Raw genomic sequence first — 144,179 nt, forward strand, 5'->3', positions numbered from 1 at the left:
CTTTAGTTCCTGTTTCGAGTTATAAATATGAGCAACCGAACCAGTATCAAATACCCAGGTACTAGAACGAGAACCAGTGAGATAAACATCTATAACATGTATATCAGATATACCTTCTTTCTTCTTCTTGACAAGGCCGATCTTCAGATCAGCCAGATACTTGGAGCAATTACGCTTCCAGTGTCCCTTCTCCTTGCAGTAATAGCACTCAGCATCAGGCTTAGGGCCGTTCTTAGGTTTCATAGGAGGCGTGGCAGCTTTCTTGCCACCCTTCTTGACTTTCCCTTTAGACTTGCCCTGTTTCTTGAAACTGGTGGTCTTGTTGACCATCAACACTTGGTGCTCTTTCTTGATCTCAATCTCAGCAGCTTTTAGCATGCCAAAGATTTCAGGTAACTCCTTGTTCATGTTCTGCATATTGTAGTTCATCACAAAGTTCTTGTAACTTGGTGGCAGTGATTGAATGACACGATTAATCCCCAGTCTGTTAGGAATCACTATTCCCAAGTCGCTGAGTTTCTTCGCATGCCCGGTCATAACGAGCATGTGCTCACTAACGGAGCTGCCTTCTTCCATCATACAGCTGAAGAAATGTTTCGATGCTTCATAGCATTCCACGGCCGCATGAGTCTCAAATATTGCTTTCAGCTCATTGATCAACTCATGAGGATCGTGGTGCTCAAAACGTTTTTGAAGATCGGATTCCAGACTGCACAGGATGGCACACTGTACTTGAGAGTACCGAGCTTTCCGAGTTGCGTAAACATTCTTTACTTCCTCGGTTTCAGTTTCTGCAGGAGGGTCACCTAGCGGTGCATCAAGCACAAATTGCAGATTTCCGCCAGCGAGGAAGATCCTCACATGACGGAACCAGTCGGTGAAGTTTCTACCGTTGCTCTTAAGTTTTTCTTTCTCTAGGAACTGGTTAAAATTGATTGGGGACGCCATCTCTACAACATATATTTGCAAAAGTTTAGACTAAGTTTATGATAAATTGAGTTCAAATTTTTATTCAACATAATTAAAAATCTAGGTGAACTCCCACTCAAAACAATATCCCTCGCATTGTCTTAGTGATCACACGAACCAAATCCACCGCACCCAAGTCCGATCATCACGAGACAAGGTGTGATTTCAATGGCGAACACTCAAAGTGTTCATCATATCAACCATATGATTCATGCTCTACCTTTCGGTATCACGTGTTCCGAGACCATGTCTGTACATGCTAGGCTCGTCAAGGCCACCTTAGTATCCGCATGTGCAAAACTGTCTTGCACCCGTTGTATGCACTTGTTGATTCTATCACACCCGATCATCACGAGATGCTTCGAAACGACAAGTCTTGGTAACAGTGCTACTAAGGATGAACACTTTATTATCTTGAGATTTTAATGAGGGATCATCTTATAATGCTACCGTCGCGATCTAAGCAAAATAAGATGCATAAAAGGATTAACATCACATGCAGTTCATATGTGATATGATATGGCCCTTTTGTCTTTGCGCCTTTGATCTTCATCTCCAAAGCACGGACATGATCTCCATCATCTTCGAGCATGATCTCCATCATCGTCGGCGTAGCGTCAAGGTCAATGGCGCCGTCTTCATGATTGTCCTCCATGTAGCAACTATTACAACTACTTTAAAATACTACTCAACATGAAATTTAAAGACAACCATAAGGCTCCTGCCGGTTGCCACAATACAATAATGATCATCTCATACATATTCATCATCACATTATGGCCATATCACATCACCAAACCCTGCAAAAAAAAGTTAGACGTCTCTAATTTGGTTTGCATATTTTACGTGGTTTAGGGTTTTCGATAGAGATCTAATCTACCTACGAACATGAACCACAACGTTGATACTAATGTTGTCAATAGAAGAGTAAATTGAATCTTCACTATAGTAGGAGAGACAGACACCCGCAAAGCCTCTTATGCAATACAAGTTGCATGTCGAACGAGGAACAAGTCTCATGAACGCGGTCATGTAAAGTTAGTCCGAGCCGCTTCATCCCACTATGCCACAAAGATGCAAAGTACTCAAACTAAAGATAACAAGAACATCATCGCCCACAAAACCATTGTGTTCTACTCGTGCAACCATCTATGCATAGACACTGCTCTGATACCACTGTAGGGATTCGTAGCATAGAAAACAAAAAATTTCCTACCGCGAACACGCAATCCAAGCCAAGATGCAATCTAGAAGATGGTAGCAACGAGGGGATTATCGAGTCTCACCCTTGAAGAGATTCCAAAGTCTACAAGATGAGGCTCTTGTTGCTGTGGTAGACGTTCACTTGCTGCTTGCAAAAGCGCGTAGAAGATCTTGATCACGGCGCCACGAACGGGCAGCACCTCCGTACTCGGTCACACGTTCGGTTGTTGATGAAGACGACGTCCACCTCCCCGTTCTAGCGGGCAGCGGAAGTAGTAGCTCCTCTTGAATCCGGCAGCACGACGGCGTGGTGTCGGTGGTGGTGGAGAATCCCGGTGGAGCTTCGCTAAGCGTGCGGGGAAGAAGGAGTAGTGGGGTGGCTAGGGTTTGGGGAGAGGGGGCGCCGGCCATCTAGGTGGTGCGGCCACCTTGTGTTGTTGGGGTGGCCGGCCCCCTCCCCTTGGCCCTCATTATATAGGTGGAACACCCAAGAGTTGGTCTACAAGTCTTCGAATAAGACCCCAAACCAAAACCTTCCATATCACATGAAACCTACCCAAGCTAGGACTCCCACTAGAGGTGGGATTCCCACCCTTCCTTGGGAGGGGGTGGCCGGCCCCCTTAGGGGAGTCCACTTGGGACTCCTCCCCCTTAGGGTTGGCCGGCCATGGTGGTGGAGTCCCTTTGGGACTCCGCCTTCCAAAGTGGTTTCTTCCGGACTTTTCTAGAACCTTCTAGAACCTTCCATAGAACCTTCCGGATCATTTTAAATCTTATAAAATGACTTCCTATATATGAATCTTATTCTCCGGACCATTCCGGAACTCCTCGTGATGTCCGGGATCTCATCCGGGACTCCGAACAAATATTCGAACTCCATTCCATATTCAAGTTCTACCAACATCCAGCTTTAAGTGTGTCACCCTACGGTTCGCGAACTATGCGGACATGGTTGAGTACTCACTCCGACAATTAACCAATAGCGGGATGTGGAGATCCATAATGGCTCCCACATATTCAACGATGACTTTAGTGATCGAATGAACCATTCACATACGATACCAATTCCCTTTGTCACGCGATATTTTACTTGTCCGAGGTTTGATCATCGGTATCACTCTATACCTTGTTCAACCTCGTCTCCTGACAAGTACTCTTTACTCGTACCGTGGTATGTGGTCTCTTATGAACTCATTCATATGCTTGCAAGACATTAGACGACATTCCACCGAGAGGGCCCAGAGAATATCTATCCGTCATCGGGATGGACAAATCCCACTGTTGATCCAAATGCCTCAACTCATACTTTCCGGATAATTAATCCCACCATTATAACCACCCATTTACGCAGTGGCGTTTGATGTAATCAAAGTACCTTTCCGGTATAAGTGATTTACATGATCTCATGGTCATAAGGACTAGGTAACTATGTATCGAAAGCTTATAGCAAATAACTTAATGACGTGATCTTATGCTACGCTTAATTGGGTGTGTCCATTACATCATTCATATAATGATATAACCTTGTTATTAATAACATCCAATGTTCATGATTATGAAACTAATCATCCATTAATCAACAAGCTAGTTAAGAGGCATACTAGGGACTCTTTGTTGTTTACACATCACACATGTACTAATGTTTCGGTTAATACAATTAGAGCATGGTATATAAACATTTATCATAAACATAAAGATATATATAATAACCACTTTTATTATTGCCTCTTGGGCATATCTCCTTCATACATAGCATGGCATACATGATAGATCCTACTGCCGAAGCATAGGGGAGATTACTCATCCTTTCTCTTTCTTCTTCCGTAGCCGGTCCTTGAGTCTTACTCAAGACCTTGCCTGGTAACATAGGTAAAAACCCTTTCTTACTTTCGTCCATTCTAAACTTCTTTAGAATCTTGTCCAGGTATGTACTCTGTGATAGCCCTATTAGGCGTCTTGATCTATCTCTATAAATCTTGATGCCTAATATATACGATGCTTCACCAAGGTCTTTCATTGAAAAACTATTATTCAAATAACCTTTTACACTGCTTAATAGTTCTATATCATTCCCAATCAATAATATGTCATCTACATATAATATCAGGAGTGCTACAGAGCTCCCACTCACTTTCTTGTAAATACAGGCCTCTCCATGACACTGTATAAACCCGAAGTCTTTGATCAACTTATCAAAGCGTCGGTTCCAACTTCTTGATGCTTGCTTCAGTCCATAGATTGAACGCTGAAGTTTGCATACTTTGTCAGGATTTTTAGGATCGACAAAACCTTTGGGTTGTACCATATACAACTCTTCCTCAATGTCTCCATTAAGGAACGCCGTTTTGACATCCATCTGCCAAATCTCATAATCGAAATATGCAGCTATTGCTAACAAAATCCTCACAGATTTTAGCTTCGCTACAGGTGAGAAAGTCTCATCGTAGTCAACTCCTTGAATTTGTCGGAAACCCTTTGCGACAAGTCGAGCTTTATAGACAGTAATATTACCATCAACATCTGTTTTTCTCTTGAAGATCCATTTATTCTCGACAGCCTTGCGGCTATCAGGTAAGTCTACCAAAGTCCATACTTTGTTATCATACATGGATCCCATTTCGGATTTCATGGCTTCTTGCCACTTGTTGGAATCTGGGCTCATCATCGCTTCTTCATACGTCGCAGGGTTCTCATCATTGTTATCCACAATCATGACATTTAGACAAGGATCATACCAATCAGGAGTGGCACGTTCCCTTGTCGATCTGCGAGGTTTAGTAGTTTCCTCCTTCGAAGTTTCATGATCATTATCATTAGCTTCCTCTGTTGCCGGTGTAGGCGGTACAGGTACAACTTCCGGTACTGCGCTACTCTGATCAACGAGTATAGATTCATCAATCTCATCAAGTTCTACTTTTCTTCCAGTCACTTCTTTAGTGAGAAATTCTTTCTCAAGAAAGGTTCCGTTCTTAGCAACAAAGATTTTGCCTTCGGATCTGTGATAGAAAGTGTACCCTATAGTTTCCTTAGGGTATCCTATGAAGACGCATTTCTCCGCTTTGGGTTCTAGCTTGTCCGGTTGTAACTTCTTTACATAGGCTTCGCAACCCCAAACTTTAAGGAACGACAGCTTAGGTTTCTTATTAGGGATTTCTATTTTCGTGCCCTCGGTTCCTTAGTTGTGCTCAGTTTTCCCCAGCCCCTTAGTTTTTCCTCAGTTTTCCCCAAAACCTTGTCTGAAACCCGCAGAAGGAGGTCGGACGGAAGGAATCCCGTTAGTTGACGTTGGTTGGTGCTGGCAAGTGGGGCCGCTGTTGGTGCCCCGCAGTGGACACGTCTTCACTTATCCAGATCATCGTGGGACCCACAACTTGTCCACGTTAAGTGCGCCGGACCCACAGCTTACCCAGGTGACCGTTGCAAAATGGGAGCCCGAGCCAGCCCCGCGCCCGTGCCCGTGCCATTGCTTCGCCTTTCTTTCTCCGCGCCCCATTGTTCTTCTTCTCCGCCAGCGGCAGCCCTTCTCCGGTAGGCGGGTGATGTCTAGTTTCTCTTCGACCTCCCGTTCTTCATGGCCGCAGTATGGACCCGTGCCTTTGACAAGATGCCCCGATCGCCCACGCCAGAGAGCCTCTCGAAGCGGTCGATACGCAAGACGGACGAGAACGGCAACCGTGGACGTGAGTTCGTTGCATGCGAGAGCTTGCCATATAGAGAGGGGGATAAGGTTAGATCTCGCTCCAATTTCTCTGTTTTCTCTCGATTTTCTTGTTATTCCCTCGAATTTGGGATTTAGGGTTCACGTTGTTGTTTTCAGATCTTGAAGAAATGCAGGCATTTCGAGTGGATCGATGTGTACGTTCAGAGGCTTCAGTTGCAGGAATCAATTGGCGCTATTGGGGGCGCAATTTGGGAGGGGGGGACTTGCTGTAGAGAATGCGGCGAGAGAGGAGCCGTTCCGATTAGGGACCTTCCGATTATGCCTAATGCTCCCAATGCGTAACCGGTGGAAGTGAAGGGAGAATCGAAGAAAATGAACAAGGATTAAGGCAGCTGATCGAGTTGAAGAAGCAAGCTAAACTGATCGCTGGATGATTTTTTAGCTGTATAATTACGATCGGATTCTTATCATTGCTCACCAGGCGCTAAAAGGACAGCTAAAGATAGTTGATAATTGTTAGAGGGGTGACAAATAATGCAATCGCCGAAATTCGCAAAAATGTATGCCTCATGTTTATAACAAAATTATACCACTTTTAGGCCGTTTCAAAATACCAATACTATAACCCAAACTATATTCCCTAAAAGAAAAGGACAGCTCAAGATAGTTGATAATTGTTAGAGGGGTGACAAATAATGCAATCCCCGAAATCCGCAAATATGTATGCCTCATGTTTATACCAAAATTATACCACTTTTAGGCCTTTCCAAAATACCAATACCATATCCCAAACTATATTCCCTAAAAGAAAAGGACAGCTAAAGATAGTTGATAATTGTTAGAGGGGTGACAAATAATGCAATCGCCGAAATCCGCAAAAATGTATGCCTCATGTTTATAACAAAATTATTCCACTTTTAGGCCTTTTCAAAATACCAATACTATATCCCAAACTATATTCCCTAAAAGAAAAGGACAGCTCAAGATAGTTGATAATTGTTAGAGGGCTGACAAATAATGCAATCACCGAAATCCGCAAATATGTATGCCTCATGTTTATACCAATACTATATCCCAAACTATATTAAGTGGCAAACTCGTCATTGCATTCTCCACCGACAGAGAGAGAGAGAGATGGGTGGCCACGAAGAGAGAGAGAGAGAGAGAGAGAGAGAGAGAGAGGTTGCCACGAAGAGACGGATAGGGGTATACTGCCCGTTAGATCAGTGGATCAACGGTTCGTGGAGTCGATCCGTGTGACAACGGCTCAACCAATCAGGATAATTTTGGGCTTCTCAGAGCATTTGTGACAAGATTTGAGGGCAAAACTGAGTAGTACTAAGAATCCAAGGGCACATAAATAGTAAATAGACTAAGGGATTCAAACAAAAGAATTACAAAATGAAAAATGTGTGTTTTGTACAATATAATTCATATTGGGCTACATCAAATTATTTGCAATTCAAATATACATGAGTGTGACAATTATGGCATCATTTAGACAAACTATGTTTTGGGAAAGATGTTTTGCAAAGGGGTTTGGGTGGAAAACCATGCATCTTCATAGCTACACTAGTGATTCTGAGAAGTGGCAATTTGTGGTAAAACTTGATTTATATATGTTTGTTAAGGTTTTCTAGGTGGCAGGTTGCGTACGAAGACTCCATGAGTAGTTGCCACTATGTTTTTATTTTTTGGATTTTTTTGCGCATGAAATGACTCAATTAGCTATGTTAATCTCATTTGTTGACTCTCTCGTTGACCAGCTACCCGAGGGTAAAACTGAGTATATTGCACTTGCCGGTCTAAGTCCTCGAGGGGAAAACTGAGTACAGTATAAAATTTCGTATAAGGCCCGAGGTTATAACCGAGTACACCAAACGTCCCAGTGGTTAGACTCGGGTAGCGGTGCACGCTGCAGCCGTGCATAGCGGACGCGTGTTGCCGTGCATAGCGGACGCGTGTTGCGGTACACGCCACCTTCGTCTTTATAGAGCCCCTCTTTCTCTCCTCGACGCACGTTCTCACTGGCTCACTGCAACCGCCTCTCCTGTCCCATCATCTTCTCCACAACCGAAGAAAAACCCCGAAGAAAACCGCCGGCGATGGAGAAGAATGAGATGCCCATTGTCGGCACATCAGCCGCCGCCCCCGTCCAGGCCCTCGTCGCTGCTTCCATCGTAGCAGCCGGCGCATCGGCCGCCGCCCGTCCAGTGCCCCCGTCGATTGGGACCCGTACGAACCAAGGTGCAAGACGACGCGCCGAGAACCCCTACGACACCACCATCGTCGACAACGAGCCGGAGGTAACCCTTTGTTCCCTTGTTCTTATCTCATTTCAATCATTTTGTGTTAGATCTACCGTTATTACGGTTCGTCTGTTCCTAGTTCAATCCTTTTTTGTTAGATCTTGCGTTATTACTGTTCGTCTGTTCCTAGTTCGATCCTTTTGTGTTAGATCTTGCGTTATTAGTGTTTGTGATTTGCTTTTGTTTAAGATTTGTGCCGATGATGATGAATATTTGGGCATAAATTGATTCAGGGTTTGGTCAAGAAACAATTGGTGTGTACAAATTTGTTGTGCATGATCTTTGGTTTGTCGACTCAAATCCTCGGATATAAGTGTGTCCAATGTAACTGAGGCTACCTCTTTTTTTCGAGCCCATATTATCATGCATGATTTTTTGTTCACTCTCTGTTCCATCATCGTTGCAATTGACTCCGTGTTTTTTGCACGATCTTTGGTGCTACGTGACAGGTGCAGAGCAGCGACGTCGACAGCGACGACGAGTCCTTCCACACCAAGACTCGTCACGTCCTCAGGAGGTTGCAGTCCGGCCATTACGATGGCCCTTTTGCTCGAGGCATTTACAAGTGCCCCTTCTGCAACAGGAAGCTCCGCGCCACCGACTTCAACTCCCTGGTGAACCATGCTGAATCCATTGGCAGATGTGGCGCTAGAGTTGGAAGGACCGTGAACGTGCATGCGTACATGGCCAAACACAAAGCACTTGGGATTCACCTGCGCAACCTCCAAGCGAGTCACACGCGCTACTCGGAGGCGTTGAACGTGCCTACCGCACCTTCGTATGTGACTGCTCTATCTGTAGAGCAGCTTAATTTCATGTAAAATGTAGCTTATGTTGGATCTATCGGTACTACTTTTGGATCTGTCCTGAATATATCTATGCTATGTTGGTTGCTGTATGCAGCTTATCCTATATTTTTTCTCTGGATTTGTGCCCTAGATTTCCTACCTGATTGGGTAAAAACGAAGGCATAAAGAAATGAATGGCGTTAAAAAACAGAAGGAGAAGCTGCTCTAGATTTGCTACCAATTTGGGCTATCAAATATGAATGAGATCGAGCGATAGAGAGGAAAAAGGTACATTGAAAACTGCTAATCTGGGCGAAAGAGACAGAAACCACTCGTGCCCCCGTCCCGGACCCACACGCTACGGCCACACAAACACGGCCTCGTCCTGTCCCACGCGGTCCCTTCCTACCAGCCCCACACGACGCGGTCCCACACGACGCGACCCCACAAACGACACGACCCCACTCGTCAGCACGGAACGGTCAACTTAACGGATTCCTTCCGTCCGAGCTCCTTCTGCGGTTCAGACAAGGGCTTGGGGAAAACTGAGGAAAAACTAAGGAGCTGGGGAAAACTGAGTACAACTAAGGACCTGAGGGCACGAAAATAGAAATCCCTTCTTATTAAACCATAATTCATACGGTGTTGTTTCTACGGATTTTGATGGTGCTCTATTTAAAGTGAATGCGGCTGTTTCTAATGCATAACTCCAAAATGATAATGGCAAATCAGTAAGAGACATCATAGAACGAACCATATCTAAGAGAGTTTGATTACGACGTTCGGATACACCGTTTTGTTGTGGTGTTCCCGGTGGTGTCAATTGTGAAAGTATTCCACATTTCTTTAAATGCATGCCAAACTCATAACTCAGATATTCACCTCCACGATCAGATCGTAGAAATTTAATCTTCTTGTTCCATTGATTTTCTACTTCACTTTGGAATTCCTTAAACTTCTCGAAAGTTTCGGATTTATGTTTCATGAAATAGATATACCCATATCTACTCAGATCATCTGTGAAGGTTAGAACATAACGATAACCACCGCGCGATGCTACGCTCATTGGTCCGCACACATCGGTATGTATGATTTCCAATAAGTCAGTAGCTCGCTCCATCATACCAGAAAATGGAGTCTTAGTCATTTTTCCCATTAGACATGCTTCACATCTATCAAGTGACTCAAAGTCAAGTGATTCAAGTAATCCATCGGTATGGAGTTTCTTCATGCGTTTCACTCCAATATGACCAAGATGACAGTGCCACATATAAGTAGATTTATCATTCAATTTAATTCGCTTAGCATCAATGTTATGTATATGCGTATCACTACTATCGAGATCTAACAGAAATAAGCCATTCTTTTCAGGTGCTCGACCATAAAAGATATTATTCATAAAAATAGAACAACCATTATTCTCAGACTTGAATGAATAACCGTCTTGCATTAAACAAGATCCAGATATAATGTTCATGCTCAACGCGGGTACAAAATAACAATTATTTAGGCTTAAAACTAATCCCGAAGGTAGATGTAGAGGAAGTGTGCCGACAGCGATCACATCGACTTTGGATCCGTTTCCAACGCGCATCGTCACTTCATCTTTCAGTAGTCTTCGTTTATTCTTTAGTTCCTGTTTCGAGTTACAAATATGAGCAACCGAACCAGTATCAAATACCCAGGTACTAGAACGATAACCAGTGAGATAAAAATCTATAACATGTATATCAGATATACCTTCTTTCTTCTTCTTGACAAGGCCGCTCTTCAGATCAGCTAGATACTTGGAGCAATTACGCTTCCAGTGTCCCTTCTCCTTGCAGTAATAGCACTCAGCATCAGGCTTAGGGTCGTTCTTAGGTTTCATAGGAGGCGTGGCAGCTTTGTTGCCACCCTTCTTGAATTTTCCCTTAGACTTGCCTTGTTTCTTGAAACTGGTGGTCTTGTTGACCATCAACACTTGGTGCTCTTTCTTGATCTCAATCTCAGCAGCTTTTAGCATGCCAAAGAGTTCAGGTAACTCCTTGTTCATGTTCTGCATATTGTAGTTCATCACAAACTTCTTGTAACTTGGTGGCAGTGATTGAAGGATACGATTAATCCCGGTCGTTAGGGAATCACTATTCCCAAGTCACTGAGTTTCTTCGCATGCCCGGTCATAACCAGCATGTGCTCACTAACGGAGCTGCCCTCTTCCATCATACAGCTGAAGAAGTGTTTCGATGCTTCATAGCATTCCACGGTTGCATGAGTCTCAAATATAGCTTTCAGCTCATTGACCAACTCATGAGGATCGTGGTGCTCAAAATGTTTTTGAAGATCGGATTCCAGACTGAACAGGATGGCACACTGTACTTGAGAGTACCGAGCTTTCCGAGTAGCGTAAACATTCTTTACTTCCTCGGTTTCAGTTTCTGCAGGAGGGTCACCTAGCGGTGCATCAAGCACATATTGCAGATCTCCGCCAGCGAGGAAGGTCCTCACATGATGGAACCAGTCGGTGAAGTTGCTACCGTTGCTCTTAAGTTTTTCTTTCTCTAGGAACTGGTTAAAATTGATTGGGGACGCCATCTCTACAACATATATTTGCAAAACTTTAGACTAAGTTTATGAAAAATTGAGTTCAAATTTTAATTCAACATAATTAAAAATCTAGGTGAACTCCCACTCAAAAAAATATCCCTCGCATTGTCTTAGTGATCACATGAACCAAATCCACCGCACCTAAGTCCGATCATCACGAGACAAGGTATGATTTCAATGGCGAACACTCAAAGTGTTCATCATATCAACCATATGATTCATGCTCTACCTTTCGGTATCACGTGTTCTGAGACCATGTCTGTACATGCTAGGCTCGTCAAGGCCACCTTAGTATCCGCATGTGCAAAACTGGCTTGCACCCGTTGTATGCACTTGTTGATTCTATCACACCCGATCATCACGAGATGTTTCGAAACGACAAGTCTTGGCAACGGTGCTACTAAGGATGAACACTTTATTATCTTGAGATTTTAGTGAGGGATCATCTTATAATGCTACCGTCGCGATCTAAGCAAAATAAGATGCATAAAAGGATTAACATCACATGCAGTTCATATGTGATATGATATGGCCCTTTTGTCTTTGCGCCTTTGATCTTCATCTCCAAAGCACGGACATGATCTCCATCATCTTCGGGCATGATCTCCATCATCGTCGGCGTAGCGTCAAGGTCAATGGCGCCGTCTTCATGATTGTCCTCCATGTAGCAACTATTACAACTACTTTGAAATACTACTCAACATGAAATTTAAAGACAACCATAAGGTTCCTGCCGGTTGCCACAATACAATAATGATCATCTCATACATATTCATCATCACATTATGGCCATATCACATCACCAAACCCTGCAAAAACAAGTTAGACGTCTCTAATTTGGTTTGCATATTTTACGTGGTTTAGGGTTTTCGAGAGAGATCTAATCTACCTACGAACATGAACCACAACGTTGATACTAATGTTGTCAATAGAAGAGTAAATTGAATCTTCACTATAGTAGGAGAGACAGACACCCACAAAGCCTCTTATGCAATACAAGTTGCATGTCGAACGAGGAACAAGTCTCATGAACGCGGTCATGTAAAGTTAGTCCGAGCCGCTTCATCCCACTATGCCACAAAGATGCAAAGTACTCAAACTAAAGATAACAAGAGCATCAACGCCCACAAAACCATTGTGTTCTACTCGTGCAACCATCTATGCATAGACACGGCTCTGATACCACTGTAGGGATTCGTTGCATAGAAAACAAAAAATTTCCTACCGCGAACACGCAATCCAAGCCAAGATGCAATCTAGAAGACGGTAGCAACGAGGGGATTATCGAGTCTCACCCTTGAAGAGATTCCAAAGCCTACAAGATGAGGCTCTTGTTGCTGCGGTAGACGTTCACTTGCCGCTTGCAAAAGCGCGTAGAAGATCTTGATCACGGCGCCACGAACGGGCAGCATCTCCGTACTCGGTCACACGTTCGGTTGTTGATGAAGACGACGTCCACCTCCCCGTTCCAGCGGGCAGCGGAAGTAGTAGCTCCTCTTGAATCCGGCAGCACGATGGCGTGGTGTCGGTGGTGGTGGAGAATCCCGACGGAGCTTCGCTAAGCGTGCGGGGAAGAAGGAGGAGTGGGCGGCTAGGGTTTGGGGAGAGGGGGGTGCCGGCCACTATAGGGGTGCGGCCACCTTGTGGTGTTGGGGTGGCCGCCCCCCTCCCCTTGGCCCTCATTATATAGGTGGAACACCCAAGAGTTGGTCTACAAGTCTTCGAATAAGACCCCAAACCAAAACCTTCCATATCACATGAAACCTACCCAAGCTAGGACTCCCACTAGAGGTGGGATTCCCACCTTCCCTTGGGAGGGGGTGGCCGGCCCCTGATACGTCTCCGACGTATCGATAATTTCTTATGTTCCATGCCACATTATTGATGATATCTACATGTTTTATGCACACTTTATGTCATATTCGTGCATTTTCTGGAACTAACCTATTAACAAGATGCCGAAGTGCCGATTCTTTGTCTGCTGTTTTTGGTTTCAGAAATCCTAGTAAGGAAATATTCTCGGAATTGGACGAAATCAACGCCCAGGGTCCTATTTTGCCACGAAGCTTCCAGAAGACCGAAGAGTCAACGGAGTGGGGCCACGAGGTGGCCAGGAGGGCAGGCGGCGCAGCCCCACCCTTGGCCGCGCCGCCCTGTCTCCTGGGCCCCTCGCGTCGCCCCCTGACCTACCCTTCCGCCTACTTAAAGCCTTCGTTGCGAAACCCCCAGTACCGAGAGCCACGATACGGAAAACCTTCCAGAGACGCCGCCACCGCCAATCCCATCTCGGGGGATTCAGGAGATCGCCTCCGGCACCCTGCCGGAGAGGGGATTCATCTCCCGGAGGACTCTACGCCGCCATGGTCGCCTCCGGAGTGATGTGTGAGTAGTCTACCCCTGGACTATGGGTCCATAGCAGTAGCTAGATGGTTGTCTTCTCCTCATTGTGCTTAATTGTCGGGTCTTGTGAGCTGCCGAACATGATCAAGATCATCTATCTGTAATTCTATATGTTGTGTTTGTTGGGACCCGATGAATAGAGAATACTTGTTATGTTGATTATCAATTTATATCTATATGTTGTTTATGATCTTGCATGCTCTCCGTTACTAGTAGATGCTCTGGCCAAGTAGATGCTTGTAACTCCAAGAGGGAGTATTTATGCTCGATAGTGGGTTCATGTCTCCGTGAATCTGGGGGAGTGACAGAAACCTCTAAGATTATGGATGTGCTGTTGCCACTAGGGATAAAACATTGGTGCTATGTCCGAGGATGTAGTTACTGATTACATTACGCGCAATACTTAATACAATTGTCTGTTTTTAGCAACTTAATACTGGAAGGGGTTCGGATGATAACCTGAAGGTGGACTTTTTAGGCATAGATGCATGCTGGATAGCGGTCTATGTACTTTGTCGTAATGCCCAATTAAATCTCACTATACTCATCATAATATGTATGTGCATGGTCATGCCCTCTTTATTTGTCAATTGCCCAACTGTAATTTGTTCACCCAACATGCTGTTTATCTTATGGGAGAGACACCTCTAGTGAACTGTGGACCCCGGTCCAATTCTCTATACTGAAATACAATCTACTGCAATACTGTTCTACTGTTTTCTGCAAACAATCATCTTCCACACTATACATCTAATCCTTTGTTACAGCAAGCCGGTGAGATTGACAACCTCGCTGTTTCGTTGGGGCAAAGTACTTGGTTTGTGTTGTGCAGGTTCCACGTTGGCGCCGGAATCCCTGGTGTTGCGCCGCACTACATCTCGCCGCCATCAACCTTCAACGTGCTTCTTGGCTCCTACTGGTTCGATAAACCTTGGTTTCATACTGAGGGAAAACTTGCCGCTGTACGCATCACACCTTCCTCTTGGGGTTCCCAACGGACGTGTGCTGTACACGCCATCAGCCCCCTTAGGGGAGTCCACTTGGGAATCCTCCCCCCATAGGGTTGGCCGGCCATGGTGGTGGAGTCCCTTTGGGACTCCGCCTTCCAAAGTGGTTTCTTCCGGACTTTTCTAGAACCTTCTAGAACCTTCCGGATCATTTTAAATCTTATAAAATGACTTCCTATATATGAATCTTATTCTCCGGACCATTCCGGAACTCCTCGTGATGTCCGGGATCTCATCCGGGACTCCGAACAAATATTCGAACTCCATTCCATATTCAAGTTCTACCATTTCAACATCCAACCTTAAGTGTGTCACCCTACGGTTCGCGAACTATGCGGACATGGTTGAGTACTCACTCTGACCAATAACCAATAGCGGAATCTGGAGATCCATAATGGGTTCCACATATTCAACGATGACTTTAGTGATCGAATGAACCATTCACATACGATACCAATTCCATTTGTCACGCGATATTTTACTTGTCCGAGGTTTGATCATCGGTATCACTCTATACCTTGTTCAACCTCGTCTCCTGACAAGTACTCTTTACTCGTACCGTGGTATGTGGTCTCTTATGAACTCATTCATATGCTTGCAAGACATTAGACGACATTCCACCGAGAGGGCCCAGAGTATATCTATCCGTCATCGGGATGGAAAAATCCCACTGTTGATCCATATGCCTCAACTCATACTTTCCGGATACTTAATTCCACCTTTATAACCACCCATTTACGCAGTGGCGTTTGATGTAATCAAAGTACCTTTCCGGTATAGGTGATTTACATGATCTCATGGTCATAAGGACTAGGTAACTATGTATCGAAAGCTTATAGCAAATAACTTAATGACGTGATCTTATGCTACGCTTAATTGGGTGTGTCCATTACATCATTCATACAATGATATAACCTTGTTATTAATAACATCCAATGTTCATGATTATGAAACTAATCATCCATTAATCAATAAGCTAGTTAAGAGGCATACTAGGGACTCTTTGTTGTTTACATATCACACATGTATCAATGTTTCGGTTAATACAATTATAGCATGGTATATAAACATTTATCATAAACATAAAGATATATAATAACCACTTTATTATTGCCTCTAGGGCATATCTCCTTCAATTAGAGTGTAGGTTGAATTCAGATTGTTGCCTGCCAACTGCTCGACGAAATGGCCGCATGAAGAAAATGTTGGAAATTTGTAATTCTTTTTGGTGGAGTTCATTTATATAATTAATGTGATAGAATGGTGTTGGTGTTCATTTTTGTGATGATTTGCAAGTTTTCAAAATTGGGGTCATCTTCACTTTGTTTCAAAGTCTCCACTTGTCAAATCTATTCTGGTCAACCTGGTCAAAGTTAGCATGGGTGGTCAACATGAAAGTTGTTCACCTTGACAAGATCTTGGATGACATGGCAAGGGTTGACCAAGTTTGGTTTAAGAAAAGTCCAAACCAGAGGGGTAAAGTGAGGAACATTTTATAAAACTCAATTTGGACCATTATCATATGTATGTTGGTTTTGAGATTTTCTTTGATTTGATTCTGGTTTCTTTGATGCATTTGTGTTTGTTTATCATATATAAGTATTCTACAAGCAATAGATCCAGCAATGGTGGCCTTTGGTGATGATTTGCCAAATTGGCCTTATGTGTATGTGAGTGAAAATGGGATTTTCTCCCTATTTGATTTCTCTCCTTTTTGATTTGATTTTTCTTGACTCCAAAGTGATTCTTATTAGTTGAGTAACATTTCCAAACCCTTGAAACCATTCCAAAAGGTCTAGCTCAAAGATTTGCAAAATTGGCCTTAACACATAAGAGGTGATGTGTCAATTTTCATTATTCTTGTAAATTGTTCCCCTTGCTTTACTTGAGCATGGGTTAGGGTCAATTTAGTATTAGATTAGGTTTAGAGATGGTTTCACATCATTTGGTCAAGGTTTAAAAGCATAGAACAAGAATTAGGTATTATGGCTATGTGTCACATATGCCTCTATGCATATGTTGCATTTGAGTTTTAATTTGACTTGGCTTGACCCAAATGGTGTTGTTGAGTGTTGAAAATGGTATATAGGAGTGATCCCACCATTCACAACAAGTCTTAGGGTCAAGATCCTTAAATTCACAAATTTGCTATTTTACTCTCATATGCCTCTATGGCCTTTTTAGTTTCTTTTTATTTTCTTTGGTTTCAACTTGGATTTGATTTGATAAGTACTAGGTAAGGTGTATGAAGATTTTCCAACCTCTAAACAAAGTATAAGAGCTTAGGGTAAAGATTTATAAATATAGCCATATGCACATATGCCTTTTTCTTATTTAATTTCTTTTTATTTTATTTTAACTAGGATGGTGAAAAGAGAGGTGAGGTTTAGGGTTTAAGCTCACTTCAAAATACTTTAACAAGCAATCATGGCAATAGCACAAGAATTAAGCAAGATCACTATGTATCACACTTAATTTAATAAAAGTTTTTGTTGGTTCCAAAATTTGGAACTAGGGAAATTCATTTGTTTTGTTTTTGAATTTTTGGGATGTTACAAACCCTTCCCCCTTAAACAAATCTCGTCCTGAGATTTTAAGAAAAGTTAGGTTCCTAAGAGAGATTGAGCATTTTGATTAACAGGAAGACATACTTGGCATGGTCTGGGGTGCTTCCTGAGCTTCGGTGGCAGTCATGTGGTAGAGGCGGCCGTTGTTGTTGTTCTGGTTCCTTCTTCCTGCAAAGCGGCGCTGTTGCTGAGCAGGTGCAGCGGTATTGGCGGCAATCTTGGCAAGCTTCTTGGGGCACTCGTTGGAGTAGTGACCCACAACTCCACATTCATAGCAGTTGATTGTTGCCTTGTCCTTGGGGGTGATGGGGGTAGCATTGCTTCCAGTCCTTGGGGCAGTATTGGTGTTGTTGTTGTTTCCATTGTTGTTGTTGTTGTTGTTGTTGCGGTGGTTGTTGTTGTTGTGGCTGTTGTTGTTGTTGCCTCCGGGCTTCGGGGGTCCTCCGTTGTTGTTGGGGTAATTGGGGCGATAATTCTGGGCAGGGGGCTTGTTGTTTCTTGGGGTAAATCCTCCAGAGGAGTTGTTGCGGTACTTCTGGGTATGGTGGGGTCCATTCTGGTTCATCATTCTGCGCTTGCGGTTCTCATTGGCTTGATGCAGCTTTCCTTCCATCTGTATGGCTGAGTCCACCAGGGCTTCTAGGTCAGCAAACGGAATGTTCACCAACACAGTTTGCATCTCGTCTTGCAGTCCGTTCAGAAATATCTCCTTCCTTTTCTCGTTGGTGTCGGTCTCATCCGAGGCGTACCTTGACAGAGTGAGAAACCTGTCGCGGTATTCCACCACGGACATCCTTCCTTGTTTGAGTTCGCGGAACTCGTCTCTCATCTTCTTGATCAGTCCTTGGGGCACATGGTATTTGTTGAATTTCAGCTTGAAGTCTTCCCATGTCATCATCTGTCCCGCATTCATTGCACGGGCACTTGTCCACCAGGCTCTGGCAGGTCCTGACAGATAGTGGGTGGCGAATAGTACTTTTTCCGCGGCTTCTACTCTCGCAACTTCGAGGTTGTTCTCCGTGGTCTGGAGCCAGTCATCAGCATCAAGGGGCTCTTCAGTCTTGTTGAACATTGGAGGGTTGGTGTTCTGAAAGTTCTTCAGCTTCGATCCAGGGTGATCGTGGTTTCCATGGCCTTGATTGTTCTGAGCTATCTGTTGCAGTGCAGCAATGTTTGCTTGGCGTTCAGCTCTTTCGGCTTCTCGGTCTGCCATCATCGTCTGCAGCAGTTGCATCATGGCCTCCTGGGTGGTGTTGCGGGTTGGTGGGGCCATCTGAACATTGAGGTAGATGATAAGATAAGAGGGAAATTTCTATGGTTTGTTTGGTTAAAGTTTTAAAAAGTTCATAAATTGAAAACTTGAGTAGTGTTGCGGGGGTAAAAACCAACAACACTTTTTCATTCATACCAAGCATCATACATTACAAATCTAACACACCGTTGGTTTGAAGAACCATTCATCGCTCTACGATACAAGGGGATCCTGATACAACTCACACATACGAAAGTGCTTTCAATGATACTACTCTTCAGGGGGGATTCTTCATCTTCACGGGTAATGTGCTTGGCGAAAGGTGAGGGCGTTGTCCAATTCCTTGCGGGTCTTGTACAACATGTAGTCGAGGTAGGCAACATAGTGGTTCATCTCCGGGTGCGGGGGCATGATTATTGGTCTTCCCATGGGGTCATGTCCGGGGTAGTAGATGAAGCGGGTATTTTCGAGCTTGTTGATATTCTGTCCACACAGACGGGCAATTGCTTCTTGCATCGCTCTGACTAGTCCTTCCTTCCAAGTGCTTTCCGTTACAGAAAACCAGATGGTTTCCCATATTGGGGCTCCAAGCTTTCCTCTCAGATCTGTAGTGACTTCCCACCGAGGTTGTCCTCCCGATGGATTGTTGAGGGGTATTCTGAAGAACTCGGGATACGGGCGTCCTAGATAATCAACCAGTTGTTTCAAATCCTTCTCGAACATGAGGTTTCCTCCGTGGCCAAGCTAATAAGACTTGCAGGTGTACTCCATCTGTGAAGAATTATGATGAGTAAGTTAGAGAAGTGTGTCAAAATTTTATGTAGTAGTATAAGAAGAATAGAGCATAACTTTCTTATTTTGAAGAAGATCTCAAGGATAAGAGTGAGAATAAGTTTTTCACAAATAGTCACTTCATTTGTTTCAAAACTAAGTTTTTCAGACGTCCATTCTAACTAGGTTCTCCTAAGGTCAACAATGGCTCTGATACCAACTTGTCAACACCCGGATTTTTAAGTCCAGATGCCTATTATGCCATTCCTCGCAATCCCAGGAATATTGTTTTTGCGAGACATAATAGATTGATATCACAACACATCATTCATTAGAACACATAATTGTCTTACAAATAAAGGATCACATGATCCAGTCTTATTACAATAATAGAAGTTCGATTGATCCATTACATAACACATAGCGGGAGCGAAATAGCGTAGTAGTAGTCCATCTATTCCACAGGCAACTGTTGATGTCAGGAGTGATCCTAGTTGTCGTAGACGTCCTGCTGTCCTTCTTCCGGGTTCTGGTACTCCTCTTCATAGTCTGGCCATTTGAATAGCCAGGGACACAACCATGAGTACTTTAAAGTACTCGCAAACTAATACTAAGGTAAACACTATCAACTATAGTAAGGGGGTTCTAAGCTCTAGTTTCATTTGCATAAAGCCAGTTTTATTTCATAGGCACTTTTAATAATCAAAGCCTCTTCAATTAACTAACTCAAGTGGGAACATTAGTGTCATTCCCACAACGCAGTTGTGATTCAAAGTCAAAGTCACTTTTCACTTCAAATCACAAGTCACCATTCATATTTTTAGAAAAATTCTGATGACGGAACAGTATGGCCTTTCCAACTGTCCATGACCGAGGACGCGGCTATTCGAATATGTTAAACTCTGCAGAGGTTGTACACTTGTGCCACAACAATTGCAATAGTTCGTCAGGGGTAACTGGCCCTGATTTATCGTACGCAGTACGCGAACTACCAATCCTAACCTTTCATTTACATACTCTAGTATAGGCACCTCTCCCCATGAGCTTGGCCTGCCGGTGAAAACAAACCGTCAACCCGGGAACTGCACAGGGCTTGGGTAGTACATTCACCTCATTTCACGTCATTTCACATTCAATGGAGGCAGCCTCGGCATAACCCCTATGACGCTTGTTCAGAGGGAACCCATACTAAAATACATAAGTTTCCAGCTAAGCCTTACCCAGATTCAGGTATTGTGGGGGTACTTGTAAAATTGGAATGGTATCGCATCCGAACCCAACCATCAGTTTTGGTAAAATTCACCAAGTCATTCACCAGTCATATTCACCTTCAAAATCTCTCAATAGAATGACTCATCATTCCAAGGTTTTCAAAGTCATTTCAATTCACAAGTTCCCAACTAGAATAGTCAATTTTTATTATTGAGCACTAGCAACTAGTTATGAGGGGTGCTAAGTATCTTGGAGCTTGCTAATCTAAGTGTGATGCTCTTGTACTACTCTATAGCTAAACCAAGTGAATCATAAATCAAAAAGTAACTTTGATAAATAAAATCAAGTAAAGCTTGTAAAGTAAAAAACTTGGGATAGGATCATGAAGCAAAATGTAATGGTGCCTTGCTCTGGTAGAGCTTTGCACTTTGCAAGAATATAAACTTGCAACCAAAATAGTTTGCATTAGGCTAGCTTGCAATGGTAATAGCTTGCCTTGATTGGTGATGTGATCAAAGTTTTCCTGCTCTTCCTCTTGGTAGAAAACCTCTTCCTCTTGATAGTCTCCGGTACTAGCGTCTATAAACGAATACGAGGATACAATCACCAAACAACACTTAAGTAGTCTTAATTAGCCTTATTGGATCACACAAATGATCTAGCCTCACTACTAAACATTTATTCACAAATTATGCTAGGGTTTCCTTATTGAATATTAGGAGAATAATTTCCTCTCATTGAAAATTGGAATTAGGGTTTCTCTTTGGTTTGGAGAAATAATTTCCTCTCATTGAATTCTTCTTAAGATTTAATCTTCTCAAATAACCAGGGATGACCCCATGTTGACCAAGGTCAACACTTCACACTTATCATTTGAGAAAAATGATTTAAATACTATAATGATTTAAATTCCACAAGTGAGCAAATATGAGCCTAAGAAAAGAGGTCATCACATTACTTCACAACACTTGATAAAATGATTTAAATGAGGTGCTACACCTCATAGATTTAAATTCCTAAAATTTGAAATAGTTTAAATGGACTAGTATTGACTACATAGCCAATATTTTGCTTCTAGCCCATGATCATGTACAGAACCCATATCATATTTTTACATAGTAAATTAGAGTTGGTGAAATGTGAATTATTGCAATTGGATTCACTTCAAAATTCAAATGGTTGATTTTTAAGATTTATTTGAATACTGAAAAGTCTCTGTTTTGTTATTTTTGCTATTCAAAATCCACACAAGATATGAGGTTGAGACCAGTGGAAAAATGTAGATAATTTCATGGGCTTTCCAGAGATATGTAGTTTGCTAAATTTGGTGCAGTAGTTTGAAAGTTATTCAAATTTGAAGTGGGCACCAGTATTTGAATTTAGATGAAACTAATTATTTGAAATAAACCCAAGTGGGCTAGGCGGGAACTGGATGGGCCGAAATGGTTTGAACAGAGAAACTGGCCCGGTAACGACGCGGGCCTGCTGACATGGGGTCCCACGCGTCAGTGACTTTAATTCACCGAAGCGGTAGGGCTCACCTCGGCCGTTGGATTAGATGTGGATCGGGTGGTCGACAGTCGTCGTCGTCGACGGGGGAGAAGACCCTGCTGCGACGGCGAGGTAGGGGGTCGGCGGCGTGACGGAGCTCCGGCGAGGGGCGGCGCGGAGGCTAGACGACGTTGTCGACGACGAGAAGTCGACTGGTACCGGTGGCGGAGTTTGAGGTGGTCTAATTTGACGACGGCGAGGAGCTACTGTGGCGGCGGGTTCCGATCAAATTCCGGCGAGATGCAGGCTAATTGAGGAGGGGAAGATGTTGAGGAGGATCAGAGGGATGAGAGAAACTTGTTGGTGTGAAGGATTCGAGCGCGGGAGCTCTCCTTTTATAGGATGGAGGGGTGCTGCGGGAGTGCCGTGGCCATCGTCGACGGCGAGGGCTTTCCAGGGCGCGAAGGGGCAAAGTAGGGGGCGCGTAGGATTGCTAGAGTCATGGTGGAGCTAGTGAGCGTGATGGCGCAGAAAGAGGTAGTCTGAGGCGTGCAGGAGGGGTCGTCGACCTTGCAGTACCGGAGCGGCAAGGGTTTGATCATGGCGATGGCGACGGTTCCTCCGTGGGCTAGTGAGCTTGTATACGGGGTAGAGGAGATGGTGGCGATGCTCGATGCAGAAGTAGGCGTGCAGGAGAGGACTGAGGCAACGACACAGCGTGCGCTCTGGCGCGTCCAGGACGGTGTCTGGGCGCGCTCACCGCGTGCACTGGCATGCCGTGGCATGGTACTGGGCATGCGTGTTCTGGCCAATGGCGTGCTTGCTCGTGCTCCAACCGTGCATGGTCATGATCAGCAAGTGCAGGAGCATCTCCAGGACAAAGTGAGCGTGTGAGAAAGGGGCCAGAGAGAAAGTGAGTGAGTGTGGCCGGCATGGCACGGCATGGTGATGATCAGGTCACTTTGTGGCTTTTAGTAGCAATGGCAAGTACTGGGATTGGTGTAGGAGGGATAGGGGAGCAATGATCATCAAGAATTAAAAGTAGTTTAGGCTAAAAACCAGTGGATATTAGAGTGTAGGTTGAATTCAGATTGTTGCCTGCCAACTGCTCGACGAAATGGCCGCATGAAGAAAATGTTGGAAATTTGCAATTCTTTTTGGTGGAGTTCATTTATATAATTAATGTGATAGAATGGTGGTGGTGGTGTTCATTTTGGTGTTGATTTGCAAGTTTTCAAAATTGGGGTCATCTTCACTTTGTTTCAAAGTCTCCACTTGTCAAATCTATTCTGGTCAACCTGGTCAAAGTTAGCATGGGTGGTCAACATGAAAGTTGTTCACCTTGACAAGGTCTTGGATGACATGGCAAGGGTTGACCAAGTTTGGTTTAAGAAAAGTCCAAACCAGAGGGGTAAAGTGAGGAACATTTTATAAAACTCAATTTGGACCATTATCATATGTATGTTGGTTTTGAGATTTTCTTTGATTTGATTCTGGTTTCTTTGATGCATTTGTGTTTGTTTATCATATATAAGTATTCTACAAGCAATAGATCCAGCAATGGTGGCCTTTGGTGATGATTTGCCAAATTGGCCTTATGTGTATGTGAGTGAAAATGGGATTTTCTCCCTATTTGATTTCTCTCCTTTTTGATTTGATTTTTCTTAACTCCAAAGTGATTCTTATTAGTTGAGTAACATTTCCAAACCCTTGAAACCATTCCAAAAGGTCTAGCTCAAAGATTTGCAAAATTGGCCTTAACACATAAGAGGTGATGTGTCAATTTTCATTATTCTTGTAAATTGTTCCCCTTGCTTTACTTGAGCATGGGTTAGGGTCAATTTAGTATTAGATTAGGTTTAGAGATGGTTTCACATCATTTGGTCAAGGTTTAAAAGCATAGAACAAGAATTAGGTATTATGGCTATGTGTCACATATGCCTCTATGCATATGTTGCATTTGAGTTTTAATTTGACTTGGCTTGACCCAAATGGTGTTGTTGAGTGTTGAAAATGGTATATAGGAGTGATCCCACCATTCACAACAAGTCTTAGGGTCAAGATCCTTAAATTCACAAATTTGCTATTTTACTCTCATATGCCTCTATGGCCTTTTTAGTTTCTTTTTATTTTCTTTGGTTTCAACTTGGATTTGATTTGATAAGTACTAGGTAAGGTGTATGAAGGTTTTCCAACCTCTAAACAAAGTATAAGAGCTTAGGGTAAAGATTTATAAATATAGCCATATGCACATATGCCTTTTTCTTATTTAATTTCTTTTTATTTTATTTTAACTAGGATGGTAAAAAGAGAGGTGAGGTTTAGGGTTTAAGCTCACTTCAAAATACTTTAACAAGCAATCATGGCAATAGCACAAGAATTAAGCAAGATCACTATGTATCACACTTAATTTAATAAAAGTTTTTGTTGGTTCCAAAATTTGGAACTAGGGAAATTCATTTGTTTTGTTTTTGAATTTTTGGGATGTTACATATATATATATGTCCGTAGTTTCCCCATATGTTAGGGGCATTTCTGCATATGTGCATCTGTACATGTACTATATATTGTGGCCTTTGGCCCCCTGATAATACAACAAGCATATTGTCCTAACAGGCTCCTCTTCTTTCCGTCCTATCCATGGCGTCTCCGGCCGGCTGTGTGGCCTTTACTTGTTTCCGTCCTATCCATGGCGTTCCCCACCTACAGCCATGCCGCCGTCTCCACAAATAGCGGTGAGGCAATAGGGAGGCGCGATTGTGAATGGGCAGGCGAGCACCGGGAGAGAAAACACGATTGGAGAAGAGGAGAGGCGGCGGCAGCACGCGAGGAGGGGAAACGTGGGTAGGGTTTCTACCGCTGTATCGTGACCTCTTGAGCGCTAAATGAGCGGAGACCGGCGATGGATGGTTAGATATCGAGGGGAAAATGTTGCACATGATTGTACGGTTTAGATAGTCTCAATCTCCTTCAGCAAACACGTTGTATGACCTACAACCAACTTAAATATAGTAGTAAAGAAGGTACAAACGACAGGGATTTAGAGGTGATGGTTCATTTTGCCAAACCACTAGGATATCAGGGTCTGAAATAAATATTTTTCATCGAGGAAAGCTTGTTGCTGTATTTCTTTATAGTTTTATATAGGATTTCAGACCGAGACATCTCATTTGTAATTTTTGGATGGCCATATCTGTAGTTATGGATATAATATTTGCAAAGTTTATGTTGATTCAAAAGGAATTTAACAGATGAAGTCTCGAGACATGGCAGGATCGATCTTATTGGTTCATACCATTTCAATTAAGTGATCCATCGTGAGGCATTTAATCTAGATCTAAAGGCTAATATTACTAAAGTACTGATTTTGTCTCAAGTGATCTAATCTGGCGCATGATAGATCTAAGTGTGCTTGTGGTTTCCAGAGCTTAGGGTGTATTAGCAGGATGAGAGTAACATTATCTCAAGATTTAAACGTGATACCCATACAACTACGTATCAATAGGCAGCGTTGAGTGTTCCCTAGGGATCAAAACGTGCAATCCCCTACATGAAGAGGGCGACATGTATCCTCCTCCAGCGGTCAAACGAGCGGAACCGCATGCTGACCAAGCTTCAGATCTACTGAGAACCAACCTGTAGTTGGTGGTTAGGAGGGCAGTGGCACCTCCAGCGTACCAGAGTTTAAACTCCAGGTTTGACACTTTCGTGTCTCATTAAAAGACAAAATATTCTTCAGTGGGAGGCGACGTTCCCATCGATAGTGAGGCGGCTGTTGTGACTTCGTCAATCTCAAGATCAGTCGAATGAAACTTCTTGGACGCAGTCTCTCGGAGGTGCTCATAGAGGTAGGATGTGTGTGCGTGCGTTCATAAAGGTGGTGTATGTGTGTATATGTGAACGCCTACGTTTGTACTGTGTTTCGCAAAAAAAAAAAACCCCTATATCTACATGCATCAATGAGGCTCCCCTAGAAGCACCTCCCCTAAGTACGCATAGCATCTACCCTTCCCTGGCTGTATAACCTTTCTCCTGTTGGAAGCACCTCGATCGCTCGTAGCACACCGCCACCACATGGCAACACCATCACCATCGCCAAAGAATACGCCAGCGTTTTTGCTTGAAGATCTGGTGTCAGACGCATGCAGCTCCGATGATAGCCGTTTGCAGTACCGCCCATTCCTTCTCAGCTCCGCCACCTACCGTTGGTAGCATCGTCCCAAGCCAGAGCAGTGGCGATGCATGGCCATGGCGGTGCGAAGCTAGCGCGACGGGGAAGCATAGGAAGGAAAAAGAATGTTGTACAAATTACCAAACCTACCAATTATGCCTGCAAGGGATGTTATATCATATCAGACGTGAGAACAATATTGGATCAGTGAATATAGTTTTATTCGATTGTGCAAAGACACACCAACACATTTACCCGAAAACATAGATACTGGACGACCACAATAACAACGGTGTGTTTTTGTTGGTGTCCAACATGGACGACATATCACATACGCGTCACGCGTGCATGTACAAGCACGACGATGGCTGTTCTCATATCATCTGAGCTTTTATTTTTCCAGGACGGAACGTCTCATATTATTACGAGCTTGAGAGATCGATCAGTGTTTCTTGCAGGGTGGCGGGCAGGGCACGAAGCCGGCGGCTTGTGCATCAGCGCACCTGTACTTCTTCACGGGGTGCTCCTGCACCACGACGCAGTTCCCGCACTTTGGATGGCACTTGTCCATGGTGTCGTCACAGACCAAAGCCCCCGAGAAGGAATTGCAGTTGTCGCAGCACTTCGGAACATACCCATCGGCTTCACATGAACACACGCATTAATTGCAACCAAATTACGTCAGTTAATCACTAGACTGATTCTAGGCAGAATAGAACATTTTTCAGCAAAAGATAAAATCGCATCGTACCGTTCACCACTGCTACGATTCCCATGACCAGGATGGCCTGGAGAACAAGGACCACCACAAGCGTGTTGTTCTTCATTGTTGCTTTTGAATTTCACGTCCAAACCTCTCGCCTTGTCCCGGCTGCTCGTCGAGTGCTTTATGTGTTGTAGTTGTTTCTGCCAATGCTACAAGCAACTCTATATGTAGATGTACATTTTGAAACCTGACAACTTGATGTGTCATCCATCAATTAGTATTGCGGCGCGCGGGTAGGTGGAGGATGGATAAAACTTGTCTCTTGTTTGGGTCATGGTTAGCTTGGACTTGTTTCCTTTTTCATGAAAGACGGCTTGGACTCACATGGACAGCACATCGCCTAGCCTATTTTCTCATGATAGGAAAATACAATTTATCCCAACGAATCGGTATGTCAAGGTTGTATGTGCCGCCTACGGGATGAGTACATATTTTAAACTCTCCACCAGACGATACCGTCATGTCAAGTCAGCAGGCCTCTTGGCTTTTCTCCGGCTTGGAAGGCGGCTACAAGACTTGGAACGAGCCCACTTCTGACCTCGATCCATGCCAAGCATTTTTTTTCACAAACTTTGTCACATGGCAAAGATTTTAACAAAGTGGAATCGGTGTCTTTTCTCCAACATCAAAGTTAGGCTACATGTGTCTCTCCTCTTCATCGTTCACTTTGATATGGCGCAAGAAAATAGACCGTTCTCGGCGAGGGAGAGGGGCATAAGGGCTCGTTTAAAAAGGAATGTTATTGTGTTGGACGTTCTAAAATGGGCTAGGAAAAAGAAAAATGCTCCCATAGAAAATCTCAAGGAAGGGGATGCAAACACAAAGGCTTTTCACATAAGGTGAACTCGAAGAGAAGGAAAAAACAACATTCACCGCCTTAAGCACCAACCATGCGAAAAAATAAGAGATTATACATGCCTAGTTTAGCTCGATCATTGTCCTTGGAGGTGCTAAATGCCATGCCTTTAATTGTAACGAACTCCATTTCGAAGATCCAGATTTGCAAGAGCTTGGAGATCCTTTCACCGAAGAGGAGGCCTGAAATGCAGTAAATCAAATGCCAAGTGACAACCCCCCCAAACGCGTTTTAGATGGTATTTTTTAAAGAAATGTTGGGATATTATCAAGTAATAAAAGGAGTGGCCGAGGAGGTATCCGACTACAGGAAAATTAGACTCATCCAAGCGATCGCTAAAATAATCTCGAGGATGCCAGTTCATATGCTTGAACCTCTCATGAATGGCCTTGTTTCTGACACACAAAGCGCATTCATCAAGACAAGAAGCATTCACAAGAACTTTCGTTACATCAAAAATCTTGCCAAAAGGTTTCGCGGAGGGGAAATTCCGACGCTCCTATTCAAGCTTGACATCCGTAAAGTGTCTGACTACATTATATGAGACTTCATTCTTGAGCTCCTTCAACATTGTGGGTTCCCTAGTTGGTTTCGGAATTGGATTACCATCTTTCTATCCACGACATCTTCCCAAGTACTCTTAAATGACATAGTCGGGCTTCCTACCATGCATGGGTGTGGGCTTCACCAAGGCGACCCCTATCACCTCTACTCTTTGTGATCACAATACATTTTCTTAGTAAAATCTGTGAGTATGTAATGCGCCTAGGCCTTCTTCATAAGCTCCGTGGGAGGGGATCAATCTTAAGACATCTCTTTATGCGGTTAACGCGCCAGTGTGTGTGGCTCCTATAAAGGAAAACATTCAAACTTGCCCACTATTCTTGATTGATTTGGGTAGTTTCTGGACTTTGCAAAAAATTCGAAGGAGCATTGTTTCTTCCTATTAGATGTGGGGAAATAAGCCTGATGACATCCTTGAAGGAATTTGGGTAACTAGAACTTCATTCCCCTTGAAATATCTCGGGCTACCCCTTTTAGTTTGGCAACAAAAGATAGTGGAATTTCAACATCTAGAAGACTTATGTCTCGAAAATCTTGCTACATGGAATGGAAAATATGACACTAAGACCGGACACACCGCCCTTGTTAATTCGGTTATAACCTCGCAAGACACATACTACTTGACGCTACTTGTGGATCCCCGGGAACATTAAAGTTCATTAATAAAATCAAGGGAGATTTTTTTTTGGGTTGGCTAATGATACCACTACTCGCTAAAAATACAAATTTAATTTGGAGACAATATGCCATAAAAAAATCTTGGCGGTCTAGGTGTGATACATGTATAGAAGTTCGTTGCGGTGCTTTTCCTACAATTGCCATGGCTCGAGTGGAAGGACTCCACCAAAATTTGGTGGACTCCGGTAACCCTTGTTCCGAGGACATTTTCTATGCCACCACCGATATCACAGATGAAAATGGGCAGAAGACACCTTTTGGAATGCCCCTTGGCTTTGTGGCCGAAAGCCTGAAGATATTGCACCCCTCATCTATGCTATATCAAAGAGGAAATCTTGGAATGTTTTCCAATCCACGAGAGACAACACTCGTGTTGGAAAAGTGGTGTTGGGAGAAAATAATTTTTTGGCGCATTTCTCTTAATTTGTTGAGCTTTGGCTTAACCTTCAAGATGTGGAACTTGATCAAAATGTTGATGGCGAGATATGTTGGAAGCTCCCAGCCAATCGGCAATATTCGGCCAAGTCCACTTAGGAACTGAAATTCCTGGATTCTATCTCCTCAGACAAGTACAAGTCGGTGTGTGGCAAGCTTGGGCACCCCCTAATGCAAACACAAATTGCGTGGATCCTCACAAAAAATAGAGTTTGGATAGCGGACCAACTAGGAAGGGTGGTTGGCCTAATTGCGGGCTGTGTCCCTTTCGCAAGGAAGCAACGAAATCGGCTTGTCATCTTTTGGTAAATTGTAGGTTCACCAAACGCATTTGGCAAGGCATCAAATCATGGATCGACATCCCCGATATCCATCCTAACCAATGGGCGGGTCTCTCAATCAAGTGATGATAGATGGTTCTTTTCCCAACGGCAAGACCATTGCTTCCCCTCACATCGCTAGTCACATGGGAAATTTGGAATGGGCGCCAACACAAGTTTTCAACAACAAATATGTGCCTTAAATTGTTATTTTAGAGAAAGTTCAGCGGGAATCCCATTTTAGGTGTCTGCGGGCGCAAAGTGTTTGGGTGAATTAATGATGGGAGACTAATTCCTTGTATTTCATTTTGGTCTAGACTATCTTGTTAAAACACTTATTCTTAATTAATAGATTGGAGCAAAGCTTTACCCTAGTGTATCTTCTCACCGAGCATTTGGGTACAACCGATACACTTGACAACAAATATCAATGATAATGATTTACAAAATTATGAAGATAATTATGTACATTGCCACAATATACAATCATGTCGAAGTGTTATCACACCTCGAGAAACACACCTCGAGAAATAAGAAGGGCATATTATGTTGTGAATAATAGTTATTTTGAGCTAGACCATGAATTGAGCCCATTAATAATGTCATAGCTCAATTTGCTATTTTTTAGTATTGAGCTATGAGTTAAATATGTAACTGAAATAATCTCGGCTCTTAGTGATGTTGATAAGTATGTTCGGTTGCTTTTTCCTATAATATGAGTACTTTCTCAGTCTCAAAATATGTGTCTTACTTTTGCCTAGATATAATTGTACCTCTAAGGTGTCTCAGTTTTATCTAAATATAGATGTACCTGGAGTTTTATCTTAATATAGATGTATCTCTAACTAAAATGCATCCAGATATATTTATATCTAGTTAAAAGTAAGACACTGATTTTTAGACAGGCCGTGCTCAGAGCAAGTACAATAAGTCATAGTCAGCCAGAAATTCAATTCAGCACATGGGATATGCTCTTGCCACCGGAAAAACATTTTGAAATGTAAAAAAAAATCGAACAAAAATTTTCTCGCTTTCGTATCGACATTTTACGTACGCATATCAAGGTTTGCGAAAAACCAAATTTTTTGTGAATTGTGCGAAAAAGACAAACAAAACGTCTCTGCACAACTTTTTTTTACAACAAAATTTGTCTTTTTTACGGATGACACTCAAAATGTTGGTTTTCTGTGGAAGCACTTTGCGAACAGTGCGTACCTGATGATTATCGGCATTTTAATCATGCATATGTTCCGCAACAAAATCCAGTTTTTATACCGTCGCGGTGCTAGTAGTTATTGCTTGTGTTGTACTATTTTTTAAGAATCCTATCTGAGTCGGTTTTGGGCATGTGCAATGGTTGATAAGACTGTCGTATCTTAATCCTACCAAGTAATCTAGATATAACAATAAAACATGATGTACAATAAGTTGTTTTTTAGTCTTATATCTTTAGTAACGAGATATCCTAAATTTATGGTAAGAGAGATTGTGCTAAGAGATGATCTCTTAGCTAAGAGAAGGTAAAGTCATTTTTATCTTTCTCTTTTCTTCACTCAGCGTTTATTCTAGGCGGCACTGCTAAGATATCACCATTGTACGTACCCTTATATGACTATCCCGTAGAATCCGCGTTCGGTGGTCTGTATTCCAAGATGGTTGTGTTTGGGACCTGCTTGTGGTTTGAACCCTTGTGGTGGGCCGTTATTTGCCTTGATGGGCCCACCTGGTACCTATGACCTTGCCACTCGACAATGGTAATTCATATATTCGGTGCCTAACGATTAGGCCGTTTAGTTGTTTGTTCATGAAATATTGGTGTTGATACTTTTATCGATGTCGGTCGATTACTTTACTAGCTGCGCTGTTCGCGCAACTTGGCATTGCAGATTAAAATTGTGAGGGAACTTCCCGTTGATTAAAAAAGTACAACATTATGTCTTAAAATAAGTAAGAGTTTGACGGAAATTGAATTTGGTTTCCGGGTGCATATGGTTCATCCACTAAAAAATCATATTTTGAAGTGTCGAAAAATTTCGACAATTTTTTTTATATGTACATCTCGACAATATATGTGCGCTGGTCAAGTTCTGCGAAAAAATAATATTTTTTGTGGTCTATGAAAAACCATGCCACACGACAAGTCGATTTGTCATGAACAACTTTGTGAGTGTGTAACACCTGAAGATGCAGGTGCAAAGGGTTTTTGTTTTAATTTTTTGAATAAAATGTGGACAAGATGTATTTCAAAATAAAGATTGCACAAAACTCATTTTTCTCTCCCGGGTCGCTGTCGCGCGGGGGCGACTCCGGAGAGCCCCAACCCTAGGCCAAAGCACCTACACAGTCCTTCCCCCTTGGCTGTTGCCACTGCCATTACCGGCGTCGGTGTCGGCGCCCTGCTGCCAAAGGCGCGAGGGAGAGGAGAGCGCGCCCCGATGCACCCACTACGCGCGGAGAGGCCGCGACCCGGTGGTTGGGACGGCGGCGGCATGGTGCCTGGCGCGGTGAGGCGAGGTGGTTCCGGGTGGGCGTGCCGCTTGTGCCGACCGGCGGCGCAGGGGGTGGTCTGCTAGCGGCCTCGCGGTGGACGCGCCCTGGAGGTCTCGATCTAGGCGGACAGGCGCAGGCGTTGGGCGTCTCTGGCCTGGTGACGTGATGGTCGTCGTGCGGGTGGTCTTGCGCTCCGATGCGACCTGCCTATCGGGACCCGCTGGGATATGTGAGCGCAGCCATGGAGGCAGGTCTTTGAAGGAGGGTTTTGGTGTTGCGTTGCATGCATCTATCTACTCGGACCTGCGAGCTATGTGAGATGAATGTCGCTGCTCTGTGAGAGTGTTGCATCCTTCCTCCTTTGCAATGAAGCGCAGATAGGGGAGGGAGGTCACAGTGCAAGACCTTGCTGCGAGCGTCTTGGCGAGTTGGTGGTGGCTAGAGGGGAGAGGAATGGCGGCGTGGCGAGTGTTGCTTCCTTCCATTGCGAGACGAATGGCGCTCTGCTGGTGTTTCATCCTCTTGAAGGGAGACAAATGGTGCAGGCGTTGCATCCTTCTTTAGAGAGAAGAATGGCACCACAGATGTTTCATCCTTCTAATGGGAGCGGAATGGCAATGTTGCGGGTGTTGCATCCTTCCATCTTGTGAGGGGCAGCGGAAGGATGGATGGCATCATGTCGGGCTTGCCGGGAGATGCGGTCAGTGTAGGATAACGTTGCATAGAAAACAAAAATTTTCCTACCGCGAACACGAAATCCAAGCCAAGATGCAATCTAGAAGACGGTAGCAACGAGGGGATTATCGAGTCTCACCCTTGAAGAGATTCCAAAGCCTACAAGATGAGGCTCTTGTTGCTGCGGTAGACGTTCACTTGCCGCTTGCAAAAGCGCGTAGAAGATCTTGATCACCGGCGCCACGAACGGCAGCACCTCCGTACTCGGTCACACGTTCGGTTGTTGATGAAGACGACGTCCACCTCCCGTTCCAGCGGGCAGCGGAAGTATTAGCTCCTCTTGAATCCGACAGCACGACGGCGTGGTGTCGGTGGCGGTGGAGAACTCCGGCGGAGCTTCGCTAAGCGTGCGGGAGCTTATGGAGGAGAGGGGGGCGGCTAGGGTTTGGGAGGGGGTGGCCGGCCACTCAAGGGGGGCGGCCAGGTTGTGGTCTTTGGGGTGGCCGGCCCCCTCCCCTTGGCCCCTCATTATATAGGTGGAAGCCCCAAGTGTTGGACTACAAGTCTCCGAATAAGCCCGAATTCTAATTGTTGCTGGGGCACTGTGTTGTGTTACAGGGTGCTCCTCGCTCGCGTCCGTCGGATCTGCATCCAACAGTGTATCTGAAACGGTGGCTTATCTAGAAAGCCTAGGCTGCACGTGGCCAGGCTGTGAGGAAATAAATCCAGCTATGTTGTCTTCCTCTCGCGTTTGTCAACAAGAAAGAGCTACGATCCAGAAATCCCCATCTCCCGTCTCCCCAACACCAGGAACCGGAGGTAGTGGTCGTGTGCGCATCCGACGACGCCTGCCCGGCCCCGACGCGCTCGATCTTCGCCGGAGAACCGCCCGCCCGACCCCGGCGCGCTCGAACTTCGCCGGTGAATCACCGGCCAGGCACGCCTAACCTCCGCCGGCGACTCACAGTCCTGGCCCCGGCGCGCGCAACCGAGGCGGCACTCGCCCCTGATTTCCTTGCGGCGGATCTGGACCGCGACGGCCGGATCAGCGGCTAGGAGACCGTCATCTTCTTCAAGGCCACCGGTTTCCCTCAGCCTGACTTAGCCCAGGTACCGCCAGATCCGCTTGATTTGGGCGGAGCTTGTAATTTTAGCAGCTAAATTTTTTGCTTGACAAGCATCAGAGTTTAGGGATGCATTTTCTGAGATACAAAATGATGAGTTATCATGCTGGATGTATTTTTTTGTAAAGGGATTGTACTTTCCTACCTTTTCTTTCTCCATTCTGGGTATCATATTGTAATTGGATGTAACAATAGCAATCTGGATGTACTTCCTACGATTTTTTTACATCCGGATTGATGAAAACCTGTAGGTGTTTTTTTCAATTTTTGTTTGAAACTTTATGCATCTGGATGTAATTATATATTTGATCAATTTGCTTGGGATGCAGTACTATATTTGTTACATCTAATATGCGTTTGGATGTCTCTGAATTTTTTTATATCTAAGTAAATTTTTGGAGCTAGATGTATTTTCTCTTTTTGTTTTTACATCTAGAATGATGGCTGCGGTGAAATTATTTTCTTATTCTACATCTAGAATCTTGAAATAAGGTTGCCCCAGATTTATACGTAACAATAGTACGTTCCTCAGATTTAGATGTAATTTCTTTCTCTTTTCTACATTCACCACTATCAAATTTTTACATCTTCCATTGGAATCACAAACATTAGTATCTTTTCTACGATGTAACTTTTTGTAGTTAAACTACAACTTTTTACATGCCAATACTTATTCTTAACTGAGGAAGAAAAGAAGCAAATGGCAGATCCATTATTTTGTGCTTTATTTGTGTGAATTTGGAACCACATGATGTATTTTTTTCACGGTTAAGTTCTCGCTTTTTTTTGCTCTTCACGGAGCCGGAAAATAAGGCGTCCTTCTGCATGTGCGTCGTTGCAAGTGGCCGAGACAAAGTGGGGACCCGGGCAGAAAGAAGAAACGTGCGAAACAACGACTTTTCTAATTATGGAACGGGAGGGATGTCGGACCGGTTTATTTCTATATTTGGGTGCAGACTGTAAGACTATCTCACAAGCAAAGACTGCAGCAAGAATCCCGAATAAGGCCGAACCCAAACCTTCCATGTGATAGGGAAACCTACCCAAGGTGGGAATCCCACAGGGGTGGGATTCCCCCTTCCATGTGGGGGTGGCCGGCCCCATGGGGAGTCCACTTGGGACTCCTCCCCCTCTAGGGTTGGTTTGCCATGGAGGTGGAGTCCCTCCCACTCCACCTTCCTTGGTGGTTTCTTCGGACTTTTCTAGAACCTTCTAGAACCTTCCATAGAACCTTCCGAATCATTTTAAATCACATAAAATGACATCCTATATATGAATCTTATTCTCCCACCATTTCTAACTCCTCGTGATATCCGGGATCTCATCCGGGACTCCGAACAAATATTCGAACTCCATTCCATATTCAAGTTCTACCATTTCAACATCCAACTTTAAGTGTGTCACCCTACGGTTCGTGAACTATGCGGACATGGTTGAGTACTCACTCCGACCAATAACCAATAGCGGGATCTGGATATCCATAATGGCTCCCACATATTCAACGATGACTTTAGTGATCGAATGAACCATTCACATACGATACCAATTCCCTTTGTCACGCGATATTTTACTTGTCCGAGGTTTGATCATCGGTATCACTCTATACCTTGTTCAACCTCGTCTCCTGACAAGTACTCTTTACTCGTACCGTGGTATGTGGTCTCTTATGAACTCATTCATATGCTTGCAAGACATTAGACGACATTCCACCGAGAGGGCCCAGAGTATATCTATCCGTCATCGGGATGGACAAATCCCACTGTTGATCCATATGCTTCAACTCATACTTTCCGGATACTTAATCCCACCTTTATAACCACCCATTTACGCAGTGGCGTTTGGTGTAATCAAAGTACGTTTCCGGTATAAGTGATTTACATGATCTCATGGTCATAAGGACTAGGTAACTATGTATCGAAAGCTTATAGCAAATAACTTAATGACGAGATCTTATGCTACACTTAATTGGGTGTGTCCATTACATCATTCATACAATGATATAACATTGTTATTAATAACATCCAATGTTCATGATTATGAAACTAATCATCCATTAATCAACAAGCTAGTTAAGAGGCATACTAGGGACTCTTTGTTTGTCTACATATCACACATGTATTAATGTTTCGGTTAATACAATTATAGCATGATATATAAACATTTATCATAAACATAAAGATATAAATAATAACCACTTTATTATTGCCTCTAGGGCATATCTCCTTCAGTCAGACGGGTGGAGGAAAGGGCAGTGAGGTTGGTATGTTGGTTGACCGTTTCCTTGTCGGGCTTGTGCTGGTGAGATTGCCGGTGAAAGCCGCTCTCCGACTGTGGTTGGAGTCGTCAAAGGTGGCGCCTATGGGCGTCGTTTCCTTGTTGGAGGCGTCGATGTAGCAAGCCTCACTTGCCTTTCTCGACATGCTCCAGGGGAAACCCAAGATCTGACTTCCAGATTGGACGCTGGTGGTGTTTTCGGCGTCGCTTTCCCTCTTGGGGGCATCGTTTTGGAGATGGTTTCTGGTCAAGAGAGACCCGTGGTTTTGGAGGGTGTGTGTAGGTGTGGCTTGCCGTTGTTCAGGTTTTTGCCCGGTTTTCCTCTAATAAACCGAGCAGTGTGGGTCTTCTGACCAGTTTTCTTTCTAATCAATGGATTTAGCAGAGCTCCTACTAACAATCAAAAGAAGAACATATATTTTCATGTGCCAAAACACTACTCTAGGGTTTGAAGTCCTCCAAGATTTGCTAGTATTTTTAGACCCTGCTGTGTAATTGTTGGAGACGGTTCATATATTTTTACCATGTACTGTTCGGCACAATAAATATTTCACGGATCAATTGTTAAAACAAACTCTAAGATGCACAAAAGGAAAGTACTGGATAGACAGGTGAACTGATTTTTATTTTGATTGAGCAAAGACTCATAACTTGGTACATGTGCTTATTTAGGGAGCAACATCAACTTTTTCACGAGAAAAAAGCCGAATAACAAGCGCCACTACGAATGACTAATACAACAGCTGTGTCGTTGTTGTCATCCAACTGTGGCCGGATGCACGCGCTGACACGCACATGTACGACGCGTGTATGCTCATCTCATCTCCTATGAGCTCTTATTTTTTTGACGGTATACTCCGTGATATTAGATCAGAAAGATCAGTGCTTCTTGCAAGGCGGACATGGCGAGCCATCATCGACGCGTCCATCGGCGCACCGAAACGTCTGGGGATGGGTCGCCTTCACCACGCGACAGTTCACACAGCCGTCGCGACACTTCGGGCTTGCGTCGTCACAGACTACAGCCCCTGAGAAGAACCTGCAGTTGTCGCAGCACTTCGGGAATTCAGCTGCATGCACGCATGCAATAAAAATCAGTTTTAGTAACCAACAACAAGGCACCTTCTTGCTAAGGCTGCTCATAGTGGGGAGTAACTTAGACTAGTAACATATGTTATGTTACTAGTCTAGGTTACTACCTTCATAGTGGGTAGTAACTTATATGTGGTGTCATGCATTGTGTCATTTATTATGTTGTAGACTCATTTTGCCTTGGGGTGTGTGATGTTATGGTAACATAGCTAGTTACCACCTCACTCTCTTTCTTCATTTATTCGCATGCCATGTCACCAAAATGCCTTGAGATGTATGATGTTACTAGCTATGTTACTCCCACTATGAGCAGTCTAACTGGTTTCACATGAGTTAATTATTCGCATGTGCTACCTCTATTTCTAGATATAAGTGCTAACACCTCGATGGAATGAAAAAGGGGAAACCAAACTTTCTTAAGTAACACATGCATGATAAAAACGAAGATCCCAATCGATCAGCTACACACCGTTGGCGTGTGAGAGGATTCCCATGACCAGGACAGCCTGGAGAACAAGGATCGCGAGGAGCATGCTGCTCTTCATCGTTGCTTGTGAACTTCTAGTGCAAAGCTCTGGCCTTGTCCCGGCTGCTCGTCGAGTGCTTTATGTGGAGTGGTTGTTTCTGGCCATAGCTATATAAGCAACTCTATATATGGATGCCCATTTACAAACATGACAATTGTGTCAGCGATCAATTATTATTGCGGTGAGTAGTTGGGGGATAATTTGGCTCATGGCCAGTTTTGGCTTGTTTTCTTTTTCGTGAAAGGCGGCTTGGACTGATCTCATGGCCACATCATCGATCCTTGCTCATGATAGGAAAAAACAATTTGTCCTAACGGATCGGCAGGTCAAGGTTGTACGTTTTCTCTATAAAAAAACATATTAATATCGCGAAAATACCTATTATATCCAGTCTCTGCAACAACACTATACCCTAGTTTTAGTATAGATGCACACAGCCGAAAAAAGAAGACGAAGATGAGAAAGTAAAAGTCCCGCTATAGTGTTTCAGTCCTTAGAGCAGCGCTACAAACACCACCATGACAACAACAGAAGTCCAAGTTCTCCAAAAGAACACCTCCAAAAGAAAATAGTGCAGAAGCGCTATCGTCGTCAGATCATAGATCTTAGATTTTCACCATAAAGAAAAAGCCCTCGCTCTTAAAACAATGCCTTCAACAAAACCATAGCCAGGCAAAACCAGTTAAGGCTAGCCCATGAATTTTCACCTGAAAGTTAGGATATTAAACTTCTTCTGTGATGACGCCCCCACTGTCATGCCGCTGCTATGAAGCCTGAAACACAAAGCAAGTTTACCATCGATGTAAAGCCTCAAACCATGAAAACTAGTCATCAAAACTTGGCTTCCATACCACTCTAACGTGCCCCACGATGGCAACATATAGCAGAGCTTCATGCCGATTTCTCCTCAAACCAAATGGTCGGAAAAAAGATGGTAACATACAACCGAATTCTATCCAATCCACAAATCTCCATGCATGAGTCACCTAATGGAGTTCATCGATGGAGCCTTCCGAAACTCAACACTCTGGCTAGATCAAGAAGGACAAGCATCCATTAGATCTTCATCCTGTCGCAAGAGGAACCCTAGGACCGCTACCTTTATTCTTCGATGCGGACAAACATGCCCCCATGCCGCCATCCGCTGCCTAGCAACGACGAAGGAGGTTCAGAACCTCCAACGAATGAGGAAATTATAGGCACATCAGCGACATATGAGCAACGCGGTGCCCAGCATTGTCGCATAACAACCATCACCGCCAGGGCTGAAGAGGTGCGTGCAGCTGCTGCGGCCCGCGTGATCCATGTTGGGCCCGCGTGGCCTTGATGAAGTCAGCGCGCTGCCTAGATCAGGCCCGCATTGCCGGTCACCGGTCATCGCCCTGCCGCCGCGCATCCTATCGCTAGCCCATCGCCCGCCTCCCTCCATCGCCGAAAGCGGCACCACCACGCACCCACTGGAGCTTCACATCTAAGCGGAGATGATCCACCCGACGTGCATCCTAGCTCTCCACCTATGTGATGCCTACGACGAAGAGTACACTTGTAAAATTCTGCACCAGACGATACCATCATGTCATGTCATGTCAAGTCAGCAAGCAGGCCTCGTTATCTTTTCCAGGCTTCAGAGGCTGCTACACCCGAGACCAAAACTCAGAAATGATGATTTCAAAAATTCTGAAAATAATTATGTACATTGACACAGTATACAACCGTCATATCAAAGTGTTAATTATAATTTGAACTCACAGCCCCATAAAAAAGACAGATCATGCTGTGAATAGTAGTAGTTGATTGGAACTTAACTGTGAATTGATCACATTAACAATGTAATAGTTTGATTTGTTATTTATTTTATCAAGATGTGATTTGGATTTGTAATCGAAATTTTGTGACATGTTAGAAGCATCCTATCTATATATGTACTCAAATATTTTTAGAATCTTGTACCATGTGTTTTAGGTCGGGTGCACCCGTTGCACAAGAACTCTGGTACACCGGTTGATTTGATGCTATGAGGACACTACCAACTAGCCTGCATGTTCGCTTTTTTTTTGAGAAGTTACCACATCTCTATTCATATATCATCGGATTAAAGACGCATAAACGACACGAAAACAACAGAAACAACAGATGTTCCGACACTTTGCACAAAAAACCTCGCAAAAATAGAAAAAATACAAAGAAACCTAGAGATCTTTGTGCAGAGACGCCAACGAACATCTCCTGCGACCGCCACCGCGAAGACGCCGGAGGGGGATAAGATGAAACCAACACACCGAGGCTCGGAGAAGCACCCTCGCAGACACCGCTGCTTTGTGGATCTCTAATCGCACCCGCCGAAGACGGCGGAGTTGCCTTCTTTGGGGCACTTAACATCCCAGGATTTGGGGTTATAAAAAGAGGGGAAAACTGATGTGTGCATTGCATTCATGCATAGAAAATCCGGAGAATTTTCGTGCTTTTGCTTAAACCGATCAAAGTGATCGAGGTTTCTATTACGTCGATGGAATTGATTTAGATCATCGATGTGAGTGCGATAAATTTCGACATGGCCGTTGTATAAATCTTGTGTTTTGAGGGGGAACACTTTGAATTCAAATTCAAATATGAATAAAGAATTTGAATTGGAATTCTAATCTCAAAAGAATAAGTTGCATGTCCATCATATTTAATAATACAAAGCAATTATTAATAATTTCAGAAATTATAAATCAAATAAGTGTAAGTAAAATAAGATTATTTGGTCAAGAACTAAATATTACAAATCATCATACATCCATTGAAATTGTACAACCTTTACACAATTGTATATTCTCTTTACAAAAGTAATAGAAGATTACTAGGAAATAAAAGAATTCCTAAATCTAAATCTTCTCAATCCTCCATTGATCTTTGTTTTCCTGCATAGGACAAACAAAGTAAAGCCACACTCAATCAAGTACCACTTGGTTGCATTAAAATAAATATCTACTAGGGATAAGAGGAAACCCAGCCGTATGCTTGCACTTGGAAGCAAAGCAAACCAGTTTGACCACTTGCACTTCAAAGAGACTACGCAGGCAGCTTACTCACTACATGCAACCTAAGTGTTGTCACCACCAGCTGACCAGTAGTATAAAATCAAGGCTACAACAACCAACCGAAGCATTTGTCTCTCACAACAACCAAATCTGTACCAACCTATCCTTAAGCATGTACGGAGTACAAGAATTAGCAGCTCAGCTCATACACAAGAACACTATCCAGTACTACAAGAACCAGCCTTAGAACAGAAAGTTATCAAGAGTAGATCAGCACATCCTTAGCAGTCATCTATCCATCATCCACCAGTAAAAAAAAAACAAGATCCATTAGAGGAATAACAAGAATAGCCAAACCAGCCACAACAATATACTGTGAGATCTTTGGAAATATACAAGCAGCGAGGAGGAGCAGACTATCCACAAGAAGCAGGTTATTCAGAATCCAGAAGACCAAACTACTCTACAGAGCAGCAGGTTGTTATTAGGAAACAAGTTAAGAATAGCATTTGTTCATAATAGCATATAAGGGGAAGAGGGAATTAGTGAAGCAACAACATCTACAAGCTCAAGATAAGCAGTACTTAGACTGATGATCACTGGCAATAGCCATGATCTAGAAATCTTTAGACAACAACATCTAGGACAATATCTATCGGATCTTATCGGCTATAGATAAAAAAGAAAGCACAAGGAAATTCAAAGTAAATAATACTTATGCAGACTCATCACAGAGAATTTGGAAAGCCAAATCTTAGTATTTGTCCATAGCGGAAACTGTGCTTCAGTCTTCGCATCACAGGCCGAGCTAAGAAATCGAGCCAAACATCTATTCTTATCACTTTAACTACCAAGCAATAGAGTTGTCCAAATATTGGACATACGTGGCACTCACAAATAATATCACATGATCAGATCGTATATATGCATGATCCACAAACACTATCACATGATCAGATCTTATATATGCATGATCCGATGACCACCAGCAACAACCAGTAATTAACGCATAACCAAGAAGATTAGAAACCATCTAACTAAGTATTTAATTGACCGAGAACTATTTTACATAAGCTACTGTTATCTTTTGAACATCAAAACAAATCCACACAATTAATTACAGCAAGTAAATACTCTAGGAACACTAAAGAAAACCCCACCAGGAAGAAACACAACAAGAAAATATCAAATAGCTACTTATATCATGTCTATGTATGAACCGGGAAAGTAAAATCAGCGAAAGCATATTATCCGCACACTCCTACTTGCATGACAAGATTTACTGTCATATCTTCAATTACACAACAAACCAAACCTTTATAACTCACCCATATATTGCATCACCTATTTCTCGTATACAGATTGTCGAGATTTATTCGTTTGAATCATACGCATCATAGGATGCATATAATCATATTATTAGTAGTAGTTCCTTTTACATTCCTTCCTAACCATAAAATCTACTAGAACATGTACCTAGTACTCACTGGGCTACGTTGATAGCATTTGTCAACAACATCATCTTATACTCCAGGAACTATCTAGCAATCCAACCATCTAAATTCAAAAGCTTATAACCATTTGAATGATATAACCAAGATCAAATCTCTAGTTTCTATCCAAATCCTAATATGCTAGAATGACCTGAACATGTAACCAACATTTAGAGTTAGCTAGACATCAAGACTAACACCAGGACCTAGATGAATCATAACTTGTCGTTGTACATACAAATCCAATTATATAGTAGTACAAACAAATCTCTAGGAGATCAATAGCACCACCCGAATTGCACACAACATTACAGATCCATGTCATGAACCAGGACAGAACCACCACTGCCCAATCACCAGATCACATGACACATTATAGAGAGATAGAGAGGAGGAGAAATAGCTCACCGAAAGGTAGGCTACGATGTAGTCGCAGGTGACGCAGAAGAGGAGGCGAGGTCGACCCGGGGAACCGGGAGGTGGTTGTCGGCATCTGGGTAGTGGAGCTGGGCTCGAAATTCAGATTAAGGACGTAGTAGCGGCACAACAGCAGCAACACCATACCATCGGGGAGACCGGTGGGTGGCCGAGCATGGCCAAATCGAGCGAGAGTTCGGGAGGTGGTCGAGGAAAAACATCGAGGCAATGAGGTCAACAAAGGGAAGCGGCCAGAGTAGCCGGAGCCGCTAGCGTCCGGCGGCGACCAAGACAACCGCGGGCTAGGGTTTGCTGTGGGCGCGGAGGCGAAGGCGTAGAGTGGAGGCGCCGGTGGGGATTTGGTGGAGGAGGAGATGGTGGAGCTGCGCCGAAGGTCAGCGGAGGCGGATGCGGTCGATGACGGCAGGAGACGGCGGGGCGGCGGCCAGGTCGCGAGCGAGCGAGAGGCGAATCACGATTCTCGTGTCCGTGCATGGAGAAAGACTTGAGTGTGGGGATGAACTGGGCTTGCTTCGTACGTGTCTGGCCGAACCTTGTGCGTGTATGTGTGTTATACTAAGCCAAAATAGCTTGTTTATGATTCTAAGACAACAAAACACTAATAATAACCTTGTTTGTGAACCATCTCTAAAAGTACAACACACCCTAAAACAATCATACCAACTCACTAATCATAAATCATCGGGGTTATGTCACGTTTAGAGCGAATGCATCTCATACTTATGCATTATTGCATCCTTGCCAATCTTTTAAACATCGTCCTTACCGGACGATGATGCTATTTCAGAATTTGGAGTTATTGCATATCGAAGACCTTGCCTGCATAATCTTGCAGTCAAGAAAGGCAAGTTCATCGCTTGCTCATGTCATTTGAGTATTTTTACCAAATTACTTGCAAATAAGTATACTTATCACTCTTGCATGAAAAGCAAAAGTACTATTTTCATAACTATGAATATGACTATGTGGTGGGCAATGGAACCATGGTATGAGTTCGGTGGAGGTTCCGTTGAAGTGGGTTTATATTCACATAGGATTAACAACAAATGTCGTTCAGTGATTCTTGCGCCGTAATACCCGTGTTTACCATAAGATCTGGAATGGGACGGAGTAGTCAGCTGTTCTTTTCCCTCTCGCATACCAACGGGTACAACTGCAGGTGGCCAGCATGTACATGCTTAGGCAGGGAGGAAGCCCCGGGGTAGAGACTCATTGCTTCTACTGCGGTATGTATCTATGATGGATTATAACGGGCTGGTCTAGGGACTTGATTAGAGAATCAGTTCGAGGCCAGTGGTTTACAATGGGTGGGTATGCGGGGTCGCGGGAAGGCCCAGTGATTGGCTATGACTTATACCTGGCCACACACCAAAGGAAGTGTGGACGGGAAAGATCACCCGGTTGGCACCAATGTTAAGATCTCTTATGGGTAAAGCAACACACCTCTGCAGAGTTTAACAAATCGTGACATGTCACTCCCTGTTCCGGGATATGGAACTGCGAACGCGGCCGGAAAGGAACTCCATGAATTTCTAGTAAACCAGTGAAGGCTGACGGACATAGTTCTTCTGAATAAAAGCAACCTTTTGAAGAAATGGTTATGAAAATCTTCTGGTCTAATGCTGTAGCTAGTGCATTAAACACATCTTTCCTATAATGAACTTGTTGAGTACGCTCGTACTCATCCCACTCTTAAATCACCTGCTTAGATATGGAGGCATCGAAGGAGGATCTACAGTGCAACTTGAAGGCTGAGGAGTCAACAACTACTTCAAGAGACAGGACCCTGTCAGAGGAGTTAGATACCACATCCAACAAGGAGAAAACCTAGATTAGCAATAAAAAGGAACTAGCTTCCTAAACCTAGCTCCTATTTAGCTAGAATCTATTCATAACCTCTATAGCTAGTCAAAACCTCTACAAGTAAAGTCAGTGATAAGATTAGACTACGAGTCATTCTCCTGGAGTTTATTTGCAGTTTTACCTCATTGTAAAGTAGGAGGCTGTGCTGATCTTCTGTAACAGAGTCTGTATGTAATTCTATAGACATGCCTTGGACCCGCATATGTTTCTGTTGTACCATTGTGAGCGATGTAATACTAGTGGAACGGTGTTTCATTGGTGTTATGTCAGACTTGCATACTACACCATGCAGTGGTATGCCAGGTCACCACAGGCACATCGGCCGGGGAGAGCCCCAAGCTTGTCCGAGCCGCACCGCCGCCGAAGCCAATCGACGGAGTCGATGGAAAACAGCGACGACGCCCTTCTACATCCTCCATGCCCACATCGGCCCAACCAACTCCTGGAGTGTGTCGGCGGAATGCCAGCTCTACTCCTTTACATAGCTCCATGGCGACGCCGGAGTAGTCGCGGCCACGACGGCGGAGCCAGAGGACAAAATCCACACAGGGGTCAACGCCGCCGTCGCGCCAACCACCCAGAAACTCTAGACCCATGGATCCGCCTGATCCCTGATACGTCTCAAACGTATCTATAATTTCTTATGTTCCATGCTACTTTTATGATGATACTCACATGTTTTGTACACACTTTATGTCATATTTATGCATTTTCCGGCACTAACTTATTGACGAGATGCCGAAGAGCCAGTTGCTGTTTTCTGCTGTTTTTGGTTTCAGAAATCCTACAAAGGGAACATTCTCGGAATTGGACGAAATCAACGCCCAGGGTCTTATTTTTCCACGAAGCTTCCAGAAGACCGAAGGGGATACGAAGTGGGGCGACAAGGCGCCGCCACACTAGGGCCGCGCGGCCAGGGCTGGGCCCGCACCGCCCTAGCATGTGGGGCCCACGTCAGCCCTCCGACTCTGCCCTTCCACCTACTTAAAGCCTTCATCGCGAAAACCCCAGTACCGAGAGCCACGATACGGAAAACCTTCCAGAGATACCGCCGCCAATCCCATCTCGGGGGATTCAGGAGATCACCTCCGGCACCCTGCCGGAGAGGGGAATCATCTCCCGGAGGACTCTTCATCACCATGATCGCCTCCGGATTGATGTGTGAGTAGTTCACCCCTGGACTATGGGTCCATAGCAGTAGCTAGATGGTTGTCTTCTCCTCATGTGCTATCATTGTTCGATCTTGTGAGCTGCCTATTGATACGTCTCCGACGTATCGATAATTTCTTATGTTCCATGCCACATTATTGATGTTATCTACATGTTTTATGCACACTTTATGTCATATTCGTGCATTTTCTGGAACTAACCTATTAACAAGATGCCGAAGTGCCAGTTGCTGTTTTCTGCTGTTTTTGGTTTCAGAAATCCTAGTAAGGAAATATTCTCGGAATTGGACGAAATCAAAGCCCAGGGGCCTATTTTCTCACGAAGCTTCCAGAAGTCCGAAGGAGAGACGAAGAGGGGCCACGGAGGGGCCACACCATAGGGCGGCGCGGCCCCCCCCTTGGCCGCGCCGGCCTGTGGTGTGGGGCCCCCGTGCCGCCTCTTGACCTGCCCTTCCGCCTACTTAAAGCCTCCGTTGCGAAACCCCCAAGCATCGAGAACCACGATACGGAAAACCTTCCGAGACGCCGCCGCCGATCCCATCTCGGGGATCCAGGAGATCTCCTCCGGCACCCTGCCGGAGAGGGGAATCATCTCCCGGAGGACTCTACGCCGCCATGGTCGCCTCCGGTGTGATGTGTGAGTAGTCTACCCCTGGACTATGGGTCCATAGCAGTAGCTAGATGGTTGTCTTCTCCCCATTGTGCTATCATTGTCGGATCTTGTGAGCTGCCTATCATGATCAAGATCATCTATCTGTAATTCTATATGTTGCGTTTGTTGGGATCCGATGAATAGAGAATACTTGTTATGTTGATTATCAAAGTTATGCTTATGTGTTGTTTATGATCTTGCATGCTCTCCGTTACTAGTAGATGCTCTGGCCAAGTAGATGCTTGTAACTCCAAGAGGGAGTACTTATGCTCGATAGTGGGTTCATGCTCGCATTGACACCGGGACAGTGATGTAAAGTTCTAAGGTTGTGTTGTGCTGTTGCCACTAGGGATAAAACATTGATGCTATGTCTAAGGATGTAGTTGTTGATTACATTACGCACCATACTTAATGCAATTGTCTGTTGCTTTGCAACTTAATACTGGAGGGGGTTCGGATGATAACCTGAAGGTGGACTTTTTAGGCATAGATGCAGTTGGATGGCGGTCTATGTACTTTGTCGTAATGCCCAATTAAATCTCACTATACTCATCATGATATGTATGTGCATTGTCATGCTCTCTTTATTTGTCAATTGCCCAACTGTAATTTGTTCACCCAACATGCTGTTCGTCTTATGGGAGAGACACCTCTAGTGAACTGTGGACCCCGGTCCAATTCTCTTTACTGAAATACAATCTACTGCAATACTTGTTCTACTGTTTTCTGCAAACAATCATCTTCCACACAATACGGTTAATCCTTTGTTACAGCAAGCCGGTGAGATTGACAACCTCACTGTTTCGTTGGGGCAAAGTACTTTGGTTGTGTTGTGCAGGTTCCACGTTGGCGCCGGAATCCCTGGTGTTGCGCCGCACTACATCTCGCCGCCATCAACCTTCAACGTGCTTCTTGGCTCCTCCTGGTTCGATAAACCTTGGTTTCTTTCTGAGGGAAAACTTGCTGCTGTGCGCATCATACCTTCCTCTTGGGGTTGCCCAACGAACGTGTGAAATACACGCCATCAAGCATATTTTCTGGCGCCGTTGCCGGGGAGATCAAGACACGCTGCAAGGACTAAATTTTTCTTCACGGAATTTATTGGATTCAGCTGCTGGAGGTACCTTTATGTCCATCACTCTTGGTGAAGCAACAAAGCTTCTTGATAATATGATGATCAATTACTCTGAATGGCACACGGAAAGAGCTCCACAAGGTAAGAAGGTAAATTCTGTCGAAGAAACCTCTTCCTTGAGTGATAAGATTGATGCTATTATGTCTATGCTTGTGAATGATAGGACTAATATTGATCCTAATAATGTTCCATTAGCTTCATTGGTTGCACAAGAAGAACATGTTGATGTAAACTTCATTAAAAATAATAATTTCAACAACAATGCTTACCGGAACAATTCTAGTAACAACTATAGGCCATATCCTTATAATAATAGCAACGGCTATGATAATTCTTATGGAAATTCTTACAACAATAATAGGAGTTCACCCCCTGGACTTGAGGCCATGCTTAAAGAATTTATTAGTACACAAACTGCTTTTAACAAATCTGTTGAAGAAAAGCTTGGGAAAATTGATATACTTGCTTCTAAAGTCGATAGTCTTGCTGCTGATGTTGATCTTTTGAAATCAAAAGTTTTGCCTAATGAGAATCATCATAATAAAATTACTACTACAGCAAATGCCATTCAAGTTAGAATTAATGAGAATATAAGATTAATGGCTGAACTGCGTGCTAGGTGGGATAGAGAAGAAAATGAAAAACTAGCTAAAGAGAAGAATGTAGCTAAAGTTTGGACTATTACCACCACTAGTAATGCTAATGCTATACATGTTGCTGCACCTTCTACTCATACTAATAAAAGAATTGGTGTTAGCAATGTTTCCACTTCTAATGCAAAGCGCGAAAAACTGCCTGAAACTGCTAAAACTGCTGAAACTGCCTGTGATAAAGCTGCTGAAATTTTTTCCAACATTGGGGATGATGATCCCATTGTTTTAGATTATAATGGTTTGAATTTTGATGATTGCCACATCTCTGAAGTTATAAAGTTCTTGCAAAAACTTGCTAAAAGTCCTAATGCTAGTGCTATAAATTTGGCTTTCACGCATCATATTACAAATGCTCTCATAAAAGCTAGAGAAGAGAAACTAGAGCGTGAAGCCTCTATTCCTAAAAAGTTAGAGGATGGTTGGGAGCCCATCATTAAGATGAAGATTAAAGATTTTGATTGTAATGCTTTATGTGATCTTGGTGCAAGTATTTCTGTTATGCCTAAGAAAATTTATAATATGCTTGACTTGCCACCGCTAAAAAATTGTTATTTGGATGTTAATCTTGCTGATCATTCTACAAAGAAACCTTTGGGTAAAGTTGATAATGTTCGCATTACCGTTAACAATAACCTTGTCCCCGTTGATTTTGTTGTCTTGGATATTGAATACAATGCATCTTGTCCCATTATATTGGGAAGACCTTTTCTTCGAACTGTTGGTGCTACCATTGATATGAAGGAAGGTAATATAAAATATCAATTTCCTCTCAAGAAAGGTATGGAACACTTCCCTAGAAAGAGAATGAAGGTACCTTTTGATTCTATTATGAGAACAAATTATGATGTTGACACTTCATCTCTTGATAATACTTGATACACACTTTCTGCGCCTAGCTGAAAGGCGTTAAAGAAAAGCGCTTATGGGAGACAACCCATGTTTTTACCTACAGTATTTTGTTTTTATTTTGTGTCTTGGAAGTTGTTTACTACTGTAGCAACCTCTCCTTATCTTAGTTTTGTGTTTTGTTGTGCCAAGTTAAGCCGTTGATAGAAAAGTAAGTACTAGATTTGGATTACTGCACAGTTCCAGATTTCTTTGCTGTCACGAATCTGGGTCCACCTCCCTGTAGGTAACTCAGAAAATTAAGCCAATTTACGTGCATGATCCTCAGATATGTATGCAACTTTCATTCAATTTGAGCATTTTCATTTGAGCAAGTCTGGTGCCATTTTAAAATTCGTCAATACGAACTGTTCTGTTTTGACAGATTCTGCCTTTTATTTCGCATTGCCTCTTTCGCTATGTTGGATGAATTTCTTTGATCCACTAATGTCCAGTAGCATTATGCAATGTCCAGAAGTGTTAAGAATGATTGTGTCACCTCTGAATATGTCAATTTATATTGTGCACTAACCCTCTAATGAGTTGTTTCGAGTTTGGTGTGGAGGAAGTTTTCAAGGATCAAGAGAGGAGTATGATGCAACATGATCAAGGAGAGTGAAAGCTCTAAGCTTGGGGATGCACCCGGTGGTTCACCCCTGCATATATCAAGAAGACTCAAGCGTCTAAGCTTGGGGATGCCCAAGGCATCCCCTTCTTCATCGACAACATTATCAGGTTCCTCCCCTGAAACTATATTTTTATTCCATCACATCTTATGTGCTTTTTCTTGGAGCGTCGGTTTGTTTTTGTTTTTTGTTTTGTTTGAATAAAATGGATCCTAGCATTCACTTTATGGGAGAGAGACACGCTCCGCTGTAGCATATGGACAAGTATGTCCTTGGTTTCTACTCATAGTATTCATGGCGAAGTTTCTCCTTCGTTAAATTGTTATATGGTTGGAATTGGAAAATGATACATGTAGTAATTGCTATAAATGTCTTGGGTAATGTGATACTTGGCAATTGTTGTGCTCATGTTTAAGCTCTTGCATCATATGCTTTGCACCCATTAATGAAGAAATACATAGAGCATGCTAAAATTTGGTTTGCATATTTGGTTTCTCTAAGGTCTAGATAATTTCTAGTATTGAGTTTGAACAACAAGGAAGACGGTGTAGAGTCTTATAATGTTTTCAATATGTCTTTTATGTGAGTTTTGCTGCACCGGTTCATCCTTGTGTTTGTTTCAAATAAGCCTTGCTAGCCTAAAACCATTGTATCGAGAGGGAATACTTTTCATGCATCCAAAACACTTGAGCCAACCACTATGCCATTTGTGTCCACCATACCTACCTATACTACATGGTATTTTCCAGCCATTCCAAAGTAAATTGCTTGAGTGCTACCTTTAAAATTCCATCATTCACCTTTGCAATATATAGCTCATGGGACAAATAGCTTAAAAACTATTGTGGTATTGAATATGTAATTATGCACTTTATCTCTTATTAAGTTGCTTGTTGTGCGATAACCATGTTTACTGGGGACGCCATCAACTATTCATTGGTTGAATTTCATGTGAGTTGCTATGCATGTTCGTCTTGTCTGAAGTAAGGGCGATCTACACTGAGTTGAATGGTTTGAGCATGCATATTGTGAGAGAAGAACATTGGGCCGCTAACTAAAGCCATGCTCCATGGTGGAAGTTTCAGTTTTGGACAAACATCCTCAAATCTCTAATGAGAAAAGAATTAATTGTTGTTGAATGCTTAAAGCATTAAAAGAGGAGTCCATTATCTGTTGTCTATGTTGTCCCGGTATGGATGTCTAAGTTGAGAATAATCAAAAGCGAGAAATCCAAATGCGAGCTTTCTCCTTAGACCTTTGTACAGGCGGCATAGAGGTACCCCTTTGTGATACTTGGTTAAAGCATATGTATTGCGGTGATAATCCAGGTAGTCCAAGCTAATTAGGACAAGGTGCGGGCACTATTAGTACACTATGCATGAGGCTTGCAACTTATAAGATATAATTTACATGGTGCATATGCTTTATTACTACCGTTGACAAAATTGTTCCATGTTTTCAAAATCAAAGCTCTAGCACAAATATAGCAATCGATGCTTTTCCTCTATGAAGGACCATTCTTTTACTTTCAATGTTGAGTCAGTTCACCTATTTCTCTCCACCTCAAGAAGCAAACACTTGTGTGAACTGTGCATTGATTCCTACATATTTGCTTATTGCACTTATTATATTACTCTATGTTGACAATATCCATGAGATATACATGTTACAAGTTGAAAGCAACCGCTGAAACTTAATCTTCTTTTGTGTTGCTTCAATGCCTTTACTTTGAATTATTGCTTTATGAGTTAACTCTTATGCAAGACTTATTGATGCTTGTCTTGAAGTGCTATTCATGAAAAGTCTTTGCTATATGATTCACTTGTTTACTCATGTCATATACATTGTTTTGATCGCTGCATTCACTACATATGCTTTACAAATAGTATGATCAAGATTATGATGGCATGTCACTCCAGAAATTATCTGTGTTATCGTTTTACCTGCTCGGGACGAGCAGAACTAAGCTTGGGGATGCTGATACGTCTCCGACGTATCGATAATTTCTTATGTTCCATGCCACATTATTGATGTTATCTACATGTTTTATGCACACTTTATGTCATATTCGTGCATTTTCTGGAACTAACCTATTAACAAGATGCCGAAGTGCCAGTTGTTGTTTTCTGCTGTTTTTGGTTTCAGAAATCCTAGTAAGGAAATATTCTCGGAATTGGACGAAATCAAAGCCCAGGGGCCTATTTTCTCACGAAGCTTCCAGAAGTCCGAAGGAGAGACGAAGAGGGGCCACGGAGGGGCCACACCATAGGGCGGCGCGGCCCCCCCCTTGGCCGCGCCGGCCTGTGGTGTGGGGCCCCCGTGCCGCCTCTTGACCTGCCCTTCCGCCTACAAATAGCCTCCGTGACGAAACCCCCAGTACCGAGAACCACGATACGGAAAACCTTCCAGAGACGCCGCCGCCGCCGATCCCATCTCGGGGGATCCAGGAGATCGCCTCCGGCACCCTGCCGGAGAGGGGAATCATCTCCCGGAGGACTCTACGCCGCCATGGTCGCCTCCGGTGTGATGTGTGAGTAGTCTACCCCTGGACTATGGGTCCATAGCAGTAGCTAGATGGTTGTCTTCTCCCCATTGTGCTATCATTGTCGGATCTTGTGAGCTGCCTATCATGATCAAGATCATCTATCTGTAATTCTATATGTTGCGTTTGTTGGGATCCGATGAATAGAGAATACTTGTTATGTTGATTATCAAAGTTATGCTTATGTGTTGTTTATGATCTTGCATGCTCTCCGTTACTAGTAGATGCTCTGGCCAAGTAGATGCTCTGGCCAAGTAGATGCTTGTAACTCCAAGAGGGAGTACTTATGCTCGATAGTGGGTTCATGCCTGCATTGACACCTGGGACAGTGACAGAAAGTTCTAAGGTTGTGTTGTGCTGTTGCCACTAGGGATAAAACATTGATGCTATGTCTAAGGATGTAGTTGTTGATTACATTACGCACCATACTTAATGCAATTGTCTGTTGCTTTGCAACTTAATACTGGAGGGGGTTCGGATGATAACCTGAAGGTGGACTTTTTAGGCATAGATGCAGTTGGATGGCGGTCTATGTACTTTGTCGTAATGCCCAATTAAATCTCACTATACTCATCATGATATGTATGTGCATTGTCATGCTCTCTTTATTTGTCAATTGCCCAACTGTAATTTGTTCACCCAACATGCTGTTCGTCTTATGGGAGAGACACCTCTAGTGAACTGTGGACCCCGGTCCAATTCTCTTTACTGAAATACAATCTACTGCAATACTTGTTCTACTGTTTTCTGCAAACAATCATCTTCCACACAATACGGTTAATCCTTTGTTACAGCAAGCCGGTGAGATTGACAACCTCACTGTTTCGTTGGGGCAAAGTACTTTGGTTGTGTTGTGCAGGTTCCACGTTGGCGCCGGAATCCCTGGTGTTGCGCCGCACTACATCTCGCCGCCATCAACCTTCAACGTGCTTCTTGGCTCCTCCTGGTTCGATAAACCTTGGTTTCTTTCTGAGGGAAAACTTGCTGCTGTGCGCATCATACATTCCTCTTGGGGTTGCCCAACGAACGTGTGAAATACACGCCATCACCTATCATGATCAAGATCATCTATTTGTAATGCTACATGTTGTGTTTGTTGGGATCCGATGAATATGGAATACAATGTTATGTTGATTATCAATCTATCATATATGTGTTGTTTATGATCTTGCATGTGTAGGGATTCGTTGCATAGAAAACAAAAAATTTCCTACCGTGAGAACGCAATCCAAGCCAAGATGCAATCTAGAAGACGGGAGCAACGAGGGGATGATCAAGACTAACCCTTGAAGATTTCCAAAGCCTATAAGAGTAGGCTCTTATTGCTGCGGTAGACGATCACTTGCCGCTTGCAAAAGCGCGTAGAAGATCTTGATCACGGTGCCACGATCGGGCAGCACCTCCGTACTCGGTCACACGTTCGGTGTTGATGACGACGTCCTTCTCCCCGTTCCAGCGGGCAGCGGAAGTAGTAGCTCCTCCTTGAATCCAGCAGCACGACGGCGTGGTGGCGGTGGCGGTGGAGATCTCCGGCGGAGCTTCTCTAAGCGTGCGGGAGAAGAGGAGGAGAGAGGGGCGGCTAGGGTTTGGGAGAGGGGGTGGCCGGCCACCTAGGGGTGCGGCCAAGCTATGGGCTTGTGGTGGCCGGCCCCCTCCCCTATGCCCCTCATTATATAGGTGGATCCCCAAGTGTTGGACTACAAGTCTTCGAATAAGACCCCAACACAAGAACCTTCCATGTAGTAGGGAAACCTACCCAAGGTGGGAATCCCACTTGGGGTGGGATTCCCCCTTCCATGTGAGGGAGTGGCCGGCCCCCTTTGGTGGAGTCCACCTTGGACTCCACCCTCTAGGGTTGGCCGGCCATGGGGAGGTGGAGTCCCTCCGGGACTCCTCCTTCCTTAGTGATTCCTTCCGGACTTTTCTAGAACCTTCTAGAACCTTCCATAGAATCTTCCGGATCATTTTAAATCTTATAAAATGACTTCCTATATATGAATCTTATTCTCCGGACCATTCTGGAACTCCTCGTGATGTCCGGGATCCCATCCGGGACTTCGAACAAAACTTCGAACTCCATTCCATATTCAAGTTCTACCATTTCAACATCAAACCTTAAGTGTGTCACCCTACGGTTCGTGAACTATGCGGACATGGTTGAGTACTCTCTCCAACCAATAACCAATAGCGGGATATGGAGATCCATAATGGCTCCCACATATTCAACGATGACTTAGTGATCGAATGAACCATTCACATACGATACTAATTCCCTTTGTCACGCGATATTTTACTTGTCCGAGGTTTGATCATCGGTATCACTTTATACCTTGTTCAACCTCGTCTCCTGACAGGTACTCTTTACTCGTACCGTGGTATGTGGTCTCTTATGAACTTATTCATATGCTTGCAAGACATTAGATGACATTCCACCGAGAGGGCCCAGAGTATATCTATCCGTCATCGGGATGGACAAATCCCACTGTTGATCCATATGCCTCAACTCATACTTTCCGGATACTTAATCCCACCTTTATAACCACCCATTTACGCAGTGGCGTTTGATGTAATCAAAGTACCTTTCCGGTATAAGTGATTTACATGATCTCATGGTCATAAGGACTAGGTAACTATGTATCGAAAGCTTATAGAAAATAACTTAATGACGTGATCTTATGCTACGCTTAATTGGGTGTGTCCATTACATCATTCATATAATGACATAACCTTGTTATTAATAGCATCCAATGTTCATGATCACGAAACCATGATCATCTATTAATCAACAAGCTAGTTATACAAGAGGCTTTACTAGGGACTCCTTGTTGTTCACATAACACACATGTATCAATGTTTCGGTTAATACAATTATAGCATGGTATGTAAACATTATCATAAACACAAAGATATATAATAACCATTTATTATTGCCTTTTGGGCATATCTCCAACAGTCTCCCACTTGCACTAGAGTCAATAATCTAGTTTACATTTGTAAAGATATAACACCTTGGCCTTCCGGTGCTTTATCATGTATTGCTCACGGGAGAGGTTTTAGTCAACGGATCTGACACGCTCAGAAACGTATGTATTTTGTAATTCATTTGCGTCTCAACGCATCACTCATTTCCAAATGAGTCAGCATTAAATATGTTTGGTCTTCTGGTGGAACCTTAATTCCGCGGTCTGAAATATGTCACTAATATTGTCACACACAATATAGCTTCAAAGTTCTGACTCTATCGGAACTACACCAAGTTCTCAAAGAACCTCTTGACTTAACATCCTTTGTCATTGTCAACACAATGACATACTCTGCCTTCTTTTGTAGAATCCGTCATAATATTTAGAACTCTTCTAAATCTAGCATAGACAACTTCTAGCTCATTGTGCTACCTTTTAAACAACACTTAGTCTAATTTGAGATTGAAATTTTATTTTTATATGTGACAAAACAAATATCGGTGCAACACTTTACAGCAATTTGTTTGTCATTTCTTCATATAAAATTATATATATATATTCTTGGTTCTTCTTAAGTACTTCAAGAATATTCTTACTGTTTTTCAATGATCATCACATGAATCATTCTGGTATATGCTCATAACCTTTTAGAGCACAAGATATCTGATTTTGTACATATTATTCATGATCTAAAATCACTCATGTGTTTTTACTCATTGAGTGTCAGATACACTCAAGTCTTGTTAAACCTTCACATGACAAGAACATTTTCTTAATATTTCTATATTGAACTACTTCAATATCCATTTTATGTACTTTGACTTAAAGTTATTATGTGTTTCAATCTATCTTCATAGATCTTGACACTAAATATGTTTCAGTCCATATCCTTTCATTGAAGTTAATTTTCAATGAAACCTTTTAATCAAGTATATAATTACATCATTATAACCAACTATATGTCATCTACATGAGTATTATAAATAAGTCTCAGCGCTCCCACTTAATTTCTTGCAAATGCAAGCCTCTTCATCGTGTCTGATGAAATCAAAAACTCTTTGACTATTTCATCTGGTGAAGATTCCAACTGCGCGATACTTACTTCATCCAATTGAAGTTTGTATACCTATCTAGTATTCCACGGACCAGCAAAACTCTTGGTTGTATCTTGTATACACCTTTAATACATACTTCTGATAAGTAATGTATTTTGCCATCCTACTAGCATATCTCATAAAAGAAATATGTAGTGATTACTAGAATAATCCACATAGACTATAAGCATTGCTACGGAAGATCTAATCTTATCGTAGTCAACTCTTTGAACTTTGTCGTAAACAATTTTTCGACAAGTCAAGCTTCTTCAAGGATATTTTATCCAAGTCTATAGATCCATTTACTTTCAAAAAGTATTCATCTATCTTGCATTTCATGGCGTATAGCCATTTTAACGGAGTCAGGGCCCATCATAACTTCTTTGTTTGTAGTTGGTTTATCATTGTTCAAATTCAATCCTTTGTCCACAAATCATTTATTTGATCACAAAGTAAACCATACCTACAAGGTTCAATATGCACTTCGATCTCCATGGCTAAAACACTTTGTAGTCATGGGAGCCATGATCGTCGTGGCCGCTTCCGAAACCAATTCCGATGCTGCGCTATTCTGATCATTATGCTCAGTTTCATAAACCTTATCAAATTATATTGTCCTCCCACTCAAATACTCCACTAGAAACAATTTCTCGGAAATAAGAAACATTGACAAATACTTTTGTCTTTGTCTCGTAGTGGGAAGAATTCCCAATCAATTCTCTGGGATAACCAACAAAGACATTCATCCGATTTTGGTTGTAAACTTATTTACTTATGCTATGCATACCAAAATTTAAGAAAAGACTATTAGGATTCATACCCATGCCATAACTCGTATGGTGTCATTTCAACGGATCATGATGATGCTCTATTAAGTGTAAAAGCGGTAGTCACTAAAGCATATTCCACAAAAAATATAATGGCATCAATATTTTATCTCATCATTGATCCAACAAGGTTTGGATACATCTCTCGGATACTGTATCATCATTATGATACTCCAAGAAATGTGAGTTGTAGAACAATTTCATGACTCTCTTAGATGTTCGCTAAAACTCGTAATTCAAATATTTTCCAAATGATCCAATCATAGATATTTGATTTTTCTATTACGATGATTTCCACTTCATGCTGAAATTTATTTGAATCCATTCAAATGTTTCAAACTTCTTTCTTATCGAATATATCCACATATATATACTCAATTTATTGTTGGAAGTTTTCATGAAGTAGAAGAATCTCCCGCACACAACTATGCCCAGTGAACCACATATATCATCATGTATGTTTTCACTAAGTTAGTTGCCCGTTCAACTCTTGGCCTATGAACGGTATTTTAATCATTCTCTTTAGAAAAGATTTGCAAGCGCCAAATGATTCAAAAATCAAATGACTCCAAAAATCCATTTGCATGGAGTTCCTTCATGCGTTCCTTTCTAACATGACCTAAATGTCGGTTCCACAAATAAGTGGAATTCAAATCATTTGCCTTATGGCATTTTAGCGTCAGTGTTATGTATGTGTGTTTCACCATTAAGATTTATAATAACTTATCCATCGTATATGGAGTAATGTCATAATTTGAACAACTCATTGTTTTCATTTGACAAGAGCAAAATAACAATTATTAAGTTCTTTATTATAAATTCTAAGGGCTAGATAGAATGCTAACGACGAACATAATAACACTTTATTTTGTTCCAGTCGTGCATTCCTATCATATTCCTTGTCAGTCACTTAGGCCATTGTATTCTTGTATTGCGTTGTTTTGTATGACACTTCATACCAACCAATATAGTACTAATACCCAAGAATTTCATAGTGTGACTTAACTAGGAATACAACCATAACATGTATATCATTTATATACACCTGAGCTAGACTTTCTAGTCTTTTCTTTTGTTTTTGCCAAAATATCTTTTGCAGTTTCTCTTTTAGCTTTCCTCATTATTCAGAGAAACACTTTTACATTATTAACTTCTAGATTTGTTGGTCAAATACCAATAACCTTGAGGTTCTTACTTTAAGTTTGATCATCATATGACAAGTGTTTCAGATTTCACTATTAGTAACTTTGTAATATGATGAACAATTTCACTCATAATTTTATCCATCATATCATGACGATTTTCCGAGACCATGTATGTACATGCTAGGCTCGTAAAGTTTTAACCTTGGTATTCGCATGTGCAAATCTGGCTTGCACCCGTTCTATGCACACGTAGAATCTATCACACCCGATCATCACGTGATGCTTCGAAACGACGAGTCTTAGCAACGGTGCATACTAAGGATGATAACTTCATGGATATGCGAATATTATTAGTGCCCCAGTAGTTGGAGGATTGTGACGCCTGGCGTCTTCAACCTTCATACATTCCCATAAAACTTATGAGTTTATGTAGTCTCACCAAATTTATATTCTATCATCTTGCAATAAGGTCTTAGATATCACATATATCTCATACCTTGATTATTTCTGAAAACTAAATTTTCAGCTCCTTACTTTTCAAACAGATTTGAACTTCAAGTTTCCCGGAGACAAGATAACTTTAGGTACTAATTGAAACCATAGCTCTTTGAATCAACAATGTGAGGTTTACTAAAAGTTTGCAATAGGACTTAATCAATTCTTGATTCTTTAACAATACGGTATCAATCCGTAAAGTTTCTTGTCAGATTTTAACAGTATTTCTATCTCAATAACAAGACTAGCGCATGGTAGAAAACGGATGCCAATACTACAAAATTAATTCAAAATACTACTCAAACTATGTTTATGATAATTAGTTCATGTTTTAATCTAATTACTAATGAACTCCCACTTAATACAACATCCCTCATAGTTGTTAAGTGGTACACGATCCACATCCACTACACCAAAACCGATCATCACGTGAGATGATGTAGCTTCAATGGTGAACATCAACATGTTGATCATATCATCCATATGACTCGTGTTCAACCTTTCGGTTTCCGTTGTCCCGAGGCCATGTCTGTACATGCTAGGCTCGTCAAGCAAACCCAAGTATTCCGCGTGTGCAACATGGCTTACACCCGTTGTATGTAAACGTTGAGTCTATCACATCCGATCATCACGAGATGCTTCGAAACGACGAACTATACAACGGTGCATACGAGGGGAGAACACTTTATTATCTTGATATTAATGTGAGGGATCATCTTATAATGCTACCGTCGCGATCTAAGCAAAATAAGATGCATAAAGGATTAACATCACATGCAATTCATATGTGATATGATATGGCCCTTTTGTCTTTGCGCCTTTGATCTTCATCTCCAAAGCACGGACATGATCTCCATCATCAACGGGCATGATCTCCATCATCGTCGGCGTAGCGTCAAAGTTCATGGCGCCGTCTTCATGGTTGTTCATCTCATGTAGCAACTATTACAACTACTTTGAAATACTACTCAACATGAAATTTAAAGACAACCATAAGGCTCCTGCCGGTTGCCACAATACAATAATGATCATCTCATACATATTCATCATCACATTATGGCCATATCACATCACCAAACCCTGCAAAAATAAGTTAGACGTCTCTAATTTGGTTTGCATATTTTACGTGGTTTAGGGTTTTTGAGTAAGATCTAATCTACCTACGAACATGAACCACAACGGTGATACTAATGTTGTCAATAGAAGAGTAAATTGAATCTTCACTATAGTAGGAGAGACAGACACCCGCAAAGCCTCTTATGCAATACAAGTTGCATGTCGAACGAGGAACAAGTCTCATGAACGCGGTCATGTAAAGTTAGTCCGAGCCGCTTCATCCCACTATGCCACAAAGATGCAAAGTACTCAAACTAAAAACAACAAGAGCATCAACGCCCACAAAACCATTGTGTTCTACTCGTGCAACCATCTATGCATAGACACGGCTCTGATACCACTGTAGGGATTCGTTGCATAGAAAACAAAAAATTTCCTACCGTGAGAACGCAATCCAAGCCAAGATGCAATCTAGAAGACGGGAGCAACGAGGGGATGATCAAGACTAACCCTTGAAGATTTCCAAAGCCTATAAGAGTAGGCTCTTATTGCTGCGGTAGACGATCACTTGCCGTTTGCAAAAGCGCGTAGAAGATCTTGATCACGGTGCCACGATCGGGCAGCACCTCCGTACTCGGTCACACGTTCGGTGTTGATGACGACGTCCTTCTCCCCGTTCCAGCGGGCAGCGGAAGTAGTAGCTCCTCCTTGAATCCGGCAGCACAACGGCGTGGTGGCGGTAGCGGTGGAGATCTCCGGCGGAGCTTCGCTAAGCGTGCGGGAGAAGAGGAGGAGAGAGGGGGCGGCTAGGGTTTGGGAGAGGGGGTGGCCGGCCACCTAGGGTTGCGGCCAAGCTATGGGCTTGTGGTGGCCGGCCCCCTCCCCTATGCCCCTCATTATATAGGTGGATCCCCAAGTGTTGGACTACAAGTCTTCGAATAAGACTCCAACACAAGAACCTTCCATGTAGTAGGGAAACCTATCCAAGGTGGGAATCCCACTTGGGGTGGGATTCCCCCCTTCCATGTGAGGGAGTGGCCGGCCCCCTTTGGTGGAGTCCACCTTGGACTCCACCCTCTAGGGTTGGCCGGCCATGGGGAGGTGGAGTCCCTCCGGGACTCCTCCTTCCTTAGTGATTCCTTCCGGACTTTTGTAGAACCTTCTAGAACCTTCCATAGAATCTTCCGGATCATTTTAAATCTTATAAAATGACTTCCTATATATGAATCTTATTCTCCGGACCATTCCGGAACTCCTCGTGATGTCCGGGATCCCATCCGGGACTTCGAACAAAACTTCGAACTCCATTCCATATTCAAGTTCTACCATTTCAACATCAAACCTTAAGTGTGTCACCCTACGGTTCGTGAACTATGCGGACATGGTTGAGTACTCTCTCCAACCAATAACCAATAGCGGGATCTGGAGATCCATAATGGCTCCCACATATTCAACGATGACTTAGTGATCGAATGAACCATTCACATACGATACCAATTCCCTTTGTCACGCGATATTTTACTTGTCCGAGGTTTGATCATCGGTATCACTTTATACCTTGTTCAACCTCATCTCCTGACAAGTACTCTTTACTCGTACCGTGGTATGTGGTCTCTTATGAACTTATTCATATGCTTGCATGACATTAGACGACATTCCACCGAGAGGGCCCAGAGTATATCTATCAGTCATCGGGATGGACAAATCCCACTGTTGATCCATATGCCTCAACTCATACTTTCCGGATACTTAATCCCACCTTTATAACCACCCATTTACGCAGTGGCGTTTGATGTAATCAAAGTACCTTTCCGGTATAAGTGATTTACATGATCTCATGGTCATAAGGACTAGGTAACTATGTATCGAAAGTTTATAGCAAATAACTTAATGACGTGATCTTATGCTACGCTTAATTGGGTGTGTCCATTACATCATTCATATAATGACATAACCTTGTTATTAATAACATCCAATGTTCATGATCACGAAACCATGATCATCTATTAATCAACAAGCTAGTTATACAAGAGGCTTCACTAGGGACTCCTTGTTGTTCACATAACACGCATGTATCAATGTTTCGGTTAATACAATTATAGCATGGTATGTAAACATTATTATAAACACAAAGATATATAATAACCATTTATTATTGCCTCTTGGGCATATCTCCAACAGCATGCTCTCCGTTGCTAGTAGAGGCTCTGGTCAAGTTGATACTTGTAACTCCAAGAGGGAGTATTTATGCTCGATAGTGGGTTCATGCCTCCATTTAATCTTGGACAGTGACAGAAAGTTCTAAGGTTGTGGATGTGCTGTTGCCACTAGGGATAAAACATCAATGCTTTGTCTAAGGATATTTGTGTTGATTACATTATGCACCATACTTAATGCAATTGTCTGTTGTTTGCAACTTAATACTGGAAGGGGTGCGGATGCTAACATGAAGGTGGACTTTTTAGGCATAGATGCATGCTGGATAGCGGTCTATGTACTTTGTCGTAATGCCCAATTGAATTTCACACTACTCATCATGATATGTATGTGCATTGTTATGCCCTCTTTATTTGTCAATTGCCCAACTGTAATTTGTTCACCCAACATGCTATTTCTTATTGGGGAGACACCACTAGTGAACTATGGACCCCAGTCCATTCTTTTACATTGAATACAATCTACTGCAAACATTGTTCTTTACTGTTCTTCACAAACATCATCTTCTACACTATACATCTAATCCTTTGTTACAACAAGCCGGTGAGATTGACAACCTCACTGTTACGTTGGAGCAAAGTACTTTGATTGTGTTGTGCAGGTTCCACGTTAGCGCCGGAATCCCTGGTGTTGCGCCGCACTACACTTCGTCGCCAACAACCTTCACATGCTCCTTGACTCCTACTGGTTCGATAATCTTGGTTTCTTACTGAGGGAAAACTTGCTGCTGTACGCATCACACCTCCTCTTGGGGTTCCCAACGGATGTGTGCTTTACGCGTATCAATCCCTGGGCAGACACGGCTTCCAGCTCTCTGACGTCACCATGGGAAGCGTCGCCGCAGTGGAGAATGAGCTGAAGCACCTTTATTTCTCCCGGCGCCGCCTCCACCACCACAGCGCCGCCGGCAGACCAACTAGCCCTACTATCTACATGCCGGACACACAGATCCGCGGTTCCCCCGCTCTCCCGCCGCCGAAGCAGCATGCGGAGAGGGAGGGAACCGGCGGTCTGACCGCCAGCGAGACAAGGGAAACTTGGCTTCTCCTTTTCGCCTCTCACGAGTACCGTAGCAAGAAGAGGGGAAAAGAAAAGCAAAACGTGACCTTCGCAGGGCTCACGTGCGCGCCCTGCATGTTTGCTTGTGTAGGGCTGTAGTTCTACATACATCTTTTTTTTTCTACAGTACATGGTGAGCAGTCTGCTCTAATTCTTCCTAGTGTCTTGCAAAATAGATTAGGCCTGCTGTGAGAATTTTTGACTCTTATAGAATTTGATCCATCTTTTCCAAATAGAACAAAAGATTAATGAATTGGTGACTAGAACGACCTGCAAAGGGAACTTAGTTTGCTGGAAACTTAAAACCTCTGGACTGTTCTGGACCAAATCGATGTACCTCTTTGTAGTGGTCCGATGATAAGCGTGACAAAGCTGTTCTGAAAGGATAAAGTTCCCATGAAGAATAAATATTTGGTCGCCAGGGAATTGGTTACGGAATTCATTTGAGAATTCTATGGTTTTTATCTCATGCCTAACCCTAATTCCTTTTGGTACTCTGCCATTTCTGTGGTTTTCCCAAATAAAATGATATCGTCAATATTATTTTAGGAGTATTTTATTTTTTGCCAAATAAAATAAAACGATGGGTGCCAAACGAGCTCTTAGTATATTGGGTTCTGATAGCAGAGCATTGGGCAATGGAACATTTTGTGGTTTTAACAAGAGACGTACAGTAAACACAGGCGTTTCTTCATGGATGCACTAGGTACATGCACCAAGGGATAGCTGATCGGCAGGCAACGACCTTTATTTCTCGACAGCAACAACATCGACAGACACGAGTGTACACCATTTGCACAAGCACGACGTAGCATATCTTGATCAGTGATTCTTGCACACACGTAGCATATCTTGATCAGTGATTCTTGCACGGATGGCAGCTGCCGTCGGCAGTTCTCCCGTCGGCACACCTAAACGTCTTAACAGGGCGCACCTGCACCGCGCGGCACCACGCACAGGTCGGAGGGCACTTGTACATCACGTCGTCACAGAACATGGCCCCCGAGAAGGACCTGCAATTGTTGCAGCACTTCGGGAAGTACCCCTGGGCTACACGCGTTTGTCACATCGGTCAATCACACAAATCCAACGCTTAGGAAACAAGAAGGCAATCAGATAGTGGCATCAAGCGTTAGATAACGTACCATTCACCTCCGCTAGGATTCCCATGACCAGAACGGTCTGGAGAAGTACGATCACCATGACCGTGCTACTCTTCATCGTTGTTTCCAGACGTTTTAAGCAAAGCTACCTCCTCTGCACCTCACCTCTGCACTCGCAGAATGCTCTCTGTAGTATGCTGCTCACTTGCTCTTTATAGGGTCTAGCAACTTAATTAATGGGCAACATGGATGCTGCGTCGGGCGATCAAGACTATGGGCTGCGTGCGTGGGTTAATTAAGGGCCGGATATGAACTTTCTTGCCCCCTGACTTGGACTTGTTAGGTCATCTTCCATGCCTAGCTTATCAGCCCATGTTAGGCGCCCACGGATAATATAGTCTGGCATATGCCGCGGAGCCGCCGCCAGTCTAACCTCGGCAGCCGTTGGACAAACAATTAAAAGTGATAGTGACGGAATGATAAATCTTTCTAGGTATGGTCCTTTAGATCTTGTTTAGCCATATTATTTGTGTACTTTCTTCTTATGGTTGTCATCAGAAGGATCGTCCTCGCAATATTTGTCACGACCTTCTACGTTTTCGACATTAACGTTTCATATTCTCAGCTTTCTAGCGACGTCAAACAAGTTATTCGGTTATTTCTCCATGAAATACCGGTGCTTTGTGTTGTTAACCAATCGGGTCGTGGCATCACACCATACCTACAAATTTATTGCAAGGATACTAAACCCCAGATTATAGAGACATTGAGCAGTGAAATGCCGCGAAGAATACTTGAGCATTATGGAGATATTGAGCCAGATTGCACTGGTAGAAAAAGGGGTTTTAGTCCCGATTGATAACGGGATTTAGTCCCGGTTGCGCAACCGGAACTAATTATACGAGACTAAAGGTCCCCCCTCCCTTTAGTCGCGGTTTCTTACGAACCGCGACTAAAGGCCCATCCACGTGGGCGGCAGACGCTCGTCGGGACGGAGGATCTTTAGTCGCGGTTGGCCATGCCAACCGGGACTAAAGGTCTCCGCATGTTTAGGGTTTTTACCCCCCTAAATCTGATTTCTTTTTGTGTGTTTCATTTCTTTTATATTTTATTTTGTGTTTTATTTTAATTTCAAAGAAGTTTCAGTACACATATTCTACGCTACTATATACACGTTACACGTTGATGCATATGAATATATAATTTCAAACAAGTTTGAAATTTCAAACAAGAACAATTCAAGAGAAATATATAATATTTAGTCTCGGGTGACCATATACAAGAACAACTTCAAACAAGTTTTCATATACAATTTATCAAATTAGAAGTTCTTTGTGCTCGTAATAGTGTTCTCCTTTAGGATGGAGGACTTCCTTCATCAAAAATCCTGCCAATTCCTCTTGAATTGGTCGGAAGCGAGTTTCTGGATTAAGCTTCTTCCGCATGTCATTCCTCCACATGTTGATATTGATACGTCTCCAACGTATCGATAATTTCTTATGTTCCATGCTACTTTATTGATGATACCTACATGTTTTATACATACTTTATGTCATATTTATGCATTTTCCGGCACTAACCTATTAACAAGATGCCGAAGAGCCAGTTGCTGTTTTCTGCTGTTTTTGGTTTCAGAAATCCTAGTAAGGAAATAATCTCGGAATTGGACGAAATCAACGCCCAGGATCTTATTTTTTCACGAAGCTTCCAGAACACCGGGGGAGATACGAAGTGGGGCGACGAGGCAGCCACACACCAGGGCGGCGCGGCCCAGGCCCTGGCCGCGCCGGCCTGTGGTGTGGGCCTCTCGTGGCGCCCCTAAACCTACGTCTTCCGCCTACTTAAGCCTTCGTCGATAATAACTCCAGTACCGAGAGCCACGATACGGAAAACCTTCCAGAGACGCCGCCGCCGCCAATCCCATCTCGGGGGATTCAGGAGATCGCCTCCGGCACCCTGCCATGGTCGCCTCCGGAGTGATGTGTGAGTAGTTCACCCCTGGACTATGGGTCCATAGCAGTAGCTAGATGGCCGTCTTCTCCTAATTGTGCTATCATTGTTGGATCTTGTGAGCTGCCTAACATGATCAAGATCATCTATCTGTAATGCTACATGTTGTGTTTGTTGGGATCTGGTGAATATGGAATACTATGCTATGTTGATTATCAATCTATCTATGTGTTGTTTATGATCTTGCATGCTCTCCGTTGCTAGTAGAGGCTCTGGCCAAGTTTTTGCTTGTAACTCCAAGAGGGAGTATTTATGCTCGATAGTGGGTTCATGCCTCCATTAAATCTGGGGGAGTGACAGCAACCTCTAAGGTTGTGGATGTGCTGTTGCCAGTAGGGATAAAACATCAATGCTATGTCTAAGGATATATTTGTTGATTACATTACGCACCATACTTAATGCAATTGTCTGTTGTTTGCAACTTAATACTGCAGGGGGTTCGGATGATAACCTGAAGATGGACTTTTTAGGCATAGATGCATGCTGGATAGCGGTCTATGTACTTTGTCGTAATGCCCAATTAAATCTCATAATACCCATCATAACATGTATGTGCATGGTCATGCCCTCTTTATTTGTAAATTGCCCAACTGTAATTTGTTCACCCAACATGCTTATTCTTATCGGAGAGACACCACTAGTGAACTGTGGACCCCGGTCCATTCTATTACATCGAATACAATCAACTGCAATACTCGTTCTACTGTTTTCTGCAAACAATCATCATCCACAATATACATCTAATCCTTTGTTACAGCAAGCCGGTGAGATTGACAACCTCACTGTTACGTTGGGACAAAGTATTTTGGTTGTGTTGTGCAGGTTCCACGTTGGCGCCGGAATCCCTGGTGTTGCGCCGCACTACACTTCGCCGCCATCAACCTTCAACGTGCTTCTTGGCTCCTACTGGTTCGATAAACCTTGGTTTCTTACTGAGGGAAAATTTGCCGCTGTACGCATCACACCTTCCTCTTGGGGTTCCCAACGAACGCGTGATGTACGCGTATCAAGACTGTTTTCTGGCGCCGTTGCCGGGGAGATCAAGACACGCTGCAAGGGGAGTCTCCACCTCCAATCTCTTTACTTTGTTTTTGCCTTGCTTTATTTTATTTACTACTTTGTTTGCTGCATTATATCAAAACACAAAAAAAAATAGTTGCTAGCTTTACTTTATTTGCTATCTTGTTTGCCATATTAAAAACACACAAAAAATTAGTTACTTGCATTTACTTTATCTAGTTTGCTTTATTTACTATTGCTAAAAATGAGTAATCCTGAAGTTGAAGTTCGTTCGTTTAAGCAACAGGGGGGAGAATGTTTAAAAGATGCTTGGTATAGAATTAGTGATGCTCATAATAGGTGCACTAAGAAACACTCCACCACTATCTTACTTAGGAATTTTTATGTTGGTATCTCTAGCTGGAATAGATATGTTCTTGATTGTCTTGCGGGGGGTAATTTCCTAGGCACTCCCGCTTTAGAAGCTAGTTGCATAATTGAGAGTCTATTTGGAATACCACCTATTAATGAAGCTAAAACTGAAATCTCTTTCGAAGATGTCATGAAAAAGTTAGAAACCATAGAGCAAAATCTTCCAAGTATTGAGACTAAGTTGGGAGAATTACTTAACAGCACTGATAAACTTCACAAATCTCTAGGTGGAATTAATGAGAGAATCGCCATCCTAGAAGCTTGTGCTACTCATGATAATCAAACCCAAAGGATTAGTGAACTTGAAGAAGCTATGGGAACCTTAGGTTCAACTTTTTCGTCTATTAAGTTTAGAGAGAAAGCTTATGTGGGTAAGGAGCAAAAGTTCATGTATGTCTCTAAGGTGCCTAAACCAAAGAACTATTATAGGCCTAAAATTGATAAAGCTCTTAATACCACTATAGAAAAAGGAGCATCTAAGATACCTAATGGGATAAATTGTGAAAATGATGCCAATGTTTCATCTCTTGATAACACTTGATACACACTTTCTGCGCCTAGCTGAAAGGTGTTAAAGAAAAGCGCTTATGGGAGACAACCCATGATTTTACTACTGCACTTTTGTTTTATATTTGAGTCTTGGAAGTTGTTACTACTGTAGCAACCTCTCCTTATCTTAGTTTTTTTGCATTGTTGTGCCAAGTAAAGTCTTTGATAGTAAGGTTCATACTAGATTTGGATTACTGCGCAGAAACAGATTTCTTGCTGTCACGAATCTGGGCAGAATTCTCTGTAGGTAAATCAGAAAATTCTGATAATTTACGTGAGTGATCCTCAGATATTTATGCAACTTTCATTCAATTTGAGCATTTTCATTTGAGCAAGTCTGGTGCCTCTTAGAAATTCATCTTTACGAACTGTTCTGTTTTGATAGATTCTGCCTTTTATTTCGCATTGCCTGTTTTGCTATGCTTGATGGATTTCTTTATTCCATTAACTTTCAGTAGCTTTGTGCAATGTTCAGAAGTCTTAAGAATGATTATGTCACCTCTGAACATGTGAATTTTGATTATGCACTAACCCTCTAATGAGTTGTTTTGAGTTTGGTGTGGAGGAAGTTTTCAAGGATCAAGAGAGGAGGATGATACAATATGATCAAGGAGATTGAAAGCTCTAAGCTTGGGGATGCCCCGGTGGTTCACCCCTGCATATTTCAAGAAGACTCAAGCGTCTAAGCTTGGGGATGCCCAAGGCATCCCCTTCTTCATCGACAACATTATCAGGTTCCTCTAGTGAAATTATATTTTTATTCCATCACATCTTATGTACTTTGCTTGGAGCGTCTGTATGCTTTTGTTTTTGTTTTGTTTGAATAAAGTTGGATCCTACCATTCATTGTGTGGGAGAGATACACGCTCCGCTGTTGCATATGGACAAATATGTCCTTAGGCTTTACTCATAATATTCATGGCGAAGGTTGAATCTGCTTCGTTAATTGTTATATGGTTGAAAACGGGAAATGCTACATGTAGTAATTGGTAAAATGTCTTGAATAATGTGATACTTGGCAATTGTTGTGCTCATGTTTAAGCTCTTGCATCATATACTTTGCACCTATTAATGAAGAAATACATAGAGCTTGCTAAAATTTGGTTTGCATAATTGGTCTCTCTAAGGTCTAGACAATTTCTAGTAAGGGTCGAACAACAAGGAAGACGGTGTAGAGTCTTATAATGCTTACAATATGTCTTTTATGTGAGTTTTGCTGTACCGTTTCATACTTGTGTTTGTTTCAAATAACCTTGCTAGCCTAAACCTTGTATCGAGAGGGAATACTTCTCATGCATCCAAAATCCTTGAGCCAAACACTATGCCACTTGTGTCCACCATACCTACCTAGTACATGGTATTTCTCCGCCATTCCAAAGTAAATTGCTTGAGTGCTACCTTTAAATTTCCATTCTTCGCCTTTGCAATATATAGCTCATGGGACAAATAGCCTAAAAACTATTGTGGTATTGAATATGTACTTATGCACTTTATCTCTTATTAAGTTGCTTGTTGAGCGATAACCATGTTCCTGGGGACGCCATCAACACTTTGTTGAATATCATGTGAGTTGCTATGCATGTTCGTCTTGTCTGAAGTAAGGGCGATTTACCATGAGTTGAATGGTTTGAGCATGCATATTGTTAGAGAAGAACATTGGGCCGCTAACTAAAGCCATGACCCATGGTGGAAGTTTCAGTTTTGGACAAATATCCTCAATCTCATATGAGAATATTAATTGTTGCTAAATGCTTATGCATTAAAGAGGAGTCCATTATCTATTGTCTATGTTGTCCCGGTATGGATGTCTAAGTTGAGAATAATCAAAAGCGAGAAATCCAATGCGAGCTTTCTCCTTAGACCTTTGTACAGGCGGCATAGAGGTACCCCTTTGTAACACTTGGTTAAAACATATGTATTGCGATGATAATCCAGGTAATCCTAGCTAATTAGGACAAGGTGCGGGCACTATTGGTATACTATGCATGAGGCTTTCAACTTGTAGGATATAATTTACATGATACATATGCTTTATTACTACCGTTGACAAAATTGTTTCTTGTTTTCAAAATCAAAGCTCTAGCACAAACATAGCAATACATGCTTCCCTCTGTGAAGGGCCTTTCTTCTACTTTTATGTTGAGTCAGTTCACCTATTTCTCTCCATCTCAAGAAGCAAACACTTTTGTGAACCGTGCATTGATTCCTACATACTTGCATATTGCACTTATTATATTACTTTATGTTTACAATATCCATGAGATATACATGTTATAAGTTGAAAGCAACCGCTGAAACTTAATCTTCCTTTGTGTTGCTTCAATACCTTTACTTTGAATTTATTGCTTTATGAGTTAACTCTTATGCAAGACTTATTGATGCTTGTCTTGAAAGTACTATTCACGAAAAGTCTTTGCTATATGATTCAATTGTTTACTCATTGCATTAACATTGCTTCGAATCGCTGCATTCATTACATGTGCTTACAATAGTATTGATCAAGATTATGATGGCATGTCACTTCAGAAATTATCTTTGTTATCGTTTACCTACTCGGGACGAGTAGGAACTAAGCTTGTGGATATTGATACGTCTCCAACGTATCGATAATTTCTTATGTTCCATGCTACTTTATTGATGATACCTACATGTTTTATACATACTTTATGTCATATTTATGCATTTTCCGGCACTAACCTATTAACAAGATGCCGAAGAGCCAGTTGTTTTATGCTGTTTTTGGTTTCAGAAATCCTAGTAAGGAAATATTCTCGGAATTGGATGAAATCAACGCCCAGGATCTTATTTTTCCACGAAGCTTCCAGAACACCGGGGGAGATACGAAGTGGGGCGACGAGGCAGCCACACACCAGGGCGGCGCGGCCCAGGCCCTGGCCGCGCCGGCCTGTGGTGTGGGCCTCTCGTGGCGCCCCTAAACCTACCTCTTCCGCCTACTTAAGCCTTCGTCGATAATAACTCCAGTACCGAGAGCCCCTGGTGAACGACGTTTAGGTGGGATACCCGTTCGAGATGGTGGGGCCGTATTAGTCGCGTATAATTATACTCCACGTCATTTTCCACATAGATGATCGGATGCCACGTAGATATTGTACGTATCTTTGGTGATAACTGTTTCCGCCGGCCCCACGGCATTAGAATCGGAGTTGGACCCGAAAATTACGTCGATCAGGTGGAGTTGATGCCGGCGATAGGCGGTGGTTACGGGGTAAATATTTGAATCCTTGCATGTGCGCCATTGCTGGTTCTCCTTAGGGTTTGGAAGGTTCTATCGGGAGGGAGACGGCAGGGACGACGCCGTTGGGACTGCAAGGCGTAGCGCACGACGACGAGGAGGCTGGGCAAGGTCGGACGTGGAGGCGGGAGGCGGATCCGGCGACGAGGAGTCTGGGGCAAGGTCGGACGTGGAGGCGGGAGGCGGATCCGGCGACGAGGAGGCTGGGCAAGGTCGACGGATGACAAGGTATTAACTTGTCAATGCCTACGGATTGTAGACTAGGGTTTAGTTGGAAGTAGAGGGCAAGTAGATCTCGAAGGTTTCAGCCGAAAAGTACTCGACGATTATGAAACTAGGGTTTGTAAACAATGATTCGATGATTTCTGCGTCCCTCGACTCCCCCTTATATAGGAGGCGGAGCCGAGGGATTCGTGCCGTACAAGTTACAGAGTCCGGGAAGGTTTCTAACTCATCCCGTAAGATTACAAATAACACTTCCTATTACAACTCTAGTCTTCCTTAATAATATCTTGGGCTCCCGAATCTTCTTATTCTTCGGGTAATGGGCCTTCAGTAAACCCCGGGTACTATCTTCGGCAGGCCCATTTGGGATGCCTATGTCAGTAGCCCCCGAGATTTTGCTTGAATCGCAGAGTTAAGGAAAATCTCCACTGTTTATTTTTATTTGACAACTTCAACTTTTCTATATTTCTCCTCATAAACTTCTATATTGCACAGGGATAACGGTAGTTGGGGCTAGTTCATCTGACGGATCAGGTACTAGTTAACTGATCTAGTGGCAATCCGCAAAAACCTACTTCAAGACCACGTCCCTGGACATGATCTCGGGATACTGGTGCAAACTTTGACAGGTGCCGCTTAAGGTCTTACCATTCTGTCGAGTCCCAGTAAAATTTATCGGGTACCTAACGCGTCCGTTAGGATTTTTCTTCGTATCTGTTGATACGGATAAAAGTAGCAGAGCGCAGTCTTCGGCGATGCCACGCCCAGCAGAACGGATCTAGGGTCTTCCTTCGCAAATTTGCGGCATTCAGAAATTGATCGCAACTTTGGCGTTCTGAGAATATATTGTCGAGTGCTTATTCGGCTGTTGGAATGACACATTTTATCGAGTCAAAGATGACTTATATCAGTCTCCCGATGGGAGTATATGCAGAGTTATTTATAACTCGAAATATACTCTTTTTGCTCTGCTATCTTTCTTTTTTCTCTTTCATTCTTTTCTCTCTCCTCTTTTTTTTTTATGATTTCATCGGGCACGCGAACAGCGTTCCCGATGGGAATAGCCCCCGAGGCTACAGCCAAGGACTTGTACGTGGTTTTAGGCTCCACGCCTTATGCCGCTATATTTTCTTTTTATCTCCCGAAGTTTTATAATTTCTCGGGTGCGCGAACAGCGCTCCCGATGGGAGTAGCCCCCGAGGCTATGAGCAAATATTTGTATTTGATCATAGGCTCACGCCATTTCTATTTTGTCTTTCTGGATCTTTTTCTTTTTTCCAAAGTAGCCCCCGAGCATTTGATCAAAAACTTGTATTTGATCAAAGGCTCAGCATTATTTTCCCATGTCGCCTTTTATGAAGCTGTTGAGTCGAATTTTTTCTTCTCTCAAGGTGACGTTGTTGCTGACGATAGCCACGATTGCCAGTCAAAAATTTGCGACAAGTCTTCTCCCGCTGCCTTGCGGGCCCAATTGATCCACTATCTTGACACGTCGTACGAGTGGGGGACACACGTCCTCCGCTTTTTCTGGCGCACGCACCGTAACTTCTCCAATGTGAAAAAACTTTTTTACCCTTGTTTCCACGTGGCTATCATCTGCCGCACACTTTCCTCATCCAACGGTCCGCCGCTTCATCGCACCTCTATATAAACACTCCTTCTTCCTCCTTGAGCACTTCCGCTCGCGCCGTTCTCCTGCTCTCATCTGCGAATTCTCCTCCTGCGACCCACAGCTTCCTAAGCTCCTCGCCTCCAAGCTGCAAACCCTGCGCCATTGTTGATGCCACCGCGGCGGTTGACAAGGCACAGTACGCCGGAATCCTCCATGGCTGCCGTGGATCTGGGGGCGGCGGAGTGGGAAAGATCGAAGATTTCCACTCAGGACATCAACATGCTGAAGAAACTGGGAATCAGCAAGAAGCCCAAAGCGCTGTGCTTCCCCAGTGAGGAGAGCTACCCAACCCCTCCAATGGGGTACCGGGTAAGTTTTGTTGACCACCTCATCCGCGGTCTTTCCGCCCCCATTCATCCTTTTCTCCGTGGACTGCTATTTATCTACGGTCTGCAACTCCACCACCTCACGCCAAATTCAATCCTCCATATCTCCATTTTCATAACCCTTTGCGAGGCCTTCCTTGGCGTCCAGCCTAACTGGGCGCTATGGAAACGCATTTTCTTCTGCCGCCGTAATGGCTCGCCCAATGTCGCCTATAATATAGGCGGCGTTGTAATTTCTGTTCGGCCCACTGTCGACTACTTCGATGTCAAACTACCTGACTCAGTTCAAGGGTGGCGCAAGAAGTGGCTGTATATTCAGGAGGAGAACCACGGATGTGCTGAAGACAACATCCCTCCTTTTGATGGCGCCGAAAAAATCCTTCGCCGCCGCTCCTGGGACGCAGAGGCTACCGAAGAAGAAAAGGCGTCGACAGAAACCTTGATGGCTCGCATCCACGAGTTGCAAAATACTCGCGGCAAAGAGCTGTCGGGTATCCAAATTACGGCTTATTTTCTTAGGACTAGAGTGCAGCCGCTTCAGGCTCGCAAATACCCTCTCTGGAAATATGCTGGCGACAAGGACGCAGATCGGCTGTAGGTGGATTTGGAGGTCAAGGACTTAGAAAAACTTGTCCGAAAAATCTCATCTCTCAGCAAAAAAGATCCTGTCCCTTCTTCTTGTCGTGTAAAACCTTTCAGCGCCGCCAATCCACTTCCCAAGGTAATCTTTGTCGATTGTCTTGTTATTGCTTTGCTCTCTTTGTTATAACTCCTTTTCTGATATCTTCCCCTATTTTATTTTTATTTTGTACAGAACCATCCAGACCTTGTCTCGCTTCCTCCTCTTCCTGAAGGTGGAGAAGTCGAAGAAAGGGCCATTGTCACTGATGACAACCAAGAGGCCCCCTCTTTTGTGAATGAACCCGTGGATTCTCTAAAATCTGCGGGATCTTCTGAGAAGGATGGTGCTTCCGAAGGTACTGCATCGGCGCAATCTCCTCCTCCTGCTGTTTCTCCAAGGAACAAAAGGAAGAAGAATGATGTCGAAGATTCCGGCACCTCCAAAGCCGAAGAAGTTGATCCTTCACGTCAGAAGGCAACTTATGATCCCTATCTTGAATCCCTCATCAGCTCGTAACACTACTAGGAAAATGCCTATAGGTGGAGGCAATATGTGCCGGCGCACCACCTTGCACGTGCGCCGGTGGAAAGTGTTGCCGGCGCACCCCTTTTCCGCCGCGCCGGCGATGGACCTATACTGCCGGCGCACAAAAAAAATTAGTGCGCCGGGGATAAAATTCGAAGAGATCTGGCCGCCCCCAAAAATTCTGGGCACCTTACCCCCGGCGCACCTCTATGGTGGTGCGCCGGTGGTAGACAATTTACCACCAGCGCACCAACATAGAGGTGCGCCGGGGGTAAGTTGCCAGGATTTTTCTCTCCACACCCCCCCCCCCCCCGGGAATCGCCTTTTCAGTTTTCGAAAAAATAATAGAAAATGATAGAAAATTCAAAAAATAAAATCCTTTGAAATGCCCATGTAATATGTGATCTAGTTTTAGGGAAAATTTGAAAATTTGAATTTCGATGTATTATGCAAAATGGCATCATCTTTCGGTAAAACGGGATTTCTGGTTGCATACGACCTCCGATGAAAAACTTTTTTATATCAAAATCGATCTACTCGAAATTTCCTATTCGAATTCAACCGCCTACGGCCGTTTGGAGAAAAAATGGTTTCGTCAATTGGAAAACAGAAACAGGACTTTTTTGAGGTTTAAGATTTGGGTGAAAAAAAAAAATACCCCCGGCGCACCACCCTACTTGGTGCGCCGGCGGTAAGGAGTGCTATATAGGCACAACTCAACCCGCGGTGCTCACTTTCCCCTTCTCTTTTCCTCCTCCTCCTCCTCCTCCTCCTCCATCTCCTGCTCCTCCTTCTCTATACCGAGCTTCTGCGGCGGCGAGCTACTCCGGCGACCTACTCATCCTCCTCCTCCACCGACGGCCACGACGTCCTCCGACCTCCTCCACCACCTCCAGCCTCCTCGACGTCCTCCGGCCTCCTCCAACATCTCCGGCCTCCCCCATCACCGTCGGCCACCTCCACCACCTCCGGCATCCTCCGGCATCCTCCACCTCCTCCGGGCTCCTCCACCTCCGGCCTACTCCTCCTCCTCTGGCCTACTCCTCCTCCTCCTACACCAGCCCGCCAATCTTGGGAGCTTCCAGCATCCTCATGCACCTCATGCACCTCCTACACTGGCGCATAGACGACAACCACGGTTGACTAGCTAGATCTAGATCTAGATCTGGATCTAGATTTGAATTTTTTTTGTTTTCTTGTATAACTTACCGCCGGCGAACTAGACAGGTGCGCCGGGGATAACGCGAGATACCGCCGGCGCACCGACTGGTGCGCCGGCAATAAGCTATTATCACCGGCGCGTTCGCACCGGCGGGCTCTTGGTGCGCCGGCAATAGCCCATTTTGGTGCGCCGGCAATAAGCCTTTTCCTAGTAGTGTAAGTCACTTTTATTTCCCCTCATTTCTGTACTCGAATTTTTTTTTTGTCTTATCTCGCTTTTTATGCTGTCGATCTTTAATCACAGTGATGATGAGGAAGAAGTACCAACTCGTGACGTGGCTCCTCGAACGAGCACGTCACATTCTTTAATTGTTTCGGAGACGCCAGTTGAGGGAGAAGAATCCTCGCCTCCTCAACAAAACGTCGTCACCACCACTCCTCCTTCAAACCCTCTTGCTCCTTCACCAAAAAGGACAAGGGTGGAAACGATCGTGGAGCCTACCCCTCAGTTGGGTAGCTCTCCTAATCCGCTCTTAGATGATGTAAGTTTTTAACTTTCTTGCCAGTATCTATATTTCCTCTGTTTGCTTCTTTATGCCTTCACATTTTTCTCGTACCGATTTTTTCTTTCTCTGTTCTTCTTTGACAGCCCATGATCAAAGAGCTTGTTCGCATCGGATCCCAATTCATTGGGTACCGCGAGTATGCCAGCAGGACTGAAGGTGATAAATTTTTTGCTGCTCCTTGGTTATAATTTCTTGCTCCTATTTTTGTCGCTATTTTGACGATTCTTTTCTATTTTGGCAGAAAAACTTGCAGAGGCCAACAGGCTTGTCGACACTCTTGCTCAGAAACTGGAGCAAAGTGAAACGACTCGCAAGAAGGCTGAACTTGACGCTAGCCAAGCCAAAGCAGAGGCTGATGAAGCCAATGCAAAAGCTGCTGGTGTCGAAAATCTGCAAAAAAGTCTTGAGGATGCCAAAACTGCTTTAAACGAGCACAAGGCCGCGCAGGCTACTCGTGAAAAGGGGATCCTTAAGCGCTTGAACACGCAAAATCGGCGCTTCCTCGGTAACTTTGTCGATCCCTTATATTTTTCTCAAGACTTGCTTTTTTTTTACTTGCTGTCGACCAACATACATTTTCTGTGGCAGGTCAAACAAACCAAGAGTTTGATCTTGAGAATCCCACCAATGATCCTCTCCTTGACGCACTCTCTTATCTGGAATTTCATGGCCAAGAAGTTCGCGAAGGCGTGGTGAATGCTAACGCAGGATTGTCGAAGCTATTCCCTTACTTCTTCCCGAAGAAAGAGGAGCCCAAGACTTTCCTTGCCCGAGCCAAGGACTTCAATCCACCGGAGGATCTTGGACTGAAGATGCGCCAGGAGAACATGAAGATCGCTGTTGAGAGCACTGTCGCCTTGGTCGCTGACAGTCAGCAAACTGTTGACTGGATGAAGGTTGGCGACACCGAGCAAATAGAACAAACAAAATGGCGGTCGTTGATCAAGGCAGCCAAGCCCAACACGAAGAAAATCCTGGCCTATCTCGGGATCAAGCCATCTGCAACTCCTAGCTCATCAAGGCCGGAGGTCTAGTTGCATGCCTTTTTTTTTTCTTTTCTCTGCTTTCTCTGTTTCTTTTGCCCTTGTCGCCACTTTAGCTTTGGCGACAATTATCCTGGTAGTCCTTTTGGAGAACTTCTTTTGTAATGTCCATGTAATTTTTCTAGAAATCAATGAAATTCCTCCTGGCACTATCATTGATATTGGGACTTCTCTTTTCCAGTTAATATTTGATAATTATTCGACCAATCCTTGCTCTGCCGATGCTTCACCTGCTTCTTCCTTCTCGAAGAAAATGCTAGTCGATGATAACCCCCTCGAAGGTTCTTCAAGCAAACATTTGTCGAAAGATTTGCAAGAACTTCGACAACAACTTCAATCCATGAAGAAACAAACTCTTGCGATGATGGAACAATCTCGACAAGCGTCCGAGAGAGAGAAAATTGCTCTTCAACAGGCAAAAGAAGCCATCACTGCGAAGGATGCTGCTGTTGCTGAGGCTGCTGAAACTTCTTCTCGCGAGAATTATATGCTTCAACTAATGACTGACGCCAGTTTGGACATGACAGGTATGTTTCCTGCTCATAACCGTGTTGGGTGTTGTTCTTTGCTATTCGTTCCTTGATATTTTGTTTACTGTGCCAGGCTCGTTTCTGGATACTGCTACCGAAGACCAACGTGTTGAAGCTCGAACCGCTGTTTTGCTGAGACTGGCTGCGCAACATGGATCTAACTTTTGGGTTACTCCTGAGCGCACCCGCCAAATCGTCAGATTTCAAGATCGCGCGGCTCAAGTCCGTGACTTCCTTGACTTCTGTACGAAGACTTTATTCTTAGTTTATGGCACCATGTTCCCTCGGAACAAGATGCCAGAGACCCTTCCAGCTTTAATGGAAAAATTTCGAGATGCTCCTCGAATCCATGGCTTTGTGCGGGCTCAACTTTCTGCTGGCGCAAGATTTGCCATGATGATGATAAAAATTTGCCATCCAAAATTGCCCATAGATCAAATTGTTCCTACTTGCCTGGCGAAGATGGCAAAGAAAAAGAGAAATATGGGCAAGATTGATGATTTGGTGACTCCTGTTGCCGAAGATATGATGGATGAACTTCTTCGGATGGATTCTGAGTTCTTCGTGAAGGGAAGCTATGCTGAGCATAGTACTCGTCCTTCTACTGAGCGAATAACCATAGACCATGTGCTAGGTTTCCCTTGAAGACTTTTTCCTCTTCTTGTTGTATTTCCATCATTGATACATCTTTGTGTATTTGTAAACACAACCTATATTGTAAAGCTGTCAACTCTGTATATTTTCTACTATTGATCACCGAGCCCCCGGGCCTTTGGCTGGAATTTATACTGTTTTGCTATCTCGGAGATTTTCCCTCCTGTCGTAATAAGATATCTTTGTTTTTTCATTGATGGGTTAGAAGCCCCCGAGTGTCGTGGTGTCGAAGTTCTATATATTTTCTGTTGCGAGGTTCTTGGACCAAAGCAATAAGATTTTGACGCGTACACTATATTTATAATTGTTAGCTTCCGATGTTTATATTTGGCGAGGTATTGGTGTACCAAGGCGAAATATTTCGGTAAGTCTAGTTTGTCTATATTGTACGTATTTTGAGACTTGGAGGCATTGAGCCCCCGAGCGTGTCGAAGAATAAGAAGTATATCTCCACTATCTTTATTATATTGCAGCACCGCGAGCCCGCCTCATTAAAAACCTTTCCGGCCCCACTCGGTGCCCCGAAAAGGAAAAGAGTGCGTCTGAAAACTCGCGGGCGTTTCAGTACATTGTATTTTTACAGAGGAGGACTATATTTCGACTCTAAGCGTAGAACCGCCTGAGCTGCGCCACGTTCCAGGGGTTTTTCTCGGGAGCCCCTGTCTTCTTGTCCTTGATCCTGTATTCTCCTCCGTCGATGACTTCCGTGACGACGTAAGGGCCTAGCCATGGTGATTCGAGCTTTTCAGTACTTTTTTGATTTAACCGCAAGACCAAATCCCCGACCTGGAAAGATCTGGGCCTTAGCCGTCGACTGTGGTAGTTTTTGAGGTCCTGCTTGTATTTGGTGACTCGTGAAAGTACTTCATCTCGAGCTTCGTCGAGTGCGTCCATATCATCCTCCCGAGCTTTTTGTGATGTTTCTTCGTCATACTCTGTTACTCTTGGAGAATCATGCTCTATTTCAATTGGTAATACTGCTTCGGCTCCCTGGACGAGAAAAAACGGAGTTTCTTCTGTCGCCGTATTTGGTGTTGTTCGGATGCTCCACAGAACACTTGGCAATTCTTCTGGCCAAGTATGTCGAGCTTTTTCAAGCGGTCCTAGCAGGCGCTTCTTGAGGCCGTTGCAGATGATACCATTGGCTTTCTCGACTTGGCCGTTAGTTTGCGGGTGCCCAACTGACGCAAAGTGCAATTTAATGCCTACTTCTGCGCAGTATTCCTTGAATTCCTTGGACGTAAAGTTTGAACCGTTATCTGTGACAATGCTATGGGGCACTCCAAACCGAAAAACGAGGCCTTTCACAAACTTTATTGCCGACGCTGCATCTGGTGAATTTATTGGCTTCGCTTCTACCCACTTGGTGAATTTGTCGACAGCGACCAGCAGGTACTCATACCCTCCTGGCGAAGCTTTGTGCAATTTGCCCACCATATCAAGTCCCCATTGGGCAAAGGGCCACGACAATGGTATTGGTGTTAATTCCGCCACTGGAGAGTGAGGTTTTGCGGCAAATCTTTGGCACGCATCGCAGGTTCGTACGATTTCCTTGGCATCCTCGATTGCTATCAACCAATAAAATCCTGCCCGAAAAACCTTGGCTGCAATAGCTCGACTACTTGCGTGGTGGCCACATATTCCTTCGTGTACATCCTTCAGAATTATTCTTCCTTCTTCAGGTGTGACACACCTTTGCAAGACGCCTGAAATACTTCGCTTGTATAACTCCCCTTTGACCACTGTGAAAGCTTTGGATCGTCGAATAACTCGCCTTGCCTCAACTGGATCGTCGGGTATTTCTTTTCTGAGGATATATGATATATATGCTTGCATCCAAGGAACTTCTACCATCATCACAAGCTCTTGGTCCTCTTCGTCCTCCGTGGTTTCTTTGAGGGGAGCCGAAGTTTTTTCTTCCTTTGCTTTTTTCTGCACCTTTTTCGGCTTCGTGGATCTCTCCGCTATTTCTTCCCAAAATACTCCTGGCGGGATTGGGAGGCACTGCGACCCGATGTTTGCGAGAACGTCGGCTTCATCATTGCTCAATCTACTGATGTGATTTACCTCGCACCCATCAAACAGCTTCTCGAGCTCATTGTACACCTCCTTGTATGCCATCATGCAATCATTGACTGCGTCACATTGGTTCATAACTTGCTGAGCCACCAATTGTGAGTCGCCAAAGATTTTTAATCGAGTTGCACCGCAAGCTTTCGCCATCTTCATCCCGTGTATGAGGGCTTCATATTCTGCCTCATTGTTGGATGCGTTAGGGAACGTCATCCGGAGGACGTATTTTAACTTGTCGCCTTCAGGTGATATAAGTACCACTCCTGCGCCAGCTCCTTCTACTCTCTTGGACCCATCAAAGTTCATGGTCCAAGTTCTCGACAAATCTGGGGGTCCCGTGTTTTATAACTCCATCCACTCTGCAATGAAATCTGGCAGAACTTGCGACTTGATTGCCTTTCTTTTTTCATACGTGATGTCCCGAGGGGAAAGTTCTATTCCCCAAAGGGAGACACGCCCTGTAGCTTCTGGATTTTTCAGTATATTTGAGAGAGGTGCTTCGTTGACTACTATTATCGGGTGTGCCGAAAAATAGTGGCGCAACTTCCTTGCCGTTGCAATTACTCCATATGCTAGTTTCTGGTACTGCGGGTACCGCTGTTTGGAAGGCGATAAAACTTCACTGATGAAATATTCCGGCCTTTGCACTCCATGGAGTTTTCCTTCTTCTTCTCTTTCAACAACTAGCACCGTGCTAACCACTTGGGGCGTGGCTGCAATGTACAGCAGGAGAGGTTCCTTTTCCTTTGGCGCCACCAAGATTGGTGGTGTCGAGATTGTGCGCTTCAGATCCTCAAAGGCTCCGTCGGCCTCTTCGTTCCACTGAAATTTCTCCCCTTGCTTTATCAGAGCGTAAAATGGTAATGCTTTTTCTCCCAGTCTGGCGACGAATCTGCTCAAAGCTGCGACTCACCCAGTTAGTTGCTGTATTTCTTTCAACTTCGTCGGCTTCCTCATTGTTACGATAGCTTGTATTTTGTCGGGATTTGCTTCAATCCCTCTTGCTGAAACTAGAAACCCCAGAAGTTCTCCTGATGGGACGCCAAAAGAGCACTTCATCGGGTTCAGCTTGAGGCAGAATTTGTCGAGGTTGTCAAAGGTTTCCTTGAGATCCTCGATCAGTGTTGCCCCCTTTTTTGACGTTATGATGACATCGTCGATGTATACTTGCACGTTTTTTCCAATCTGTGTCGTCAAACATTTCTGCATCATCCTCTGATATGTTGCTCTCGCGTTTTTCAGACCAAAGGGCATTGTTCTATAGCAAAACACGCCATAAGGTGTGATGAACGCTGTCTTTACTTCATCTTCTTCTTTCAACCTGATCTGGTTATAACCAGAATATGCGTCCAGGAAGGAAAGACGTTCACATCCAGCCGTGGAGTCGATAATTTGATCGATCCTCGGGAGGGGAAAGTGATCCTTTGGACAATGTTTATTGAGGCACGTAAAGTCGACGCACATGCGAAGGACCTTAGTGTTTTTCTTCGGCACCAACACAGGATTTGCTACCATGTGGCCTCTGTGTGCAGCTCCTTGATAAAACCAGCTTCTCATAGTCGATCGATTTCTGACAGCATAGCCTTGCGGTTTGGTTCCGAAAAACGCCGCAAAGGTTGTTTGATTGGTCTTGCTAGTGGATCCAAGTTTAGGTGGTGCTCGGCAAGTTCCCTGGGTACTCCTGGCATGTCAGCTGGGCACCATGCGAAGATTTTCCAGTTCTCACGGAGGAACTCGACGAGCGTGCTTTCCTATGCGAGGTCCATGTCGTTTGCGATGGACGTCGTCTTTTTCGGGTCTGTCGGGTGAATCTGCACCTCCTTAGAATTTTTCTCAGTATTGAAAGTTGATTCTTTATTTGGCCTCCCAACGTCTGGCAGCACGTCGTAGTCAGTCATACTACTTGACGCCAAATACTCAGCTTGCATCCCGAAAGTTTCTGATATCCGATGAAAATCTTTATCGCACTTATCGGCTAAGGCGAAGCTTCCTTTAACTGTGATTGGTCCCTTAGGTCCAGGCATCCTCCACAACAGGTACGTATAATGTGGTACCGCCATAAATCTAGCATATGCTGGTCATCCCAACAAAGCGTGATACTGCGACGGGAAATCCACAACTTCAAACTCCAGCTTCTCGATTCTATAATTCTCTCGGGTTCCAAACTGAACGTCGAGATTGATCTTCCCCAGTGGATAACTTGGTTTCTCCGGTGTGATACCGTGGAACCTCGTTTCTATTGGCTTCAAGTTTGCTAGGGATATGTTCATCTTCCTCAATGTATCTGCATACATAAGGTTTAAGCTGCTGCCACCATCTATGAACACTCGAGAGACATCAAATCCCGCAATGACTGCTGGTAGGATAAGTGCTGACTGCCCTGGTCGAGGAACTTGCTGCGGATGATCTGCTATGGTGAAGCCAATATCTTGCCCTGACCAATTAAGATACTCGACTTTTGGTGGAGGCATTTTTTCTGCCATGAACACCTGTCGCGAGATTACTTTTTGAGCTCTATTGGATGGCCTTCCCTTCTGAATCATCGACACCGCTCCGTTGGAGTTAGGATCCACGTAAGGTGGTGGTGGAGGTGCTGCCGCTATTCTGAGCTGATGTCGATTGTCTTCCGTAATCGCGGGAGGAGGTGGCAAGTGAATCTCACTCCTGGGTTCCCGAGGATTTCTCTGTGCTGCTCGAGCGTTAGCATGCTCTGCCCACCTTAACATTGCCTGGAAATTGCGACAATCTTTCTGTAGATGTCCTGACTGTCTTTTCCCGTTGCTATCGAGGAAAAAATGCATCTGACACGGCCCATTCATCATTTCTTCGGGAGACACGAAAGGCCTCGGGAATCTCGGCCCACTATTTTGCCTATTATTTCGAGAATCATCTCTATTGTCGCCTCGCTGCTCATTGCTTCTCTGATAATCGTCTCTGTTGTTTCCTCCTGTGTTTGCTCGGAAGCCTGCCGAGATTTGACCTGGAGCGTCATAGCTCGGGTACTGCCGAGGGAATCGTCGCCTTGGCTGATAATTTCGACCGCGGTCTTCCTCTGGCGACCTGTGCCGTTTGTTGTGAACAACATCTTCTCCATCTGCCCATCTGTTTGCTATTTCCATTAGCGCGGATACTGTCTTTGGGTTGGTCCTCCCCAAGTCCTCGACAAAATCTCCACGCCTGATTCCTGCAACAAACGCATCTATCGCTCTCTCGTCAGATATATTTTCTGCCGAGTTTTTGATGATGTTCCACCTTTGGATATATTTTCTCATTGGCTCGTGTGGCTTTTGTCGGCATGCTCTCAACTCCTCTAACGATGCAGGTTTCTTGCACGTGGACCTGAAGTTCTTGACGAACACGTCCTCAAAGCTTTCCCAGCTATCGATAGATCCTGGAGGGAGTTTCTTTATGCAAGACCGTGTGGCTCCACTCAAATGTACCTGGATGCTTTGCATAGCTATTGCTCTGGTTCCTCCTGTAAGCTTCACTGTCTCGAGATAGTCCACTAGCCAATCCTCTGGATCTTGAAGGCCGTCGAATTTTTTGAAGTTATCGGGTAACTTGAATCCTGAAGGGACTCGAGTTTTTCGAACTCTCCTCGTGAAGCACGGCAAGCCACTAATATCCTCGTCGTTTAATTCTGGGGACTGCCGATGTTCCCTTCTGCTTTGTCGTGCTCTGTCGACTCTTGCTTGTGCTGCCGTATCCCTTGCTCCACTTGGTCCTTCGGGAGCTGCTGCTGCTGCTGCCGCAGGTCGTGGACTATTTTGCCTTGCTGTTCCTTCGGGAGGTGTTGATACAAACGCCGTCCCCATGGCTCCAACTCCTGCTATCGCCATGTTGTACAGTGTTTCCCTTGGATCTCCTGGAGGTGGTTTAGATGCGAGGATAAAAGCTTGTGTCGCCATATACCCAGCCTATGGTGTCTTAGGGATGATGTTTCCTCTCATGTCTATCGACATAAAAGACATGTCGAGGTTTTGAACTAAGTGCTCTCTTTCTCCTTCGGGTATGTGTTGTAACCTCGATCTTGCTCTATTCCGAGCCTCCCTGTGGCTATCACCCGAAGTTCTAGATTGTCGACTCAGCTCTGCCCTTCTCCTGCTGGATGCAGAAGCTGCCTCCTTTCTTCTGTTTAACCCAGCTGTCTGTTTTTCCATTTCCCTTGCAGCTCGTGCGAGCCTATATTGATATGCTTGTAACTCCTCTGGCGTGGCTGTGGTGGCCATTGGTTCCGAGCCATCCATAGCTCTCGCGGCTCTATCCCATGCTGCTTGCGGGAGTCGAACTCTGTCTCGCGGCTGTGGCCCGACATATTTATTGCCTAGGCCTCGCCGCAGATCGGAGGGATCGACGTATGGATTTCCCAAATCGTCGAAAGCCTCAGATGTTTCCTCCTGGTCATGGCTTGGCTCTCCAATGACATAAATCTGATGATATTTTGTATTCAGATCTATGTTGGGTTTGGTGACACCATCGTTGAGATTGGTGAAGACCTTGCCCACTGTAGTAGATTTGTCGATGAAGTCGTAACTGTCGACACTGCCTGAGCCATCGCTTATATATGAGTCCGCAGATGACTCAAACGACATGTCACTGAAGATCTTGGCGAGTTTCTCTCTTGCCCTAGTGCTGATGAAGCGTGACGACGAAGTTTCTTCTTCTCCTGATTCGGTTGACGATGTATAGCTTGAAAAATCAGAATCGACCGCCGACGATCCCGACGAAATCGGAATTTCGACACGATACGATCCTTCTTTCTCGACGCGAAAGTGAAACCTTCCGAACGTCATCTCCATAGGCTCCTCCAGATACGCATATGCATCCAAACGGGAGGGCGGGTGAGGAACAAAATCAACAGGACCAGTAGCGATCTGTTTACCTCGATCCATTGCGTTGCTTGCGATTGATGAAGTCGATGATTTTGTGGTCGATGAAGTCGATGATCTTGAACGTGCCATCGAGACCAGATCCTTGACGCCTCTAGTTCCCACAGACGGCGCCAATTGACAAGGTATTAACTTGTCAATGCCTACGGATTGTAGACTAGGGTTTAGTTGGAAGTAGAGGGCAAGTAGATCTCGAAGGTTTCAGTCGAAAAGTACTCGACGATTATGAAACTAGGGTTTGTAAACAATGATTCGATGATTTCTGTGTCGCTCGACTTCCCCTTATATAGGAGGCGGAGCCGAGGGATTCGTGCCCTACAAGTTACAGAGTCCGGGAAGGTTTCTAACTCATCCCGTAAGATTACAAATAACACTTCCTATTACAACTCTAGTCTTCCTTAATAATATCTTGGGCTCCCGAATCTTCTTATTCTTCGGGTAATGGGCCTTCAGTAAACCCCGGGTACTATCTTCGGCAGGCCCATTTGGGATGCCTATGTCAACGGACGTGGAGGCGGGAGGCGGATCCGGCGACGAGGAGGCTGGGCAAGGTCGACGGACGTGGAGGCGGGAGGCGGATCCGGCGACGAGGAGGCTGGGCATGGATCGCACGCGGGTTTTTCCTGCTGCTACAGGCGGCGTTAGGGTTTGGCGGATCATTGTTGGTTCGTGGTAGGTAATTGATTGTAAAAAGTAATTGCATGTTCATGATTTGGTTGATGTTAGGGTTTGGGTTTGGAGCTCCTTTTTTGAGATGTACTTATTTTGGTTGTTACTTTGAACAGGCGATGGACGTTTCAGATTTGAGTGCAAGTTCAATGGAGTACGACAGCGGAAATACAGATGAAGAGGAATTCAATATTTCGTCTGCCAACGATAATGCACCTCCTGAAGATGAACAAACTTCTGGAGACGATGATGTCGACGAAAGTGTGAGTGAAACGGAACTACTAGTTTTATTTAGTACTTGCATGTAAGTAGTTAAATACTGATTGTGCTTATTTTTTCTAATAGATGGATGCAGATGGTGTTGATCTAGAAGATGATAATGTAGAGCAAGAAGAAGATGTTGACACTGATAATGTGAGTTTGTAGTAATAAATGTGTGATTGCATAAAAATATGAAATGTCTGATAATGTGAATTGATGTTGACATGGTTTAAAATGCATTAGATTCAGAGTGATGTTGTGGAGGAGCCAACTGATGACGAGAGATTGGACTCTGGTTTTGTTGATGAGGTATGCATTTTAATTTTATTAGGTCATATGTATGTTTAATTTATATTTAATAACTGAACAATGCATTTTATATAGTCGTGACATGACCGTTAATCTTTCTTGTTTGGTCAGGTCTTAGTTGGTGATAATTCTTCTTACGACTATTACGGTGATTCAGACTTGGAGACTATAGAAGAACCTGTTAGAAGAAGACATGTAAGATTTTTGAATTTATTTGTTGTATGACTCGCGGCCATGGCGTTAAAAAAAATGTTTTCAATGTTATCAAATTGTGCATGCAGGTGAAATCAGTTGGTAAGAAAAAGAATGGATCAGAGGATGAAGATGAGAGTGATACAGAAGATAAGAGAAAGTTTTACTGGGAGGTAATGGAGAAGACATTTGTGTGTGAGGCAGCTGCTTATACTTTTTATAATGGATATGCTCGACAAGAGGGATTCAGTGTAAGAAAGTTCAAGTTCAAAGAGACCAAGGGTGCTAACAAAATAGTTCGCAGAAGGCGGTTTGTGTGTTCACGGGAAGGAAAACGTAACAGCAAGTTTCTGACTATGGACAACCGCACTCGTAGGTTGAGACCTTTGTCACGTTGCAATTGTAAAGCGGAGTTGGATGTGAAGCTTGATAGAGGTTCGGGGCTTTGGCGAGTTGCAAAATTTGTTTACAAGCACAGTCATAAGTGTGCAGAACCGAGCGAGAGCCCATTTTTATGGTCACATAGGAGGATAAAAGATTTCCAGAAAGCGGAGATATTAGAATTGGTAGCAGCTGGGGTTAGGAAGCATGTGATCATGGATACCTTCCTCAGCAAGTATGGTCGGTACACCACTGTTGGGTTTACGAGGAAGGACTTGTACAACATGTGCTGCAGGGAGAAGAGAAAGTTACTTGCAGGTGGTGATGCTAGCTCAGCCATTGCCATGATGGAGAACAGGAGGAAGAAGTTTGCTGATTTTTTTTTGAGTACGACGTTGATAGTAAAGGTCGTTTGAAAAGCTTGTTCTGGTGTGATGCTCAGTCCCGGCAGGATTACAATGATTATGGAGACGTACTTGTGTTCGACAGTACATATAAGATGAACCGATATGGTATGCCATTTGTTCCGTTTGTTGGAATTAACAATCACCAGAGGACGATAGTTTTTGCGTGTGCCATCTTATCAGATGAGAAGGAACGCACGTATGTATGGGTACTGAAGACTTTTTTGAAAGCTATGTTGCAGCAGAAACCCAAGTCAATAATCACCGATGCCGATAGTGCGATGATTAGAGGTATTCGAAGTGTGTTTCCGGAGCAGTCGCACCGTATTTGTTCATGGCACATTGAAAAGAACATGGCTCGGCACCTAAGTTTCAAGTCGTTGAGTGAGTTTCGGGCTCTCTTGTATTACACGACCACACCGGATATATTCGAGGAAAGATGGCACGCTTTTATCCAGAAATGGCAGACGGAGAAAACACAAACTTGGCTGAAAAGAATGTACAAGAAGAGGAGATTATGGGCAGCGGCGTACCTATCTGAGGGGTTCTGGCTTGGTATGAAAAGCAATCAGCGAAGTGAAAGTCTTAACTCATGTCTTCACCTACACCTAGACTACGGTATGACACTAGTGGATTTGATTTTGCACTACGAGAATGCTATAGTGCGCATTCGAGAGACGGAGGCAAAAGATGACTGCATCAGTTCACAGACATCACCTGTACCAGTAACCAATTTGAGGAGAATTGAGAGAGCTGCTGCAAAGGTATTCACTCCGGCAAACTTTTATATATTGCAGCAAGAAATATATAAAATAGAAGGCATTGAGGTTATAGATCAGTATAAGGGAACAGAAGGTGAGATGCAGTTTGTTGTTGCTTGGAAAAAGAGAAAGCATGCAAAGTTTTATGTTGATTATAAACCGGCCAACTCGGATAAATTAGTAGAGTGCAGCTGTCGAAGGATGATCCGGAGGGGACTTCCTTGCAAGCATATTCTCCATGTACTTGATGTGCTGGATTTGGATGAAATACCGGGTTGTTTAGTTCTGCTCCGATTCTCTAAACAAGCAAGGGGTGGCTTGCCAGCGAGGCGCACGAGCGATCTATATGATTGGGCTTTTCCCGTAGCGGAGGAGCGACAAAGATTTACGGAGTTGAATGTGTTACAAGCTGAAGCATTGCAAGTTGCATACAAAGATCCACTGTTGTTCGAGCGGACCAAGGCATTTTATGCTGACATTATTTCAAACAAGATGGAGTATGATAATGTACCCAACCGTCCCACAATCTCGCTGAATACTAATGTTAATGAATTGGGTGACCCTGCTCAAGTTGCTGCTCGAGGTGCGCCTAAGAAACGAAAGCGTAGAGATGATGGAGAAGGACCCGTGACAATGAATGGAAGGCCATTATCGTATGACGAGCGGGGTAGGGGGATTCGATGTAGCAGATGCAAAAAGGCTGGACACACCAAACGTAGCTTGAAATGTGACCTGAATCCTAGGTGAGTATAAATTTTTGTTGGCGATCAATTATTTATGCATCCTTTTAAACTTTTGTTATTTACTTTATCATCTGTTTTGTGAATTGCAGGCATGTTGCGCATATGTTTGTAGGTCAGGATGATGAATGACTTATTTTGAAGGACGAACTTGGCACGACATTATGAAGCTTGAGTTGGCATGCCGATATGTGTTATGTAGTCAATGGCTATATGAAGCTGTAGCCATTGCTCATTATGTGCTATATTTGAAATAATTTGATGGTACTGATATTTTGATGGTGCTATTAGTACATTGATGCTGACGATATTTCAGAATTTTGATGCATACAAATTCTGATGATATTTTGATGGTGCTATTACTACATTGATATTTCAGAATTGTTGGCAGACCATGGTTTTAAAGTTTTGTTATTTAAAGATGTGTTATATGAAGGTGGAGTTGGAATGGTGACATGGTTTTTAAAGTTATGTTTAGTAAAGTGGAGTGTGTGATGTTTAGTAAAGTGGAGTGTGTGATGTTATTTCAGAAATTGGATGCAACTTGCAATTTTGGTAACATACTAAGGTTGATGCATCGGACATACTAAGGTTGATGCAATTTTGGTAACATACTAAGGTTCATACTATGGTTGATGCATATTTGTCATACTAAGTGTTGTTGAAATTTTGGTAACATACTTTTTTGTGAAACGGATCCGTCGGACATGGTACTGGGGCGCAAGGCCAGCCTGCCGGTTGCCGGCCGGTCAGATCATCTGTAATGCACAGTATAGTTTTAACCATCCATCTGACTAACTTCGCTTACTGTCATATATACAGATTCTCTCAATCACACTAGTAGCTTAATATATAGATGAATACTTAAAATCACCCAATCACAGTAGTTGCCAACCGTACTTAACTGTCATACATATAGATTCACAGAAGCTGAGATTGACACAAGCTGGGAAACCTTCTACGGGACTAAAACCCAACCTATGATCACTGCTGCTTTATCTACTTAGTAAATCTCTTGGAGATCCGGACAACCTTCGTTTTCACCGTCTCTAACAGATTTGAAGTTGCTAGAACTATCTGTGCGTTAATGAGGTTCCTTGATCCGTTTATCATCTCCTGCAAACAATAGGCATCGGTTATTCATTTTATGTACCACGGAACAAAGGTGTTTGGTCACCATGTAGAATATCAGTACCTGTGATATTTCTTTATTCCATTTATCTCCATCCCAATGTTCCATGCATTGAAGAACAAATAAGCCACATGAATTGCTGCACAATTAATTCGGTTCATTGAGTTAGTACATGCAATAGTAGTGTAATATGTATTTATTTTTAGTTTGCATGTACTGACCCATCTTTTTGCTGCGGCATATCGTATGATTTTATATTCCAAGATATCACATCAGGGAAAAATCCAGATGTAGATTTGTTGTACTCTTGGATGTCAGCAGAAATTTGTTGTCTCTATACAAATATAGATAATTAAATGTTTCTGTACGCATGCAATTTGAAGACAATAAGTATTTGAAGAAACAGTACCAGAGCCCTGACAGTGTCTATTGTCACACTTAATGGAAATAATGAGTCAAGAACTTGGAATTCTTCCTTGGGTGTGTGCATGATCACGGTAGTCCACTGATTGTTCGATATGTTAACTGGAAAATATGCCTGTGTCACACGAAAAAGTGGCATTGCAATGTAAATTAGTATTAGTACTAAATTTCGTCATTTTGATGGAATGCTTTACCTTGTCCCGCCTAAAATATTCGTCGATAACTCGTTGAATGCTCCCAGTTCTTACAGCTAGGTGATCATCGTTCTTATTTTGTTTTTGTTTTGTGGCCTTTGCGATGTGCGTCTAGCAGGAATGATGACCTCCACGCTGCACATAAGTACCGATCATCCCCAACACGAAGAGACAAATCTCCAATGTAAGCATCGATAACCTGAAAAACAAATGTTTGGTGTAGTTAACACATAAACATAGATGTGCATAATTCAAACATTGAAAGTATGTGCACAGTTGAATCGTCAGCTATATACTTACATCATCTGTACACCATTTATGGTCTAGAACCACTTTAAGCCGTTGTGATGTCAACCTGACGCCAATATCATTTTTGTAGATAATTTTTTTCCCATTTGCCTCAGTCTTGCAACAGAGTTGAACAAAAATCTCTGCTGCTGCAATGTGTTCCGCTGTTAAGGCAGTAGAGTCTTGCGGAATTTCAACATCATTGCTGGACGGAGTAGCTGTACACACAAAATACATTGTGTTTAGTATCAGATTAGTAATCAAAAAGTTAACTACAAAAATTCCGTTGCGTACCTATTGCGGGAGTTGGCTTTTTTCGAGGTTGACGTTTCGTTCGATTCTCAATGATATAAGGATACTGCAGTTTAAGAGGGAGCTTTCGCTTCCTCTTTCCATTTACATCTTCATTCTTCCCGGTTGCAGTGTTGACGCTTTTTGATCCTTCTGAGGCACCCTCTTTTTGTTCGTCTTCTTTGTTCATCTTTTTGAGGGCAGGTTCAAAAATATTTGATGGCACCTCCGATGAAGAGGCCTCCTTAAAATCTTCAGGAAGTTCCCATGGATTGTCTAGCGTGCCATCCCCTAAGAAGTCACACTTGGTCCTTGCAGGTGTTATGTAATCCTCTTCTTTATTGTCCTCTTTCGACACCTACGGAAAGGAAACATACAAGCACATGACGCAGGTGAAATATCCAAACATCTGCATTATTTGTTGTCAAACTAACCTTGTCAACATCTTCTTTAGGTAATGAGACACTCCGGGTGTCACTTTTTTGTCGTAAACAAATTCTTTCCGTTCAGGTACTCCGTTGAGGTAAGATCCGCAGCCTTCGTCATAACAGTACTGATCTGAAAGTGTTTCCGCGAATGGCTTGTACCTAACACCTGATTTGTTTAATAATTTGACAACATCCTGCAACAAGGAAACAAATTTTAGCATGTCAATAATAATTAAATACATGGTGAAATTTGTTGTTCATAATTATTTCGGCCAAATCACCTTCGCGCATCTCTCTGGTAGTTCTTCCATTATCTCCCTCTTAAAATCCTGCAGCATCCTCTTCATGGTGGTTTCCATCTTTATTTCCCACGACGGGCCGGGTTATCTCGAGCTACTAGCCTTCCCAGTGCTCCTTCCATTGCCCTTTCCATTGCTCCTTCCAGTACCCGGTTTTTTAATTTCTGCACCCATGTTTTTGTTTCCATCACTTTTCTTCCCATATTGTCGCCTATATTCCTCTGTGATGTTATCTTCAATCTAAAATTCAAAAATTTAATATGTCAGTACGATATTTGACAGTACATAGTTATATGCAAAACAACTATAATAAATGAAATGGCCGGTATATGTATGCTTACCTTAAGGATACCTTTGCCCCGGCCATTATCTTGATCATAGCTATCTCTCAAGGCTACAGCAGCTTCTGTCCAGTTGATCATAAGTGGGCGTGAAGAGATGCGAGCATAAAGTGCTATCTCATCAAGAGGTTGCACTTTCTCCCAATACAAGTACTACATGTAAAAAAAATATAAAGGACAGTTAGTATATGTTGCAACAAATACAAACAAAAACATTAAAGGACATGTACCTCTAAAATGGCGACATTGCCTTTCGGCCACTGCCTAACATATATTCCTCTCCGGCAAGTGCTGATCTGCTCCATGACATATGCAAGCGTGAATTGGTTCCAATTCAAGTTGTGTAACTTGTACATTGTTTCCACAAATGCATAGAACGGCTTGTAAACCGTATACGTCGAAGTAGGAGCTAAGACAGTCCCTATAAGAATTAAGACAGCTCTTCGAAGGAAGTCGTCATTTGTGGCTTTTGAAGTAATGATTTCATCAATCATATCTTTCATGACTAAATTGCCAGTTTTTTTACTAAGAAATCATATCTTTCATGACTAAATTGCCAGTTTTTTTACTAAGTAATGATTTCATCAATCATATGTTTGTTTTCCATTCTTCTCCTTCCTCTTCCAAAATATCTGCAGACGACAAGCCTTCATCCTCTAATCCTAGCAAGCATTCCACATCCTCATTTGTTGCCGATATTTCACCCACCCTAGGTTCAATGATGAACCTACCCTTTTCCGCGTCATAAGCCTGCAGCATGTATTTGACCAATAGTGGCCATATCTTTCTAGATGGAATTTGGATCATGCATCGGCCAACAGCACAAGTGCGTAATTTGTCTCGTTGCTCGTCGGTCATTGCTGCTACGACTTTCTGCCACCTAATTATGTCACAGAAAATCTCGCCATCCGGGTCTTGCATCCTGCAGACCAATTGTGAACAACATGAAATTAATACGAGGTAGGAAATAAAATTGTACAACTGCATCACATGAAACTAATACACTATACCCTGGGGTTTAATTACGTCATAAAATTGATAAACTAGAAAATTTTACTCGCTCTAATTGATGATGAAAATGTCTACGTCACTCCTACTCTGTGGCTTACGAAACACATTTGTCCAAAATTGATTTTTTCTCATGTGTGCATACAGGTGTGGGCTGGCATTTGTATGCATAGGTTTTGGCCAGCGAATTACATAATGAATGTCAATAGTACTACCATCAGAAAGATAAGTCAGTCAGTACTTCCATTAACTGAACCCACACTGAAGCAATATGAATCAAGTCCTAACTAGCTGAGGCTGGGTAAATACAAATCAATTAACGACTCAGTTGTATAGACAAACATCTTTGATTTCGTGGAGATACATGCTGCACGCCAATCAGAAATACTACGAGATGTAAAATGGATAGATAAAGGATGTATAGGTGGGCAGTGCAGGGCCGGTGGCAACGACAGAAGCACGACGGAAAGCACTGATGAATGGAGGACTGCCTTCGGACGGTTGCGCCAGGTCACTCGATGGTGGACACAACAGTGGTTGATCTGCCGCCGGGAGCGGCCCTAGCCGGAGGCGCATGCTTACGCGTGAAATGGCTGACGGGATCTGCAATCTAGTTGATTAATCTAACCCATCGTTCATTTCTGTTGCATGTGATGAGGACTATCTATACCGCATGTGGTGAGGAAATTAGGGTTGAGGGAGGAGGAGGCGACCGTGAGAGAGAGTATGGTCGCGTCAGAGATGTTGGTGGCCGCGGCATACCTGCGTTTGTCGAGGCAGAGACGGTGGCCGCCCTAGATACGAGGATGGCCGCAGCAGAGACGATGATGGCCGCAGCAGAGACCCACGGTGGCCGCGGGAGAGATCTTGTTCTCGATGCACACACGACGGTGGCCACGACAGAGATGTGCATCCGACGGTCGGTGATGTGCGGGGTGCCGGACGGTGGTTCAGCTCGGGGGCGGCGGACGGTGGTTCAGGTGGGGGGCGACGGAGGTGGGAAGATGGAGGTTGAGAACTAGGTCAACGAGTCCACGACCTGCACTATTTCTAACCAATGACCCCGCACTACTCGCACGTAATGTACCAGTCAACGCATTCATTAATCATTAAATGGGCCGAAAGCCCGTTAAGTTGTCCCAACACATAATAATGCAATTTACGTCCCATATTTGTAACTATTATTTTCAATGCAAAGTTTCAAATTGCATTCTGTTTTTTACAAATAATACTTTCCAAATTTTACTTCAAGCACATTACAAATAATAATAAGATCTATCATTTATGAAGAAAGTAACAATTTTATTGATTCATACAAAATATGAAAAATAATATTATTTTTTTTTTGCTGCATCCCTTAAATTTTGTGCAAACAATAGTTGACATCACAAGTTTCACATCAGAAGGTTAACAAGTGTGCCAAATCATGCCCCATTCCATGGTGGTTTGGTCATTTTTTGGACATTCCCCCCTCTTTTTGTCCGAAAACCCCTCTGTCGACACATCTATACCATGGGGCCACCATGGTGCCAACTCCAAAATGGGAAAACACATAGCAACCAAGGTTTCACATCACAAGGTTCACAAGTGTGCCAAATCATGCCCCATTCCATGGTGGTTTGGTCATTTTTTGGACATCCCCCCCTCTTTTCGTCCGAAAACCCCTCTTTCGACACATCTATACCATGGGTCCACCATGGTGCCAACTCCAAAATGGGAAAACACATAGAAACCAAGGTTTCACAACACAAGGTTCACAAGTGTGCCACATCATGCCCCATTCCATGGTGGTTTGGTCATTTTTGGACATTCCCCCCTCTTTTCGTCCGAAAACCCCTCTGTCGACACATCTATACCATGGGCCACCATGGTGCCAACTCCAAAATGGGAAAACACATAGCAACCAAGGTTTCACATCACAAGGTTAACAAGTGTGCCAAATCATGCCCCATTCCATGGTGTTTTGGTCATTTTTCTGCAATTTCCCCCCTCTTTTCGTCCGAAAACCCCTCTTTCGACACATCTATACCATGGGGCCACCATGGTGCCAACTCCAAAATGGGAAAACACCTAGCAACCAAGGTTTCACATCACAAGGTTAACAAGTGTGCCAAATCATGCCCCATTCCATGGTGGTTTGGTCATTTTTTGGACATTCCCGCCTCTTTTCGTCCGAAAACCCCTCTTTCGACACATCTATATCATGGGGCCACCATGGTGCCAACTACAAAATGGAAAAACACATAGCAAACAAGGTTTCACATCAGAAGGTTAACAAGTGTGCCAAATCATGACCCATTCCATGGTGGTTTGGTCATTTTTTGGACATTCCCCCCTCTTTTTGTCCGAAAACCCCTCTGTCGACACATCTATACCATGGGGCCACCATGGTGCCAACTCCAAAATGGGAAAACACATATAAACCAAGGTTTCACATCACAAGGTTCACAAGTGTGCCAAATCATGCCCCATTCCATGGTGGTTTGGTCATTTTTTGGACATTCCCCCCTCTTTTCGTCCGAAAACCCCTCTTTCGACACATCTATACCATGGGTCCACCATGGTGCCAACTCCAAAATGGGAAAACACATAGAAACCAAGGTTTCACATCACAAGGTTCACAAGTGTGCCACATCATGCCCCATTCCATGGTGGTTTGGTCATTTTTTGGACATTCCCGCCTCTTTTCGTCCGAAAACCCCTCTTTCGACACATCTATACCATGGTGCCAACTCCAAAATGGGAAAACACATAGCAACCAAGGTTTCACATCAGAAGGTTAACAAGTGTGCCAAATCATGACCCATTCCATGGTCGTTTGGTCATTTTTTGGACATTCCCCCCTCTTTTCGTCCGAAAACCCCTCTTTCGACACATCTATACCATGGGGCCACCATGGTGCCAACTCCAAAAGGGGAAAACACATAGAAACCAAGGTTTCACATCACAAGGTTCACAAGTGTGCCACATCATGCCCCATTCCATGGTGGTTTGGTCATTTTTTGGACATTCCCCCCTCTTTTCGTCCGAAAACCCCTCTGTCGACACATCTATACCATGGGGCCACCATGGTGCCAACTCCAAAATGGGAAAACACATAGCAACCAAGGTTTCACATCACAAGGTTAACAAGTGTGCCAAATCATGCCCCATTCCATGGTGGTTTGGTCATTTTTCTGCAATTTCCCCCCTCTTTTCGTCCGAAAACCCCTCTTTCGACACATCTATACCATGGGGCCACCATGGTGCCAACTCTAAAATTGGAAAACACATAGCAACCAAGGTTTCACATAACAAGGTTAACAAGTGTGCCAAATCATGCCCCATTCCATGGTGGTTTGGTCATATTTTGGACATTCCCGCCTCGTTTCGTCCGAAAACCCCTCTTTCGACACATCTATATCATGGGGCCACCATGGTGCCAACTCCAAAATGGGAAAACACATAGCAACCAAGGTTTCACATCAGAAGGTTAACAAGTGTGCCAAATCATGACCCATTACATGGTGGTTTCGTCATTTTTTGGACATTCCCCCCTCTTTTCTTCCGAAAACCCCTCTTTCGACACATCTATACCATGGGGCCACCATGGTGCCAACTCCAAAATAGGAAAACACATATAAACCAAGGTTTCACATCACAAGGTTCACAAGTGTGCCACATCATGCCCCATTCCATGGTGGTTTGGTCATTTTTTGGACATTCCCGCCTCTTTTCGTCCGAAAACCCCTCTTTCGACACATCTATACCATGGGGCCACCATGGTGCCAACTCCAAAATGGGAAAACACATAGCAACCAAGGTTTCACATCAGAAGGTTAACAAGTGTGCCAAATCATGACCCATTCCATGGTCGTTTGGTCATTTTTTGGACATTCCCCCCTCTTTTCGTCCGAAAACCCCTCTTTCGACACATCTATACCATGGGGCCACCATGGTGCCAACTCCAAAATGGGAAAACACATAGAAACCAAGGTTTCACATCACAAGGTTCACAAGTGTGCCACATCATGCCCCATTCCATGGTGGTTTGGTCATTTTTTGGACATTCCTCCCTCTTTTCGTCCGAAAACCCCTCTGTCGACACATCAGAAGGTTAACAAGTGTGCCAAATCATGACCCATTCCATGGTCGTTTGGTCATTTTTTGGACATTCCCCCCTCTTTTTGTCCGAAAACCCCTCTGTCGACACATCTATACCATGGGGCCACCATGGTGCCAACTCCAAAATGGTAAAACACATAGCAACCAAGGTTTCACATCACAAGGTTCACAAGTGTGCCAAATCATGTCCCATTACATGGTGGTTTGGTCATTTTTTGGACATTCCCCCTCTTTTCGTCCGAAAACCCATCTTTCGACACATCTATACCATGGGTCCACCATGGTGCCAACTCCAAAATGGGAAAACACGTAGAAACCAAGGTTTCACATCACAAGGTTCACAAGTGTGCCACATCATGCCCCATTCCATGGTGGTTTGGTCATTTTTTGGACATTCCCCCCTCTTTTCGTCCGTAAAACCCTCAGTCGCCACATCTATACCATGGGGCCACCATGGTGCCAACTCCAAAATGGGAAAACACATATCAACCAAGGTTTCACATCACAAGGTTAACAAGTGTGCCAAATCATGCCCCATTCCATGGTGGTTTGGTCATTTTTCTGCAATTTCCCCCCTCTTTTCGTCCGAAAACCCCTCTTTCGACACATCTATACCATGGGGCCACCATGGTGCCAACTCCAAAATGGGAAAACACATAGCAACCAAGGTTTCACATCACAAGGTTAACAAGTGTGCCAAATCATGCCCCATTCCATGGTGGTTTGGTCATTTTTTGGACATTCCCGCCTCTTTTCGTCCGAAAACCCCTCCTTCGACACATCTATATCATGGGGCCACCATGGTGCCAACTCCAAAATGGGAAAACACATAGCAACCAAGGTTTCACATCAGAAGGTTAACAAGTGTGCCAAATCATGACCCATTCCATGGTGGTTTGGTCATTTTTTGGACATTCCCCCCTCTTTTCGTCCGAAAACCCCTCTGTCGACACATCTATACCATGGGGCCACCATGGTGCCAACTCCAAAATGGGAAAATACATAGCAACCAAGGTTTCACATCACAAGGTTCACAAGTGTGCCAAATCATGCCCCATTCCATGGTGGTTTGGTCATTTTTTGGACATTCCCCCCTCTTTTCGTCCGAAAACCCCTCTTTCGACACATCTATACCATGGGTCCACCATGGTGCCAACTCCAAAATGGGAAAACACATAGAAACCAAGGTTTCACATCACAAGGTTCACAAGTGTGCCACATCATGCCCCATTCCATGGTGGTTTGGTCATTTTTTGGACATTCCCGCCTCTTTTTGTCCGAAAACCCCTCTTTCGACACATCTATACCATGGGGCCACCATGGTGCCAACTCCAAAATGGGAAAACACATAGCAACCAAGGTTTCACATCAGAAGGTTAACAAGTGTGCCAAATCATGACCCATTCCATGGTCGTTTGGTCATGTTTTGGACATTCCCCCCTCTTTTCGTCCGAAAACCCCTCTTTCGACACATCTATACCATGGGGCCACCATGGTGCCAACTCCAAAATGGGAAAACACCTAGCAACCAAGGTTTCACATCACAAGGTTAACAAGTGTGCCAAATCATGCCCCATTCCATGGTGGTTTGGTCATTTTTTGGACATTCCCGCCTCTTTTCGTCCGAAAACCCCTCTTTCGACACATCTATATCATGGGGCCACCATGGTGCCAACTACAAAATGGAAAAACACATAGCAAACAAGGTTTCACATCAGAAGGTTAACAAGTGTGCCAAATCATGACCCATTCCATGGTGGTTTGGTCATTTTTTGGACATTCCCCCCTCTTTTTGTCCGAAAACCCCTCTGTCGACACATCTATACCATGGGGCCACCATGGTGCCAACTCCAAAATGGGAAAACACATATAAACCAAGGTTTCACATCACAAGGTTCACAAGTGTGCCAAATCATGCCCCATTCCATGGTGGTTTGGTCATTTATTGGACATTCCCCCCTCTTTTCGTCCGAAAACCCCTCTTTCGACACATCTATACCATGGGTCCACCATGGTGCCAACTCCAAAATGGGAAAACACATAGAAACCAAGGTTTCACATCACAAGGTTCACAAGTGTGCCACATCATGCCCCATTCCATGGTGGTTTGGTCATTTTTTGGACATTCCCGCCTCTTTTCGTCCGAAAACCCCTCTTTCGACACATCTATACCATGGTGCCAACTCCAAAATGGGAAAACACATAGCAACCAAGGTTTCACATCAGAAGGTTAACAAGTGTGCCAAATCATGACCCATTCCATGGTCGTTTGGTCATTTTTTGGACATTCCCCCCTCTTTTCGTCCGAAAACCCCTCTTTCGACACATCTATACCATGGGGCCACCATGGTGCCAACTCCAAAAGGGGAAAACACATAGAAACCAAGGTTTCACATCACAAGGTTCACAAGTGTGCCACATCATGCCCCATTCCATGGTGGTTTGGTCATTTTTTGGACATTCCCCCCTCTTTTCGTCCGAAAACCCCTCTGTCGACACATCTATACCATGGGGCCACCATGGTGCCAACTCCAAAATGGGAAAACACATAGCAACCAAGGTTTCACATCACAAGGTTAACAAGTGTGCCAAATCATGCCCCATTCCATGGTGGTTTGGTCATTTTTCTGCAATTTCCCCCCTCTTTTCGTCCGAAAACCCCTCTTTCGACACATCTATACCATGGGGCCACCATGGTGCCAACTCCAAAATGGGAAAACACATAGCAACCAAGGTTTCACATCACAAGGTTAACAAGTGTGCCAAATCATGCCCCATTCCATGGTGGTTTGGTCATTTTTTGGACATTCCCGCCTCTTTTCGTCCGAAAACCCCTCTTTCGACACATCTAGATCATGGGGCCACCATGGTGCCAACTCCAAAATGGGAAAACACATAGCAACCAAGGTTTCACATCAGAAGGTTAACAAGTGTGCCAAATCATGACCCATTCCATGGTGGTTTGGTCATTTTTTGGACATTCCCCCCTCTTTTCGTCCGAAAACCCCTCTGTCGACACATCTATACCATGGGGCCACCATGGTGCCAACTCCAAAATGGGAAAATACATAGCAACCAAGGTTTCACATCACAAGGTTCACAAGTGTGCCAAATCATGCCCCATTCCATGGTGGTTTGGTCATTTTTTGGACATTCCCCCCTCTTTTCGTCCGAAAACCCCTCTTTCGACACATCTATACCATGGGTCCACCATGGTGCCAACTCCAAAATGGGAAAACACATAGAAACCAAGGTTTCACATCACAAGGTTCACAAGTGTGCCACATCATGCCCCATTCCATGGTGGTTTGGTCATTTTTTGGACATTCCCGCCTCTTTTCGTCCGAAAACCCCTCTTTCGACACATCTATACCATGGGGCCACCATGGTGCCAACTCCAAAATGGGAAAACACATAGCAACCAAGGTTTCACATCAGAAGGTTAACAAGTGTGCCAAATCATGACCCATTCCATGGTCGTTTGGTCATGTTTTGGACATTCCCCCCTCTTTTCGTCCGAAAACCCCTCTTTCGACACATCTATACCATGGGGCCACCATGGTGCCAACTCCAAAATGGGAAAACACATAGAAACCAAGGTTTCACATCACAAGGTTCACAAGTGTGCCACATCATGCCCCATTCCATGGTGGTTTGGTCATTTTTTGGACATTCCCCCCTCTTTTCGTCCGAAAACCCCTCTTTCGACACATCTATACCATGGGGCCACCATGGTGCCAACTCCAAAATGGGAAAACACATAGCAACCAAGGTTTCACATCACAAGGTTCACAAGTGTGCCACATCATGCCCCATTCCATGGTGGTTTGGTCATATTTTGGACATTCCCGCCTCGTTTCGTCCGAAAACCCCTCTTTCGACACATCTATATCATGGGGCCACCATGGTGCCAACTCCAAAATGGGAAAACACATAGCAACCAAGGTTTCACATCAGAAGGTTAACAAGTGTGCCAAATCATGACCCATTACATGGTGGTTTCGTCATTTTTTGGACATTCCCCCCTCTTTTCTTCCGAAAACCCCTCTTTCGACACATCTATACCATGGGGCCACCATGGTGCCAACTCCAAAATAGGAAAACACATATAAACCAAGGTTTCACATCACAAGGTTCACAAGTGTGCCACATCATGCCCCATTCCATGGTGGTTTGGTCATTTTTTGGACATTCCCGCCTCTTTTCGTCCGAAAACCCCTCTTTCGACACATCTATACCATGGGGCCACCATGGTGCCAACTCCAAAATGGGAAAACACATAGCAACCAAGGTTTCACATCAGATGGTTAACAAGTGTGCCAAATCATGACCCATTCCATGGTCGTTTGGTCATTTTTTGGACATTCCCCCCTCTTTTCGTCCGAAAACCCCTCTTTCGACACATCTATACCATGGGGCCACCATGGTGCCAACTCCAAAATGGGAAAACACATAGAAACCAAGGTTTCACATCACAAGGTTCACAAGTGTGCCACATCATGCCCCATTCCATGGTGGTTTGGTCATTTTTTGGACATTCCTCCCTCTTTTCGTCCGAAAACCCCTCTGTCGACACATCAGAAGGTTAACAAGTGTGCCAAATCATGACCCATTCCATGGTCGTTTGGTCATTTTTTGGACATTCCCCCCTCTTTTCGTCCGAAAACCCCTCTGTCGACACATCTATACCATGGGGCCACCATGGTGCCAACTCCAAAATGGTAAAACACATAGCAACCAAGGTTTCACATCACAAGGTTCACAAGTGTGCCAAATCATGTCCCATTACATGGTGGTTTGGTCATTTTTTGGACATTCCCCCCTCTTTTCGTCCGAAAACCCATCTTTCGACACATCTATACCATGGGTCCACCATGGTGCCAACTCCAAAATGGGAAAACACGTAGAAACCAAGGTTTCACATCACAAGGTTCACAAGTGTGCCACATCATGCCCCATTCCATGGTGGTTTGGTCATTTTTTGAACATTCCCCCCTCTTTTCGTCCGAAAACCCCTCTGTCGACACATCTATACCATGGGGCCACCATGGTGCCAACTCCAAAATGGGAAAACACATATCAACCAAGGTTTCACATCACAAGGTTAACAAGTGTGCCAAATCATGCCCCATTCCATGGTGGTTTGGTCATTTTTCTGCAATTTCCCCCCTCTTTTCGTCCGAAAACCCCTCTTTCGACACATCTATAACATGGGGCCACCATGGTGCCAACTCCAAAATGGGAAAACACATAGCAACCAAGGTTTCACATCACAAGGTTAACAAGTGTGCCAAATCATGCCCCATTCCATGGTGGTTTGGTCATTTTTTGGACATTCCCGCCTCTTTTCGTCCGAAAACCCCTCTTTCGACACATCTATATCATGGGTCCACCATGGTGCCAACTCCAAAATGGGAAAACACATAGCAACCAAGGTTTCACATCAGAAGGTTAACAAGTGTGCCAAATCATGACCCATTCCATGGTGGTTTGGTCATTTTTTGGACATTCCCCCCTCTTTTCGTCCGAAAACCCCTCTGTCGACACATCTATACCATTGGGCCACCATGGTGCCAACTCCAAAATGGGAAAATACATAGCAACCAAGGTTTCACATCACAAGGTTCACAAGTGTGCCAAATCATGCCCCATTCCATGGTGGTTTGGTCATTTTTTGGACATTCCCCCCTCTTTTCGTCCGAAAACCCCTCTTTCGACACATCTATACCATGGGTCCACCATGGTGCCAACTCCAAAATGGGAAAACACATAGAAACCAAGGTTTCACATCACAAGGTTCACAAGTATGCCACATCATGCCCCATTCCATGGTGGTTTGGTCATTTTTTGGACATTCCCGCCTCTTTTTGTCCGAAAACCCCTCTTTCGACACATCTATACCATGGGGCCACCATGGTGCCAACTCCAAAATGGGAAAACACATAGCAACCAAGGTTTCACATCAGAAGGTTAACAAGTGTGCCAAATCATGACCCATTCCATGGTCGTTTGGTCATGTTTTGGACATTCCCCCCTCTTTTTGTCCGAAAACCCCTCTGTCGACACATCTATACCATGGGGCCACCATGGTGCCAACTCCAAAATGGGAAAACACATAGCAACCAAGGTTTCACATCACAAGGTTCACAAGTGTGCCAAATCATGCCCCATTCCATGGTGGTTTGGTCATTTTTTGGACATCCCCCCCTCTTTTCGTCCGAAAACCCCTCTTTCGACACATCTATACCATGGGTCCACCATGGTGCCAACTCCAAAATGGGAAAACACATAGAAACCAAGGTTTCACAACACAAGGTTCACAAGTGTGCCACATCATGCCCCATTCCATGGTGGTTTGGTCATTTTTGGACATTCCCCCCTCTTTTCGTCCGAAAACCCCTCTGTCGACACATCTATACCATGGGCCACCATGGTGCCAACTCCAAAATGGGAAAACACATAGCAACCAAGGTTTCACATCACAAGGTTAACAAGTGTGCCAAATCATGCCCCATTCCATGGTGTTTTGGTCATTTTTCTGCAATTTCCCCCCTCTTTTCGTCCGAAAACCCCTCTTTCGACACATCTATACCATGGGGCCACCATGGTGCCAACTCCAAAATGGGAAAACACCTAGCAACCAAGGTTTCACATCACAAGGTTAACAAGTGTGCCAAATCATGCCCCATTCCATGGTGGTTTGGTCATTTTTTGGACATTCCCGCCTCTTTTCGTCCGAAAACCCCTCTTTCGACACATCTATATCATGGGGCCACCATGGTGCCAACTACAAAATGGAAAAACACATAGCAAACAAGGTTTCACATCAGAAGGTTAACAAGTGTGCCAAATCATGACCCATTCCATGGTGGTTTGGTCATTTTTTGGACATTCCCCCCTCTTTTTGTCCGAAAACCCCTCTGTCGACACATCTATACCATGGGGCCACCATGGTGCCAACTCCAAAATGGGAAAACACATATAAACCAAGGTTTCACATCACAAGGTTCACAAGTGTGCCAAATCATGCCCCATTCCATGGTGGTTTGGTCATTTTTTGGACATTCCCCCCTCTTTTCGTCCGAAAACCCCTCTTTCGACACATCTATACCATGGGTCCACCATGGTGCCAACTCCAAAATGGGAAAACACATAGAAACCAAGGTTTCACATCACAAGGTTCACAAGTGTGCCACATCATGCCCCATTCCATGGTGGTTTGGTCATTTTTTGGACATTCCCGCCTCTTTTCGTCCGAAAACCCCTCTTTCGACACATCTATACCATGGTGCCAACTCCAAAATGGGAAAACACATAGCAACCAAGGTTTCACATCAGAAGGTTAACAAGTGTGCCAAATCATGACCCATTCCATGGTGGTTTGGTCATTTTTGGGACATTTCCCCCCTCTTTTCGTCCGAAAACCCCTCTTTCGACACATCTATACCATGGGGCCACCATGGTGCCAACTCCAAAAGGGGAAAACACATAGAAACCAAGGTTTCACATCACAAGGTTCACAAGTGTGCCACATCATGCCCCATTCCATGGTGGTTTGGTCATTTTTTGGACATTCCCCCCTCTTTTCGTCCGAAGTACCCTCTGGCGACACATCTATACCATGGGGCCACCATGGTGCCAACTCCAAAATGGGAAAACACATAGCAACCAAGGTTTCACATCACAAGGTTAACAAGTGTGCCAAATCATGCCCCATTCCATGGTGGTTTGGTCATTTTTCTGCAATTTCCCCCCTCTTTTCGTCCGAAAACCCCTCTTTCGACACATCTATACCATGGGGCCACCATGGTGCCAACTCTAAAATTGGAAAACACATAGCAACCAAGGTTTCACATAACAAGGTTAACAAGTGTGCCAAATCATGCCCCATTCCATGGTGGTTTGGTCATATTTTGGACATTCCCGCCTCGTTTCGTCCGAAAACCCCTCTTTCGACACATCTATATCATGGGGCCACCATGGTGCCAACTCCAAAATGGGAAAACACATAGCAACCAAGGTTTCACATCAGAAGGTTAACAAGTGTGCCAAATCATGACCCATTACATGGTGGTTTCGTCATTTTTTGGACATTCCCCCCTCTTTTCTTCCGAAAACCCCTCTTTCGACACATCTATACCATGGGGCCACCATGGTGCCAACTCCAAAATAGGAAAACACATATAAACCAAGGTTTCACATCACAAGGTTCACAAGTGTGCCACATCATGCCCCATTCCATGGTGGTTTGGTCATTTTTTGGACATTCCCGCCTCTTTTCGTCCGAAAACCCCTCTTTCGACACATCTATACCATGGGGCCACCATGGTGCCAACTCCAAAATGGGAAAACACATAGCAACCAAGGTTTCACATCAGAAGGTTAACAAGTGTGCCAAATCATGACCCATTCCATGGTCGTTTGGTCATTTTTTGGACATTCCCCCCTCTTTTCGTCCGAAAACCCCTCTTTCGACACATCTATACCATGGGGCCACCATGGTGCCAACTCCAAAATGGGAAAACACATAGAAACCAAGGTTTCACATCACAAGGTTCACAAGTGTGCCACATCATGCCCCATTCCATGGTGGTTTGGTCATTTTTGGACATTCCCCCCTCTTTTCGTCCGAAAACCCCTCTGTCGACACATCAGAAGGTTAACAAGTGTGCCAAATCATGACCCATTCCATGGTCGTTTGGTCATTTTTTGGACATTCCCCCCTCTTTTTGTCCGAAAACCCCTCTGTCGACACATCTATACCATGGGGCCACCATGGTGCCAACTCCAAAATGGTAAAACACATAGCAACCAAGGTTTCACATCACAAGGTTCACAAGTGTGCCAAATCATGTCCCATTACATGGTGGTTTGGTCATTTTTTGGACATTCCCCCTCTTTTCGTCCGAAAACCCATCTTTCGACACATCTATACCATGGGTCCACCATGGTGCCAACTCCAAAATGGGAAAACACGTAGAAACCAAGGTTTCACATCACAAGGTTCACAAGTGTGCCACATCATGCCCCATTCCATGGTGGTTTGGTCATTTTTTGGACATTCCCCCCTCTTTTCGTCCGAAAACCCCTCTGTCGACACATCTATACCATGGGGCCACCATGGTGCCAACTCCAAAATGGGAAAACACATATCAACCAAGGTTTCACATCACAAGGTTAACAAGTGTGCCAAATCATGCCCCATTCCATGGTGGTTTGGTCATTTTTCTGCAATTTCCCCCCTCTTTTCGTCCGAAAACCCCTCTTTCGACACATCTATACCATGGGGCCACCATGGTGCCAACTCCAAAATGGGAAAACACATAGCAACCAAGGTTTCACATCACAAGGTTAACAAGTGTGCCAAATCATGCCCCATTCCATGGTGGTTTGGTCATTTTTTGGACATTCCCGCCTCTTTTCGTCCGAAAACCCCTCCTTCGACACATCTATATCATGGGGCCACCATGGTGCCAACTCCAAAATGGGAAAACACATAGCAACCAAGGTTTCACATCAGAAGGTTAACAAGTGTGCCAAATCATGACCCATTCCATGGTGGTTTGGTCATTTTTTGGACATTCCCCCCTCTTTTCGTCCGAAAACCCCTCTGTCGACACATCTATACCATGGGACCACCATGGTGCCAACTCCAAAATGGGAAAATACATAGCAACCAAGGTTTCACATCACAAGGTTCACAAGTGTGCCAAATCATGCCCCATTCCATGGTGGTTTGGTCATTTTTTGGACATTCCCCCCTCTTTTCGTCCGAAAACCCCTCTTTCGACACATCTATACCATGGGTCCACCATGGTGCCAACTCCAAAATGGGAAAACACATAGAAACCAAGGTTTCACATCACAAGGTTCACAAGTGTGCCACATCATGCCCCATTCCATGGTGGTTTGGTCATTTTTTGGACATTCCCGCCTCTTTTTGTCCGAAAACCCCTCTTTCGACACATCTATACCATGGGGCCACCATGGTGCCAACTCCAAAATGGGAAAACACATAGCAACCAAGGTTTCACATCAGAAGGTTAACAAGTGTGCCAAATCATGACCCATTCCATGGTCGTTTGGTCATGTTTTGGACATTCCCCCCTCTTTTCGTCCGAAAACCCCTCTTTCGACACATCTATACCATGGGGCCACCATGGTGCCAACTCCAAAATGGGAAAACACCTAGCAACCAAGGTTTCACATCACAAGGTTAACAAGTGTGCCAAATCATGCCCCATTCCATGGTGGTTTGGTCATTTTTTGGACATTCCCGCCTCTTTTCGTCCGAAAACCCCTCTTTCGACACATCTATATCATGGGGCCACCATGGTGCCAACTACAAAATGGAAAAACACATAGCAAACAAGGTTTCACATCAGAAGGTTAACAAGTGTGCCAAATCATGACCCATTCCATGGTGGTTTGGTCATTTTTTGGACATTCCCCCCTCTTTTTGTCCGAAAACCCCTCTGTCGACACATCTATACCATGGGGCCACCATGGTGCCAACTCCAAAATGGGAAAACACATATAAACCAAGGTTTCACATCACAAGGTTCACAAGTGTGCCAAATCATGCCCCATTCCATGGTGGTTTGGTCATTTATTGGACATTCCCCCCTCTTTTCGTCCGAAAACCCCTCTTTCGACACATCTATACCATGGGTCCACCATGGTGCCAACTCCAAAATGGGAAAACACATAGAAACCAAGGTTTCACATCACAAGGTTAACAAGTGTGCCACATCATGCCCCATTCCATGGTGGTTTGGTCATTTTTTGGACATTTCCGCCTCTTTTCGTCCGAAAACCCCTCTTTCGACACATCTATACCATGGTGCCAACTCCAAAATGGGAAAACACATAGCAACCAAGGTTTCACATCAGAAGGTTAACAAGTGTGCCAAATCATGACCCATTCCATGGTCGTTTGGTCATTTTTTGGACATTCCCCCCTCTTTTCGTCCGAAAACCCCTCTTTCGACACATCTATACCATGGGGCCACCATGGTGCCAACTCCAAAAGGGGAAAACACATAGAAACCAAGGTTTCACATCACAAGGTTCACAAGTGTGCCACATCATGCCCCATTCCATGGTGGTTTGGTCATTTTTTGGACATTCCCCCCTCTTTTCGTCCGAAAACCCCTCTGTCGACACATCTATACCATGGGGCCACCATGGTGCCAACTCCAAAATGGGAAAACACATAGCAACCAAGGTTTCACATCACAAGGTTAACAAGTGTGCCAAATCATGCCCCATTCCATGGTGGTTTGGTCATTTTTCTGCAATTTCCCCCCTCTTTTCGTCCGAAAACCCCTCTTTCGACACATCTATACCATGGGGCCACCATGGTGCCAACTCCAAAATGGGAAAACACATAGCAACCAAGGTTTCACATCACAAGGTTAACAAGTGTGCCAAATCATGCCCCATTCCATGGTGGTTTGGTCATTTTTTGGACATTCCCGCCTCTTTTCGTCCGAAAACCCCTCTTTCGACACATCTATATCATGGGGCCACCATGGTGCCAACTCCAAAATGGGAAAACACATAGCAACCAAGGTTTCACATCAGAAGGTTAACAAGTGTGCCAAATCATGACCCATTCCATGGTGGTTTGGTCATTTTTTGGACATTCCCCCCTCTTTTCGTCCGAAAACCCCTCTGTCGACACATCTATACCATGGGGCCACCATGGTGCCAACTCCAAAATGGGAAAATACATAGCAACCAAGGTTTCACATCACAAGGTTCACAAGTGTGCCAAATCATGCCCCATTCCATGGTGGTTTGGTCATTTTTTGGACATTCCCCCCTCTTTTCGTCCGAAAACCCCTCTTTCGACACATCTATACCATGGGTCCACCATGGTGCCAACTCCAAAATGGGAAAACACATAGAAACCAAGGTTTCACATCACAAGGTTCACAAGTGTGCCACATCATGCCCCATTCCATGGTGGTTTGGTCATTTTTTGGACATTCCCGCCTCTTTTTGTCCGAAAACCCCTCTTTCGACACATCTATACCATGGGGCCACCATGGTGCCAACTCCAAAATGGGAAAACACATAGCAACCAAGGTTTCACATCAGAAGGTTAACAAGTGTGCCAAATCATGACCCATTCCATGGTCGTTTGGTCATGTTTTGGACATTCCCCCCTCTTTTCGTCCGAAAACCCCTCTTTCGACACATCTATACCATGGGGCCACCATGGTGCCAACTCCAAAATGGGAAAACACATAGAAACCAAGGTTTCACATCACAAGGTTCACAAGTGTGCCACATCATGCCCCATTCCATGGTGGTTTGGTCATTTTTTGGACATTCCCGCCTCTTTTCGTCCGAAAACCCCTCTTTCGACACATCTATACCATGGGGCCACCATGGTGCCAACTCCAAAATGGGAAAACACATAGCAACCAAGGTTTCACATCACAAGGTTCACAAGTGTGCCACATCATGCCCCATTCCATGGTGGTTTGGTCATATTTTGGACATTCCCGCCTCGTTTCGTCCGAAAACCCCTCTTTCGACACATCTATATCATGGGGCCACCATGGTGCCAACTCCAAAATGGGAAAACACATAGCAACCAAGGTTTCACATCAGAAGGTTAACAAGTGTGCCAAATCATGACCCATTACATGGTGGTTTCGTCATTTTTTGGACATTCCCCCCTCTTTTCTTCCGAAAACCCCTCTTTCGACACATCTATACCATGGGGCCACCATGGTGCCAACTCCAAAATAGGAAAACACATATAAACCAAGGTTTCACATCACAAGGTTCACAAGTGTGCCACATCATGCCCCATTCCATGGTGGTTTGGTCATTTTTTGGACATTCCCGCCTCTTTTCGTCCGAAAACCCCTCTTTCGACACATCTATACCATGGGGCCACCATGGTGCCAACTCCAAAATGGGAAAACACATAGCAACCAAGGTTTCACATCAGAAGGTTAACAAGTGTGCCAAATCATGACCCATTCCATGGTCGTTTGGTCATTTTTTGGACATTCCCCCCTCTTTTCGTCCGAAAACCCCTCTTTCGACACATCTATACCATGGGGCCACCATGGTGCCAACTCCAAAATGGGAAAACACATAGAAACCAAGGTTTCACATCACAAGGTTCACAAGTGTGCCACATCATGCCCCATTCCATGGTGGTTTGGTCATTTTTTGGACATTCCTCCCTCTTTTCGTCCGAAAACCCCTCTGTCGACACATCAGAAGGTTAACAAGTGTGCCAAATCATGACCCATTCCATGGTCGTTTGGTCATTTTTTGGACATTCCCCCCTCTTTTCGTCCGAAAACCCCTCTGTCGACACATCTATACCATGGGGCCACCATGGTGCCAACTCCAAAATGGTAAAACACATAGCAACCAAGGTTTCACATCACAAGGTTCACAAGTGTGCCAAATCATGTCCCATTACATGGTGGTTTGGTCATTTTTTGGACATTCCCCACTCTTTTCGTCCGAAAACCCATCTTTCGACACATCTGTACCATGGGTCCACCATGGTGCCAACTCCAAAATGGGAAAACACGTAGAAACCAAGGTTTCACATCACAAGGTTCACAAGTGTGCCACATCATGCCCCATTCCATGGTGGTTTGGTCATTTTTTGGACATTCCCCCCTCTTTTCGTCCGAAAACCCCTCTGTCGACACATCTATACCATGGGGCCACCATGGTGCCAACTCCAAAATGGGAAAACACATATCAACCAAGGTTGCACATCACAAGGTTAACAAGTGTGCCAAATCATGCCCCATTCCATGGTGGTTTGGTCATTTTTCTGCAATTTCCCCACTCTTTTCGTCCGAAAACCCCTCTTTCGACACATCTATAACATGGGGCCACCATGGTGCCAACTCCAAAATGGGAAAACACATAGCAACCAAGGTTTCACATCACAAGGTTAACAAGTGTGCCAAATCATGCCCCATTCCATGGTGGTTTGGTCATTTTTTGGACATTCCCGCCTCTTTTCGTCCGAAAACCCCTCTTTCGACACATCTATATCATGGGGCCACCATGGTGCCAACTCCAAAATGGGAAAACACATAGCAACCAAGGTTTCACATCAGAAGGTTAACAAGTGTGCCAAATCATGACCCATTCCATGGTGGTTTGGTCATTTTTTTGGACATTCCCCCCTCTTTTCGTCCGAAAACCCCTCTGTCGACACATCTATACCATTGGGCCACCATGGTGCCAACTCCAAAATGGGAAAATACATAGCAACCAAGGTTTCACATCACAAGGTTCACAAGTGTGCCAAATCATGCCCCATTCCATGGTGGTTTGGTCATTTTTTGGACATTCCCCCCTCTTTTCGTCCGAAAACCCCTCTTTCGACACATCTATACCATGGGTCCACCATGGTGCCAACTCCAAAATGGGAAAACACATAGAAACCAAGGTTTCACATCACAAGGTTCACAAGTGTGCCACATCATGCCCCATTCCATGGTGGTTTGGTCATTTTTTGGACATTCCCGCCTCTTTTTGTCCGAAAACCCCTCTTTCGACACATCTATACCATGGGGCCACCATGGTGCCAACTCCAAAATGGGAAAACACATAGCAACCAAGGTTTCACATCAGAAGGTTAACAAGTGTGCCAAATCATGACCCATTCCATGGTCGTTTGGTCATGTTTTGGACATTCCCCCCTCTTTTCGTCCGAAAACCCCTCTTTCGACACATCTATACCATGGGGCCACCATGGTGCCAACTCCAAAATGGGAAAACACATAGAAACCAAGGTTTCACATCACAAGGTTCACAAGTGTGCCACATCATGCCCCATTCCATGGTGGTTTGGTCATTTTTTGGACATTCCCGCCTCTTTTGTCCGAAAACCCCTCTTTCGACACATCTATACCATGGGGCCACCATGGTGCCAACTCCAAAATGGGAAAACACATAGCAACCAAGGTTTCACATCACAAGGTTCACAAGTGTGCCACATCATGCCCCATTCCATGGTGGTTTGGTCATATTTTGGACATTCCCGCCTCGTTTCGTCCGAAAACCCCTCTTTCGACACATCTATATCATGGGGCCACCATGGTGCCAACTCCAAAATGGGAAAACACATAGCAACCAAGGTTTCACATCAGAAGGTTAACAAGTGTGCCAAATCATGACCCATTACATGGTGGTTTCGTCATTTTTTGGACATTCCCCCCTCTTTTCTTCCGAAAACCCCTCTTTCGACACATCTATACCATGGGGCCACCATGGTGCCAACTCCAAAATAGGAAAACACATATAAACCAAGGTTTCACATCACAAGGTTCACAAGTGTGCCACATCATGCCCCATTCCATGGTGGTTTGGTCATTTTTTGGACATTCCCGCCTCTTTTCGTCCGAAAACCCCTCTTTCGACACATCTATACCATGGGGCCACCATGGTGCCAACTCCAAAATGGGAAAACACATAGCAACCAAGGTTTCACATCAGAAGGTTAACAAGTGTGCCAAATCATGACCCATTCCATGGTCGTTTGGTCATTTTTTGGACATTCCCCCCTCTTTTCGTCCGAAAACCCCTCTTTCGACACATCTATACCATGGGGCCACCATGGTGCCAACTCCAAAATGGGAAAACAGATAGAAACCAAGGTTTCACATCACAAGGTTCACAAGTGTGCCACATCATGCCCCATTCCATGGTGGTTTGGTCATTTTTTGGACATTCCTCCCTCTTTTCGTCCGAAAACCCCTCTGTCGACACATCAGAAGGTTAACAAGTGTGCCAAATCATGACCCATTCCATGGTCGTTTGGTCATTTTTTGGACATTCCCCCCTCTTCTCGTCCGAAAACCCCTCTATCGACACATCTATACCATGGGGCCACCATGGTGCCAACTCCAAAATGGTAAAACACATAGCAACCAAGGTTTCACATCACAAGGTTCACAAGTGTGCCAAATCATGTCCCATTACATGGTGGTTTGGTCATTTTTTGGACATTCCCCCTCTTTTCGTCCGAAAACCCATCTTTCGACACATCTATACCATGGGTCCACCATGGTGCCAACTCCAAAATGGGAAAACACGTAGAAACCAAGGTTTCACATCACAAGGTTCACAAGTGTGCCACATCATGCCCCATTCCATGGTGGTTTGGTCATTTTTTGGACATTCCCCCCTCTTTTCGTCCGAAAACCCCTCTGTCGACACATCTATACCATGGGGCCACCATGGTGCCAACTCCAAAATGGGAAAACACATATCAACCAAGGTTTCACATCACAAGGTTAACAAGTGTGCCAAATCATGCCCCATTCCATGGTGGTTTGGTCATTTTTTGGACATTCCCCCCTCTTTTCGTCCGAAAACCCCTCTTTCGACACATCTATAACATGGGGCCACCATGGTGCCAACTCCAAAATGGGAAAACACATAGCAACCAAGGTTTCACATCACAAGGTTAACAAGTGTGCCAAATCATGCCCCATTCCATGGTGGTTTGGTCATTTTTTGGACATTCCCGCCTCTTTTCGTCCGAAAACCCCTCTTTCGACACATCTATATCATGGGGCCACCATGGTGCCAACTCCAAAATGGGAAAACACATAGCAACCAAGGTTTCACATCAGAAGGTTAACAAGTGTGCCAAATCATGACCCATTCCATGGTGGTTTGGTCATTTTTTGGACATTCCCCCCTCTTTTCGTCCGAAAACCCCTCTGTCGACACATCTATACCATTGGGCCACCATGGTGCCAACTCCAAAATGGGAAAATACATAGCAACCAAGGTTTCACATCACAAGGTTCACAAGTGTGCCAAATCATGCCCCATTCCATGGTGGTTTGGTCATTTTTTGGACATTCCCCCCTCTTTTCGTCCGAAAACCCCTCTTTCGACACATCTATACCATGGGTCCACCATGGTGCCAACTCCAAAATGGGAAAACACATAGAAACCAAGGTTTCACATCACAAGGTTCACAAGTGTGCCACATCATGCCCCATTCCATGGTGGTTTGGTCATTTTTTGGACATTCCCGCCTCTTTTTGTCCGAAAACCCCTCTTTCGACACATCTATACCATGGGGCCACCATGGTGCCAACTCCAAAATGGGAAAACACATAGCAACCAAGGTTTCACATCAGAAGGTTAACAAGTGTGCCAAATCATGACCCATTCCATGGTCGTTTGGTCATGTTTTGGACATTCCCCCCTCTTTTCGTCCGAAAACCCCTCTTTCGACACATCTATACCATGGGGCCACCATGGTGCCAACTCCAAAATGGGAAAACACATAGAAACCAAGGTTTCACATCCCAAGGATCACAAGTGTGCCACATCATGCCCCATTCCATGGTGGTTTGGTCATTTTTTGGACATTCCCCCCTCTTTTCGTCCGAAAACCCCTCTGTCGACACATCTATACCATGGGGCCACCATGGTGCCAACTCCAAAATGGGAAAACACATAGCAACCAAGGTTTAACATCACAAGGTTAACAAGTGTGCCAAATCATGCCCCATTCCATGGTGGTTTGGTCATTTTTCTGCAATTTCCCCCCTCTTTTCGTCCGAAAACCCCTCTTTCGACACATCTATACCATGGGGCCACCATGGTGCCAAATCCAAAATGGGAAAACACATAGCAACTAAGGTTTCACATCACAAGGTTAACAAGTGTGCCAAATCATGCCCCATTCCATGGTGGTTTGGTCATTTTTTGGACATTCCCGCCTCTTTTCGTCCGAAAACCCCTCTTTCGACACATCTATATCATGGGGCCACCATGGTGCCAACTCCAAACTGGGAAAACACATAGCAACCTAGGTTTCACATCAGAAGGTTAACAAGTGTGCCAAATCATGACCCATTCCATGGTGGTTTCGTCATTTTTTGGACATTCCCCCCTCTTTTCGTCCGAAAACCCCTCTTTCCACACATCTATACCATGGGGCCACCATGGTGCCAACTCCAAAATGGGAAAACACATAGAAACCAAGGTTTCACATCACAAGGTTCACAAGTGTGCCACATCATGCCCCATTCCATGGTGGTTTGGTCATTTTTTGGACATTCCCGCCTCTTTTCGTCCGAAAACCCCTCTTTCGACACATCTATACCATGGGGCCACCATGGTGCCAACTCCAAAATGGGAAAACACATAGCAACCAAGGTTTCACATCAGAAGGTTAACAAGTGTGCCAAATCATGACCCATTCCATGGTCGTTTGGTCATTTTTTGGACATTCCCCCCTCTTTTCGTTCGAAAACCCCTCTTTCAACACATCTATACCATGGGGCCACCATGGTGCCAACTCCAAAATGGGAAAACACATAGAAACCAAGGTTTCACATCACAAGGTTCACAAGTGTGCCACATCATGCCCCATTCAATGGTGTTTTGGTCATTTTTTGGACATTCCCCCCTCTTTTCGTCCGAAAACCCCTCTGTCGACACATCTATACCATGGGACCACCATGGTGCTAACTCCAAAATGGGAAAACACATAGCAACCAAGGTTTAACATCACAAGGTTAACAAGTGTGCCAAATCATGCCCCATTCCATGGTGGTTTGGTCATTTTTCTGCAATTTCCCCCCTCTTTTCGTCCGAAAACCCCTCTTTCGACACATCTATACCATGGGGCCACCATGGTGCCAACTCCAAAATGGGAAAACACATAGCAACCAAGGTTTCACATCACAAGTTTAACAAGTGTGCCAAATCATGCCCCATTCCATGGTGGTTTGGTCATTTTTTGGACATTCCCCCCTCTTTTCGTCCGAAAACCCCTCTTTCGACACATCTATACCATGGGGCCACCATGGTGCCAACTCCAAAATGGGAAAACACATATCAACCAAGGTTTAACATCACAAGGTTAACAAGTGTGCCAAATCATGCCCCATTCCATGGTGGTTTGGTCATTTTTTGGACATTCCCCCCTCTTTTCGTCCGAAAACCCCTCCGTCGACACATCTATACCATGGGGCCACCATGGTGCCAACTCCAAAACTTCTAAACTAGTGTCAAGCAAGGTGTCACATCACAGGGTGCTCAAGTGTGCCAAATCTTGGCCCAATTCATGGTGGTTTCGCCAGTTTCTTGCCATTCCCCCCTCTTTTCGTCCGAAAACCGATGTCTCGACACACCCCAACCATGGGGCCACCATGGCACCAACTATTAAAATGCTACACTAGTGTCTTGCAAGGATTCAAATCACAAGGTGCTCAAGTGTGCCAAATCTTGGTCCAATTCATGGTGGTTTGGTCACTTTTTTGGTCATTTCCACCGCTTTTACACCGAAAACCCCTATGATGACACATCCCTACCATGTTAACAACCACAAAATATCAAACCCCATGCCATGTAATGTTGTCTTCTATTAAAAACAATTATATCAAATCTTGTTCTTTCAATAATTATGATAAAAAGAAAATTCTACAAATAATTAGTATAAACATACTAGGTTTCGTGTGTACGGCCACTTTCAGGCCCACTCAAGAACATGCCATCAATGTGATGCTTCTACTTTCGACTAACTAAAGTACATTTATTACAAAATTTCCAAATTCAAACCCAAATTTAAAATCAATGTGGACAAACTACATCAACAATTCAAAATCAAATTTATATTTCATTAACATTATTATTAAAACACAACTGTAATGACATATGGTCCTAATCTAATTGGGCCCAATTAGCACCAGGCCCAAAAGGCAGACGATCCTCAGTGCAAGTTGCCACCATTCCAATTGGGCCACCAGGTTCTCCATAAATCCTTCCATTCTCTGGCCACCATACAACCCATTTTGAACATTTTCAAATTTCAAATCTAGTTTCAACTGGACCATATTCAACCATGTCAGCTACTAATACAAATATAAGTAAGAACACATCAAGCAACACATAGATAGATTGGTGCCATCCACAATATATACATGCACCTGCACTGGCACACATAAGAGGTTTTATGTCTTACACTGCATAGCATAATAGAGTTCAAGGTACTACCATTCTTCATAAACTAAGGCCATAAGTTCGACACAGCAAACCAAACATACTTTTTCACAAAATAGTCATCATCTATATCTATAATAGATGATGACAACGGGTGGATAAACAAGCTCCCTACTCCTGACCATTCTCCTCCAAGACAACCAGCAGCACCTCATGCTGAGCTCTAATGCGCACCGACGTCCCGGTACGGCTAAGCTCACGAGCATGCTGCTTCAGGTTTTTCTTGGTGCCACACTTCGGCTTCCTTGTATGCCAGGGACAAGTGTAATGCCCACGCTTCACATACCGCAGGCTACCAACCCTCAGCTGCTCCAGGAGCTTACGCTTGAATGATCCAACATTGCGTTTATCCACGCTCTCAGCGGATTCAGTTGAATCATACTGCAACAATTCAAACAGTCAATTACATTTTATTCCTTCACTAGTACATTCATTTCGTTCACAACATACAATATAATTTCTTCTGCACACATACCTCAAGCGAACCCTCGGAGTCTGAGGGGTAAACTGGCTCTCCCAGCTCTTCAAACTTGCGCTTCTTGCCACCAACAACCTAAATGACAAGACATATCATACCCAATAAACTTTCACACCATTTCAAATACAAATATAACATTTAACCATTTTTACATTACAATTGTAAATAACATGCTACTGCTATATCAAACTTTCTTTAAATATTGTTACTACTTTGTGAACTACCACTTTTAGCTGCCAGGAATCTGGTTAAGGATGGGACAACAAATAATTTCTATGACATGTATAACATTACTACCTTCTTACAACTGCAACATTACTTTAAACCAATAAGAGAAACTAGTTTCTGTGACATGTGACAAGAATTAATTTGTATGACATTCATATGGAACAGAGAGGCTTTTACTCTCTAAATTGCAGAATTTCAGTTTTAACTATACTTTTTCTTCTTCATGCATTGGTTGCAAAGATGGGTCAAATCAGTTCATCATGAATGTTTACTATAACTAGTACAAACCATGTCATCTTATAATAAATACTACTGCAATTATTTCCTAACCAGTTACATCTACTATACCATACTCACAACAGCACACACATCTCTGCGCCAAACTTGTATGCAAACAACATACACTACAAGGTGCTAACACAGACATCTGAACCACAATGGATTTTCTCCAAAACTCAATTTTACAAATTTTCCATTACATGCTCCAGGCTAATAACAGATACTACACTAGCATTGCACACAGACATCAATTAATTTCTGAAACCCTAAGGGCATGTACACCGCGGGACGCTTAGCTACGCGCTTGAGCAGAGAAATAAGCGGTCAATTAATCCTGGCGTCCATGCAATTGTGCTGGGCTCTAACGCGCATCTGAATTTGGGGCACTTGCTTACTCAGTCTGATGTTCAGGCCGCAGAGCAACTTCCCCTCAACCAGGAACAAAATCATGGCATCGCTAGATAAGCGCCTGCGTACTAGCTGCCCTAACAAGACATGCAAATGAAATTAAAAGTGTATGAACATGCGCTTACCCAAGCCGTGTAGGGATCCTCCACCTCCGCCTCCCGCACAACCACCTCTTCCTTCCCCTTCCCAGCATCCGCCGACCCACGGACGGCGACGCCTTCCTCAGCCTCCGCCTTCTGGTCCACAATATCCGCCAGCACCGGCGCCGCCGCTCCCACCCCTCCTTCCTCGACAACCGCCGCTTCCGCCTCGGGCTTCTCCAGATCTGCCGCCGCGACCAAACCCTGCGCGCCGCCCTCCTTCAGATCCTCCACCTCCGGATCCTTCACCAGCTGCTCAGCCTCCGAGGCCGTCGCGGACGTCTCGGCCTCCGCCTTCTCCGCATGCAGCACCCCAAACGCGGCCGACGACGCCGACGCCGCCTTGCTACCCTCCTTCTCCATCGCCGCCTTGCTACCCTTCCTCTCCATCGCCGGCAATGGATGTGGTCGAATGGGGCTAGGGTTTTCTGTCTCTCTCTCTCCTCTGCTCTTTGCCAAATTTGGGGGCGTTTGGGGGGAAATGGAAGGGGACGTAGAAGGCGATGCGGCGGAGTGACCTTTCTATACTCGGAGGGGACACGGAAGGGACACGGAGGCTCACGGAAGGGACACGCAAGATCACACGTCATCACCTGTACTTTGCCACGCCTTCCCGTACAATGCGTATAATACAACATACAAAATTTATACAGGGACCACCGTATCCGAACCAACCGGTATCGCGCAATCCGGACCGTCAATGTGTTTCACACCACCATTTCTCGAACAAGGGGGGGGGACACCGGAGCACAGGCGTTGTTGCAGCACTTCAGGAAGTACCCCTGGGCTACACGCATTTGTCACATCGGTCAATCATCACACAAAGCCAACGCTTAGAGCATCCCCACTCGTTGGCGCTCCCCACGCCCAAATCCGGCGAATTTTTGTCCGGATTGGAGGAAGATTTGGCGTGGGGAGCGCCGAAGTTCCAGCCGTCCCCCCGGCAGGAAACCCCCAACCTCGACCATTTGACATATTTCAAACAAATTCAACATAAAATTTAACAAGTTCGGCAAACAAGAGTACGAAAATTGCTGAAACAAATTCGGCGATAATCAGTACAATGTTTAACAAGTGCTGAAACAAATGAAGCACACAATTTCACAATTTTTCAAACAAATTAAGACAGACTAGTTGGCGTCGGCGTTGGCGTTGCCTCGGAGCCTCCATATGTGCTCCACCAGATCATCTTGCAGCAGCTGATGCATTGTAGAGTCTCGAATCTCCTGGCGCATAGCAAAGAAGGCGGCCCATGATGGAGGCACCTGGTGATTAGGCTGTGCAAGAGGACCCTCTCTCTCATATGGTGTTTCTTGCTCAGCCAGAGGAACCGGATGCTTTCGCTCATCTTCAATAATCATATTGTGTAGGCACACACAACAGTTCATCACCTCCCACATCTGATTTTTGGACCAAGTCATAGCGGGGAACCGGACGACAGCAAATCTCTGCTGGAGGACACCAAATGCACGCTCGACGTCTTTTCGGCAAGCTTCTTGTTTCTTGACAAACTCGCAAAGTTTGGGCGTGCTAGGGTTGGAGATAGTCTTCACAAATGTTGCCCACTTTGGATAGATACCGTCTGCAAGGTAGTATCCTTTGTTGTAGTGCCGACCATTGATCACATAGTCCACCGGGGGAGCATGACCCTTAACAAGCTTGGAAAAGACCGGGGAGCAGTTTAGGACGTTGATGTCATTGTTGGATCCAGGCATACCAAAAAAAGAGTGCCAAATCCAGAGATCATGGGTAACCACTGCTTCAAGTATCATAGTGCAGCCTTTTTTGTGACCCTTGTACATTCCCTGTCACGCAAACGGACAGTTCTTCCATTGCCAATGCATGCAGTCAATGCTTCCAAGCATCCCTGGAAAACCCCTAGCTTCATTTGTTGCAAGGATCCTCTGAGTGTCTTCGACAGTGGGTGATCTCAAGAAATAGTCCCCGAACACTGCTATGACGGCCCTGCAGAACCGGTAGAAACAATCAAGAGCGGTGGACTCCGCCATCCGAAGATAGTCATCTGCAGTATCACCGGGAGCTCCATACGCCAGCATCCTCATAGCCACTGTGCACTTCTGCAGTGACGAAAATCCAACCAAACCAGTGCAATCCGCCTTGCATCTGAAGTAGGGATCAAAGTGGCGGATGGCATACACAATTTGCAGAAATAGCTTTCTGCTCATCCTGAAACGACGCCGGAAAACACTCTCACCGTGCAATGGATTGTCGGCGAAGTAGTCGGCGTACAACATGCAGTAGCCCTCCATTCGCTGTCTCGGCTTGCACTTCCGGCGACCTCGTGCCGACCCACCACGTCGACCAGTTGCCAGTCCGGCGTACATGCTTGCCAAGCAACCGAGGATCATCATGTGCTCGTCGTCTTGGGCGGCTGCTGCCATCTCTTCTTGCATAAGCTCGACGAACATCTGCTCCTCCTCTTCGTCCGAGTCCATGGCCGGCGAGGCAAATGGACGAACACCTGACGGGCGTGGTCGAGGCAACCCGAGCCGCGAGCGACGAGGAGCAAGCAGGCCGGAAAACAGGCCGGCGGAAGAGCAGCCAGATAGGCCGTCGTCCAAAGACGGCGGAATATAGGCAGGTGGGGAAGGAGGGGCGGCGGAATCTGGGCAACAAGCCGGCGGGGTGGTGCCGGCGGCGAGAGAGATACGAGGGGTGGGGGAGATTTTGAGCGACGTGGCGGTGGGGTTCGTGCGTCGAGTCACCGACAGATCGGGCCCTTCCCCGCTTTTCACTCGTCCGGAGTCCCCGAGCGCTCCCCGGGGGGCCGGGGGTGGCGTGGGCTCGCCGGATGGATGAAGGGCCAAATCCGGACGAAAACGAGGAACCGGGGGCGCGACTGGGCCGAATTTCGCCGTCCGGATGGGAAAAACGTCGCTCGGGGGCCTCGTCGGGGGCACGAGTGGAGATGCTCTTAGGAAACAAGAAGGCAATCAGATAGTGGCAACAAGCGTTAGATAACGTACCATTCACCTCCGCTAGGATTCCCATGACCAGAACGGTCTGGAGAAGTACGATCACCATGACCGTGCTACTCTTCATCGTTGTTTCCAGACGTTTTAAGCAAAGCTACCTCCTCTGCACCTCACCTCTGCACTCGCAGAATGCTCTCTGTAGTATGCTGCTCACTTGCTCTTTATAGGGTCTAGCAACTTAATTAATGGGCAACATGGATGCTGCGTCGGGCGATCAAGACTATGGGCTGCGTGCGTGGGTTAATTAAGGGCCGGATATGAACTTTCTTGCCCCCTGACTTGGACTTGTTAGGTCATCTTCCATGCCTAGCTCATCAGCCCATGTTAGGCGCCCACGGATAATATAGTCTGGCATATGCCGCGGAGCCGCCGCCAGTCTAACCTCGGCAGCCGTTGGACAAACAATTAAAAGTGATAGTGACGGAATGATAAATCTTTCTAGGTATGGTCCTTTAGATCTTGTTTAGCCATATTATTTGTGTACTTTCTTCTTATGGTTGTCATCAGAAGGATCGTCCTCGCAATATTTGTCACGACCTTCTACGTTTTCGACATTAACGTTTCATATTCTCAGCTTTCTAGCGACGTCAAACAGGCTATTCGGTTATTTCTCCATGAAATACCGGTGCTTTGTGTTGTTAACCAATCGGGTCGTGGCATCACACCATACCTACAAATTTATTGCAAGGATACTAAACCCCAGATTATAGAGACATTGAGCAGTGAAATGCCGCGAAGAATACTTGAGCATTATGGAGATATTGAGCCAGATTGCACTGGTAGAAAAAGGGGTTTTAGTCCCGATTGATAACGGGATTTAGTCCCGGTTGCACAACCGAAACTAATTATACGAGACTAAAGGTCCCCCTCCCTTTAGTCGCGGTTTCTTACGAACCGCGACTAAAGGCCCATCCACGTGGGCGGCAGACGCTCGTCGGGACGGAGGATCTTTAGTCGCGGTTGGCCAGGCCAACCGGGACTAAAGGTCTCCGCATGTTTAGGGTTTTTACCCCCCTAAATCTGTTTTCTTTTTGTGTGTTTCATTTCTTTTATATTTTATTTTGTGTTTTATTTTAATTTCAAAGAAGTTTCAGTACACATATTCTACGCTACTATATACACGTTACACGTTGATGCATATGAATATATAATTTCAAACAAGTTTGAAATTTCAAACAAGAACAATTCAAGAGGAATATATAATATTTAGTCTCGGGTGACCATATACAAGAACAACTTCAAACAAGTTTTCATATACAATTTATCAAATTAGAAGTTCTTTGTGCTCGTAATAGTGTTCTCCTTTAGGATGGAGGACTTCCTTCATCAAAAATCCTGCCAATTCCTCTTGAATTGGTCGGAAGCGAGTTTCTGGATTAAGCTTCTTCCGCATGTCATTCCTCCACATGTTGATATTGATACGTCTCCAACGTATCGATAATTTCTTATGTTCCATGCTACTTTATTGATGATACCTACATGTTTTATACATACTTTATGTCATATTTATGCATTTTCCGGCACTAACCTATTAACAAGATGCCGAAGAGCCAGTTGCTGTTTTCTGCTGTTTTTGGTTTCAGAAATCCTAGTAAGGAAATATTCTCGGAATTGGACGAAATCAACGCCCAGGATCTTATTTTTCCACGAAGCTTCCAGAACACCGGGGGAGATACGAAGTGGGGCGACGAGGCAGCCACACACCAGGGCGGCGCGGCCCAGGCCCTGGCCGCGCCGGCCTGTGGTGTGGGCCTCTCGTGGCGCCCCTAAACCTACCTCTTCCGCCTACTTAAGCCTTCGTCGATAATAACTCTAGTACCGAGAGCCACGATACGGAAAACCTTCCAGAGACGCCGCCGCCGCCAATCCCATCTCGGGGGATTCAGGAGATCGCCTCCGGCACCCTGCCGGAGAGGGGAATCATCTCCCGGAGGACTCTTCACCGCCATGGTCGCCTCCGGAGTGATGTGTGAGTAGTTCACCCCTGGACTATGGGTCCATAGCAGTAGCTAGATGGTCGTCTTCTCCTAATTGTGCTATCATTGTTGGATCTTGTGAGCTGCCTAACATGATCAAGATCATCTATCTGTAATGCTACATGTTGTGTTTGTTGGGATCTGATGAATATGGAATACTATGCTATGTTGATTATCAATCTATCTATGTGTTGTTTATGATCTTGCATGCTCTCCGTTGCTAGTACAGGCTCTGGCCAAGTTTTTGCTTGTAACTCCAAGAGGGAGTATTTATGCTCGATAGTGGGTTCATGCCTCCATTAAATCTGGGGGAGTGACAGCAACCTCTAAGGTTGTGGATGTGCTGTTGCCACTAGGGATAAAACATCAATGCTATGTCTAAGGATATATTTGTTGATTACATTACGCACCATACTTAATGCAATTGTCTGTTGTTTGCAACTTAATACTGGAGGGGGTTCGGATGATAACCTGAAGGTGGACTTTTTAGGCATAGATGCATGCTGGATAGCGGTCTATGTACTTTGTCGTAATGCCCAATTAAATCTCACAATACCCATCATAACATGTATGTTCATGGTCATGCCCTCTTTATTTGTAAATTGCCCAACTGTAATTTGTTCACCCAACATGCTTATTCTTATCGGAGAGACACCACTAGTGAACTGTGGACCCCGGTCCATTCTTTTACATCGAATACAATCAACTGCAATACTCGTTCTACTGTTTTCTGCAAACAATCATCATCCACACTATACATCTAATCCTTTGTTACAGCAAGCCAGTGAGATTGACAACCTCACTGTTACGTTGGGACAAAGTACTTTGGTTGTGTTGTGCAGGTTCCACGTTGGCGCCGGAATCCCTGGTGTTGCACCGCACTACACTTCGCCGCCATCAACCTTCAACGTGCTTCTTGGCTCCTACTGGTTCGATAAACCTTGGTTTCTTACTGAGGGAAAATTTGCCGCTGTACGCATCACACCTTCCTCTTGGGGTTCCCAACGGACGCGTGTTGTACGCGTATCAAGACTGTTTTCTGGCGCTATTGCCGGGGAGATCAAGACACGCTGCAAGGGGAGTCTCCACCTCCAATCTCTTTACTTTGTTTTTGCATTGCTTTATTTTATTTACTACTTTGTTTGCTGCATTATATCAAAACACAAAAAAAATTAGTTGCTAGCTTTACTTTATTTGCTATCTTGTTTGCCATATTAAAAACACACAAAAAATTAGTTACTTGCATTTACTTTATCTAGTTTGCTTTATTTACTATTGCTAAAAATGAGTAATCCTGAAGTTGAAGTTCGTTCGTTTAAGCAACAGGGGGGAGAATGTTTAAAAGATGCTTGGTATAGAATTAGTGATGCTCATAATAGGTGCACTAAGAAACACTCCACCACTATCTTACTTAGGAATTTTTATGTTGGTATCTCTAGCTGGAATAGGTATGTTCTTGATTGTCTTGCGGGGGGTAATTTCCTAGGCACTCCCTCTTTAGAAGCTAGTTGCATAATTGAGAGTCTATTTGGAATACCACCTATTAATGAAGCTAAAACTGAAATCTCTTTCGAAGATGTCATGAAAAAGTTAGAAACCATAGAGCAAAATCTTCCAAGTATTGAGACTAAGTTGGGAGAATTACTTAACAGCACTGATAAACTTCACAAATCTCTAGGTGGAATTAATGAGAGAACCGCCATCCTAGAAGCTTGTGCTACTCATGATAATCAAACCCAAAGGATTAGTGAACTTGAAGAAGCTATGGGAACCTTAGGTTCAACTTTTTCCTCTATTAAGTTTAGAGAGAAAGCTTATGTGGGTAAGGAGCAAAAGTTCATGTATGTCTCTAAGGTGCATAAACCAAAGAACTATTATAGGCCTAAAATTGATAAAGCTCTTAATACCACTATAGAAAAAGGAGCATCTAAGATACCTAATGGGATAAATTGTGAAAATGATGCCAATGTTTCATCTCTTGATAACACTTGATACACACTTTCTGCGCCTAGCTGAAAGGCGTTAAAGAAAAGCGCTTATGGGAGGCAACCCATGATTTTACTACTGCACTTTTGTTTTATATTTGAGTCTTGGAAGTTGTTACTACTGTAGCAACCTCTCCTTATCTTAGTTTTGTTGCATTGTTGTGCCAAGTAAAGTCTTTGATAGTAAGGTTCATACTAGATTTGGATTACTGCGCAGAAACAGATTTCTTGCTGTCACGAATCTGGGCAGAATTCTCTGTTGGTAAATCAGAAAATTCTGAAAATTTACGTGAGTGATCCTCAGATATTTACGCAACTTTCATTCAATTTGAGCATTTTCATTTGAGCAAGTCTGGTGCCTCTTAGAAATTCATCTTTACGAACTGTTCTGTTTTGATAGATTCTGTCTTTTATTTCGTATTGCCTGTTTTGCTATGCTTGATGGATTTCTTTATTCCATTAACTTTCAGTAGCTTTGTGCAATGTTCAGAAGTGTTAAGAATGATTATGTCACCTCTGAACATGTGAATTTTGATTATGCACTAATCCTCTAATGAGTTGTTTTGAGTTTGGTGTGGAGGAAGTTTTCAAGGATCAAGAGAGGAGGATGATACAATATGATCAAGGAGAGTGAAAGCTCTAAGCTTGGGGATGCCCCGGTGGTTCACCCCTGCATATTTCAAGAAGACTCAAGCGTCTAAGCTTGGGGATGCCCAAGGCATCCCCTTCTTCATCGACAACATTATCAGGTTCCTCTAGTGAAACTATATTTTTATTCCATCACATCTTATGTACTTTGCTTGTAGCGTCTGTATGCTTTTGTTTTTGTTTTGTTTGAATAAAGTTGGATCCTACCATTCATTGTGTGGGAGAGAGACACGCTCCGCTGTTGCATATGGACAAATATGTCCTTAGGCTTTACTCATAATATTCATGGCGAAGGTTGAATCTGCTTCGTTAATTGTTATATGGTTGAAAACGGGAAATGCTACATGTAGTAATTGGTAAAATGTCTTGAATAATGTGATACTTGGCAATTGTTGTGCTCATGTTTAAGCTCTTGCATCATATACTTTGCACCTATTAATGAAGAAATACATAGAGCTTGCTAAAATTTGGTTTGCATAATTGGTCTCTCTAAGGTCTAGACAATTTCTAGTAAGGGTCGAACAACAAGGAAGACGGTGTAGAGTCTTATAATGCTTATAATATGTCTTTTATGTGAGTTTTGTTGTACCGTTTCATACTTGTGTTTGTTTCAAATAACCTTGCTAGCCTAAACCTTGTATCGAGAGGGAATACTTCTCATGCATCCAAAATCCTTGAGCCAAACACTATGCCACTTGTGTCCACCATACCTACCTAGTACATGGTATTTCTCCGCCATTCCAAAGTAAATTGCTTGAGTGCTACCTTTAAATTTCCATTCTTCGCCTTTGCAATATATAGCTCATGGGACAAATAGCCTAAAAACTATTGTGGTATTGAATATGTACTTATGCACTTTATCTCTTATTAAGTTGCTTGTTGAGCGATAACCATGTTCCTGGGGACGCCATCAACACTTTGTTGAATATCATGTGAGTTGCTATGCATGTTCGTCTTGTCTGAAGTAAGGGCGATTTACCATGAGTTGAATGGTTTGAGCATGCATATTGTTAGAGAAGAACATTGGGCCGCTAACTAAAGCCATGACCCATGGTGGAAGTTTCAGTTTTGGACAAATATCCTCAATCTCATATGAGAATATTAATTGTTGCTAAATTCTTATGCATTAAAGAGGAGTCCATTATCTGTTGTCTATGTTGTCCCGGTATGGATGTCTAAGTTGATAATAATCAAAAGCGAGAAATCCAATGCGAGCTTTCTCCTTAGACCTTTGTACAGGCGGCATAGAGGTACCCCTTTGTGACACTTGGTTAAAACATATGTATTGCGATGATAATCCAGGTAATCCGAGCTAATTAGGACAAGGTGCGGGCACTATTGGTATACTATGGATGAGGCTTTCAACTTGTAGGATATAATTTACATGATACATATGCTTTATTACTACCGTTGACAAAATTGTTTCTTGTTTTCAAAATCAAAGCTCTAGCACAAACATAGCAATCAATGCTTCCCTCTGCGAAGGGCCTTTCTTCTACTTTTATGTTGAGTCAGTTCACCTATTTCTCTCCATCTCAAGAAGCAAACACTTTTGTGAACCGTGCATTGATTCCTACATACTTGCATATTGCACTTATTATATTACTTTATGTTGACAATATCCATGAGATATACATGTTATAAGTTGAAAGCAACCGCTGAAACTTAATCTTCCTTTGTGTTGCTTCAATACCTTTACTTTGAATTTATTGCTTTATGAGTTAACTCTTATGCAAGACTTATTGATGCTTGTCTTGAAAGTACTATTCACGAAAAGTCTTTGCTATATGATTCAATTGTTTACTCATTGCATTAACATTGCTTCGAATCGCTGTATTCATTACATGTGCTTACAATAGTATTGATCAAGATTATGATGGCATGTCACTTCAGAAATTATCTTTGTTATCGTTTACCTACTCGGGACGAGTAGGAACTAAGCTTGTGGATATTGATACGTCTCCAACGTATCGATAATTTCTTATGTTCCATGCTACTTTATTGATGATACCTACATGTTTTATACATACTTTATGTCATATTTATGCATTTTCCGGCACTAACCTATTAACAAGATGCCGAAGAGCCAGTTGCTGTTTTCTGCTGTTTTTTGTTTCAGAAATCCTAGTAAGGAAATATTCTCGGAATTGGACGAAATCAACGCCCAGGATCTTATTTTTCCACGAAGCTTCCAGAACACCGGGGGAGATACGAAGTGGGGCGACGAGGCAGCCACACACCAGGGCGGCGCGGCCCAGGCCCTGGCCGCGCCGGCCTGTGGTGTGGGCCTCTCGTGGCGCCCCTAAAACTACCTCTTCCGCCTACTTAAGCCTTCGTCGATAATAACTCCAGTACCGAGAGCCACGATACGGAAAACCTTCCAGAGACGCCGCCGCCAATCCCATCTCGGGGGATTCTGGAGATCGCCTTTGGCACCCTACCGGAGAGGGGAATCATCTCCCGGAGGACTCTTCACCGCCATGGTCGCCTCCGGAGTGATGTGTGAGTAGTTCACCCCTGGACTATGGGTCCATAGCAGTAGCTAGATGGTCGTCTTCTCCTAATTGTGCTATCATTGTTGGATCTTGTGAGCTGCCTAACATGACCAAGATCATCTATCTGTAATGCTACATGTTGTGTTTGTTGGGATCTGATGAATATGGAATACTATGCTATGTTGATTATCAATCTATCTATGTGTTGTTTATGATCTTGCATGCTCTCCGTTGCTAGTAGAGGCTCTGGCCAAGTTTTTGCTTGTAACTCCAAGAGGGAGTATTTATGCTCGATAGTGGGTTCATGCCTCCATTAAATCTGGGGGAGTGACAGCAACCTCTAAGGTTGTGGATGTGCTGTTGCCACTAGGGATAAAACATCAATGCTATGTCTAAGGATATATTTGTTGATTACATTATGCACCATACTTAATGCAATTGTCTGTTGTTTACAACTTAATACTGGAGGGGGTTCGGATGATAACCTGAAGGTGGACTTTTTAGGCATAGATGCATGCTGGATAGCGGTCTATGTACTTTGTCGTAATGCCCAATTAAATCTCACAATACCCATCATAACATGTATGTGCATGGTCATGCCCTCTTTATTTGTAAATTGCCCAACTGTAATTTGTTCACCCAACATGCTTATTCTTATCGGAGAGACACCACTAGTGAACTGTGGACCCCGGTCCATTCTTTTACATCGAATACAATCAACTGCAATACTCGTTCTACTGTTTTCTGCAAACAATCATCATCCATACTATACATCTAATCCTTTGTTACAGCAAGCCGGTGAGATTGATAACCTCACTGTTACGTTGGGACAAAGTACTTTGGTTGTGTTGTGCAGGTTCCACGTTGGCGCCGGAATCCCTGGTGTTGCGCCGCACTACACTTCGCCGCCATCAACCTTCAACGTGCTTCTTGGCTCCTACTGGTTCGATAAACCTTGGTTTCTTACTGAGGGAAAATTTTCCGCTGTACGCATCACACCTTCCTCTTGGGATTCCCAACGGACGCGTGTTGTACGCGTATCAAGACTGTTTTCTGGCGCCGTTGCCGGGGAGATCAAGACACGCTGCAAGGGGAGTCTCCACCTCCAATCTCTTTACTTTGTTTTTGCCTTGCTTTATTTTATTTACTACTTTGTTTGCTGCATTATATCAAAACACAAAAAAAATTAGTTGCTAGCTTTACTTTATTTGCTATCTTGTTTGCCATATTAAAAACACACACAAAATTAGTTACTTGCATTTACTTTATCTAGTTTGCTTTATTTACTATTGCTAAAAATGAGTAATCCTGAAGTTGAAGTTCGTTCGTTTAAGCAACAGGGGGGAGAATGTTTAAAAGATGCTTGGTATAGAATTAGTGATGCTCATAATAGGTGCACTAAGAAACACTCCACCACTATCTTACTTAGGAATTTTTATGTTGGTATCTCTAGCTGGAATAGGTATGTTCTTGATTGTCTTGCGGGGGGTAATTTCCTAGGCACTCCCGCTTTAGAAGCTAGTTGCATAATTGAGAGTCTATTTGGAATACCACCTATTAATGAAGCTAAAACTGAAATCTCTTTCGAAGATGTCACGAAAAAGTTAGAAACCATAGAGCAAAATCTTCCAAGTATTGAGACTAAGTTGGGAGAATTACTTAACAGCACTGATAAACTTCACAAATCTCTAGGTGGAATTAATGAGAGAATCGCCATCCTAGAAGCTTGTGCTACTCATGATAATCAAACCCAAAGGATTAGTGAACTTGAAGAAGCTATGGGAACCTTAGGTTCAACTTTTTCGTCTATTAAGTTTAGAGAGAAAGCTTATGTGGGTAAGGAGCAAAAGTTCATGTATGTCTCTAAGGTGCCTAAACCAAAGAACTATTATAGGCCTAAAATTGATAAAGCTCTTAATACCACTATAGAAAAATGAGCATCTAAGATACCTAATGGGATAAATTGTGAAAATGATGCCAATGTTTCATCTCTTGATAACACTTGATACACACTTTCTGCGCCTAGCTGAAAGGCGTTAAAGAAAAGCGCTTATGGGAGACAACCCATGATTTTACTGCTGCACTTTTGTTTTATATTTGAGTCTTGGAAGTTGTTACTACTGTAGCAACCTCACCTTATCTTAGTTTTGTTGCATTGTTGTGCCAAGTAAAGTCTTTGATAGTAAGGTTCATACTAGATTTGGTTTACTGCGCAGAAACAGATTTCTTGCTGTCACGAATCTGGGCAGAATTCTCTGTAGGTAAATCAGAAAATTCTGAAAATTTACGTGAGTGATCCTCAGATATTTACGCAACTTTCATTCAATTTGAGCATTTTCATTTGATCAAGTCTAGTGCCTCTTAGAAATTCATCTTTACGAACTGTTCTGTTTTGACAAATTCTGCCTTTTATTTTGCATTGCCTGTTTTGCTATGCTTGATGGATTTCTTTATTCCATTAACTTTCAGTAGCTTTGTGCAATGTTCAGAAGTGTTAAGAATGATTATGTCACCTCTGAACATGTGAATTTTGATTATGCACTAACCCTCTAATGAGTTGTTTTGAGTTTGGTGTGGAGGAAGTTTTCAAGGATCAAGAGAGGAGGATGATACAATATGATCAAGGAGAGTGAAAGCTCTAAGCTTGGGGATGCCCCGGTGGTTCACCCCTGCATATTTCAAGAATACTCAAGCGTCTAAGCTTGGGGATGCCCAAGGCATCCCCTTCTTCATCGACAACATTATCAGGTTCCTCTAGTGAAACTATATTTTTATTCCATCACATCTTATGTACTTTGCTTGGAGCGTCTGTATGCTTTTGTTTTTGTTTTGTTTGAATAAAGTTGGATCATACCATTCATTGTGTGGGAGAGAGACATGCTCCGCTGTTGCATATGGACAAATATTTCCTTAGGCTTTACTCATAATATTCATGGCGAAGGTTGAATCTGCTTCGTTAATTGTTATATGGTTGAAAACGGGAAATGCTACATGTAGTAATTGGTAAAATGTCTTGAATAATGTGATACTTGGCAATTGTTGTGCTCATGTTTAAGCTCTTGCATCATATACTTTGCGCCTATTAATAAAGAAATACATAGAGCTTGCTAAAATTTGGTTTGCATAATTGGTCTCTCTAAGGTCTAGACAATTTCTAGTAAGGGTCGAACAACAAGGAAGACGGTGTAGAGTCTTATAATGCTTACAATATGTCTTTTATGTGAGTTTTGCTGTACGTTTCATACTTGTGTTTGTTTCAAATAACCTTGCTAGCCTAAACCTTGTATTGAGAGGGAATACTTCTCATGCATCCAAAATCCTTGAGCCAACACTATGCCACTTGTGTCCACCATACCTACCTAGTACATGGTATTTCTCCGCCATTCCAAAGTAAATTGCTTGAGTGCTACCTTTAAATTTCCATTCTTCGCCTTTGCAATATATAGCTCATGGGACAAATAGCCTAAAAACTATTGTGGTATTGAATATGTACTTATCCACTTTATCTCTTATTAAGTTGCTTGTTGAGCGATAACCATGTTCCTGGGGACGCCATCAACACTTTGTTGAATATCATGTGAGTTGCTATGCATATTCGTCTTGTCTGAAGTAAGGGCGATTTACCATGAGTTGAATGGTTTGAGCATGCATATTGTTAGAGAAGAACATTGGGCCGCTAACTAAAGCCATGACCCATGGTGGAAGTTTCAGTTTTGGACAAATATCCTCAATCTCATATGAGAATATTAATTGTTGCTAAATGCTTATGCATTAAAGAGGAGTCCATTATCTGTTGTCTATGTTGTCCCGGTATGGATGTCTAAGTTGAGAATAATCAAAAGCGAGAAATCCAATGCGAGCTTTCTCCTTAGACCTTTGTACAGGCGGCATAGAGGTACCCCTTTGTGACACTTGGTTAAAACATATGTATTGCGATGATAATCCAGGTAATCCGAGCTAATTAGGACAAGGTGTGGGCACTATTGGTATACTATGCATGAGGCTTTCAACTTGCAGGATATAATTTACATGATACATATGCTTTATTACTACCGTTGACAAAATTGTTTCTTGTTTTCAAAATCAAAGCTCTAGCACAAACATAGCAATCAATGCTTCCCTCTGCGAAGGGCCTTTCTTCTACTTTTATGTTGAGTCAGTTCACCTATTTCTCTCCATCTCAAGAAGCAAACACTTGTGTGAACCGTGCATTGATTCCTACATACTTGCATATTGCACTTATTATATTACTTTATGTTGACAATATCCATGAGATATACATGTTATAAGTTGAAAGCAACCGCTGAAACTTAATCTTCCTTTGTGTTGCTTCAATACCTTTACTTTGAATTTATTGCTTTATGAGTTAACTCCTATGGAAGACTTATTGATGCTTGTCTTGAAAGTACTATTCACAAAAAGTCTTTGCTATATGATTCAATTGTTTACTCATTGCATTAACATTGCTTCGAATCGCTGCATTCATTACATGTGCTTACAATAGTATTGATCAAGATTATGATGGCATGTCACTTCAGAAATTATCTTTGTTATCGTTTACCTACTCGGGACGAGTAGGAACTAAGCTTGTGGATGCTGATACGTCTCCAACGTATCGATAATTTCTTATATTCCATGCTACTTTATTGATGATACCTACATGTTTTATACATACTTTATGTCATATTTATGCATTTTCCGGCACTAACCTATTAACAAGAAGCCGAAGAGCCAGTTGCTGTTTTCTGCTGTTTTTGGTTTCAGAAATCCTAGTAAGGAAATATTCTCGGAATTGGACGAAATCAACGCCTAGGATCTTATTTTTCCACGAAGCTTCCAGAACACCAGGGGAGATACGAAGTGGGGCGACGAGGCAGCCACACACCAGGGCGGCGTGGCCCAGGCCCTGGCCGCGCCGGCCTGTGGTGTGGGCCCCTCGTGACGCCCCTAAACCTACCTCTTCCGCCTACTTAAGCCTTCGTCGATAATAACTCCAGTACCGAGAGCCACGATACGGAAAACCTTCCAGAGACGCCGCCGCCGCCAATCCCATCTCGGGGGATTCAGGAGATCGCCTCCGGCACCCTGCCGGAGAGGGGAATCATCTCTCGGAGGACTCTTCACCGCCATGGTCGCCTCCGGAGTGATGTGTGAGTAGTTCACCCCTGGACTATGGGTCCATAGCAGTAGCTAGATGGTCGTCTTCTCCTAATTGTGCTATCATTGTTGGATCTTGTGAGCTGCCTAACATGATCAAGATCATCTATCTGTAATGCTACATGTTGTGTTTGTTGGGATCTGATGAATATGGAATACTATGCTATGTTGATTATCAATCTATCTATGTGTTGTTTATGATCTTGCATGCTCTCCGTTGCTAGTAGAGGCTCTGGCCAAGTTTTTGCTTGTAACTCCAAGAGGGAGTATTTATGCTCGATAGTGGGTTCATGCCTCCATTAAATCTGGGGGAGTGACAGCAACCTCTAAGGTTGCGGATGTGTTGTTGCCACTAAGGATAAAACATCAATGCTATGTCTAAGGATATATTTGTTGATTACATTACGCACCATACTTAATGCAATTGTCTGTTGTTTGCAACTTAATACTGGAGGGGGTTCGGATGATAATCTGAAGGTGGACTTTTTAGGCATAGATGCATGCTGGATAGCGGTCTATGTACTTTGTCGTAATGCCCAATTAAATCTCACAATACTCATCATAACATGTATGTGCATGGTCATGCCCTCTTTATTTGTCAATTGCCCAACTGTAATTTGTTCACCCAACATGCTTATTCTTATCGGAGAGACACCACTAGTGAACTGTGGACCCCGGTCCATTCTTTTACATCGAATACAATCAACTGCAATACTCGTTCTACTGTTTTTTGCAAACAATCATCATCCACACTATACATCTAATCCTTTGTTACAGCAAGCCGGTGAGATTGACAACCTCACTATTACGTTGGGACCAAGTACTTTGTTTGTGTTGTGCAGGTTCCACGTTGGCGCCGGAATCCCTGGTGTTGCGCCGCACTACACTTTGCCGCCATCAACCTTCAACGTGCTTCTTGGCTCCTACTGGTTCGATAAACCTTGGTTTCTTACTGAGGGAAAACTTGCCGCTGTACGCAACACACCTTCCTCTTGGGGTTCCCAACGGACGCGTGCTGTACGCGTATCAGATATCCTCAGGCTTCCGCTCAGAGGTGAATCACTGAATGAACTCACACACATATAGTATCCACATAGATTGGTCCCCGGTGGCTGAATATTCATAGCTATCCTTGAAAATGTTAGCTCATCTTTGAATTCACCGGTTATTTTATGTTTCAACCGTTTCCAAACCCTACAAGGGCAAATAAATTAAATGAATAAGGGAGTATTAGTTACTTGATACAAGGAAACGAACGAAAGAGGCCGATATAGTGCGCAAATGATTGAAAATAATTACTTTTGCATTTCTCTTATACCGGACCAATGCTTTGAATCCATATTTAGAGAGTCCACGACGAGAACTCTGTAGTTGTCAAATTCAAGTGTTAGAAGAATCCAGTGGAACCAGCGGACACGTTACACGCACAGTCATGCATAAGTCATCGATTAGACATAACATGCATGGAGTAAACAAAACAGAATGTGCACAAGACAGAAACACTCACCCAAAATGGTAAGGAAATAAAATTTGACTTTTGAGTGACTGCTTTGTAAGAAACCGATACAAGTCTTTCTCCACGTCTTGGGGTATCTTTCTAACACGTATCCATTAATGATATGTGGGTCAGTGAATCCAACATCAAAGATGTTCTTCTTTTGCATTCCCCAAGCTTCATCCTGCATAATAGCGTACACAAGAATATAGTTAGGACAATATAGTGCAGGCAATGATAGTGTACAGACACTATGCCAGATATCATATTCAGTGACAAATTTCCTGATGACAAATGTCTGGTCTGTCATGTATTAAGGTAAGTAGGTGATGGATTGGCTTTTTTGTCACGTATGATCATACATGCAGGACGACATGAAATTGTGTCATGGTTAACCGTCATGGATAATCCTGATGACGAAATTGAGTTCATGGTACATTAGTCCACCACTGATTAGTGGTGAGACCAGGTTTTCAATGTGAATGTAGAAAAGCAATAAACTAATTCAACAAATTTTGTACGTGATAATTTTTATATAATTATTTACGACCGTACATGGCAATGATATAATAAAGTCTATGGCTCAGTAGCAACTGGATTAATGGACAGGTTTTTTATAACAGGAAAAGATATTTTGCACTACCAAATATTTTGTGATGTTGTTACCTATAGTTGCTTGTATTTTTCTGATTACCAACACAGATTGTATTTATGAAAACAAAACTTAAAACTAACAACAGCAACTACAAGTCCAAAAAAGGAGACATAAAAGTAATAAACTTGTGGGACAAAGGGATATGTAACCTACACAAATCTGATGTAGCCAAACATTGGTAGTTGAAATTACCTCTAAACTTAGCTACAGAATAAAGCATCTACACAAATGCAGCGTGCATGAACATGAAAAAAGAGATAACATGTGCTTCTGCAACAGCAAACAACATATAAACATGACATAGTCTTAAACAACTGGGTATGATTGCCTAGGTTCCAAAGAACAAAAGTAGAACATAGTCTTTGAAACATGACATAGTTTAACCATGAACCTCCAGGAGAACAACTAAACAGAAACTAAATTTAGTGGAGAACATGATGGCCAACAGCTGGACCGACGAGCGGGATGAGGCCAGTCTTGACGTAGTCCCTGAGGAACTTGCCAAAGGCAGCGTGCTTCGCCTTGCTAGCAGGCTTGTGCTTGTGGTCGCTACCTTTTCCAACTCATGTCGCGTGCTGGATCAGACTCTCAATGTCCTCCGGTAAACCCCTTCCGCAGAATGGGCAAATACGCTCACCTTTCCGGCGGAAAGGGATCTGTCCAGTCTTCAGCTTCTTCAGAACGAAGCGGCTCTTCTGGTCGCGGTCCTCCTTGTCGCTGTTCATGTCCTCAGAGTCTTCCTACGAATTTGAAAGTAAAGAAGAAGTGAGAGAAGGAAATTAACTGAAATACAATTCAAACATTAAATATTTTTATGAACATTATTAAGAATTAATCATCATGTAGAATCAACATTTATGATCCAGATCCAACCATAGATAATTAGTTCACTAATATAAATAAGCACCAATTTAAACTGCTGTCACAAATTGCTCATGGGTAGTCCAATCATTATTTCAGTAATATAACTAAGCACCAGTTTAAGAGAAAATGGTGATTATAAATTTCATGGATCAGGGATCAATCATTTGTTCCCTGAAGATGTACTGATTCATAAAACAATCTGGATTCATGACGTCAATAAGCAGGAATTCAAGAAAAATGGTTGTCATAAATTACATGCATCTGATCATTCATTTGTTCCCTAAATAAAAATGATGTACACACTTAAATAAGCACCAGTTTAAGACAAATGGTGATTATAAAATCCATGGATCAGATCAATCAATAGTACCTATAATATAATTCTTGTAATCATAATCCCTGTGGTATAAGATTCATATTCGGATGAATTTAAGTTTGAAATGCAGTGAGCATTACACTAAGCAGGTATGATTCATCACACACAAGGAATCATGACCTAATTAAGATAAGTGCCATCTACTAATTTGAAACATGCATGAATATTCTTGGTACCATAAATCATTTGGTTGGTACTTTGGTGCAGTTGAATCAAGATGTGCATCAAATATTACAAATCTAGTAACTACAAACCCATAAATTAGATGAGTAAGAACTCCAGAATCATTAATTTGTACAAGAAGTAGCAGACATGGCAAATCAATCTACCCTATGAGCAAACCCTACGGTGAACAGTACGATGAAGAAAAACAGGGGATCGATCGGAATAGTAGAGTACCTCGCTGCAGTTGTCGGAGGCCTCCTCCTCGAACTCGTCGCACTCTCTAGGCCATATAGCTCGCGGTACTGTTTGGAGTCGCGGTAGTACAGGTCGTTCGGGTCGAAGCCCTGGTCATCTGCTTGTGTCGCGGCAGCGAGGATGTCTCCCTTGGCCTCATCAGCGACGGCGACCACGGCCGGTTGGGCGGAGCCCTCCACGGTCACGGCGCGGCGAAGAGCGGCTCTAGTTTTGGAAGAAGATCCTGCCTCCACGGCGTCGACGACTACCGGAGCATCGCCTTCGCCTCCGTCAACGTCGATGACCGCACTCGCCCCCGGCTCGTCTCCGCGAACACGCTTCATCTTCGGGGTTTTTGGTGGAAGGGGAGGAGGTCGGTGGTGCGCTGGTGGAGGTGCAAGCAGGGTTTTTTGCCAGAGATTGGGGAAGAGAAGTTGCGAGTAGAAGAGATGATGGGGCCGATGGATATACAATAGATGCTGCCATTTGGGTTCCTCTGCGTGACGCGTGCGTGTGAAAACGCGGAAAGTGGAACTGCAGAATATTTACTAGAGGATGGTGGTGGTTGTGACTAGACAGGGGCGGCAATTCCTTGAAATTTGGAGCGTCCGTTCGTATATCTAGATAAAATATTGTGCTTACCAGTATAATAACTGCAGACAACTACAATTATATGACACTGGCCAGTGGGTCCCATGTCTCGTGGGGACATCATGTCAATGACTAACATTTTATTTTTGTACATGATGAGTCACTGAATGCCTATGCTTATCCGGTCAGTGAATGCAGGAGAATAAGTTAGAGACATTCCCTACCGTAGTAAATAACAATGTCTACTTTATGTATGGAAGGATTACTTTAACTATGAATTTGACAAGAGTGCAAATAAATTGTTGAACACATCCGTAAGTGCACGAAATAAATATTGAAAACTAAAAGATTGAAATGACTAATTTGTATAACTCATTAAATCATAAAACCTTAATGTCTTAAAACCGAAAACTGGTCTTGCAAACGTGCATAGAAGAATGTCTCGAAGATAATAAACTTGACCTTACAAATTGATTCATAAAAATAATGACCTAACACTACTCATCAAGTGGGACATCTGGCACATATGAAACAAATATATAGATTCCATGATCACCAAGGTGGAGGATCATGAGCACCTTGTGTCCCATCTTCAAGGTAGGTTCCATCTTCATGAATTTATCCCATTTGTTGACGCACACACGCTTGTCCATGTTATCATGAGAAATGGTGTGCATCGATGATAGGCTCGTGTTAGGATGGCAAACAAGAGTAATATCACCTTCTTCATCCATGTCTTCTGGAACAATACGACGAGGCAGCTTCTGTTGTCAATTACAAAACGAAATGGTCAGTTTTGTAATTCACATGGAAAAAGTAAATTACATTTTTGTGTAATGGAAAAAAATGAAAACAGTTACCATGAATATCTTGGTTGTGTTGGACCAATTCAAGGTATGAACCAGCCCATAAGATCTTCCAAGATAAAAGTCACCAGCATCATTTTCTTCTACAAACATGTCAAGCTTGTCAACTTCTGCAATCAGTTTCCCCATTTCTTTCTAATTAACGGTTGTTCCCTCTGTTGCAGTGAGATGATCAACTATATCTATCTTAAGAAAACCAAGAAAATAGTATGCTACAAAATGAAATGTGTGGTACACATAGTTACTGCACAGAAATCACAACTTACTTATATAAAATCTAGAATGAAAATAGGAAAGGAGTATTATTACATGGATGAATGATAGGGTAGTGTGGACAAACAGCAGTGCTTGGTTCCAAACCCGCCAGTAAAATGAAAAAATGCACCACCTGGTTCAGTTGAAGTTGGTACACTCTACAGTATTCCTTCCAAGCCTCACCACTGATGAAAGTTTTATCTGGTTCATTTGTGACTTTAAACTCAAATAAAAAAATTATCGTGTGGTAAAGGACGCAAAGAATATCCTTCTGTGATAAGCTTTCACATTACACTTTTTCAGCAAAGCAGCTCTTCCATAGCATGGGAGGACCTGGCCAGCATGTATCATACAATGAGAGGACAGCAGTTGCATGTAAAAATAACATACACCCCCTAAGATTTTTCAATTTATCATGCAAGTCAAGCCACTAATTTAATAATAGTACCAGATCTACAACAAACGATCATACGTTCACACATCTTGCAGTAATAAAATCGTACCGTCTTTTCCTCAAATCCTTCTCTTACGGTAAAGTTGTACACCTTTTTGTGAGTACTAGCGGTGCACAGTCCCTTTGTGTCGAAACAAACACCACACTACATGATAATTAGATGAGATCGTGAGTGCAGTCCATCAGATCTACAAATAAAGTCGACCAAACCAAAGTCCCTAGATATATCCTAAGATCTAAAAAACTATGTAGAATGTGTCAACCTATTCGACAAAACCAAATTCACTAGATATATCGATATCGTAAGATCTATAAAAAAAATAATGTAGAATATGTGAACCTTTCTCGATCAAACCAAAGTCCCTACAATTCACCACGTTGGCCAAACATAATGAACATACCTGTAGAGCTGGAGTCATCGCCATAGCAGTCGTTGTGTAGGACAGTTCGCCGACACCAAGCTCAAGATCGAGGGAGTTGGCGAGATAACAAGGATGAGAGATGGGAAGAGGCAATGCTGACAGAGAAAAGGGCCGGACTGATCGTCAAGGGACGTATATAGTAATGCTCCCTAGATTGTGTAGATTGTTTGTTATGAATATTTTGTTTGTTTCGGAAAGTAATAATTAGTAGCCTTTAGCGGCCTTTTCTTTGGTCAACCCTTATCCTACCAAATATGAGGGAAATAAAAATAAAAAATGAAGCATGTATTTGAGTTTGAGGATGAAATTTCCGAAATTTTTCTTACCAAACAAATTTTACTAAGAGGTTGACAAACCTTTTTCAAAGTGAAACTTCTGTTGTAGGGTAATATGGTGATGCCAAATCAGACCAGCACGTAATCCCAATTTTCCCAATACCCTACGATGTACATGCTTCACAAGTGATGGCTCTTCTTGAGTTTAGCGGATGAATTTTTGAAAATTTTCAAACCAAACTGCCAAGATAGCATGCTAGCATCATTACCCACATGTTGATGCACCTACCCTTGTGCCAAATTTCAGTCCATTTCAAGTTAGCTACCTCAAAAAATGGTCAAGAACTGCCCGTTCGGGGTAGACGGGCATAATCTTTCACTACGCACATCACTTTTGGGAGTGCTTTGGTAGGGAAACAAATTTTTTTCTAGTTTGTTATTTTCCATGGAAAGTGTTAGCCACACATTGGCCAATACACAAGGTGTGGAAAGATTTCAACAAATTTTCAATTTTGTATGAAATTTTGAGTGTTTGGTCAAACCTAGGTTGATCTCAATGCACTAAGAGGTTGTCAAACCTTTTTCAAAGTGAAACTTCTGTTGTAGGGTAATGTGGTGACGCCAAATCAGACCAGCACGTGCTCCCAATTTTCCCAATACCCTAAGATGTACATGCTTCAGAAGTGATGCCTCTTCTTGAGTTTAGGGAATGAATTTTTGAAAATTTTCAAACCAAACTGCCAAGATAGCATGCTAGCATCATTACCCACATGTTGATGCACCATTGTGCCAAATTTCAGTCCATTTCAAGTTAGCTACCTCAAAAATGGTCAAGAACAGCCCGCTCGGGGTAGACGGGCATAATCTTTCACTAAGCACCTCCCTTTTGGGAGTGCTTTCGTAGGGAAACAATTTTTTCTAGTTTGTTATTTTCCATGGAAAGTGTTAGCCACACATTGGCCAATACACAAGGTTTGGAAATATTTCAACAAATTTTCAATTTTGTATGAAATTTTGAGTGTTTGGTCAAACCTAGGTTGACCTCAATGTACTAAGAGGTTGTCAAACCTTTTTCAAAGTGAAACTTCTGTTGTAGGGTAATGTGGTGATGCCAAATCAGACCAGCACGTGCTCCCAATTTTCCCAATACCCTAAGATGTACATGCTTCACAAGTGATGCCTCTTCTTGAGTTTAGGGAATGAATTTTTGAAAATTTTCAAACCAAACTGCCAAGATAGCATGCTAGGGTCATTACCCACATGTTGATGCACCCTTGTGCCAAATTTCAGTTCATTTCAAGTTAGCTACCTCAAATATTGTTTAAGAACTGCCCGTTCGGGGTAGACGGGCATAATCTTTCACTACGCACCTCACTTTTGAGAGTGCTTTGGTAGGAAAACAATTTTTTCTAGTTTGTTATTTTCCATGGAAAGTATTAGCCACACATTGGCTAATACACAAGGTTTGGAAAGATTTCAACAAATTTTCAATTTTGTATGAAATTTTGAGTGTTTGGTCAAACCTAGGTTGACCTCGGTGTATTAAGAGGTTTTGTCAAACCTTTTTCAAAGTGAAACTTCTGTTGTAGGGTAATGTGGTGACGCCAAATCAGACCAGCACGTGCTCCCAATTTTCCCAATACCCTAAGATGTACATGCTTCACAGTGATGCCTCTTCTTGAGTTTAGGGAATGAAGTTTTGAAAATTTTCAAACCAAACTGCCAAGATAGCATGCTAGCGTCATTACCCACATGTTGATGCACCCTTGTGCCAAATTTCAGTCCATTTCAAGTTAGCTACCTCAAAAAATGGTCAAGAACTGCCCATTCGGGGTAGACGGGCATAATCTTTCACTACGCACCTCACTTCTGGGAGTGCTTTGGTAGGGAAACGATTTTTTTCTAGTTTGTTATTTTCCATGGAAAGTGTTAGCCACACATTGGCCAATACACAAGGTTTGGAAATATTTCAACAAATTTTCAATTTTATATGAAATTTGGAGTGTTTGGTCAAACCTAGGTTGACCTCAGTGTACTAAGAAGTTGTCAAACCTTTTTCAAAGTGAAACTTCTGTTCTAGGGTAATGTGGTGACGCCAAATCAGACCAGCACGTGCTCCCAATTTTTCAAATACCCTAAGATGTACATGCTTCACTAGTGATGCCTCTTCTTGAGTTCATGAAATGTATTTTTGAAATTTTTTAAACCAAACTGCCAAGATAGCATTCTAGCGTCATTACCCACATGTTGATGCACCCTTGTGCCAAATTTCAGTCAATTTCAAGTTAGCTACCTAAAAAATGGTCAAGAACTGCCCGTTCGG

General features: G+C 43.6%; 2 protein-coding genes and 2 long non-coding RNA genes across 4 annotated transcripts; 1 reads left to right on the forward strand and 3 right to left on the reverse strand.

The window, feature by feature from the left end:
• Window positions 1-26,829: 26,829 nt before the first annotated feature.
• LOC127304011 (Bowman-Birk type wound-induced proteinase inhibitor WIP1) lies at window positions 26,830-27,214 on the reverse strand. Its single transcript, XM_051334751.2, has 2 exons — window positions 27,139-27,214; window positions 26,830-27,029 (listed from the first exon to the last, which is right to left on the reverse strand). Exons 1-2 carry the CDS (start codon window positions 27,212-27,214, stop codon window positions 26,830-26,832), a joined length of 276 nt encoding a protein of 91 aa, XP_051190711.1.
• A 13,697-nt stretch (window positions 27,215-40,911) lies between these two features.
• Window positions 40,912-41,292, reverse strand: LOC127312860 (uncharacterized). Its single transcript, XR_007858625.1, has 2 exons — window positions 41,180-41,292; window positions 40,912-41,091 (listed from the first exon to the last, which is right to left on the reverse strand). It is a non-coding gene; the product is annotated as an uncharacterized lncRNA (long non-coding RNA).
• A 22,862-nt stretch (window positions 41,293-64,154) lies between these two features.
• On the reverse strand, window positions 64,155-64,797 carry LOC127304183 (Bowman-Birk type wound-induced proteinase inhibitor WIP1). Its single transcript, XM_051334906.2, has 2 exons — window positions 64,669-64,797; window positions 64,155-64,573 (listed from the first exon to the last, which is right to left on the reverse strand). Exons 1-2 carry the CDS (start codon window positions 64,742-64,744, stop codon window positions 64,380-64,382), a joined length of 270 nt encoding a protein of 89 aa, XP_051190866.1. The 5' UTR covers window positions 64,745-64,797; the 3' UTR covers window positions 64,155-64,379.
• Window positions 64,798-87,323: 22,526 nt separating this feature from the next.
• Window positions 87,324-87,786, forward strand: LOC139833273 (uncharacterized). Its single transcript, XR_011748696.1, has 3 exons — window positions 87,324-87,394; window positions 87,506-87,589; window positions 87,676-87,786. It is a non-coding gene; the product is annotated as an uncharacterized lncRNA (long non-coding RNA).
• Window positions 87,787-144,179: the final 56,393 nt, after the last annotated feature.

This window comes from Lolium perenne, chromosome 1 (assembly GCF_019359855.2).
Source record: "Lolium perenne isolate Kyuss_39 chromosome 1, Kyuss_2.0, whole genome shotgun sequence".
In the NCBI taxonomy this organism is placed as follows: domain Eukaryota; kingdom Viridiplantae; phylum Streptophyta; class Magnoliopsida; order Poales; family Poaceae; genus Lolium; species Lolium perenne.

Excerpts from the sequence above, each read along its gene's own strand:
- LOC127304011 (XM_051334751.2), bottom strand. The coding sequence starts at position 27,214 with ATGAAGAACAACACGCTTGTGGTGGTCCTTGTTCTCCAGGCCATCCTG. Across the intron at positions 27,030-27,138 it reads AATCGTAGCAGTGGTGAACG|CCGATGGGTATGTTCCGAAG; the intron begins GTACGATGCGAT and ends GTTCATGTGAAG.
- LOC127304183 (XM_051334906.2), bottom strand. The coding sequence starts at position 64,744 with ATGAAGAGTAGCACGGTCATGGTGATCGTACTTCTCCAGACCGTTCTG. Across the intron at positions 64,574-64,668 it reads AATCCTAGCGGAGGTGAATG|CCCAGGGGTACTTCCCGAAG; the intron begins GTACGTTATCTA and ends AAACGCGTGTAG.